The 126210-nt window shown below is 34.8% G+C and overlaps 1 protein-coding gene and 1 pseudogene across 1 annotated transcript; both read right to left on the reverse strand.

Annotated features, from left to right (window-relative positions):
- Positions 1–32393: 32393 nt before the first annotated feature.
- LOC101957306 (melanoma inhibitory activity protein 2-like) lies at positions 32394–34453 on the reverse strand (annotated as a pseudogene).
- Positions 34454–62464: 28011 nt separating this feature from the next.
- On the reverse strand, positions 62465–120044 carry LOC144375678 (ankyrin repeat domain-containing protein 26-like). Its single transcript, XM_078041123.1, has 18 exons — positions 119917–120044; positions 104019–104091; positions 98892–98988; positions 96768–96866; positions 96142–96173; positions 95973–96045; positions 93599–93672; positions 92094–92187; positions 89050–89078; positions 88886–88964; positions 86981–87051; positions 83426–83519; positions 82638–82839; positions 80581–80764; positions 75509–76330; positions 69568–69840; positions 68693–68863; positions 62465–64364 (listed from the first exon to the last, which is right to left on the reverse strand). Exons 1-17 carry the CDS (start codon positions 120042–120044, stop codon positions 68726–68728), a joined length of 2562 nt encoding a protein of 853 aa, XP_077897249.1. The 3' UTR covers positions 62465–64364; positions 68693–68725.
- Between the last annotated feature and the right edge of the window lie 6166 nt (positions 120045–126210).

Raw genomic sequence — 126210 nt, forward strand, 5'->3', positions numbered from 1 at the left:
TCATTCAGATTCTTCTTGGTTCACAGTTAAATAAAAAGAATGGGAGAAAGAAGTTTTCCCTGCAGCACATAACCCTCCCAATGTCTAAGGAAGATATCAGATCCTGTGTTAAAAAGCTGTGCAAAGCATTTTATGGCTCAGTCCAGCTGGAAGATCAGTGGACTACAGCCTATCCAATACCACTGCATCCTTCTAAAGGAAATTTTTCATACAAGGTACTCATCCTCCTTAGAGTGCCTCCCAAGAGTACGGCCAAAGTAAAATTACATACACAACTATCGATCATTTAACATAAAATTGGGGGAGGAAAATTGAGAAACAAGGCCCCAGTATGGTCCATAACAGAGAAACACACATTAAATCTAAAATGATGCAATTTGAATTTGATACAATTATTAAATTGGAAAGCAGGAGTAGTGAAATGATAATAGGAATGAATTAGAGTTTCCCATTTTCTTTCCTATCATTTCCCAAAGTTTCATACAGTAAATGGACTTTTTCATCCAGCTTCTTTCATTTATCATAAGGCATAGGAGATGCATCCATATTGTGTATTGACCCATTCATTCATTTTTTATTAAGTACTGTGGATCTGTGTGTTATTCTCTCAGCAGTTGAAGAACATCTGTGTTGTTTCCAGGTTCTGGCTATCATGAATAAAGTGGTATAAATATTCACCTGCCATATTTTGTGTAAACATAGGTTTCCATTTCATTTTGGTATACACCAAGAAGCAATGTCTATCATGACCCCTTGCCTATTTTTTATCTGGGTTATTTTCTGCTGCTATGTCTGAATGCCTTATACCTTGGGAATACAAACCCTTTATCAGAAATATGGCTTGCCAATATTTTCTCCCATTCTGTAGGTAACTCTTCACTGTACTGGATTTCTACTTTTACTTTCTATTTTGATACAGTCCTGTATCCCTGTTTCTGTTTTTGTTACCTGTGTTTTTGGTGTCTTATTTAATAATTCTTTTCCAAGAACAATGCAGAGTTTTTCTCCTATGTTTTCTTTTAGTGTCTTTATAGTTCCTTTCTTTCATTTGTCTTTAATCCATTTTGAGTTCATTTTTGTATATGGTGTGAGATAATGGTCCAATTTCTTTCATCTGCAGGGAGGTATACAATTTCCCTGATACCATCTATGTTGAGACTGTCCCTTCCCCATGGTGTATTCTTGATCTTTTTAAAGGTCACCTGACTGTAGATGTGAAGATCCATTTGGGGCTTTCTATTCTTCTGTTCCATGGGTCTACATTGTCAGTGTCTGTATCTGCACCATGATCCGTGGTTCACTGCAGGTTTGTAGTAGGTTTTGCAATCAGGTAGGGTTATGCCTCAACTTTGCTTTGACTATTTAGGTTCTTTTGTGGCTTTATATGAATTTTGTGATAAGTTATTTCTATTTCTGTGAAAAAATGTCATTGGGATTTTGAAAGGAATTGAAATGGATTTGTAGGACACTTTGAATATTATGATATTGATTCTTCTGCTCCAGCCATGTGGGATAGCTTTCTATTCATTTATGTCTCTTCCATTTCTTTCATCAATGTTGTCTAGCTTTCAGTATACAGGTCTTCCCATGACTTGGTTATGTTTTTACCTGAGTATTTTTCAATGATATTGTAAATGAGGTTGCATTCTGCTTTCATTTTTTGGATGGTTCATTTTTAGCATAGAGAAATGATACTGATATTATATTGTAAATGATAATCATAGAGAATAGTGGGTTTCATTGTGACATGCACGTATTTTAATCAATTTCAATCCCCAGTATGTTAATTATTTTATATGTTGATTTTGTGTCCTGCTAATAAACTGAATTTTATTTTATATTGTATATTCTACAATAAAGTCTTTAACAAGAAAAGTCATATGTTTTTTTCAGAAATCAAACATATTTTTTTAAAACTTAAGAGGAGAATATCCCTCTATATTTAGTCAAATATTTGCTATTTCTCCTGCTCTTCCTTCATTTCTGGTATACTAAATTTTATTCCAGGTTCACTTTCATCATTATTGAGAATATCTTTATTTTGCATTTATTCTAAGAGATATTTCATTGAATGTACAATTTGGGGGTTGAGAGTAGCTTTTCTGTTTTCTCAGATGAGATATCTACAAATATTGAAATAATACTGTGTAACTAATATAGTTTTCTTTTGTTTCCTGCAGTTTTTTCTAACCTTTAAATTTCAGCAGTGATTTTAATATTCATGTGTCTGGGCATTAATTCCTTTTGCCTTCTCCAAACTTCATTCCCTGGTATTACACCAGGGAAACTCATGACTGAGTCCATGGTGTATTTAAAAAAAAGTGGTTGGAGTTGCTTTTCCAAATGTATCTCTGAGTTATACACAAGTGGATCTTATCCCAAACAGACACCAAAAATTTAACAAAAACTAGATCACCTTACAGGCTCCAGAATGGCCACATGTGATAAGGATATGGATAGATCCATAAAACACTGCAAAGGCTTTGCAAACAGAAATACTAATGCATACTAATGCGACAAGACCAAAAAATCGGTTGAAATGCATATGCTGCACTTCATCAGTACTGATACCTTGATTAAAAAAAGAAAACCTCATTATTTACCATAGAGTTGAAACAAGTCTGTCTCATAATATTTTAAAATGTCCATATACTATCCATATTTATACAGCAAGTAAAGAAAAAAGAAAACCTTGACTTATATAAGAAAGGCCAGTACTTAAATGGTAGAAATTAGAGTTATATGGTAAAACTCTAAAACAGCCAATGCAAAAAAAAATGGGTAGCAAGCAAGTCTGGGCATGCATGAAACACATGTAAAAATGAAAATCCTTGGTATGAAAATAGAAACCAGAAAGGATATTTTAGAAATAAATTTTTAATTTTCAAAACAATAATTTTCAGGTTTTCATTTAAAAAGTTTTAAACACTTTTAAAAATGTAAAAAAAAGTCATTAGATTGGATCAATACAATAATGAAAATGAGAGAGTCTGTTTACATGTAGACAAGAAATTAAAATCATCCAATCTGAACAACTGACAGAAAAATGATTGAGAAAGGGAAATAAGTAGAAGCCCAGCACGTTAGTCAGATTTTTATTCTTATGATCAAAATACCTGACAAGAAAAACTTAGAGAAGGAAAAGTTTATTTGGGGGCTCAAGATTTCAGAGATTCAGTCCAAGATCAGCCAACTCCATTGCTCAGTGCCTGAGATGAGGCAGAGCATTATGACAGGAGGGTGTGACAGAGGAAGGCTTCTTAGTTCATGGCAGCCTGGAAGCAGAGGCCAGGGGAATTGGTCAGAGACAGATTTACTCCAAGGCCACACCCCCAGTGACATATTTCCTTGTCTCAGCCCACCTGCCTGTGGTGACCACCCCATAGTGCATTCAGCTCTCTGTGGGTTCATCCATTTGTTTAGATTAACCCATTGATGAGAATAGGTTAACCCACTGATGAAGTCAGAGTCCCAAGTCTTTGCCTAAAATCCCTATCTTTGCACCATCCTGCATTGGAAATCATGCTTTCAACACATGAGCTTTTCAAGGGAATTCAAGATCCTAGTTAAAACTTAACTTCTCTTCTCTTTCAGAGAAGAGAATGAATGAGATATGACAGGGGGGAAAGGGGGAAGAGAGAGAGAGAGAGAGAGAGAGAGAGAGAGAGAGAGAGAGAGAGAGAGGTGTTTCAAAGTGCCTATATTTGGTGAAAGACATTAACTAGCAACAGATTCAAGAATCTCAACAATATGTCATACATGGCCATTCTGGATCCTAGATAGTAGTCTGGGTTTAGTTATTGAATTTTCGGTGGGCTGTTTAGGATAAGATCCATGTGTGCATAACTGAGAAGTTAAGTTTAAAAAAGCAACTCCAAATGCATTTTTTCATGCATCTTGGACTTAGTCTTAAGTTTCACTGGTGTAATACCAGGGAATGAAGGTCAGAGAGGGGAAAGGTGCTAGGCTAGGCCAAGAGCTGATAAAACTAACCATATTAGTTTATCCTCTTTATGAACATTTGTCTTTCTGCAACACTGTTGTCTTAAAACAATTCTTTCACACATTCAGTCCCTGTTTCTTATCTGTATTCAATGAGTGAGACAGGGTCAATTGTCCTGACTAAACCTTTCTCATAAAATAAATCTTTCAACTAATGTCCTACTCATAGGCAATATTTTTTATTGCTAGAAATTTGTTTTCAGTCTTTTTAAAATCTATCACTTTCCTTCTTTAAGATACTCAATATTTGCTCTAACTTCTTGAAAATGCGGAATGCAATTATAACACATTTTCATCTCTTTGTCTACTAATTCAGTCACCTGTATAATGGCTAAGGATAATTCTATTGATGTTTTGCTCCTCATTATGGGTCATAGTCACTCAATTCTTTGGTTTCCTCATTATTTTATACTGAATGCATAACACTGAGAAATTTACTTGATTGGTGCTGGAAGTTTTTGTATTCTGTAGTGGTCCTTGATCTTTTTCTTGGGTTTCTATAAGTTACTTGAAAACCATTGAGTTCTTTGAGAACTCTAGGCAACACCTCAGCTGAGTGAATTCCAGAGGCTATTTCTTCTGATCCTTTCCCATGCTTCTTTCCCAGTTCTCAGATAGTTTCCTCACAGGCATGGGCTAATTGGTAACCAACTGGAGACTTGGCCTGAACCTTCTGAAGGTTTCTGAAGTTTTTCTGTCTCTTTCTTCTCTTTCTCTCAACTTTTTCTAAGATCCTTCCTCTCTGACCCTCTTCCCCATGAACTCTGGAAGTCTTTGCCTTGGTGCCCTCCCAGCTTCACCTCGTCAATGCAGAGAGGCTACCGGACTCTGAGGGTTCCTCTCCTCACACTGCACCAGGAAGTAGGCACTAATTTCATCAGTCATATGCTCAGCTCCCCCCATCTCTGTCTCTCTGTTGGAAATCAATATTCCGAGCTGCCTAATGTCAAATTTCTGATGATCATTGTTGCAGATATTTAGTCTTGTTTTTCAGTTGGTTCAAGGGAAGAGTAAATACCTGTCACTCCATCTGAATACAGTACAATGCCCAAATCATGGTCCCTTCCTTCCTTCCTTCCTTCCTTCCTTCCTTCCTTCCTTCCTTCCTTCCTTCCTTCCTTCCTTCCTTCCTTCCTTTTTTTTCCTTTCTTTCTTAGGATGGGACCTAGGAGACTTCTACCTCTGAGATATATCCCAAGCCATTTCCTTTCATCATTAATTCATTTTGAGACAGAGTCTCACTAATTTGCCCAAGTAGGTCTTGAACTTGTAATCCTCCTGCCTCATCCTCCTGAATACCTGGGATTACCAGCTTGTGCCATGGTGCCCAGATCAAGTGACGGTCTTTCAAAGAAAACCCCCTAGTATTTGTGTGTGTGTGTGTGTGTGTGTGTGTGTGTGCTTTAGACGTGTCTCCTCTTTCCATTGATATTTTTAGTACATTTTTTCCCTGAGTTTAACCTATATTTCACATGATAGCTTCTTAGAAAATCCCAATCTTAATTATCTGACAACTAGCTTATTGATTAAGGCTTCATTCTCACTTGGCTTCCTGACTTTCTTGAACAATGTAGGTATCCAAATAGTATTTTCTGTGGTTCTGAATCAAAATACAACATTTCAAACTTAAAACTGAACATAGCTACACGGGGGGAAAATAACAATAACCATAGTGACTTATAAATTCATTTTGTTTATTTTGTGTCAGATCCTGAGCGGCACACTTTGAATGCATTTGCCTGATTGAACATGCTTTTCAGACTGATGTTCTATTCATAACCAGGTTGTACATATACTTACTACTTATGTCTTATAGATCTACTTGCGTTTTTATAGGTTAATTACCACCTTTAAAGTCACGAGGTGGCACGACAGTTGTCCAGACGTGAGTTCAAGGTCTGATTCTTTCTAGATTTTTCTTTCCTCGCTATTTTTTTTTCCTTCTTGGGTGTAGGTGAAGACAGGGGAGCTTTGTCAAGTTTTATAATTTTATGATAAATAAGGTCTATGACAAATCATTTATTATCCTTTTACTATTAAAATTGTATTACAACCGCAAATACATCCAGGAGCTGCCTTTGCCATCTGGGAGTGGCTCCGCGTGTGTTCAGGAATCCATCAGGTGCATGGACCCTGCACAGAGCAACTCATAGTCAGTATCCTTGGTTTACCTTCCCTGTCTCCTGGAGGGCGACAGCTATATTTTATTCTCATCTGTATTCCGTGCACCTAGCCTAACACCTGGCTCTAAGGAAAAGTCCAATTAATGCTTATTGAATGAATGAATGTTTCCAATCTACTAAGCTAAAGCCATTTCTACTTCATTACATAGAAAAATAGAGGATGAAAGAAAACTTATTTTATTCGTAGGAAAGTAGTATATAAAATGATATACGAAGAGGAATATTGTTTTCCTTTTCAAATGAATGTTTCCCTTTAACATACACAAATTTGGGTCCTTTCACCCTGCCACCCCCTGTAACTACATAGCTCCACATATCCGGAACACTCTACACAGACTCCAAACTTTGTTAGAATAGATTTTTAACTGATTATCCACTGAAAGCTTCAGACTTAATGAGTGGATTCTAAAGAGACTCTGAAGTCCCTGAAATTGTTTCTAAAATAGTGTATATATTTATGTATATTTCTTGGCAAAAACAAACAAACAATTTTTGTAACATTTTCTGCAGAATGTGTGTTCCCCAAATGTTAAAATTTCCATTAATTAGTTCTTAACCTATCCCTTGCACAAAAGATAGGGAAAAAAATGGAAGAGTGAAGGATGGATTGAAGAAAGTCAGCAAGAAAGAGAGAAAGGAAAGGAGATAAGTTTGGAGGGAAGATGTTACAACAAATGACAAAATGTTCTCCAGTTTCTTATTATCTCTTCTTTCCTGCCACCATTTCTCCTGCATCAAGCATTCCACCAAATAATTCTCCCAAAGAAATCTTCTGTTCTAAAATGCAAAGGATTTGTTTCCTCAAAGTCAAATAAAACAGAGATGGATCTCTAAGAAAAGGGGTTTTCTTTGGGAATAAATAGGAAGACAGGATTGCAACTCAGACATACATGCACTGGACACAGGTAGTCTCTGGTGAGTCTGGAGAACAAACAAAGAGATTAGAATTTTACTGGGGAAAGAAGAGGTGCTGCAGGTTACTTGGGAAGGGAGTCATGGAAACTGTGTTTTGGGGGAACTGACAAGTTTGGGTTGGTGAATGGAAACAATTGCAGGCAAAACTTGTCTTAAAGTCAGAGCAGGCCGTAGGATTGGGATTTGAGAGACAGTTTCTGGAACAGGCATTTGGGTTTTGCTCTTGGTGTCACGGTTGTATTTAGTTGGGTGTGATAAGGATGACTCCAATCTCTATGATGAATTTTCAGTTTCACTCCTTACTAGAGTTCTGCGATTTTGAATATAGTCTTTTCTTTGCATTTTTATTCCAATTGTATACGTTTTAGAAATTTGAACATCTATGCAAATGTAAAGCATCTCAAATATAAAAACAAACAGTCACCTATGGGTATGTTTCATCCATCCAATAGTCACATTTTGAAAGAACTTTATTTATCTATGTATTCACTATTTTATTTACCATGTTATGAACTCCTCCAACACAGAAAGTAAATCATAATAAAATTTGATGTTAACATATCAGGATATACTCTGAAAGTAACTCATGAGCCTCAAGAAACACCTATTATGTTCAGTGGAAATGATGAACACAAAACCAAATGGACAAGTGCCTGTCCTTTTGTAGCCTTTTAACATGGGGGATGCACTTGTGATCCATGAGGCTGATATCCCTTAAAAGTAGGCAATCAAATTTCCCACGAGGGTCTATTCAATTTCTCTTATACTCTACTCTTTAAAAAATCTAATAAATTTGATTTCTTGTACACACTTGTACTATCACCCCTAGCAATTAGGGGAGTGAAAAAAGAAATTCCAACAGTGGGTCTAAATTACCTATCAGCCTGCCAAGGAATGTTTTCATGTTAATAATAGTAGTGTGAGTAGTAGGAAAAAAGAAAGTAATAATGAAGTAGAACAAAATCAGTGCAAAACTGTCCGGAAGCAAACTTGGAGGAAAAGAGATAAACATGATCACATGAATTTGATTCTAAAATGTAATTGTCTTTGAAAGAATACATTTTTAAATTTTAACTTATTTTAACTACCAAAATGTAATCCTAAATCATGTAATTTGCTTTCTCTTTTCTGGAGCATTACTTTCAGGGGTAGATTTGTCTCCCTGGCAATGAGACCGCAAGATACAGTAGTTTCTGAATGGGAAGCTTTGGCCGGTGCCTCCCTCCCTGCTCCCATCAGTATACACTGTACCTCCAGAAGCCACAGGGCTTTAATGACAGACTCCTCCTGTTGCCAAAAACAGGCTGCATGAACTCAAACACATTCACCAGTTCTTTATAGAGTTAGTGATTTTCTACCAGTAAAGAGAAAAATATATATATTTATAATATATATTATGTGTGTATAATATATATGAACATATGCTACAAATAAAATAATATATGATATATATTATAAATATGATTAATATAAATTATAATAATATATTTAAGATAAATATATAATGCATATAAATATAAATATAAATACATATATGTATATACACACATACATGGAAAGAACAATTGATGGTTTGATTCCTCTATCTCTTCTCCTGAAAGATAATAAGCTTGGGACTAGGGAAAATTACAATTTCCTTGGTTTTATTTATCATGTATTAAGCAATTGAAAAATCCCTGGACTACATTTGCCAGTAACTGCTAGTAAAATTTTAAATGCAAATAAATTTTCCTCTTGAGAGAAAAATAAAAATTATTTAACTACTACAAAACAGAACATTAAAACATTTTTTAAAACAATTTTCTTTGTTATATAAAGAGGAAATGAAATAGACTTGCACATAAAATAGAAAATAATTAAATAGAGTGTTCTTATACTTAGGAATATTCCTATTACCACACATACCACACATATCTGATAAATACAAACAAATCAAGAGTTACTTTCATAAAAATGGGCAATATTGAAGGATTCAAATTTCAAATTAAAATATTCAAAAAATTGTAGCACAAATAAATCAAGTACTAAAATCTGTGGGTTACAGTTTACATTTTCCCATATGCATTGTACCTCTTTTACTATAGTTTGTTATTTTCACTTTTAAAAATTAAGGGTCCTCTTAGTACCTTATTTATAGGAGAGGGAGGATATCACAGACAGGCATGTAAAACAAAAGTTCTAAGGCAGGACTTCCAGATTGGTGGAAGGAGGGCATATTTAAATCTCTTCACTAATAAAAGTAATAAAAACAACACCAAAGATTGTTAACATTGTTTTCTCACAGCTCTGAAAATTGACCAATGCCTTCTAACAGTCTGAGGAGTATTTACTCAAGAAAAACTGTTGAATATTCAGAAGAACAATAGGTTCTTTTGAAAATTGACCTACTCCCATTCCCCTCTTTTCAACTGTATGGTGGTCTTGAAAGCCAGCAACCTTAGACACATGGAAGCTCTACTACCAGTCCTGAAGGTGTAGATGAAGTAGAATGAGTTTAGAGTTCCACAAAAAAAGTCCTGTTCTAAAGTCTTGTCAATATGGACCTATCTCCCAGCTTCATGGAAAACTCCCTTTGTGGAAGACACCATTGCTTGACATGCCTCCACGATGGCTCCATGGGAAATCTTTGTTTCTAACGTCATTGTTATAAAGGATCAGCCACAATTGTTCAATAACATGGCGTCATGAGGCTGCCCTATCCGTGGTCAAAGACTTAAACACAACAGAATATGGAGAACATGATGCAGGGAGTGGGATATCAGTAAGTGGGGATACAGACTTATGGGTCTAGAAAGTCTTGCACACAGGAAGGGTCAAGTCTGCTTATGCCCAAGAGAGACCTGAGACAGCAGGATCTCTCATTTTGTTGAAGTTGCAACACTGAACATGCAATAAGTGAAGTCAAGCAGAGTTGGAAACTGCTCCCGTATTAAAATGCTTTGACACACACCACTTGGGACAAGGTGAACAGTTGATTGTCTAATGATAATTCAATAAACAAACAAACCAACAAACCAACTTGGGGTTGCACAGAGAAGGATACGTACAAAAAAACTGTTTTGTGGAATTTTGCACATTTCATTATTTCAAATGTACAATTTTCAATAAAAATATAGGTGATAAACAAAGAAGAAAATAAAACCTCTATACAAGGGAGAAGTAGTCATTAGAAATGCTAAAGAAGCAGTACATATAACACTTCTCAAGGGCAACACATGCTGGGCTAACAGATAAGAGATTTTAAATCAACCAGTGTAAACTTGTTATGGGAAAATACGCCTATAGAATTGATCAAAAACAAAATAATGAAGTTTTAAAACTTGAAAACACCAAAAAACTCATGAACATTTTACAAGTGAACCAAACAGGAATCCTTAGTTTAAAAGTATAGTAACTAAAATGAAAAACCCTCTAGTGAAAAAGAATGACAGATTAGAACTGGCAGAAGAAAAAAACAAAACAAAACATCAAACTCAAAATATCAGGAATAAGGACTTTTACGTCTGAGGAAAGCAAGATGAAAGGACTTTTAAAGTGGCTGAAAATCACCGGATTTTAATAGAAAATATGAATCTAAAAGTCCAAGAACCTCAACAAATTTCAAGTAGGATACATACCTACACACATCAGAGTAAAGAGCCAAAAGCAAAGCAAGAAACTTCTAAAGGAAAAGAAGGCTGAGTACCTACAAGGGATCCTTCATATGAGCAGTGGCTGACTTATCACCAGAGACCATGGGACAAGAAGGTGACCAGATTGCATTAAAAGACTGCTGTTGATCAGAAGTCTCACATGACTCCAAGTTAAGACTCTCAAAATCGGAGATGATGTCTTGCTAGTAGAACACACTGGATGAAATTGTTTAGACTCAAAGAAGAGGGAGGTGGACAAGAGAGTCATACGCAGGAAGAACTGAACAGCACCAATAAAGGTAGATAAGTATAAGATAGTAAATGTATTTTGATAGTAAATATCAATGCATTTTTTGGTAGAATTTTATTCTCCTATATAATTTTAAATATAACTCCATAGCAATAAATAAAAATGTGTTGATGGGCCTATCGGATTTAAAGGCCTTGTTAATATGAAAATGAGAGCTCAAGAGTGGGAGATAAAGCCAAGTTGGACAAAGCTTCTGTACACTGTGAAAATTATGTGAGTAAAAATCTAAGCTTCAAGTTAAAATGTTAAATGTAATCCCTAGGGCAACTGTTAAGAAAAAAAAAATATATATATATATATTTGTATATGTATCTGTATGTGTGTATATATACATATAGATAGATAGTGCATATATATCCTAACAAAGAAAATGACAAAATAAATTAAATTGGTATACTGAAATATATCTATTTAGCATAAAATAGTAGTGGCAGAAAAAGTGATAAAGCTGCAAGATAAATGGAAACAAAGACCAAAACAGCAGGGGTTAAATTCTACTTTATCATTAATTATATTAAACATAAATGGATAAAACACGCAAATCAAAGGCAATGATGGGAAGAAAGGATGAAAATAAGATATAATATGAATTCTATAAAAGTGTCACACTTTATAGGCAAAGATACAAATAAATGAAAACAATAAGATTATAAAATTATATCATGCATATAATTTTCAAATGGAACTGGATTATCTATACTGACATTAGATGGTATGGGCTTTTAAAAAGGTATAATAATGAAGCTGGCAGCTATAGTGCATACCTGTAATCCCAGTAGCTGAGGAGGCTGAGGCAGGAGGATCACAAGTTCAAAGCCAGCCTCAGCAACTGAGGCTCTAAGCAACTTAGGAGACCCTGCCCCAAAATAAAAAATAAAAAGACCTGGCAATGTTGATGTTGTACACTGGTTAAATGCAAGTGCCCTGGCTTCAATTCCTGGCATCAAAATAGATAGACAGATAGATAGATAGATAGATGAATAGATAAATAGATAGAATAAATATAATAAATGACTAAAGCAGAAATACAAGATAAAAAACAACAGACTTAGGTTTTATTTAAAATCTCTATGAAATTAAATAGATTAAATGAGGAAATTTTGGGGAAAACACAAATAGAAATGACTTAAAAGAAATATGAACAGATGCATGCAAATAAAAAGACTCCGTTAGGAATCTTAAAATTCCCCACAAAGATAAGCTGAGGCCAAGATGAGGTCACTGACGCATTTTGCCCAATATTGAAGAAGGATTAAGAGTAATTATTTAAAATCGTCCAGAAAGTAGACCATAAAATTTTGTGAAATACTAGCTCAATATAAAAAAGTCAGATGTACTTCTGCATATTTATCATGAATAATCTGAATACAAAAGACAACGACTTGATTTACAATACAATTCAAACTAACAAAATACTTATTAATAAATTTAATAAAAAAGTTCAATACTTGTACACTGAAAATTAAAGAAATTAAAGAAGATCTAAATAGATGGAAATGACTTTCATGTTTACATATTGGAAGAATAAATATTATTAGATGACCATACTTCCAAAATTGGTCTACAGAGTCAGTGTGATTTCTATCAATACCCCAATCAGTGTTGTCTGCAGAAATGGACAACTCAATTTTAAACGTGTATGAAAATAAAAGGGACCCAGACATCCCAATCAATCTTAAAAAGGAACAAAGCTGAAGGGTTCTTACTTTCTAGTTAAAAAACTACTACAAAACTATGATCATCAACACAGCATGATGCTGGCATGAGGATATTCCATTGACATCTAAGTCAATAGAACAGAATTGAGAGTCTGAAAATAAATGCTTCCATTCATGGTTGATTAATTTTTCACATAGATGACAAGACAACCCAGTTGGCAGGAGTAGGGGGGAATCCTCATTTTAATAAATGGTTCTGGCACAACAGGTTATTCATATACCAAAGAATGAATATGATACCCTATAATGTATCATAACAAAAAAAACCCCAAGAGGTCATAGACATAAACATAAGATATGATTTTATATATATATATATATATATATATATATATATATATATATATATATATATATTTATTTGAAGAAAATACAGGAGAAGACTTTTATGACCTTTGTTAGGTAATGATTTCTTAGGACACCAAAAACCATAAGAAACAAAAGGTAAAGTATATATACTTAAATTCATCCAAATTAAGAACAATAACAATAATAATGAATTAAGAACAAATAATGACATCAAGAAAGAAAAGAGCTCACAGAACAGGAGAAAATAATTGCAAATCATACATCTGTTTAGGGACTTGATCGTAAATACATTTGCAATAAAACTCTTGCAACTTAATAATAAAAGATAACTCAATTTTAAATAGTACAAAGGGTTTACATAGATATTTCTCCAAGAAGAAAAAAACGTTCCACACAAGAAAAGATGTACAATATTGTTAGTCATTATAAAGATGCACATCAAAGCTACAATAAAATACCATTTCATAATCATTAAAATGATTAAAATCTCAAAACTGATGATAATATATGTTGAAAGTTTTGAGATTTTTGGAATTGCTGACAGAAAATTGAAAGTTGTTATGTTATTAAGTGCAGTTAAGCTATGACCTACCAATCCAAAGCCTTTAAAAAAGCCAACACCTATGTCCACACAAATGTTTGTATGTCAATTTCAATAGTAATATTTTTAATAGTAGCTCAAAGTATCTTTAACTGATGAATGGAGTGGAAAAATAGTAGATGCTTACAATGGAATATTATTCTTTGATAAAAAGGAATGGAGTAGTAAGTTCTGAGTGCTTGTTAAAATGTGAATGGGGCTCAAAACATTATGCTAAGTGAAATAAATTCATAGCAAAAAGGCATAGTATGATTCAATTTATATGGAAGTCCAGAATCATCAAATCAACAGAAAGAAAGATGGGTGTTTGGGGCAGGAATGGAGTATAATTGTTAATGGGTATAGAGTTTCTTCCTGGGGTGGTGAGTACTTTCCACAATTAGAATATGGCATAGTGTGAACAATTCTGTGAATATACTCAAAAACATTAAATTGTGCTTAAGAAAGGTAAATTTTATGGCACATAAATTAGATCTCCTTAAGGTTGCTCACAATTATAAAACAACCACGCTGGGGGTATAGCTCAGTTGGTAGAGTTCTTGCCTTTCATGTACAAGGTCCTGGGTTCAATGCCCAGCACCACACAAATAAATGTATTAATTAATTAAAAAAACAACTGCTCAGGTTGCATAAATATCTTTTAGTTTCAATTTTATCCACGACACTGTGTAGTTTCAAAAGATGTGACTATGTCTTCTATGTAATAGAATTCCCAGCTAATTCTCCATTTCTGCGTTGTTGCTACTATTCCTATATATTTACTTGACATGTAAAAATGTTATGTTTTAAATTATAAATCTGAATTAGAGTAAAACTGCTCTATTTAATATTTTAAATCATACAGAATCATCACCTGGAACAGTTTCACACCATCATAAGCAATAAATACACCATTATTAGATAAGCCATTGATACATAGACAATGAGATGTCCCAGTCAACGTTTTTCTAGGCAAGATACTATGATTATCACTTGAAGACTCCAGAAAAGGAACCAAAGTTTTTTGAGCTCTGGAACTATCTAATCTTGTTTTAGTAATTTGAGATTTACAATTCACATCTCATATACAGTCTCACCTCAAACTTGAAGTTTCTATCCTTTTTTTTTTGTCAAGTAGGTTCTAATAAATCTGAAACTTATCTAGAATTCTCTTCTGTATAGTTCAGAGCATAAATTACCCGTAAGATAATAAATCCTTGAAGGCCGGGTCTTATCCAACTGTAACTTTATCACCACCCACAATGCCATGTCTCAGATAATCCATATTTGTTATGTTTATCCCATGTGTTCCCTAAAATAAAATTCCAATGTTTTCTGCAGCCTACCCCACTGGCAAAAAAAATAGTCTCATTTCTGGGAGAGACAACAAAAACACACGCATAGCCACCAGGGATTTTAGGGACCTTAGAATAGACATTGTCTTTCTGTATTTATTCAGTTTTTGTTTTCTATCTAAATAACTTGTGCATATTACTTAGGATAGCCCAGCATGGCAGTCATCTATCTCTTTAATGTTCTGAACAAACTCTTCATGACTGGTTCTTATTGGCATTTTCAAGAATGTTTGACTGTTGATGTGGTTATTAATCCTTTCTCAAGGAACTCTGGGCCAGCTACAGAAAAGTATGAGTTATGGTAACTGCTAAGTGAGAAAACCACTGATTAAATCCATGCTCAAGAGAGGATGTGTGGCCAGGGATAGGAGTCCTTCAACCTGTACAGACTCCCACTAACAGACCTGGGTTCCATTTTCTTTGTTAGAATCTCAAGATACTCACGTGGGTATCACAGGGTTTTCCCGCTGGCCTACCTCCTGCCAGTGACCGGGTGTCCCTCCTTTGGGTTTGCTGTGGACTTGACATTTTCAGACAGTGTGCCAAGAGCTGCCGAGGATAATACAGGACCACTCCCAATGATGCAGGAAGTTAGATCTCCCTTATGTAGCCAGGATGAGGGCTTTGGAGAAGGACTGGAGGGGAGGGGGCCCTCATGCCAACCTGTCAGGAAACATCCTGTGACTCACTACTGTGACTCACAACTCCCTGCCAAAATTAACCACAATGCCTTTTTTCTGAGTTAGAATACCTGTTTCTGTTCCTCACAGCTTCACCACACAAGCCCTTCCTCAGTTACCCTTACCCTTACCCCTAGCAAAGACTCAGCACAAGCAGACCCCTACCCCAAACCACCCCACTCCACAGATGTGTCAAGCCACAAGATTGAACTAGTCTTCTTCTTCTTCTTCTTCTTCTTCTTCTTCTTTTCTTCTTCTTCTTCCTTCTTCTTCTCCTCCTCCTCCTCCTCCTCCTCCTCCTCCTCCTCCTCCTCCTCCTCCTCCTCCTCCTCCTCCTCCTCCTCCTCCTCCTCCTCCTTCTTCTTCTTCTTCGAGGGTTACCAGGGATTGAACTCTGGGTCACTCGACCACTGAGCCACATCCCCAACCCTATTTTGTATTTCATTTAGAGACAGGGTCTCACTGAGTTACTTAGTGCCTCTCTTTTTGCTGAGGCTGGCTTTGAACTCGAGATCCTCCTGTCTCAGCCTCAAGAACCCTTGGGATTACAGGCCTGTGCCACCTGCCTTGCTTGGACCGGTGCTCTTAATTATGTAAGGACAGGACTGAAATCATGCATTTCTGATTGGCTTATTAAACTTGGCTCTTGAAGAACTTGATTGGTTCATGCTGGCATCCCTCACCCACCAATCACCTGTGCTGGGCCATCGGGGATGTCTTAAACACCCCTATACAACAGATACCCATTGACATCCCTCTCTTGAGGCCTGCTCCTGGGGAGCTCAGCCTTCTTTCTATTACTCTAATGAATTCATTCTGCTCTCACTCTTGTGTTCAGGGATTTCATTCCTCATATTTGCTAAACAAAGAACCCAATTGCTGAACTTTGTGTCAACAGTAACAAACTCAAGATAGAAAGAGATTATCAAAAGTGAGACAGAGGAATCTGGGCGTCACCTGTGATCTTTAAGTATGTGTAAGAAATCCACCACATTCTCTCCAAATGTTGTCAGCTATAGTGTCTGGACTGGCGGAGACAGGGTCTGCCTCAGAACACTGAGTTCAGGTAATGGCTCTATCATGAATTGTACCTTTCAGAGAGAGAACATAAAAAGAGCTTTTTCTGCTTTAAGCACTGCAGTACAAATGTTCTAATTTAATGCTTGAGAGATTTTGATTTGGCCAATTATCATTCATATTGTTGTTTATGGTTATGGCCTCAATGAGTCTTTCAAATTAGCGTGTTAGTTCAGTACCCCAGGTTTTGATTTCCGTCTGTATACGTATTCTTTTCATTCTATGTTTGATAAATAGGTCTTAACCTTAGAAGCTCTTTATTCTGAACAAGCCGAATTTATAGTTCAAGATCATCTTTGATACAAAATGAGACACACCTGACTCTCCAACTTGAGGCACTGGTAGTTTCCTTTTCTTGTAGTCAGTTCTCCTGCCAGGAGAGGCTACTCCTGGTGCTGATCGGAGCAGCACAGTTTCTACACCTCTGTGCCCCTGTGGCCTTGAGTATTCAGATCCCTCCTGGCCTCGTGCATCTCAGAGAACCTTTTCAAATCCAGACTGATACCTCACATGAGCCCCTGTCTCTTCCATACTTCCTTAGTTGCAAGCGAATTCATGTCCCCATCTTCACCCCAGGATACTTCTTTGACTCTGACAGTATGCCTCACATGTCTTTCTTTTCTGAAGTGTTGTCTTTGTGCTTGGTTTATATCTGATCCTTTCCTAGAAGGTGCGGTTCTTGTCCATGATTTTGTGACCCGGGACAATTACCCACAGTCTTGGGCGATGATAATTGCCTCTGAATGTGTGATGGATGAAGGAATGGATGAACCAACAGGAATATGATACAGTGGCAAGAAACATAACCAGTCCGCACTGGGGTAAATGGGCCAAACTCTTTAATATTTATGTTAAATCAGAATTCAGCCTCGTATAGAGGGAAGAGGTAATGTTTGTCTTCACTCCATCTCCAACACTGTGTCATCTGCCTCTGTGGGGAGTGGAGAAGTAGGACAGGAGAGAGCAGCTAGTTTGTCCCTGGGGAATGTCATCTGTACTAGAGTGAACCAGGAGAGTCATCCATCTCTAGGAATTAATACTCTAGGATTTCTACTCCTCTATTAGAATGGTGTCGGGAAAATCATAAGGGCGATAGTGCAAAGTTTGTACTTTTTGATATGCTACTTCTGGTCTCTGGAAAAAAAAGCTTAATCTCTCTTTGCCTCATTTCATATATGTGTAAAATTAAGAATATTAATGTCAACTGAACAAATATTTTAGAACAAGATCAAAGATCTGTGCATCCCTGTGTGACCTTGGGAAAGTTATTTTCCTTTCTTTGTCTGAATTTCTTCATGCTTACAATGAGGATCATGCAACTATGTGATACCATGTTTCCAAGGACTAAACACTAAGTGCTTCGCTAGGGGGCTTGGAACCCATGATCAACACCTGTAAGTGTCAGGTGTGTTCAATACGTCTCAAAAAGTAGTCCACTTCACTTTAGCAATGTCAGATGAGCAGAGAAGGCGAGAGTTCCTCCCCTTCATTCATTCAAGAATTGTAGAAAAAATATAAGCCAAGAAAGCCAGAAATCCTCTTTCACTTACCTCTATCCTCTGTAACATATCTGCTCTTTTCTGTTTAAACCATATGGTGAAATATTGGCTTCTTTTAACAAAAAAATAATTCTGAGTCTAACAGTGATCCTTTAAACACTCCTTTGCTACTTCTTCAAGCTGTGAGCTGTTCTTCTCTGAGGAAGCTACACTCAAAACTAATCACTACTTCTGTAATTGTTTATTTTACATTAAAAATGATCTTCATCCTCCCTGGTCACAGCCATCTCTCTCCTGACCACCTGGGTTCCTCTGCCATTCACTGTACATCTAAGTGGCTTCGGCTTGACGCTGTCCATTCCGGATAATCCCACCACCCTCTCCCATCATGTACCTCCACTTTCTGATCTTTAAACTTTTCTTGAAGCCAATAGTCAACTTCAGCTCATTTCCCAAACCCAATCAGATTTGCCATGTCTTATTTGTCTGCAATCTCTCCCTGCTATCCACGTGGGGGTGGGTCCCAGGGCACCCTGTCGATACTAAAATCCATGTATACTCAAAGTCCCTTATGGAAAATGATGCATTATTTACATATACTATACACATATCCTTCTGTATACTTTAAATGACTGCTAGATATCTAATGCAATGTAAATATTATATAAATACTTATCACATTTACATAATGACAAGGAAAAAATGTTGCTATATGTTCAGAATAGACACAATTTTTAAAAATGTATTTCTGCTTGGTAGAACCCATGGATGCAGAACCCATAGATATGGAGGACTAGCTGTTTTGTTTTGTTGTGCTATGGACCCAACCACCAGGATTTCATGTCCTTTGAGCAAAGAAACATATGGAGGACAATTCCATATTCCATAGGAATATAAGTGTTATTTGTAAAATACTTAAGAGCTAAAAGCAACACAAATGTTGTTATTATTCCAATCACACCAAAACAACTATTACAATCACTAGCACTAAACAATGTGTATCATGGACATGAGACTAAAGCCAACTAAAAGACTTGAACCATTACTTAATTTCTACCATATAAAATTTGTACGTGGAGATAGACAAATAATACTTGAACACAAACTCTGAGTGAGTGTCACGGATGTTGGAAGGCATGCATTTTAGAATTGCACCCCTAAAGGCTGCTGGTGCTTATTGAAGCATCTATACCATGCTCTGCTCCCTACACATTACCTATACTCCACCAACACAGCCACTGTTTTTTTTTTCTTTACAGGAAGTACATATGTTAGGGTCTGTAAACAAGTCAGGATGGCGCCTGGTATTTTGCCAGAGGGAGTGGTTTGTGAAGTAACACCAGCGAGCCATTAAGTGTGGAGATTCCTTATTGGTTGACTGTATCTAGTTTATGTTAATTAAGATAAGCTGTGTGGAATGTATATATACCCCTCCTGTCCTACAATAAACGGCTCCCACACCTGCTGTATCAATCTACACAAGTTGTTCGTCACCCCCCGGTTATTTTGCTGCAGGCTGACTGCAGCATACATATGCTCCTCAACTTACGAAAGGGTTACATCTCGATTGACCTCCCATAAGTTGAACACATCATAGGTCAAAACTGGATTTACTACACTGACCCACTGCACATCCTTGGTTACCAGCCTCACACCCTGGAGAGTGTCCATTGCCCCATGGATCACTGCACTGCTAACTGGGAGCTATGGCTCACTGCCTCTGCCCACTGTCATCAGAGATTTTGGCCCTGTGTTTACTAGCCAAGGGGGAAAAAGAAATCCAAATTTGAAATCTAAAGAATGATTTCTAACTGAATGTCAATGAGTTTTGCACCAGTGGAAGATAAAAAAGAAATTGTTGATTTGAATCATTGTGAGTTGGGGACCAAAAGTGACTGCATGGTGAGTTTGTAACTAAAATGGACCAAGAGACTCATTCCATTCAAGTGGATCTCGTCCATAAAGACAAGGACAGCATGGGTCTCCTGGCCTTCTCTAATAGCATCCGTTGTCCCTGGTTGCAGTTTTCCTCCTCATCTTTCTTCATGCCAGGGTATCACTTAGTACTATGATATGAGTGTCCATGTTGGTTTCCCACCCATAGCCCCTTAAATACTTAAGCTCCACGAGGACTGACCACTGGAAGGCTAGACCACAGAAGAGTGCCCAGCATGGAAGAGAGAGGCTCCATCAATATTTGTGTAATGATAAAAATAAAAAGTCTTAGCTGCAGGAGGAGCAGATCCCTTATCTCACTCGAAGTTACCCAATCAACAGGAAGAAAAAGCAAAGGAGTCCCCACATTGTAGTAAAATACAATGTCCCATTTCCTGTTACCAACCTTGACTTCAAATGGCACCCCCCAGGCCATGTGTAACAAAACAGCAGGAAAAAAACAAACAACAACAACAACACAAAAAGTTCTCATCCATCTTCATGGCCAGAAATGCTCTCTCAGATGCTGCAAAAGAGGATGCAGGAGAAGGACTTTTCCACAGAAGATGTGATTGATTTATCCCTGACTTCCTAATTGCATTTTATAAAGAGAGTTTACGCACACCACTTTTCACGATGCTCCAAGGAAAACGGGAAGGACAAGAACATTAAAAAGGAGAGTATGTCATTCATGTTGACTGATGAAGGCATCTCTATCTTATGTGACCACCTTTTCATGTGTTCCTTTTTAAACTGCAATCAATGAAGAGGACAGACATTCTCGGTATTAATGGACATTTGATTAGGCAGAAGTATGCCTTCCTCATGCTAATGATCAGTAATGCTCCTCTGTATGTGAATTTCATTGCCCTAAGAAAAAAATACCTCTTTCATTTGCATGATTTAAAAATCCCTCTCAATCATCTAGCATTAATTCGGTTAAATATTTTTTAACTCAAAAGATTGTTCAATATAATAGTGCATGTCTTTTCCCAAAATTGCTTTGAATTTCGAAGTGTGATACCCTGCAAATTGGCCTCTCTGTGGACTTTGATGATGACATTGACTTCAATGGCAAAAGGGTTTTTGCCCCGGACTCATTGCTTTCTATTCTGATCTTATTCTCAAAATTGCTCACACCTAAGCCCAGTTGGAATCCAGGTGCCATTTCTGTTATTTAACTAGCAGCTGTGTCTTTTAAATTATGGCCCCTGTATTGAAGATGGGACATTTTTTCAATAAAGAGGGTATGTCTAGCAGCTGCAGAGGAGCTGATCTCATCCTTTCTCTTTTATCTCATGTAACACTCACCAAAGACGAACATAATGATCCTCATCCATGAAAATTTGTAGTTCATTTTAGCTAAAGAACAGAAACATTCAACAAAAGAAAGAGATCCTTTAAAATGTCCTTCTCCCTTCGTTCATATATGAAACATTGAAACTTCATGGCTAGTTATTTAGTTAGATAAGAAGTTCTAGGAAATGAAGTAAAACAACTCTCAAAATTGAAAAGAGGAGATTGTTAACACAGAATTAAAAGTCAGAGAAACTAACTATGAATGAAACCTCCCATTTATTCTTCACAGTGTGAGTTTGTAGAGAAATGGAGAATTCTGCAAATATTGAGGTTAAGTGCTCCCTTTACCCCCTAAAATCAGCCTCAAATATTTTTAACATGATCTGGTTCAAGCTTGGAAATGGAGCTAGTCCTTCTAGCAGGAACTGATTCTGGGTCCTCAGAAGGTCATACGTTCCATCTCTTGAACAATTGTCTCCGGAAAGCTAAGATCAGGAAGATGAAAGGTAGCTCTATTTATACTTGATGTGTACTACATGAAGATACAATTTTCTTTTTGAGGTTTCCTTATTATCCTCTGAATCTTCTGTGTCTGTGAGTTCATTATAAGTAGGGGTCTATAATTTTAGACATATATAAATCCAATCAGTGTCTTTTTTTTGCTCCATGCTTGATAATACTGCACAAAGCCAAGTCTTGTTAATAGTAAAGAATTCTTAGATACATACCATAAATAACAAAGCACCATGGTATTTGGATGGAGTGGAAATACAGATTAAATTCTGTGAATTAACGAGAATGGATGGATCGCATCCTCTTGGAGAAACTGAATAGATTTCCAGAGAGAAGGAAGTGCTGGCTACGCATGGTGTTCAGGCTTGAAGGAAGCTTTGGAGAGGGTGAGACCTCAGAAAAAGCTGTGCCAGGAACATGGCTGAGTTGGAGGAGCAAGGACATTCAGGAAGGAGGGTGCATTAGTACTCCCTGCAGCTAGAGAGCAGACTGATTGCCAAGGATCACTGGAAGAATTTATAACATGAATTTGAGGATGGATAGTAGAAAACTGTGTAATTTACAATAGCTTCTAGACACTAAGCATGTAAAATTTTAGATTAAATGGCCAGCAAACCTTCTCTTGAGATTACATAATAACATGATTATTTTTCTTTTACTTTAAACCCATTGCCCATGGGGTACAACATGCCTTTGTTATCTAACACAAAGCACTTATTGTGTACAAGAAATTCCATAGGTGTTATTCCCTTTCATTATTATAATAGCTCTGTAAGCTAGATATTTGCATTGTCATTTTTAAAAAAAATACTTGACATATAATATTTGCACATCTCTACAGTGACAGTGTGATATTTTGGCACATTTATACATTGTGTGTTGACTCAGTTAAGATATTTAGGTTATTTTCCATATTGCAAAAATGTATCATTTTTTTGTGATGAGTACATTCAAAAATCCTTTCTTGTGGCTATTTTAGATGATAGGACCCACTATTGTTATCTATAATCACCCTTTGCAACATCACTTTGTTTTCCTTTGGTCTGTGACTGCATCTGTAGAACACTGTCTTTCCATTCCCCTCTCTTCTTTTCTCCTACCCCTCTGGTAGCCATTCTTTTGCTCACTATGACCTCAGCGTTTTTAGATTTCATGTGTGAGTGAAATCATGTGACATTCGTCTTTCTGCACCTGGAGTATTTCACTCTTTCATCCATGATGCTGCGAATGTCAAGAGAAGGTCCTTTTTGCGGCTGAATAGTACTCCATTGTGCATGTTCCACATTTTCTCTAGGAATTCACACATCAACGGACACCTCAGTTGACTCCACATCTTTGTTCTTGTTCTTTGTCCTTTACAATAAACATGGAACTTGAGATGGCTATAGTCAAAAAGACAAAAAATGACAATCGAGGGGATGTGGAGAAAAGGGAACTTTTACACACGGTGGTGAGATTATCAGTTAGTACAGCTACTATGGGAAAGAGCTTGGAGGTTCTTCAAGAAGTCATCATCACCATTTTAAAGGGGATAAATTAAGGCTCGGGGGGTAAAAGACACTTCCCTAGGATCACACAGCTCTAAAATGGTGAAGTCAGTGTTGGGTGTGGGCTGTTCAACACTGATGCTGGATCCACTATGAATCACAGTTAGGGGAATGGCATCATAGTTCAGAGCACATTCAATGGGGGTGTGTGGCATCTTTCTAAACATTTGACTTAAATGAGCTCAAAGAGGAAGATAGAAAAAAATGGAAAAAAAATATTTAACTACTGCATGCATCTCGCCACTCATTTAGACACTTCATTCCTCAATATCTTTTCTCTGGAGAGTATCATTGTAAGACTTTCCAGAAGTTTAAAATAGAAAAAAAAATGACCAAAAAAAAAACATCAATGGGAATAGTCCACAAACAGGAACCATTTTGTGATAAACAAAGGGGAAAAAATATGCCGGTGCTTTATTCTTTGCATTCTCTTACTTTCATGAATATTTTCCGACATAGCAAGCAGCTACCCAGCCACAAATCAGGCTCGAAGAGGATAATGTCCTTCTGTTGGGCAAATAGGCATTAAGTGCTTTGCTTCAAACCCCTCGGTAAATAATCTTCTGGGAATGATTTCTGGGAGAGAGCTGAAATTCACAGAAGCTGCAATTATGAATTCAACATGACCACCACCAGAGGGTGAAGGTGGTTGATGCATCCTCCTGGATTCTGCCCTCCTGGTGTATAGGCTGCACCTTACCTGCTCGGATGCTAATGCTTCCCTCGGCTCTGCTCCCATTCCCTTTCTCTTTTTGTTTTAACTTTTACTTTGTAAATATTACATCTTTTAAAATGCTAAGAATCCAAAAACCAGCACAGCATTCAAAGTGAAATTAAATCAGTGGTTTATATAGCACAATGTCATAATATTTTCCATACTATTTTCCCTTGCCTTATTAATATAACCATAAGTCTATTAGCTTTAATTGCTGCTGAAGACTGAGCAGATGTCTTCAATGAATACTTCCATCCATAATTACCCCTTATTTTTTCCCCCCGAGTAGTTCAGCTAATTCAGATCCTACCAATGTATATGAAAAGTTTAAATGATTTCTCCCAAAATGCATTACCTTTTTCTTATCTACATTAAATTTCATCTGTCATTATGTTGCACAGTCTCACACTTTGATTAGATCCTTCTGGAGTTTTTAACAATCCTTGCTAGTTTTTTTTACTAACCTAAATAATCTCACGGCATTTTGGAGAAGAACTTTTTAACAGTTATGACTTTTTGCCAGTCTTGCCTCTGTATGGGCTTGCTATTAGTATTGTGCATGCATAGAAAATGTGTTAAGCGTGATGATTCAGCAATGAAACACATAGACACTTAAACAAAAGCAAAAAGAAATGGAAGGAAGAAAACCAAGTTCTGGAAACCTTTTTACTGCCTTTTATTTTTATTTTTTTTTTTTTTTGTGCAGTGTTAATCCACATGTGCTTCTGAATAATTGCCGCTAGAAGAATAAGGGGGAACTCATTGGAAATTGTGTCTTCTATCAAAAACTCTATCTGAGCATTTCAAGATCTAATGCTTTCCAAATTTACAGGAATATTTTTAGCTGGAAAACACATATACTCTTGACCTTCACGGATCAAAGATGTTTTCAGCAAAATTACTTGTCATTGTATTATTTCCCTCTTAAAAAAGGAGAGCATGTCCGGTTTCCAAAACATAAATCAGTCTCTTGACTATTTGGGACACCCAGGAAAGCATCTCCCAGAACAGGAGTAACTGTCTCCTGGCAGCTTGATCTCACTCAAGGTAGAGGGGGAAATTATCGAGTTGGTCAAGCTCCAACTCTAGGACTAGTTTTTTCTGTTTTCCTAATCAACATCGCCAAACCCTGTGCAACTTCCTTAGGGTAGAAGAGACAAGGGGTTGCCATTTTAACCTCCAACTCAGTGGAGCTATTTTTCTATTATTCATTCACTTAAATAGTGTAGCCCCAAACTCTGTTAGATTGGGCCTGTCACCATGAAGAAAGCAAAAGTGGCCCTTGGTCTTCTGAAAATTCCTGGATCAGCAGCCAGGTTACTGGGCTAGAGTGCCTCCATTCATACAGAATAAACTGAAATTCAACTTATTTCCCCATAAGTTTATTATTTCAGGCAGAGTGTGAAGTGATTTGCCTATATTACCTAATGTATTATGTATTGATATCCTACACCGATGCTTATTCTCATTTTAAAAATGAAAAACTGAATTTTAGAGAGATTAATGGCCATTCTGGATATAATACAACCATCAAAAGAATGAACTGGGGACAGATTTCAGGTCTGATCCATTGCAACCCCCCTCTTTCTCTTTGGATCCTAATGATGGCTGAGATTGTACCTTCCATTAATTTGAAATCACTTTCTTGGAAAATTCAATCCATAGATTATGGTTCTATCATATGCAGTTAGGAAAAAATTTCATTTCTGTTTCATATAGAAATGCCTGAATTGATGACAACAGTTTTCAAGTTAATTCTGTTTTTTTCCTCCTCCAAACTTAATTTCTCCACAAGCCAGAAGCAGCAGACCTCTTAGGATTCTAAGCAATCTTCTGTGACTTTACACTTTTATTCATATTTCTTCTTAAAATGGGTCTCCAAGAACTAAGCATACTTGGGTACTTCTTGGCAATTGGCCATCTTATTTTATGTCCATAAAACTCTGGAGATGACTCTCACTCTTTTAAAGAAAAAAAAAAGCCATGGTTTTGGAAAATTAAAACATTTGAAACAGAAGACACAGCAAGTCAGGGGGAGAGAAGGATGGTGAACCAGTTCTTCTGGAGTCTGCCATATCCATAGTTAAAATAAACATTCTTTACCTATCTAAATGGTCTTGTTTATTGATCAAAATTTGAACATTTAACAGAATTAAAATGATTTACAATAAAGTGAGCATTGACCTTCTTCAGAAATATGCAACTTAACGATAGTTTTGTTCCTAACTTAGCATTCTAATCTTCTTTTGAGAATGCTATCCTAGCTGTCTAATCTCTTAAATTCAAAAGACTGCAAGAATATGCCATTTCATAGCAAGCTAAGATCAACTGCAAGCTTAGTACACATATGGGAACAAATGCTTAAATTTTCTCCCTGAGGAGAAAGGAATAGAAGGAGCTACAGAGAAACAGCCTTGGGATAAAACAAGAAAAGGAGATAACAGAGGGATCATACGTCTTGAGAGATTCATACAGGAGAAAGAGGGGGCACCATTCCAAGGGAACTTGATCCCAATCATACTAGAGAAGGCTGTGCTTGTGTGTGTGTGTGTGTGTGTGTGTGTGTGTGTGTGTGTGTGTGTGTGTGTGGCCTGTGCTTGAGAGACTGTGTGTGTGGGGAGGGGGGTCTTCAAGACCTAGATTGGTATATGCATCTCCAGGCTCTGCCCCATGCTGAGAGAGAGGGACCCAGCTTGTCAAATTCCTCTCTCCTTAGAGAATTCACATCTTTATCAGATTCACATATATAATTTTGTGTGTGTACAAAAGAATATATATGCATAAAAATATTTTCATAACTATTGAATTATTTATATTGGAGCCAGGTTGTTCCTGCTACATTCATTCTCTCTCATGTTCTGAGAAACAGCTCCACCCACCCCATAGCAACTGATCTGCAGAGCACCAATCATGATGGTGACCATGATTTGCTATGTCCCAGAAATGCTTCAAATCTCGTACACACTCTTGGAAGGAGCTGGTACCAGAGTGTTTTTTCATGAGGTTTTCTTTCAGGGTTACCATGAGCTCTTTAGGCAGGCATACTTTTTGATTGATATTTTAATGTGAAGGCCAGTATAACCTTTTAAAACATCTACATTGGAGTTAATGTCCATCATATAATAAAAAAATAATGCCTTTCCCTCAATGCTAGGATTAGGATCTATCCTTACCAGGTTTCAAGTAAGAGGTAAGGAAAATGTGATATCCAAGCATCTCTGTTTCCTCTCTTGGCTATCAAAATGAGTTGAAGAGTGAAACTTGAATATTTGAACTGTCAGCCATGAGCCTTCTCCGGATCAGAGGAGGAGGCCCACCATCTAGCAGAACCATTGTAATCACTTGGTCCACGTGGCTCCTGCATATTTTAATAGAAATAGCATCTAGATTAAAATGATCAGAAATGCAAAAATCAGGATTGATAAAACAACCAGACAAGCAGTTGGTTATCTCATGGTGTGTTCAATTTTGTTTTCTGGAAGGTCATCTTTAATATCTGTCGTATGGTACTTGCATGTTTGTGAAACTACGAGGAGATCAACAACTTCTTTTGCATGCTTCTCTTTGCCAGCCTTTAATTTTTTTATCTAGATCTGATCACAAATCTGTTATCAAAAAACATCAGTTAGACATCTTGCTAAGATGAATCTAACATGATACCCAAAGTGCCTTTCAGGACATGCTCGAATGAGCTCTTGCTCTAACTACTGTATCTTTCTACAGAATAGATAGAGCTTGTTTACAATACCTTCCTATAAGCCAACTCATAACATTTTAATTTAATGGGATATGTAACTCATGTTTCAATTAAAAGTAAAATTATTGCGTTCCTGAGTCTGTGTGATTTTTTTTGATAGAATAGTACATTTATATGGTAATTTTCCAAAGATCAACTTTATTTATTGGTAAGAAGCTATTCCAAGATTGTTGTATATTTTCTTTGCTTCTGAAATGTTATCACATTTAATTGCCTGATCTTATTTGGGTTGCAATCATAGTCATTAATTAGTAGGAAGGTGAAGGACAGCATCATATCTAACTATCTGTTATGGCTGCTTTAATGAGGAAAATACCTGCCATCATTTTAAAGGCATCCTGTATGCTTTGCAAATACAGCTTGCTATAGCATTCTCATTTAGGCTGTGAACATCAAAGGAAATTGATGTCAGGTGTGAACAGAAGCTGTTGAATATATCTGCTGAGGAAACCAAGTGGTGTGTCTGGGTAGGAGAGATGAAGGGCAGCTCATAACATTAATGAAACTACAGGTAATTAGTGTAAACTTTCAATGGTTGGTATGTCTGAGGAATAAAAAAATATATTATTTATACTTATTCCCAGTAACATCACAAAAGTTTAAGATATTCCAATTGTTTTTATTTTCCACTTCTATAAGAAGGCTAGACACAAAATCGAATAAGGAAAAAAAAACCTATTCTTTTCATGGTTTATTTTCAAATATTTTAAAATCCAAGGTACAGAACCAAAGAAAAACAGTATAAAAAATGTTTTATAATCACAATCAAAAGAGCAATTTATGAGTGTTAGGGACCGACCTTGCTTTTTGTAAGATTATTAAAGCTGAAGAAGCAAATGGAAAAATAAGGGACTGATTAATAAAATAAATGGCTTTGATAAGCAGTTCTTGCAGAGGAGAAATAAGTCGTCTGAATTTGCCATATTTTAATGGATTTTTGAAACAACTAAACTTAGACATGGTGCATGTGTAATGCAACGTGCCAAAATAATATTTACATTCCAAAAAGGGTGCCGCAATATATCATGCACACACAAAAAAATAAACTTCAAGCAATGCCAAACTACAGATGTACACGGTAGTTGGTGGCAGATTCCAAGGACTGTTGTGTATGGCACTTCCTACCCCCACTGGCGAACCCATCCTCCTCCATTGGTCCTTGGAAGAAATGTCATTACTTGTGTGGTGCTTTTTCTTGGCTGTAAAGGGTACATTTCAATTCCCAGCCCATCTCTGTAATGTTGGGGAGTTTCTTATCCTTCATCTTTCTTCCACACAAAGCTCTACTGAGTATGTCTGCCACTTGATAATCAGCCAGGAAGGGCTGTGCCTCCGTACTTGGTACTACAAATCTGTTTTTCCTGTTGTAAAGGCTTGATTTTAGTCATCACACTTACGATATACCAGACTCCTCCTTCTGCTCACATACTGGTCAGTTATTTGTAGATTTGGTTTATTAGATCCAATTTTCTCAGGAACAATTGCTTGCAGGGAGAACAGCTTTTGTTTCCCTAAGGTCAGGTAAATGGAACTGACCTGGTTGTTTCATCTAAAATTACCTCTAGTTCGTGTGCTCCATGCAACAAACTCTCTACCACCGGCTGATAGGACTGCCCAACTTATCTATTCCATCGTTCCTTTATGGAATAGCATGTTTATTGTCCATTTTCTTAATAGCTTTCATATTTTATAGTCCTGCAAGATCATTTTTGCAATTTTTCATGCCCATAAATAGTTCAAATCTACACTGTTAATATGGTAGGTAGCCCTACACTTAATTGCTTAAAGGTAAACTTAAATTAATTAAAATTTAATTGAATGAAGAATTAACTACTCCTTTGCACAAGCCAGATTTTAAGTGTCCAATGTCTGTCCATCTTTGTAGGGGAGATTTCTATCATTATAAGAAACTCCCTTACAGAACCTTAATGGTGCAGTTCAAGATTTATTATGTCAAACAATCGGAAAATTGCATATCTTAAAATGGTTTGCTTTCATAGGTGAACAAAACCCTCTAACCTTTAAAAGTATTTGGTTTGAAAATATGTACTTTTCCCGTCTCCGTCATGAGTGACTGTTGAAATTTCCTTTTAAAACGTTCTACTCAGCATTTGCAGAATTCACACCCTCTTCTGAGTTTGCAAATTACTTATGGGATCTCAGGTGGCTTGAATAGGAAATGAAGTTAGTGACCATTCCAGGTCCAACATTCCTTTATTCTTCTAGGACACTGCATGTGAAAGAGCCCAGTGAATTGTTTTTTTTTTTTTTTTTTTTTTTTTTTGGATATTCTCATGCCTGCTTTCTAGCACAGTCTGAAAACTCTTTCCATGTTAAACACAGACTTACTAAATGACCCAGAAATACCACTCCTATGTGTACATCCAAGAGAAACAAAGTTATATGAGTGTTCACAGCAGCATTATTCAAATAGCCAAAAAGTACAAATGACTAAGTCAACAAACAAAAGAGTTTAATAAATAAGGCATATCCATCTAATGGAATGTTGTCCTGCAATAGAAAGGAATGGAGTACTGATGACATGCTATGACATGAATGAACCTTGAAAATATTATGCCAACTCAAAGAAGCCAGTCACAAAAAGACAGGGTCTCACTAAGTTGCTTAAGGCACTGATTTTATCCTTGATGAAGGAAGGGTCACTTGGCACTTTGTCTCCCATGCAGACAGCCACACACCTATCCAGGAACAGTTAGAAACATGCTTACTGAAAAGTTCCTGGGAGAAGCCAGGTTTCACAGCATGCTTTGCATGGTCCTCTCCCAAGTTCCTTGATGCCACAATTTCTTTCCACACCTGTTTCTCTACTAGGTCCTCCAGACAGAAGGCAGCATCTTTTGGAATATTCCTTGTCATGCTATGCCATTACCCTGCCCAGACTTTTCCATTCCTGCCTTCCTCCGGACCTCACCAGAGAGCCACTTTCAAGGTTGCTCAGGGCAGAGCACACTACTCTCAGGGAGCATGCCCTGCAGCCTCAGAAGATGCTCTCCTTACAGGCATGGGATAATGGAAGAAAGGAGACTCAGGAAAAAGTGCATCATGTAATTTATATCAGAGAATTTTTCTATGGATACATAAAATATATTCATATTTTGAATAGAGGTTTACATGTTCCAAAGGAATTGTCATTTCTTATTTCCAGGAATCTGTCACTTTAAAACTCTAACAATAGGAGACCACGTTTGTCATATTTTTGACCTTCATAAAGTTGTATGTTGAAAAAAAAAAGTTGCATGTTGTCCTCTGACCCAATATTAATGTAGCTAATGCCATAATGACTCATTCAACCAAAATTTCAGGCAAGGATTTATTAACAGCATGCCATCACCAACCAAGCACTCCCAAATGAATCCTCAAATGGACACCTCACCAGGCTGGATATCCTGGGATGTGGAACCATCTAAAACACCTATTGAAATTAGGCCACCTGCCATCCTTACTGAGAACCCACCTGTCTGTTTTCCTTTAGACCCACAGCTCCCTCACTGGTACCCTTGAGTTGTTTATTTTCCATTTTACATGTTTGATTGTGGTTAAAATATACATGACATGAAATTTGCTATGTTAACCATTTTTTAAAAATATTTTTTAGTTGTAGATAGACATAATACCTTTATTTTTAATATGTGGTGCTGAGGCTTGAACCCAAGACCTCACATGTTCTAGTGAGTGCTCTATAACTGAGTTACAAACCCAGCCCTCATTTTTTTAACATACAGTCCTTTTACTCAATATAAATACTCTCTAATCCATAGCATATTTGATGAATATTGATATCCCTGAGTGTATAAATTTAATTCATTTCAACAAAATTCTACCATACCCATTTCCTCTATTGTAGAAGACTAGATGCTCACCAAGTGCAAGGAAATATTTCAGGCCTTTGGTAAAACCACTATAGAATCAAAGAATCCCTGTAATGAATACAACATTAGAAAATAATTCAGGTCTAATTGTTATTGGTTATATATTTTTGGCTTGTATTTGTTTAATAATGGAGATATTCTCCTTTTCTTTTAGATTCTTTTTAGTGGTTATTAAAATATAATCATGAGCTTGGATTGTGGCTCAGTGGCAGAACTCCTGCCTAGCATGTGTGAGGCACTGGGTTTGATTCTCTGTACTACATATAAATAAGTGAATAAAGTAAAGGTCTATCAACAACTAAAAATAGTTTATAAATAAAACACTTAATCATATACCTATTAGTTTCATTTCCTTGTACTATATTTCTCCACATCAGTCATATAAAAAAGACTATTTCTTTAATTATGACAGTTCAAATATCAAGAAGAGAATTCTTCTTAGTCATGGGAATTTTTATTTTTATAATAACAGCCCAATTATTTAGGTAAAGTACATATAAGTATGTACTGTATATATTTTTGTGATGCTCCATGAGTGTTTCCTGGAGGAGGTGGAGGAAGTAAAGGTCCTCTTCTCATGAACCGACTCCTTGGATCCACAGAAAACAATGGACCTCTGATTGGAGGGTAAGATGAGAAAGAAAAGCCAGAGCCAGTTGCTTGGTTTTCAGCAGGGAGAGCTGAATCAGGTACATTGGAATCACCTAGATCAACTTTAGTATCATTTCTACTAGATTCCATTTCTGAATATGTAGGCCCATCCATTTTAAACAAAGGTATTTAGAATAACATCCATCTTGCCTTTGTAGAGGAAGATGTGGATCAGAATATGGTTGGCCTGGTGAAGGGATCATTATCCTATGGGCCTGTTCCCATGGATGTTCCAGGGGCCGTATGTCAGAAGGTGCTCTCTGAGGATAAGTTGACTTATCACAGTTTGATTCTCTTCTTTCATTGCTAGTTGGATGGTCCAGAGGATTCTCTGGGCCCCTAGAGCCTCTTTCTCCTCCTACTGGCACCAAAGTTGAGTGTAGCCTTCTTTTCCAAATGAGAAGGTCTTATTTCACATGAAAGTTCACCCAATGGTGAGGGACCATTTGGAGAATTCTTTTTGCCAAAGGCTGTATTTGAAGCATCGAGCACAGAAGGATCTTTTTCTACAAGCTTAAATTATAACTCTATTTCAGTTAATTTTTGTATATTGTGAGCATTTTTTCCTTAAATTATTGAGGTATCTTTCAGCACATCTAGCTACCAACTCATTACCATGAGCTTTTTTCTCATAGTAAATAATGTGCCCCTGATAAAAACAAATGGTTCTCTCCAATTCTTCTTCAAGATCTTTTGATTGCTTTCTATTGGTCTCCAGCAGTTTAGTTGTATGGCTGATCTTTTCTTCCTCTTTGAAAAGTTTCTCCTATTGCTCTACCTGGTAATTTTTCTCTCCTATTTTCTTTGGAATTTCATTACATTTTCTTGATATAATTCCATCACGACTTTAGGTTTCTGCTGAAGATTCTGATTCTCACTTTCAAACTGTGTATTTTCTGTTTGCAAAGATGCTTGTTCTGTCTTAAGATTTCTAATATGTTCTATTAGGTCTTCCTTTGTTTCAATTACTTCAGATAATAAAGTAAAAATTTGATTTCTTTCTCTTTCTAAGGTTTTAAAAGGGGCCTTTAACTTCGCATCATAAACCAGTGTCTTCCAAGACCCTTTTGGCTTCTAAGTGAGCACTAATTTCTGATTAACTCTTTAATTCCAATTCCAAGTAACCATCATCTGTTAGGACTTTTTCAAGCATGGAAGCCAAATCTTTTATCTGCAGTAAGTGTTCAGTCAGAGAATTAATGTGATTTTATTTGTCTCTTAGAATCTGTTCTGCATGTACTTTAGAGTGTTCAAATATAATTTTCTGTTTAGTAAGGCCACTCACTTTTTCTTTCCATACTTCAACTTCTTGTAAAAGCTCTTTATGACTTTCCTGAACTCATTCAAAGCCTCTTTTATTGCTACTGTAATTCTTTCTTTATTCATTTGAAATATTCTCAAGTTTGTTTTAGCTTCAGGTATTTGTGATTTAAGGGATTTTGATTCATCTTCTAGGGACTTAATCCTTTTTGATATATCCACCATCAATTTATGCTGTTGAGAATATTTAGTTTTCTCTTCTTTTAGCTCATTTTCTAGAAAGAGTATTTCATCCTCAAGTTTAGATATGGACCTCTCCAGGATTTTATATATTGCCTCCAAGTTTTCTGTCTTTACTGACTCCTTCACCAAAATGATATCCTTTAAAGGTGACTCTAAGCCTTCATGTGCTTTTTGAACAAGGCTAACATTTTCAAGTAATTGACATTTTTCTTGAATTAGTCCAAAAAGTTTTAGAGCAAGATTTTTTTTTGTCTTCTCATGTAATGCCTGTTTCTCACAGACTGATAACTTCTCCACAAAAGCAAGAGAACAACAAAAAATTCAATAGCTGTACATATCACCATCTCCCATGGACAGCCATAAGGACTAGGGTGTGTTTCCATGTCTTCAGTCAAGGTAGACCACAACCCTACTTACTTCTTCCAGGACCACCCCCAAGTATGGCTGAGAGATAGCTGTTGCCTCTCCATCGTGCTAAGGCTACTTTGGCTATTCCCTCCGCAACCACACAATCCCCAGCCACGCCAAAATAGGCTGTGAACACTCACGCCTTTGGTCAGGAGAAAACCCGCACCAGGCAATGGAGCAGACCATTTTGTATCAGTGAGTGGCGGGGAGGGGCTGTGGGCATGGGCATGGGCATCCCTGGTCATGGGATCTCAGGGGCCTCGCATACTTACACTGCCTGTCAGGGAAATATTGGTCCCTCCACTATGCTATAAATTCTGAACCAGTGAAGGTTCAAGACAGTCCAAATCAAGCCAGAGAGAAGTCCTCTCCAGGTCACCCACCCATTTATTTGGTTTAGGACAGGCTAAGGCAGAACTTATTATGTGCCATTCTATATAGTCATAATATCACCCAGTTTGATGTAACTAAAATTCTACAGCTCTGTAAATTTTTTAAAGAGTTAGTAAACCATATATTTATATTTATAGCACTTGCCCTTTTGTTTTAATTACTCATTCCTTTCCCTCCCCTCCTGTCCCCTCTGTTTATCCTTCCTTCCTTTCTTCTTTTTCCCTTTCCTTTCCTTTCAGTGTTGGGGGTTAAATTTCAGGGCCATGTATATGCTGGACAAGCTCTCTACCACTGAGCTACATCTTTAGCCTTGTTGACAATTTCTACAGAAGTCATCTGAATTATTCCATAGAAAAACTCTTGTGTTAGACATTTGAAAAATAATTTGAGAAGAGTTGCAAACATGGGAATAAATCAGTTTTGATAAGTTGTTTTAAAATAGTATATGATATGAAATGTTTCTAAAAATAAGTTGAGTTGGTTTTCATGTCATTTTTTATAGACAACTATTTATTTAAGAGTCTTTGAAATCTTTTTTCAGATGTTCTTTTCACTTCTCACAGGATATAAACACTTCTAAGAAAGCTGGTCATTATAAATATATATCAAAGAGAAGGATAAAATAAGTGAGATCCTGCCTCAAACAAAACAAAATAAAATGTTGTGTGGGATTCTCACAGACAGGAGACACCAGGGTATTCAACAGAAAGCAGTGTTTATTTGTGTGCATCTAGCCTCAGTGGATTCTTATCTGAAGGCTGAACATTTAGTGTAGAAAGTGATCTCTTATATATTCTAGTTAGTTTTCTTTTAAATACTAGTCTTTGTCTTCATATGAGGTTATAGACATTCCTGATTGGACATTCTATTTCAATACTACAAAGTAGCAAGAATGTTCAAGATTGATTTCTGAAGGGCTCACAATGATACAAATGGCATCATGTTCTTTTTCTTTTCTTCTGAGATATCTCTACCATAAAATGTAGCTCAGTGGTAAAGCATCCCTGGTGCCTATTCCCAGTACCAAACCAAAGCAAACCAAATAAATGCATATGCACTTAATTTAGGGCAGAGAGTTTAGCATTATAATGAGTTATAGTGAGCAAAGTTTACTCTAGGTCACTTAGAAGAGCAGCTGTTTATCTTTGACTGGTTTAAGGCCTTTTCTAAAGAGCAGATTCTGAAACAAAGAAACAACTTCAAGTGAAGTTAGCCATGAGCAACTCTTTGCCTGCAATCACAAGTGTTCCTAAGTTCCTGCCTGTCAGCTGAACACTTTGTAGGCTATTTCCTAGTGGGGAGAAAAGTCTGAAGGGGGAGAAAACTTGAATTTTTGGGTGATTCCCTTCTTATTTGGCTATTCTAATCAACTTTCTGTCAGTACCTCCAGTATCTAACATGCAGAGAGGTTGAATAGCCTCCAAATCTGGATCTTTGAGAACTGATCCTGGCCCTCACCTCACTCCACATTCCTTGGTTGTTTTCTGAAGCACCTCAATACCTGGGTTTTGGAGGATTTCACTTCCTTCCACCTCTATGGCCTTCAGTTCACTGAAATTCTATACAAATTCAGCACATTGTAGTACCTGAAATTGGGAAGGAGTTTCTCCAGGCAGGAGATTCAGTCTTTCTAGCAGGCTATCTTGACCTTGAACCTACATAAGGCAGTCCCTTTAGGGCTACCCAGTAGACCACATTTGGGCTATTACTTTTGGGGTTGAGTGTTAGCAATTGTTGCCAGAAAGGCATATCTCCCTTGTTCCCAGGATCTCCCTCACTGAGGTAGTACTTACTATTTGATGGAGGATGAAGGCTATCTAGGTGCCCGCCACTCACTTTTCTCACCTCCTTTGCCAACTGGTATCAGAATCAGCTTTCTCTCACACAGCCCATTGCCCAAGGCCCCAATGACCCAGGAGGCTTTAGAGGCTAGTTCTGTAGGAGGGGTGAAGCCATTCTGCATTCTGCAAAGAGACACCTCTGTTCTTAGAGGCTGTAGTGATAGGAATCACCTGCATGTTTTCTTCTAGACCATCTTGACAGTGGGGTTGTGAGGGATGCAGTCAGAAATTCCTTTAAATCAGCTGTCAATTATGGCTAGAAATAGACCCAGGAGCCTGTATTCTTGGGCTAGAGAGAAGAAAGCATATTGGTTCCTTCTATACAATTTCAGCACAACTTTTTATTTCTCTGGTTGTACCCGATGTAACAACGCACTATATGTGCATTCATATATGTACCTAGGTTAATGATTTCCATCTTATTCCACCATCTTTACTCTCCACATGCTCCCTTTCATCCCTCCCTCCCCTTTTCCCCATCATAGTTCCTCTATTCCCCCCCCCCATTATGGATCAGCATTCAGTTATCAAAGAGAAAACTCAGCCTTTGGTTTTTGTTGTTGTTTGGAATTGGCTTACTTCACTTAGCATAATATTCATCCATTTACCTACAAATGCCATAATTTTATTCTCTTTTAAAGCTGAGTAATATTCCATTGTGTATACATACCACAGTTTCATTATCATTTCATCTATTGAAGGGCATCTACGATGCTTCCACAGCTTAGTCATTGTAAATTGAGCTGCTATAAACATTGGCAGCATTACCAAGCCATAATCCCAGCCCACATTAACCATTTTTAAGTGCAAATAGAATTCAAAGTGCTCAGTACATTCACTATCACCACCATCTATTGCTAGACTTCATCTTCATAACAGAAACTCTGCACCCATGAAATATTGCCACCCCATTGCCCATCATCCCGTCCCCTGCTTTCTGTTTCTGTGGGTTTGATGTCTCTATATACATCATCTAAGCAGAAGTACATAGTAAGTGTCCTTTTGTGATTGTGTGACTAAACTTAACACAATGTGGGATGAATTATATTCCATTGTGTGGATGACAACATGTTTATCCATTCCTCCATCAATGGATGCTTACATTTCTTCCACTTCAGTTTTGGGGAACTCCTACTTGGCATTTCTGGAAGCTTGAGCAGTAGAGGAGGTGGGGAATCTACAGGAAATGAGCTGTGGTTGGGATCTCATGGGTCCATTAATTCCACCTTGATGTAATCTGTAGGCAAGAGGAGACATGAGCTGATCCAGGAGAGGGTACCTGCAATTAGCACAGATGCTACAGGTAAGGCCAGAAAAACCTCTTGACTCTAAAGAAAGAGGAAATTATGAAACTCAAAGACAGACTTTACAAGAGGGCCTACACCTAAGGAAAGATGAAGTTGCACCACACAAAGAACACTAAGAAGAAATGAATATGAGTGAAGGATGAGCAAAGCTCAGGTACACCCTTCTTCCCAACATCACAGGTTGCACTTGCCAACCTTTGTTGATCAGTTGGTAAGAAGAAGGCTTAGTGTCTACTAGGTTTGAGCACTCCAATTCCAAGATCACTGTTACCTGCTCCATTTAACAGAAGGATACCATTTTACAGACTTTCCTTTTAAGAACTTAGAAGTTCCCTGAGTACAAGAGCTAAGTCTAATTTTTGCATGTTCCAAGGTGCCTCATGCATAGTCAGCACTGAGCCTTTCTGCAGTGTCAGACTGAGGGCAGGGGTTAGGCCAAAGAAGCAAAATTTAGGAATCCATCAGTTGAAAGAAGATGCAAGTCACTGGGAATATTGGTCATCCATTATTCAGAGGTGGCAATAGCCCCTAACAAGCCCCCAGGGACATTTCCATATATCTTTTCAATATAAAGGCCAAACAAAGAAGGCACATTGCCAACAAGTTGGTGCATCCCCACAAGCAAAAGTTTATGACCTTGATTATGAAGTTGCACCCCCTTTCTCCACAGAAAAGCCTTAACTGGTCTTATCCAGAATCTTTACCATGGCTGATTTTAGGACTTCCAGCAAAAGAGTTCAATGTAGATAAACTCTCTATTTTTGTGTCACCTGTTTACTTGGCCACTGGCCAAGAAGATACCAGCACTTCAAGTGCTGGACACCTGCTTACTAGTTTTTCACAAACATATCCAATATAGTAGTTTGTAGAAATGTGCAAACAAAGCCTCTGCCCTTGAGCTGGGCTTCACAGAGATGTCTACATTTTTAAGATAAGAGAAATTACTAATTGGGCTCTATAGTAACAGCTGGCAGGGGGAGGAAAGAAAGGGGAGGAGAAGAATCTCTCCACTTTTCAGGTGTTGTCCTTGAAGGATTAACTTGCCCAAAACACTGAGAGAAAAAGCTGCTTTTATCTGAAGTTCTGTAGACTTGCGAACTTCTAAGCCTCTCCCCTTACATGCTGGGTAGAAAACTTTGAAACTACCTGAACTCAGGGTTTAGGGAATTGATTGATTACAGAAAAGCTGTGCCCTCTGAACCTGGCTGCAGCCAAATAAAACTGCTTCCTGATATCTTCATGGCCTCGCTTCATCTGTTCCTACAACAATCCAGGCAGTCCTCTCTGTTTTGCTCTTGCAAATGAAACTCTTGTAGATAACTATAATAAGTCATATACTGGATTATCTCTCACTGACCTTAGAGTTATAGTTAATTCTACCTATAACCAGAGACTGCCCCATGGGAAATGCAAAAAACCCTTGCTACCAACGTACCCAACAATGCTTTTTGGAACGTTCCCCTCTGATAATGATAACATCCCATAGAATTAATGTGTTACTGCCATACCTTCTCTGGGGAAGAACAACATCTATGTGCCTGGGCAAGTGCAGCCCCCTGGAATGTAACTAATGTGCCCAAAACCATATGGGCTACTTCAGTAACCGCTATGCAGAACAAGCCATTACCAATGGGTATGCAGAAAATCAGTATGGCATGATGAATATCACACCAATATTGCTAGCTGCTAGACCCATAAAATGGACAGCAGCCGGCTGGATAAATGGGTCTATATTGATTCCATACCCTGACCATGGATTTTGACAATTGCCTTGGTAAGGTTATGCATAGTCATAAAATAATTAGCATCCCAAGCACCCTTAATATACTGTATATTATATATACATGGATTTGTCTTTATGCCAAATTATGCTTGTACCCACTATGCACAAGCTTGTGTTAAACCACTCTTTGCCAGGCTAATAATCAATGATACTGATGGCATAAATATCACTAATACAGACATCCCTTATGCAGTAAATATATCCTGCTGGCTAACAAATTGTCTAACCCATGCTATGAAAGCTAAATGTCTATTTATTCTCAGAGTGTCCCCAGCAGTCTGGCTTCCAGTGAACCTGTCTGGAGAGTGGAGAAGTCCATGGGACATGGAGATGAAGAATCTTCTAAATGAGATACTACACTGGACAAGGTAGGCAATTAGACTTATCGTCACTGGGATTATTGCCCTGATTGCCACCATTGCCGCCACAACCACTGCCGCCGCTTCACAAACTCAGAACATCTAGACTGCTCAGACTATAAACAATTTGTCTACTATCATGGCAGAAGCCTATGCCATTCAAAATGACTAAATATATTGTCTCAAGCCGCTATCGTAGTCATTCAGCAAGAACTAAACCTCTACCAGGAAAAACTAGATATTCTGTTTATGTTGCAAAGGCTCATTTGTGACTCTAAATTTTAGAGTATTTGTGTCACCCTATATGCTGTATCTGAAAATGTAACCTTACACTTCTCCAATTTTTCTTAGTATATTAACGGTGTTTGGGATGCTAACTATTTTATGACTATGAATAATCTTACCAAGACAATTGTCAAAATCAGTGGACAAAGGTGTCTATCTTGAAAACCTTTTTTTTGCTTCCATGAATTGACTGAACATTGGAAAAACCTGATAGCTGAATTAACTGATCCATATAAAGCTATTACCCTGGCCCTACTGTTCATAATAGTGATAATATTTTCTCTTGTTGTGAGATGGTTATGTAACCATGTGAAGACAACACAGCAAAAAACAGCAATACTGGCTGAAATCTTTGCAGCAGAGGAAGAGTGGGAAGATGTGGGGAAAAGTGCATGGATTACTGCATACATGGCATGTATTAACAGAGTCTGAGTGGCAGGCCACACCACTTGTGCTAGGCATGTGAGTTACAGGCCACTCCCCTCATGCTAGGCTTGGCTTGTGAGAGGCACAGCCCTGGGCCATACATTGCAGTTCCTGTGCTTGCTCCATGGCCCACTTATTGATTGGTTGCTGCAAGGAAAGTTAGCAGACATTGCATTGGTGGCTGCCTGTAATCTGCTTAGCTACTGCCTGAGTATAAAGACATGGTAACTGTGCAATAAAATGAGACCTGTTTTCTGTTTGGTCTCTGGAGATCTTGATTATTGAATCTGAAGCCACACTCTCCTCGACCCTGTTCTGTGGACCTCCTTGTTGGATGAGGCCACACATAACAAAGAGAGTTAAATATTATTTTCAAAATCACATACTAGTAAATGGCTAGGATAAAACTTACTTCTTGGTCTGTCATCAAAATAGAAAGAGCTACTTCTACTTGAAGCTATCTTGCTAAACTCTTGGTAGTCTCCCTAAAGAATAGGCAGTCTTTGAAAACAGACCTATACAGAGAGTCTGACATAGTAAAAACAAAAATAAAAAATAACAAAAAATACAAAAAAAAAATTGCTGAAGGACCTGCCATTGTCCAGCATCAACTGTGGAAGCTTGAGGGCATGGAGAAACCACTTCAAAGATGGTTTCAGAGAACAACATCTGCTTTATTGTACAGCAAAAAATAGCTTTTATAGTGGATATGTGCCAATTTATATAACAGTCATGATAGACCAGAGATGATACATAATATATCATCTTATGGGAATCCAGACACCAAGAGTCTAGAAATTGACATGTAGGCTGAACTTGCACCTACAGAGGAAATATTCCTTGTCAAAGAGGCAACAAAATTGGACTTGCCAATATTGTGACAGCATTTTGTCCCAAAACATGGCATTCTATGTTAGCATTTCCCTGCTGATCAATGAGCAAGACCCCCAGGTAGGTCCAAGATCAGGGCCTGAAACAGTTCCCAACTCTAAATCTTGAACAACCTGAGTTGTTAAGACAATTTTTGTTCAGCTTCAGGAATACAGTTAATAAGACTTTTGATAGCAAACAAGGTTAACAAGAAAAGTATACCTAATAGGTCATATGTTAACAGACTGTAGGGATTAAACCATGAAACTAACTTTTATCATTGGTCAAGCAAGTGTGTACCCTACCCTTAAAAGAAAGTGGAAACCATAGGCATCTTAATTTGAATAGAATTAGATTTTACAATTTGGGCTGTCAGATTGAAGAGATTTTGTTGGAATTGATTGTCTCAAGTTTCATGAATATAATTTGACACAATAGTATAATTTTATAGAGAATCATTTCAGGAAAATTGAGTCCAATAAATGTGCATAAAATACACATCACAAAGCAGTCTTTAAGTTTGATGTAGAGCTTTGATTTTTTTATTTATATATGACACAGAAAGCATTATAATTCTTACTAAACATATATAGCACAATTTTCCATATCTCTGGTTGTATACAAAGTATATTCACACCAATTTTTGTCTTCATACATGTGGTTTGGATATTAATGATTTATCATATTCCACCATCATTTATAGTCCCATGCCCCCTCCATTATCCTCCAAAACCTCTGCCTTATCTAAAGTCCAACTATTCTTCTCATGCTCCCTCTCCCTACACCACTATGAATCAGCCTCTTAATATCAAAGAAAACCTTCGGCATTTGGTTATTTTGGATTGACTAACTTCACTTAGCATTATCTTCTTTCACTTCATCCATTTACCTGCAAATGCTGATTTTATTCTCTTTTATTGCTGAGTAAAATTTCATTGTGAATATATGCCATTTTTTAATACATTCATCTATTGAATGGCATCTAGGTTGGTTCCACAATTTAGCTATTGTGAATTGTGCTGCTATAAACATTGATGTGGCTGTGTCCCTGTAGTATGCTGTGTTTAAGTCCTTTGGGTATATATCCAGGAGAATATAGCTGGGTCAAATGGTAGATCCCTTTCCAATTTTTCAAGAAATCTCCATACTGCTTTCCATATTAACTTCCAGATTGGCTACACCAATTTTAAGTCCCACTAGCAGTAAATAAGTGTACCTTTTCCCCCACATTCATGCCAACACTTAGTGTTGTTTGTCTTTATAATAGCTGCCATTCTTACTGGGGTGAGATGAAATATTAGAGTGGTTTTGATTTGCATTTCTCTAATTGCTAGTGATGATAAACATTTTTTATGTATGTATTGATTGATTGTACATAATATTCTGATATTATGTCTTTCCAGGTCCTTCACCCATTTATTGATTGTGTTATTTGAGTTTTTGGTGTTTAGCTTTTTGAGTTCTTTATTTACCCTAGAGGTGAGTGCTCTATCTGATATGAGAAGGGTAAAGACTTGCTCCCAAGATGTGGACTCTCTATTCACCTCACAGATTGTTTCTTTTGTTGAGAAGAATTTTTTTAATTTAAGATCATTCCATCTATTGATTCTTAATTTTAATTCTTGTGCCACAGGAGTCTTATTAAGGAAGTTGAGGCCTGATTCCACATATGAAGATTAGGGCCTACTTTTTTTTCTATTAGTTGCATGATCTCTGGTTTTATTCCTAAGTTCTTGATCAATTTTGAGTTGAGTTTTGTGCATGAAGAGAGATAGGGGTTTAATTTTATTTTGTTGCATATAGATTTCCAGTTTTCCCAGCATCATTTGTTAAAAAGGCTATCTTTAATCCAATGCATCTTTTTGGCACCTTTGTCTAATATAAGATAATTGTAATTTTGTGGGTTAGACTCTGTGTCCTCTATTCTGTACCATTGGTCTACCAGTCTGTTTTGGTGCCAATACCATGTTGTTTTTGTTACTATTGCTCTGTAGTATAGTTGAAGGTCTGGTATAGTGATGCCACCTGCTTCACTTTTTTTGCTAAGGATTGATTTAGTTATTTTGGGTCTCTTATTTTTCCAGATGTATTTAATGATTGCTTTTTATATTTTTATGAGGAATACCATTGGAATTTTGACTGGAATTGCATTAAATATGTATATTGCTTTTGGAAGTATGGTCATTTTGATAATTTAATTCTGCCCATCCAAGAGAAAGATAGAACTTTCAATTTTCAAAGGTCTTCTTTGACTTCCTTCTGTAGGGTTCTGAAATTTTCATTACATAGATATCTCACATTCTTTTAAGTTTATTCTCAAGTGTTTTATGTTTTATGAGCCTATTTTAAATGGGGTAGTTTTTCTCAGTTCAGATTTCTGAGGATTTATCACTGGCATAGAGAAATGCTCTTGATATAGGAGTGTTGATATATATACTACTTTGCTGAATTTATTTGCTAGTTCTAGAAATTTTCTGGTGCAACATTTAGGGTCTTCTAAGTATATAATCATATCATAAGCAAATAGTGCCAATTGAATTTCTTTTTTTCCTATTTGTATTCCTTCACTTTCTTTCATTTGTCTGATTGCTCTGACCAGTGTTTTAAGAACTGTGTTAAATAGAAGTGCTGAAAAAGGGCACCTCTGTCTTGTTCCAGTTTTTAGAGGGAATGCCTTCAATATTTTTCCATTTAGAATGACATTGGCCTGAGGCTTAGCATAGATAGTCTTTATGATTTTGAGATATATTTCTGTTACCCCAAGTTACTCTAGTGTTTTGAATGTAAAGGGGTACTGTATTTTGTCAAATGCTCTTCCTGCATCTATTGAGATGTTCATATGATTTTTATCTTTAAGCCTATTGATATAATGAATTACATTTATTGATTGTATATGTTGAACCAACATTTATCTGGGATAAATCCCACTTGATCATGGTGCACAATCTTTTTGATATGTTTTTTATTTGATTTGCCAGAATTTTATTGATAATTTTTGAATCTATATTCATTACAGATAATGGTCTGAAGTTTTTTTTTTTCTTTTTGTAATGTATCTTGGCCTAGTTTTGAAATAAGGATGATATTGGCCTCATAAAATGAGTTTGAAAGTTATGCCCTTTTTTCTATTTCCTGAAATAAATCGAAGAGTATTGGTACTAGTTCTTCTTTAAAGGTCTTTTAGAACTTGGCTGTGTATCCATTCAGTCCTGGGCTTTTCTTGTTGGTAGACTTTTGATGACATCTGCTATTTTTTCACTCAAAACTGATATGTTTAAATTGTTTATATCATCCTGATTCAGTTTGGGAAAACTATATGACTCTAGAAATTTTTTGATGCCTTCAATATTTTCTATTTTATTGGAGTACAAGTTTTTAAAATAGTTTCTAATTATCTTCTGTATTTCCATAGTGTTTGTTGTGATATTTTTATTTTCATCACATATGTTAGTGATTTGGGTATTCTCTCTTCTTCTCTTCATTAGCATAACTAAGGGTCTGCCAATTTTATTTAGTTTTTTCAAAGAACCAACTTTTTGTTTTGTCAATTTTTTCAATTATTTCTTTTTTTCAATTTCATTGATTTCTGCTTTGATTTTAATTATTTTCTGCCTTCTGCTGCTTCTGGTGTTGATTTGCTCTTGTTTTTCTAGGGCTTTGAGATGTAATGTTAACTCATTTAATTGTTGACTTTTTTTCTTTTAAGGAATAAACTCCATGCAATGAGCTTTCCTCTTAGAATTGCTTTCATAGTGCCACAGAAATTTAGATATATTGTGTCTGTGTTCTCAATTACCTCTAAATTTTTTTTAAATTTTCTCTTTGATGTCTTTGGCAAACCATTGTCTATTCAATAGAATATTATTTTGTCTCCAGGTGTTGGAATGGATTTTTTATTTTATCATTGATTTCTAATTCCATTCCATTATGATTTGATAAAATGCAGGGTAGTATTTCTACTTTTTATATTTGCTAAGGGTTTTTTGTGGCATAGTATATGGCCTATTTTAGAGAAGGATCCATGTGCTTATTAGAAGAAAGTATATTCTTTCATTAAAAGATAAATTATTCTATATGTGTCAATTAAGTCAAATTATGTATTATATTATTAAATTCTATCATTTCTTTGCTCAGCTTCTGTTTGGAAGGTCTGTCTAGTGAAGAAAGAGGTGTGTCAAAGTCACCCAAAATTATTGTGTTGTGGTCTATTTGACTCTTGAACTTGAGAAGAGTTTGTTTGATGAATATAGAGGCTTCATTGTTTTGGATATATATATATATTTAAAATTGTTAAGTCTTATTGGTTTATGGTTCCCTTGAGTAGAAAGTAGTGCTCTTCTTTATCCTTTTTCATTGACTTTAGTTTGAAATTTACTTTATTTGATATAAAGATGGAAACTTCTGCTTGCTTCCACAGTCCATGTGAGTGGTACAATTTTCCCCCACTCTTCACCTTCAGTCTGTGGATATCTTTTTCTATGAGATGAGTCTCTTGGAGGCAGCAGATTGTTAGTCTTCTTTTTCTTAATCCAATCTGCTAGTCTATGTCTTTTGATTTCTGAGTTTAGGCCATTAACATTCAGGATTATTATTGAGACATGATTTGTGTTCCCAGTCATTTTTTTTAATTTATGATATTTAATGTGGCTTGGTTTATCCTCTGATTTTCATCATTGTTTTTATTTCCTTATCTTGGAACATTTTGCTGAGGATGTTCCATAGTTCAGGCTTTCTAACTGTAAATTCTTTTAACTTTTGTTTATCATGGAAGGTTTTTATCTCATCATCAAATCTAAAGCTTAGTTTTGCTGGATATAAGATTCTTCATTGGCATTCATTTTCTTTCATTCTTCAGAGCTTGGTATATGTTGATTCACAGTCTCCTGGTTTTGAGGGCTTGGGTTGAAAAATCTGCTGAGATATGAATTGGTCTCTCCCTATATGTGATCTGATTTCTCTCTTTTGTGACTTTAAAAATTATATTTTTATTTGGTATGCTGGGCATTTTTATTATAATGTGCCTTGGTGTAGATAGGTTGTAATTTTGTATATTTGGTGTCCTGGAATCCTCTCGCATTTGGTTTTCCAATTCATTCTTCGTGCTTGAAAAATTATCTGATATTATCTCATTGAAAAGATTTTTCATTTCTTTGATTTGAAACTCTGTGCTTCCTCTATACCAATAACTCTTAAATTTGGTCTTTTGATGCTGTCCCATTATTCTTGGATGTTCTGTTCATGATGTCTAACTATCTTCACTGTGTGATCAAATTTATTCTCTAGATTGTATACTTTGTCTTCATTATCTGACATTCTTTCTTCTAAGTGATATAGTCTATTGGTTATGCTTTCTGTTGAAATTTTTATTTGATTTATTGTATCCTTCATTTCAAGGATTTCTGTTTTTTTCTAGGGTCTCTATCTCTCTCTTAAAGAAATTTTGTGCAACCTGTATTTTCTCTCTTATTGTTGAAGTGATCAATTTCTGCCTGTATTTGCTCCTTTAGGTAATTTACAAATTCACAGATCATTTTAATTATAACATTTTGAACTTCCTCTCTGACATTTCATCAACTTCATTTTCCATGGGTTCTGTTATTATAGTGTCCTTGCTTGTTTTGGGCACTTTCCTCCATCAGTTTTTCAAGTTGTGTTTGTGTCTTCCTTTATTGCAGTGTAGATCTGAGATATTACATTTTTACCTATATTCTTGTTGTACCTGTGCAGATTATCTGTACCTTGACTCGATGTTGAGGTTCCAGACTCTACTGGTGTCCCTCAATGAATGCTTCTGCATACTGAATCTGGGTCCTGCATAAGTTGGCATGGGTAAATGTGGGCAGCCAGTCTGAATGTTTCACATTCTCCTCCATGGAGCAGAGAGGCTCTCACCATCACTACATTATGAAGTGACCTGGACATTGCCCCAGTCCTAGAGGTTGAGGATGCATCTTCAGAAGTAGGCATGCCACCCCATGGATTGAGCTATGCTCACTTGTTCTTTTGTGATATTACCCCTTTGCTCTGTTTGGGATAGAATGTTCCATGGAAATGCCTTTTGTGTGTCTGTTTCTCTTGCTCTGGTTTTGAGTATGGCCTTCTTATATGTCAGCCAACCTGCTGACAGCAGGTTTCAGAAAAATAGACTCAATCCCTGAAACCAGATCCCTTGCCTCATTTGAATGGCTTCTCCTCAACAAAAAGGTTCAGTATGCACGTACTCTTTCTCTCTGCAGACACATAAGGTCAGAGGAGGCATCACAGGACCCCCCCCCCAAAAAAAAAAGGTATTTCTGTCTCTTTTGTGGTTATTTCATGCAGCCTGGTTGACCTGGAGTTACCCTTGGTGTTTTTATCATGAGAAACATGACAGGTGAATCTGGGCCACTGGGCTTGACCTCTATTGGCAGTCAGGTGACTGTGGTGGTCTGGGCTGAAATTTGGCTCCCACAGTACTCTGCTGGTCAGAAGGGGTTGTCCTGCACCTGAGGCTAGGCTCTGGTGGGTGTCTGCCCCACCAGGGTAGGGTGGAATGGGATTGCTGTGAGCCTGGGACCACCAGGACAGTGTTGATTTGTTCTTCTTGTAGTTTATTTTGTTTCAGGAGAACCAAGATGGCAGCATGTAGTTTTTTATTGATTTTTTTTGAATCTCAAAAGCAGTGCTTATTTGTTTTATTATGTTGTTATGAGCAAAAAGTAAATAAAAATAAAGTGCTATCTCTAACCATGCACCAAACTTAACTCAAAATTGAACAAGGACCCAAGAATTAAACCAGAGACTCTGTGTCTAATAAGAGAAAAAGTTGGTTCTGATCTTCTTCATGTGGGATTAGGACACAACTTTCTTATACCCCAAGAAGTTAAACCAAGAATCAATAAATGGGATGGAATCAAACTAAAAATTTTCTTCTCAGCAAAAGAAATGATCTGCGAGGTGAACAGAAAGCCTACACACTTTTACCCCTCACACATCAGATAGAGCACTAATCTCTTGGGCATATAAAGAAATAAAAATGCTAAGTACCAAAAAAAAATAACCCAATCAACACATGGACTAAAAACTGGAACAGGTACATATGAGAAGAGGATACACAATCAATCAACAAATATATTTTAAAAATACTCATCATCTCTAGCAATTTGAGCAATGCAAATCAAAGGTACTCTAAGATATTATCTCACTTTAGTCAGATGGCAAATATTATGAAGACAAACAAAAATAAGTGTTGATGAGGATGTGGAGGGGAAAGGTACTCATCCTTTCCTGGTAGGACTACAAATTGGTGCAGCCCATATGGCAAATAGTATGGAGATTTCTTGAGAAGTTGGGAATGAAACCACCATGTAATCCACCTCTCCCTATTCTCGGTCTATACCCAAAGGACTCAAAAAGAGCATACTTCAGGGACACAGCCACATCGATGTTTATAGCAGCACAATTCACAATAGCTAAAGTGTGGAGCCAACCTAGATGCCCTTCAGTGGATGAATGGATAAAAAAACATGGTATATATACACAATGGAATTTTACTTAGCAATAAAAGTCAATAAAATCATGGCATTGGCAGGTATATGGATGGCATTGAAGAAGATAATGCTAAGTGAAGTTAGCCAATCCCCCATAAAACCAAATGGTTAATGTTGTCTCTGATATAAGGAGGCTGACTCATAATGGGGTAGGGAGGGGGAGCATGGGAGAAACAAATGAATTCTAAATATGACAGAGGGGTGCGAGGGAAGGGGAGGAGACAGGGAATTAGCAAGGAGGATGGAATGTGATAGACATCATTATCCAAAATACATGTATGGAGACACAAATTGGTTTTCATCATACTTTATATAAGAACAGAGTTATGAAAAAATTGTGGTATATATGTGTAATAAAAATTTTTATGCATTCTGCTGTCATCTTTTATTTTAAATCAATTTAAACAAACAAAACAACAACAACAAGAAAAAGAGCTCTGTCTGGCAATGGAATGGAGAAGTTCCAGGGCACTTTGGAGAAACATTGGATAATCAATATCTGCAAACAGTTGAGAATTATTGCTATAAATTTTAGGAAATGGTCCATCCCTTTCTACACCTGTAAGGAAAGGAGCATGAGCCATGAAGGTCCACAAAGAAATAGTCTGTGTACTATTGATGATTAAAGTAGTTAAAGAATAAATTTAGAATATAGAAGGCTGGGAGACATTTTGATGTGAATTTATCCCATCTGTTCAGATTGTTTGACCAACACTTTGACATCACCACAGGTTTTTGGATATTGTGGTTTATTGTCGTTGATGATGCTTTCTCATCTTGAGAATCAGTTTCTGCATCTGGGGAATCAGCCATCAAGTGTTGCACAAGTCTTGCTGGGATCCATATTGGTCTACATATTCTGGAAAAACACAAGCAAAAGCTTTCACTAGGGTTAATAAAGGGGCTGGTGGTTGTCATTGTTTTTGAGGATATTTCCAGACCACTTATGGTAACTTGAGGGACTTGTTAATGGCTCCTAGTATCTCTGTATTGGGTTATGGTTAACATCCTCAAATTTCAAAGAACATAAGGTAAATAAAGCCATATTGGTTAACATATGAGGAATTGCATCAGTTAGCAAGGGATTCTAGCTCTAATTTTTGTGTTTTGAGCCATAAAATTTTGATGGGCTGTCTCAAAAATGACTTGTGCTTGGGGGTTAAATGGAATTCTTGGAAAATATTTAATGTTCTATTGAGCACAGAATACAGCAAACATTTTGAAAGTATAAGCTGAACCATTGTGTGCTGTTACATTATGTGGAAAACATTTTGTCACAATGCATTTGAGCATATGTTGAATGACATGATTAGTTTTTTACCCAACCACAGGAGTAGCTGTAAGTAGTCCAGAAGATGTGTCAATTATGACATATAAATAGTTTAATTTACCAAGCAATGGTATGTGTATGACAACAATCTTCTATAAAGACAATGCCTTTAAACCCCATGAAATGACTCCTTGAGGTTGTAAGACACCCCCCCCAAAAAAAAAGAAGCATAAATTTTACAAGTTTTCACTATCTGTTTAGTTTGTAGAATACTGAGTGTAGAAAAAAACTGTTTAAGGGAGTGGACTGAATGATGGAATTGAGCATGTAACTCTTGCAGATTCCCAATCAGTGCCATATTCACTTCCCATGGCTTGTTCTGTTAAATTATTAAACTTTGAGATAAATCCAGGTAAAACAGTATGTGATGAATCCAGCCTAAATCTATCTTAAGACTGGGAGCCATCTGTCACAAGGTCATGAAAAGTTCATTTCTGTTTTAATGTAAAATACTAATATTTCTATTTGGCCTGATCACACTTTGGTGTTTTAAACTTGCTTGGAACTCCTGCCCAAGCTTTGAACTTACTTATGCCTGGCTCTCCCTCACCAGACAACAACCCTTCCTAAAAATCTCAGCTGCTCCTCATTAATTCTGATGGTGGATTCTGAGTTTACTCCCTACCTTGAGATGTTAAGATATGTGGATTGTTAACCTGCTATCTGCCTTTGCATTATGCTTCCCAGGATCCTGTCAGCTGTAAGCTGCCTAGACATCTATCTTTGTAACTTTTTATGCTAGAAAAACTTCCCTGTGCTTAGACCAGGCACTGTCCTCTGGCTCTACTCTTGGGTGAGGCAATTCACTGATCAGCTCTCTTATGAATTCAATATAAGCTTGTTTTAATTTGGTTTAGAATTAGCATCAGTGGGCTATGCTTTGCATTCTGGGTTTAACATAAGAGCTCTGATATGAGTGATGAACAGTGAGTTAGTATATTTTTGGAGCACTCTTTGAGAAGAAAGAAAGTATATCCAAAGCTGATTTTACTTTCCCTTTAATATAGAAACAAGGAAACCTGGCTATAAGTTAGGCACAATAAACACTATCAGTAAAGATGTATATATAGTGACTTAGCTTCAATGACCCAAGTGGTTGCCTGTAACTCTAATAACTGGGGTGAGGCAGGTATCTCCTTGTAAGTTCAGGTTTTGTATTCATCCCTGGTAAGATTATAAATAAGAATTAATAGGCCACCAGAATAACTGGCATCAGTACTGATAAGGTCAGCTCCAGGAATTTGTTTATCACAAATGATCTTTAAAAAATAAACTGTTTTATCAAATAAATCTTGGATAGGTTTGCAACAAGTAATTGATTAACCAATGAAAAAGTCATAATTGAATGTTGAAACAGGATATTATTTTTCAAATGGAGGTTTACTTCCTCTTTAATTAATGGCAAGACAAATGTATCAGGTTTTAGACCAAATAATTGAAGAGTCCTAGTGTGTAGTTGTAATACCATTAGACAAAACATACTAATTTGGGGGTAATTTTGAAAGAAAAAGCAGCAGAAAGATGCACTGATTCTAAATGGCTACTTTATTCCTGGAAAAAGAAGACCAGTGGGAATAGGTGAGGTGTATAAACTATAGTAATAATGTCCTTGTCAGGATCCCATTGGCTAAGATGCAAATCAGCAAGCTGATTATTAACCTCTTATAAGGCTTTGTAAGCTTCAGGAGTTAATCTTCTTCTTCTTTTTTTTTTTTTTTGTCTGTTTTTTTATTTTTTTTTCTGGTCCCGAGAATTTATTTATTTATTTTTTTATTGGTTGTTCACAACATTACAAAGCTCTTGACATATCATACTTCGAACAATAGTTTCAAGTGAGTTATGAACTCTCATTTTTACCCCAAATACAGATTGCAGAATCACATAGGTTACACATTCACATTTTTACATAATGCCATACTAGTGACTGATGTATTCTGCTACCTTTCCTATCCTCTACTATCCCCCTCCCCCATCTTCTCTTTCTATCCCATCTACTGTAATTCATTTCTCTCCTTATTTTTCTTCCAATTCCCCTCACAACCTCTTTTATGTAGTTTTTTATAACAATGAGGTTCTCTTTCCATTTCCATGCAATTCCCCTTTTCTCTCTCTTTCCCTCCCATCTTGTGCCTCTGTTTAATGTCAATCTTTTCTTCCTGCTCTTCCTCCCTACTCTATTCTTAGTTGCTCTCATTATATCAAAGAAGACATTTGGTATTTGTTTTTTAGGGATTGGCCAGCTTCACTGAGCATAATCTGCTCTAATGCCATCCATTTCCCTGCAAATTCCATGATTTTGTCATTTTTTAGTGCTGTGTAATACTCCATAGTGTATAAATGCCACTTTTTTTAATCCATTCATCCATTGAAGGGCATCTGGGTTGGTTCCACAGTCTAGCTATTGTGAATTGTGCTGCTGTGAACATCAATGTGGCAGTATCCCTGTAGTACGCTCTTTTAAGTTCTTCAGGGAATAGACCAAGAAGGGCAATAACTGGGTCAAATGGTGGTTCCATTCCTAGCTTTCCCAGGAATCTCCATACTGCTTTCCAAATTGGCCAAACCAATTTGCAGTCCCACCAGCAATGTATAAGAGTACCCTTTTCCTCACACCCTCTCCAGCACTTGTTATTATTTGACTTCATAATGGCTGCCAATCTTATTGGAGTGAGGTGGTATCTTAGGGTAGTTTTGATTTGCATTTCTCTGACTGCTAGAGATGGTGAGCATTTTTTCATGTATTTGTTGATTGATTGTATGTCCTCCTCTGAGAAGTGTCTGTTCAGGTCCTTGGCCCATTTGTTGATTGGGTTATTTGTTGTCTTATTGTCTAATTTTTTGAGTTCTTTGTAAACTCTGGATATTAAGGCTCTATCTGAAGTGTGAGGGGTAAAAATTTGTTCCCATGATGTAGGCTCCCGATTTACTTCTCTTATTGTTTCTCTTGCTGTGAAAAAAACTTTTTAGTTTAAGTAAGTCCCATTTGTTGATTCTTGCTATTAACTCTTGTGCTATGGGTGTCCTGTTAAGGAATTTGGAGCCTGATCCCACAATATGTAGATCGTAGCCAACTTTCTCTTCTATCATACGCAGAGTCTCTGATTTGATATCAAGGTCCTTGATCCATTTTGAGCTAATTTTTGTGCATGGTGAGAGGAGGGGATTCAGTTTCATTTTGTTGCATATGGATTTCCAGTTTTCCCAACACCATTTGTTGAAAATGCTATCCTTCCTCCATTGCATGCTTTTAGCCCCTTTATCGAATATAAGATAGTTGTAACTTTGTGGATAAGTCTCTGTATCCTCTATTCTGTACCATTGGTCCACCCGCCTGTTTTGGTACCAGTACCATGCTGTTTTTGTTACTATTGCTCTGTAGTATAGTTTGAAATCTGGTATTGCTATACCACCTTATTCACACTTCCTGCTTAGAATTGCTTTTGCTATTCTGGGTCTTTTATTTTTCCATATGAATTTCATGATTGCTTTATCTATTTCTACAAACAATGCCATTGGAATTTTGATTGGCATTGCATTAAACCTATAGAGGACTTTTGGTAATATCACCATTTTGATGATGTTAGTTCTGCCTATCCATGAACAGGGTATATCTTTCCATCTTCTAAGATCTTCTTCTACTTCTCTTTTTAGGGATCTGTAGTTTTCATTGTATAAATCTTTCACCTCTTTTGTTAGATTGATTCCCAAGTATTTTAGTTTTTTTGAGGATATTGTGAATGGAGTGGTTTTCCTTATTTCCATTTCAGAGGTTTTGTTGCTGATATACAGAAATGACTTTGATTTCTGCGTGTTGATTTTATATCCTGCCACTTTGCTGAATTCATTTATTAGTTCTAGTAGTTTTTTTGTAGACCCTTTTGGGTCTTCTAGGTATAGAATCATGTCATCTGCAAATAGTGATAATTTAAGTTCTTCCTTTCCAATTTTTATGCCTTTAATTTCTTTCGTTTGTCTAATTGCTCTGGCCAGTGTTTCAAGAACTATATTGAATAGAAGTGGTGATAGAGGGCATCCCTGTCTTGTTCCTGATTTGAAGGGGAATGCCTTCAATTTTTCTCCATTCAGAATAATGCTAGCCTGGGGCTTAGCGTAAATAGCTTTTACAATATCAAGGTAAGTTCCTGTTATCCCTAGTTTTTCTAATGTTTTGAACATAAAGGGATGCTGTACTTTGTCGAATGCTTTTTCTGCGTCTATTGAGATGATCATATGGTTCTTATCTTTAAGTCTATTGATATGGTGAATAACATTTATTGATTTCTGTATATTGAACCATCCCTGCATCCCAGGGATGAATCCTACTTGATCATGGTGCACAATTTTTTTGATGTGTCTTTGTATCCGATTCGCCAGAATTTTATTGAGGATTTTTGCATCTAGGTTCATCAGAGATATTGGTCTGTAGTTTTCTTTCTTTGATGGGTCTTTGTCTGGTTTCGGAATCAATGTGATGTTGGCCTCATAGAATGAATTTGGAAGGACTCCCTCTTTTTCTATTTCCTGGAATAACTTGAAAAGTATTGGTATTAATTCTTCTTTAAAGGTTTTGTAAAACTCCACTGTATACCCATCCGGTCCTGGGCTTTTCTTGGTTGGTAGTCTTTTGATTACTTCTTCAATTTCATCCATTGATATTGGTCTGTTCAAATCGTGTGTGGCCTCCTGACTCTGTTCTGTCTAGTAAAACCTTATGCATCCCTTCGAGACCTGGAGTAGATTTTCAGACTTAACCCATTAAATTCCCAGGAACTCAATTCTATGACTATTTCAATGAAATTGATACAGGTGCATTAAAATAGGTTTGAACTTATCATTGAGAGCTTATATATTATCATGTTGCTGTTAATCAATATTATATTTATTTTAATGTACTTATAGTCCTATAACCATTACATATCACATAATTATATGTCATATACTGTATTTAGGTTTTCATACGTGTTCCACATCTGGAACGATGGGACACTGTTTCTCTTCCCATGGCAGCATCTCACACAAAGAAAAAGGGCTAACATCAGCCATTTGAGTACATATGCATAAGACACCTCTTGGGACGCAAATAACATTCAGAAGTAGGTTCTGCACAGATCCACCTTGGCTAGAATAAAGGCATGGAACATGAGATTTCAGAGATGGCAATAGCCAGAGGTTCTGGAACATTGTGCTGGGTGAGAGGCAATGTCTTCTCAGTACCAGTGGCATCAGGAACTTCCCTAAGCAATATGCAGTATAACTTTATGGTTTCTCCCAACCGTATAGTTTCCAACCCAGATTCTCAGACCCCTTTAGAAAATCTGTAAGCTACCTAATGCCCTTCAATAAATGTTTAAGTCCTGCAACTAAGTATTCTGACAGATACATAAAGTACAAATTTTGCATCTTATTCCAAGATATTTTAAGACCATTAGTGGATCATGCATAACTTGGTTCTTTTAGAATACACAGGGACTTACACATTATAGTGATAGTTTAAGACATCAAAATGTAATGAAGAGTGGAGTCACAGGGCTTTTTGATGTTTTAACAACTTTAGGCAGAGTGAGCAGTCTGTTTGACCACTTCTTACCTGCCCACTAAGAATTAGGTAGTGTTTTTTCTGTATTGAATATGGGCAGGACCATGACCAATTGCATCAGTGTTAAAGAAGCTTTGTGACTTCCAAGAATAAATCAAATGACACAATAGACACACCTCTGTCTTATATCCTGAGATACCCCAGGCCATCATAAAAAAGTCTGGCTACCCAAATACCACATGCTGAAGGTAGCTGAGACCATATTGATGAGCCATATTAGGTGATCTCACTGACAGACCCAGCTGAGGAATCAGTTGTGAGACACAGTCTGATGTTTTTTGGGTTTTTGTTGTTGTTTTTAATTGATACTTGTATTGTCTGGTCTTCCCTTGACTTTCTTGCCAAGATTTGATTATTGGAGAAAAACTAACTCTTGCCTGGTCTTGCCTTATCTGGCCTGGCCTTGCCTCTTTGTGGCATGGCTGATGAGAAGTTAAGACTTGCTTGGCCTTGCCTAGCATGACCTTGACTTGTCCTTCCAGCTTTGTCATGGCTTGTGCATCAGGGGAAGCCAAAGCTTGCCCTAACTTGAATTGGTGGCTTGCTTCATTGACCGACCATGGTTTAGCTATGAAGGGGAAAACCAGTCTTGCCTTGCATTATTATTTCTTTTTCCTTTGATATACCTTGCTGTGATTGAGCTATCTAAGAAAAGCCAAATCTTCCCTGGTCTGGCCCAAACTTTCATGGCTTGGTCATGAGGGAAGCTAGGCTTTGCCTGGCCTGACCTTGCCTTCTGTATCAGGAAAGCCAACCCTTGTTTGCTTTTCTTCCTCACCTTACCTTTCTTCTCTTGCATTGCTATGGCTTGGCTACTGAGGGGAAAACAAGCCTGGCCTTTCTGCATTTTGCCATGCATTGCCTTGAGATGGCTGTCATTGGGAAGCTAAATTTGTCTCATTGTTCCTGTCCTTGCCCTTAGCTTTGCTATGAAGAGGAAGCCAAGACTTTACTTTCCTTGCTGTTTTGTCTTTTAAAGACTTGACTGTAGAGGGGAAGCTGAGCTCCCCTTGCCCCATGCTGCTTTGCTTTCACTTCACTGGGCTGTCAGAAGGAAGCCTCACCTTGCCTTCTTTTTCTTTCCAGGTCTAAGAAACCTCTGTATTCTCAAATATTAGTATTAAGGTTCTTATTCCAGCTGCCAAGAAGGGGAATAACACGGATGGTGGAAGGAGACAGACATCAGTATACAAAATACATGTATGAAGATGTGAATTTGGTGTCAGCATATCTTATATATAAACAGAGATATGACAATTTGTGTTATAAAGATGTATTAAAAATTGTAATGCAAAAAAGAGAGCTCATGTATAATGGCATAATTTGGCATGAACATAATTTATATACAGAGTTATGAAAAATTGTTCTGTGAATGGATAAATATGAATGTAATGAATTTCACTATTGTCATGTATGTAAGAAATAAATAAGTAGATAAATATATAAATAAAATAATACCATGTCACATTTATTCTTTTATGTTTTAATACTCAGGGAATACTCAGAAATATTCATTTTGTTTTTTTCTCTCTTTTATTGAGTGATTTCCTGCTTGCTTAAGACACCCCTATATTAACTAGCTCATAAAATATACATTATTTTAGTATCCATTAAAGATAATGTACCCATTTTTATAGTCTCTTCAGCATTGTTTTGGCCATACTTACCTCTACATTATTTGCAATGAATTTATATATATATAATATATTTAGCATTGAAAAAAAAAATATATATATACACACACTATGGCTCATCAATATATTTTATATATAAATTATATATATATAAAATATTGATGAGTCATATTATATTTGTTTTCAATGCTAAAGATTGACAACAAGGCTTTCTTTCAAATGCATAGCAAAATGTCATAATGGGGACAGATCTCATTTTGTTCTTGTTTGATTGTATGTTTCAATTATAACAGGATGATAGTGTAGTGTATATATAGCATTTTTTTTCTGGGTTCTACTAGGGACTGAACCCAAGATTGCATTACTTCTGAGCTGTACCCTACAGCCTATTTATTTATTCTTATTTTGAAACAGGGTCTAAGTTTCTGATGTTCTTAATGAGTTGCTGAGGCTGGCTTTGATTTTGTGATCCTCCTGGTTTATTTTCCCATTACTAGGATTTCAGGCCTGCACCATTATAGCCAGTCACTATTTTTTTTAACATTACATGCATGTGGATAAAATTTTTAAGTAATGTCATTTAGAAATCTGAATTTTTGAAAATTTTACATAGTCACTTGAAAAATATTGTGTGACACAAGTTGAGATATGCTTACAAAGGAGCAAGAGAGGTACATAAAGTACCTTTAAAGTGATCTGCTACATTAGCAGAAAATTGGATATTGCATGAAGACCATCAAATTAATGCCTGTAGACCAATCCACAGCATGTTCATATGTGTAAATAAAGGCACCTTTTTGACTCTTTTGTTTTATTTTATACCTGCTAGGCATCAACCTCAGGAACTTTCATGCACACTCATAGTAGGCAATCACCCTGCCACTATTCTAGTAATAAACAGATTTGAAATGGGAGTCCACTCCCATTCATTTATTGTCTATTACAGATTTCAGACAATAGCAACAGAAATTTATTGCGTCCCAATTCCTAACATAAATAAAATTATTAATTTCCAAATTTATCTCTTATTCATATCTCATTGTGATTTTAAGATATTGAGGATTATTTTTTACAATACATCAGGTTTTCTAAGTGAAAAATTATAAGATTAATAATAAAGAACTTTTAATCTTTCTTGTGTATATGTCATTTATCTCCTTTCTTTGCTTAAATGTTTCTATTTTCTATTTATGTATATAAACAGCATTAGCTGGCATGCCTCAGGTTCAAGATTTTAATTGAAAAAATTAAGTGTTTTGCCATCTAAAAATGGCACTATCTCCTGATTTGCAAACGTGGTGCTCATTTCTTTTTCACTTTCAGTGCTGTTTTAATTAGAAGTACTCACCAAGATGCATCTTTATCTGTACTCCTCATTAAAGTGTTGATCAGATATGAGAATAATCTCTTTAACTTATGGATTACTATATCTAGAATGTATTTTTCTTGTTTTATAGATTCTCTTTACAAATGTTCTAATTAGATTTTTCCACTTCCATTCATTTGTAGAACTTTTATGCCATTGAGTTTATATTCATGTTTTTTGATATTAATAAAATAAAACACCAAGACTTCCATGATAAAATTCTGCAGTACAGAACATATTGAAGCACCTTAGAATCTATTTATCTGATCCTTAAATTTACCTAGAACTCAGTTATTAACCTATACTGTCTGCATTCCCACCTAATGGTAGCTTATAGTCTGCTTTCTGATATAATTTATCCATTCATATTTGTTACTTACTGAGTTATTTTTATTTGTTTGAAATTTATTTTAAAAATAATCCTCCTTCTTGATTCACAAGTGAATTGCTATTACCTGACATATTCTTTTGTGATTTTGATTAATTTATTCATTGGTATAGGAGATTGAACTCAGTGGTAGTCTTTCACCAAGCTCCATTCCAAACTTTTTCATATACTAATCTGACAGACTCTCATTGTTGCTTAGGGCCTTGCTAAATTGTTGCAACTGGCCCTGAATTTGTGCTCTGATTTAGCCTCCCAAGTAAAATCATTTGGAAAAATGTACACATCAATCTCCTGAACTTTTTGTTTGTTAAATTCTCTTTACTGGACTGTGGTTACTATTCTTTCTCAATACTAGTATTAAAGTTTCGCTTGCCTTATTTTTTCCCTTTATTTAAGGTTGAGAAGCTTGGCACAGTGCCTCATGCCCTTAATCCCAGCATGGTAGAGGTGGAAGGAAGCAGAGCATCCTAAATTGGAAGCCAGCCTGGGCACTTAGTGTCTCAAAATTAAAAGTGGTCATTTAAAAAGGATGGTGTGTACAGCTCAGTGGTGGAGTACCCCTGGGTTCCATTCCCAGTACTGGGGGTCAAGGAGATTGAGAACCACAAATGTAATGATCATTTGTATTTTCAATTATATATTTGATAGATTTTTTCCTAATATTTAATTTATTGTCAGTTATTTTTTATTGTTTAGTATTTCTTAATACTTTTAAAACTGTAGTTTTTGACATTCTTGTTTCTTAACAGAAACACTAAGAAACTTCATTTTCTAGGCCCCACAGATTTTATAGGATAGCATGGCTCTGTGTTATGGCTTTTCTTCAGGTGCTCCTTGAACTAGTTTGCCTTTGGTTGAGAATTTTAGTTTCAAACTTCTCCTGGTGGCTGCACACAGGGGAAGATCTTCACCAGCAAGCCCAGTTAAGTATTTCAGGGCTTTGTCACCCTTGCTGTGGATACACTCTCCAAACACTTAGCTTTCTAGGAAGAAAGCTGTGGAATTCTATCAAAAGTACATAAACTTTTTTTCCACCTGGTTTCTGCACTGTAGGTTCTTTGATGTTCAACAGTTTTTCCTCTTTCTCAATGTGACTAATTATCAAAATATGCCACCAGTTCTGTGTCACAGTAGACAGAAAACAGTTCCCTAAAAATCCAGAATATTGGAGCTATGTTCTCCTTTCTCTGACACCAAAAGGGGAAAACTGAGAATTGGGCAGTTTCTCCTGATCATACTGGTGTGTCAACTTGGGGGAAAAGCTGATCTGTGAGAAAAGGCAAAAGTTTTACTTTACCATTTAGTGAGGCTATTCTTGGTTTTGCCCTCTATCTCCAGTTCTTATTAGTTTTACTACAACTATTTGGCTGGGTATTGAGGCTGTTTATATACATTTATGTGTGGTTGTGGGAAAGAGAAATCATTTGTATAGCTCTTTTGGTGGAGTCTAAACTCCCTTCATCCAAAACACAAGAGTGAGATTCACAAATAAATGGAAGACTTGGGATATGGCTTAGGGTAGAGCATATTCTGGATTAGATTGGAATATCATCAATCAATCAATCAATCAATAAAATGAAAAAAAATAAAAACTGATTTTAATTTAGTGTTTGTAGACCCTCCTTTTGAAAGACATTGTATCTAAGTGGAATAATGGAGAATATTTGTTCTTCTTTAACTGTATTTTTCAATCTTTACATAATGATCATATGTAAAACTTTGAACATTTTAAAAATTACATATGTAACACCAAAAATGCTAAAAAATAAATTCATAAAAATTTAATCTACAGTCACCATGAAAATTTCTTCCTGATTTATTAAATAAACTGAGTATTAATTTTCAAATTCTTAATGATAACACAGGGCTGGGGTTGTTTTTCAGTGTAAGAGAATTTTTCTAGCATGGATGAGGCATTATTTTTGATACTCAGCACCACATATAAATAAATAAAATGAAGGTCTATCAACAATTAATATTTTTAAAAAGATAAAAGAATAAGTTTCAAGAGCAGATATGCAAAGTGCTTATTAATATTGAAATGGTGAACTCAATAACAAAACCTGAGGGCAAATTCAGAAAATATTCTTATTTCATAAAGTGAATTGTACAGAAAGTCTGTAGAAGAATGATGTGGTGCATATGAAGTGTGTTGTGCCTACAAAAGAAAAAACATACATGCAGGTCACCACTCAGGTTTCACAGCATTAGAGGAACATTGGATCAACAAATCAAGACTAAATCCAGAATGTAGCTTGTTTTGGCAAATAAAGTGTTTCTGTTGTTGTTTCCTTTTGCCTCACTGAGATTTGTCCTCAGGCTTCATATGTGCTATACATGTACTCTACCACTGAGCCTCACCCCTTACGCTGAAAACATAGTTTTATTGGAATGCCATCAGGCATTCAATTATTATATTTGCAGATTTTAGGCTATGACCACAGAGAACTTCTGGTCCACAAAGCCTAAAGTCTTCATGATGTGCTCCTCTAAAGAAATATTTGCAAATTCCATTGGTATTAATTTTAATATCACCAAATATATTGACATATTGATGGAACAGGGATCCCTATGTGCAATCTACCAGCAGCATTTAGGTTAACTTGAGAGTCAAATATTTGAGCATTTATCCACTGGTTATGAAAATTAAAATCTAATTATAAACTGAAGAAAAATCTATAGAACTATTACTGAAATACACCATTCAAAAATCGAAATCAAAGATATCATGAATAGCCCAGAAATGCTAAAGGGACCATCCAAGATTAAAAAAAAAACAGAAGAAATAAGACCACTGGACACAGTGAATAATTGATATTAAAATTTCCCAAAATTGAATTTATTTTGGTTCAAAGACAATTGTTAAAATAACTGTCAAATTTTGAATAAGATTTGTAGAGTAGATATTCACAATATAGTTTACTTATTTTGATCATTGCACCATAGTTACAGAGATAATTTCTCATTTTAAGATAATGTGAGATTTTTTAATTTACAAATAAAAAGACATTGTGTGCATCTTGCAAATGTTTCAGAGATAAAAACTGTTATGTACGTAGACTTATCTAGAAATGAAGAATAACATTTAGGGAATGTTTCTTATGAATTCCTTTCACTGCTGTCTTAAATCTTCTATAAATCTGAGATTATCAAAATAGAACATTTCTGAAAGAAAAATAAATTTTTAAAATATTAACAAGTAACAGCAAACACAATAAAATAAACCATGAATCTGTATAGATATAATAAATGAACAAATTTAGTGGTGAATGATACACATTTATATTATTATTAATATGTATAGTCTCAAACTATCTTCACACAAATAATAATTACAAAGTAAAATCCTGCAAATACCACATTAATGACCAATATTAACATCAGCAGTAATGATATTATAGGTCACAAGATGTGATTCAAAGTGAAAATCATAGAATTGATTTCTGTGGTACTCTTGCCAAAAACATGTAATCTAGCTCCAATTGATTTTAAGCACATTCTACAAGCTTTCCCTCTGAAAAATTCACGGTCATGAAGGTTAAGAAAAAACTAAGGAATATTTAATTCAGAAGGCATCTATAAAATAAAACAATGAAGTTCATTTCATGTCTCTGAAGGAAATATTTTTTTTTATAAAGAATAATATTAGGCTACTAGAAAAACATGAAAATGATCTGAGGATTAAGTGGTACAAGGCATTATGATAGAATGTATAAGTGTTGATTTGAGAAACAGCATTTGCTTAATGTGTGTTTTGTTTTGTTTTGTTTTGTTTTTGCTTTTTTTCTTTATACAATCTTGGAAAATATTAGTGAAGTTGCAGGTTCTAATGCAAAGTACTTTTTCCCACTGAAGCATTTTAAAATGAATTGTTAACATATGCCATCTTTCATGATAGGTTTAGTATTTCCTACAACTCAGAACATGCTAGATAACAATATAACCTTCATAATGAAACTGATACAATTAACAACTATGCTGTTATCTGTTAATATTTGAAAAATATACTCATAATAAATGAATGATGAATTGTAGCTATCTAGCATGTTCTGACTTGTACAAAATACTAAAAATATCGTAAATGATAGCATATGTAAGCAATTCAATTTAAAATGCTTCAGCAGACAAAGTACTTTATATTAGAACCTGTAAATTTACTATTATTTCCCAAGATTGTATAAACAAGGAGAAAAGGAAAAAAATAAAGATAAAACACTAAGCAAATATTCTTATTAGAAAAAATTAATAAGTCAGTGCCTGAAATATAAATTTAAAGATGGCAGTATAATAATTGAAATACATTAATCCATTATTGAATATAGTAACCAGCATGTAAAAATAATGTTGCCTAATTCTCTGGACCCATATTCAGTGATATAATATAAATAATTCATCATTAATGTGATATTTAGATCTACCAAATTAGTGTTGACTTGGTTGCTGAATTGAGCTTAAATGCTAACATTTAGATAGTCTGAAAACACATTTAATAAAAACTGGTTTGCACTTGCACTTCAAATTTTCTTACAGATATAAACAATTTTCATATTTTGATAATTTCAGTATATATGTTACACACATCCATTTCAATAAAGTATTTACATCATATATTTCATAAATAATGTAAATATTATATTAACAGTCTGAAAAACACAATATTAGCTTTCATATTTTTTTCTTAAAATCTCTGTATATCTTTATGATGTTTCCCAAAGTAAATCTTGTCTTCTCTTATTAGTAATTCTTAAGGCAGAAGCTCCCATGGTCAGGATTCAAATCCTGCAGCAAGAGAAAAAGAATTATATTTTTTCTCAAACATTTTATAAGTATAAATCAGTGAAGAAGTTTAGAACTTTTCATTGTTTATAAGAAGAAAAAAAGATATGTCCACAATACAAAATCACTATGGAATGTAGTACGCTCTGAGTATCAGAGCTTTGGGTTTTCCACCCCTTATGCATAAATTTGACAACCATATGCTAGGGTATTCGGGCAAGAACTGGGATGACAACATGGAGATGATAATGGACACCTCTCAACAGTCATATACAATAGCTTCAAAAGCAGACAATCAGGCAATTTCCATACAGAGTCATTGGCATTAGGACAAGGATAAAACAGGTTACTACTGGAACACTTAGAAGGGACTTCTGTCCCAAATTTGTGTCAGTGTTTGAGGTCCTTCAATAAAAGTGATACATGAGTTAACACCTGAAGTAAAAGGAGAAATTGTGAGAGAAAGGGAAGAGGTGCATGCAGACACCGAGATGAGAAAGAACATTTGTGGAATCACAGTGGTCCAGTGTCACCAGAATCTAGAGCAAAGTGCCAATAAAGCAAGTGAGATGAGATAGCCTGAGTAACCTGACAAAAATCCAGTTGTTTGGATATTTTAATTTTTGGCTAAGAAATTTCATACTTTTATTGAGGCAAATGTAAACTAATGACAGAGTCATGACAGGGTATTTTAAATGTGTGATTGTTACTAAGTCAGTCTGGGATTTTGGCCATAAACCACAGAAAATGTATGATGCCATTTTTTTCCCACAAAAGAATGTCAGTGTATAGGCTGACAGTTTCATAGAGAGGCAGAAGTGGGAAAAAAGCAGTTTCACACTTAAGGTCTTTAATTTGTTGATATTCAGAATTGGAAAAATACATAGCTCTTTAATTGTAATTGATTTCAGAAGTTATGACCAGCAGTTTTTAAACATTTTGCTCATTACAGATGTGCACTTGATGAGTTATGTGGTAAATACTTCCAACTCTTATATAAATATCACCATGTACAGTGTTCTTTGTATAAAACTCTTCTCTTACTAATTCCCCAAATAGGGTCTAAAATATATTACTGAACATAGTAAGTTTGTTGTAGTGATAACATACTTACTATGTAGTGTCTAATGCCTTTACACATCTGATGTGAAAACAAATGATTTTGACTGACAGAATTCCCATTCCTGTCTTTATGTTCTATTTTTAAAGAAAATTATTTTAAACAAAAATTTTTACTGGTGCATTTGACTATATATAATAGAGGAATTGATTATGACATATTCACAGATGCATATAAAATAATTTGATCAGTCTTCCTCTCTAGTAGTTTTTTCCTCTCCTTCTCCCTTCACCTTTGAAGGCATTCTGCAGTGATTACGGAGACATATTTTTGAAACGTGATGAAAGAGTTTAAAAAACACTCTTCTATTCAGGCTAGCATGATATGGCAAACTAATGTTCCACAAGGAAATGTAGAACTATTACATTAAGTTTTAAATAAACTAGCTTATGCATAAGTAAAAAAGAAACATCAAAGAAACTTTCTCCCAGAAATACATTGGAAAAATAGTTGCATCCCAAATCCCCTTTGCATTGTGTCTACATTCTTACACAATTTATCATTGTTTTCTAAATGGTAAATTATCTAATTTTTTTCTGGTAAGAACTAATAAGAACAACTTATACTTGCATCCTGCATAACAACTAACTTTCATTCTCTTTTTGTAAATAGTCATCCAATTTCATGACTCTGAAGCACTTCAAACCCGATTCTCTCATTTTTCTCAGAAAGATATTCATGTAAGCTAAGAAACTGAAAAAAATCATATATCAGCTATTAAATTAAATTGTAATTTATATGTTAAAATTATTCCTTTCTGTCATAACTATTTAACTTCAGCATTGTTTTATAAAGCTTAGATTTGTTCTCCTGTGATTTTTTTAGGTCAAAATGCCAAATAAAGAATAAGGTTGAGGCCACATTTAACATAGATATGCATGGCTTTACTATGTGTTAAGAAGGTCATCAAAACACCATTGAAGCAGGGTGTGATGGCACATGCCTGTAATCACAGTGGCTTAAGAGGCTGAGCCAGGACAGTCTTGAGTTCAAAGCTAGTTTCAGCAACCGTGAGGCCTAAGCAACTCACTGAGACCCTGTCTTTAAATAAAACATGAATAGGTTTGGGGATGTGGCTCAGTGGTCAAGTGTCCCTGAGTACAATCCCTGGTGCAAAGAAACAAACAACCAAAAAATAAATAAATAAATAAAACCATGGAAGCTCTAAACCAAGGTGCAATGAAAGCAAGATGGTATCTTTTATTTATTCATTTTCAAGCAGATATTTCATTATTGTAATAATACCCCTGATAAAAAAATTGTCAAATATTATAGAAATATCTTCAAATGGGTTCAAAATAGCTGGACATTTTGTTTTTCTCATTAGCTCTTAAAAACATAGCTCATCATTTTTGGACTAATATTTGACTCGCTCAAATGAAGTCTTAGTATGAAGAAAATCACTGGGTTGTACAGAAGGGCTCCTGTTATACAATGCAACTCTAACCCTAACCTAACCCTAACCCTAACCCAAACCAAGCCAGGGAGTTGGGGACAGCACTCAGTGTGGAAAAGTGAAATGAATCTGATCAATTTTTTTTGTGAATCCATATGAAAATATCACAGTGAATTTCACCTTCATGTATATTCATAATGCATAATTCAAAAAGAAACTTAAAAACTACAAATAAGTATAAGATCAGTAGAGCAGAAGAAAGAGAACACAGGGAGGAAGAAGGGGAGATAAAGTGGAAGTACTGGTCACTGAATTAGAGCACATTATATTTCATGCTTGTTTAATTATTTCAAAATTAACCTCAATATTATTTATGTCTAAATGCACTTTCAAAATTTTCATCAAATAAAAGAATAATTTAAATATTCCATAAGAGTAATTGTAGGGATCATTTCTCAGTGGTAGAGTACTTGCCTACACATGTGAGGCACTGGGTTCAATCCTTAGCACCACATAAAATAAAGGAAATATATAACTAAAAAAAATTTTTTAAAAAGAGAGTAGGTAGAAATTCTCCATATGTGGGCACAACACTAAAAGAATCAGAACAGAGACAGTGTATGCAATTATGGGTTTGTAACTTCTCTAAAGAAGTGTACATATTTCTAGGGGGCTTCAAACTTCCAATTAAAGCAATGTTGGTGGAAGAGAGACAGAAATCAGCGATGTATGACTTTGCAGGTAACAATGCTGCCTTCTTGAAAGACTCTCCCTGGAAGATTCTTGAGGATGCCATTAGAAATATGGATATTTTAAAGACAAATATAGCAGATGATGTATACTTTAGTTTATTTGACTACCAAAGCCATTTTACTATGTTGAAGTATATTAAATCATCATGGTTTACTTAAACACATGCAACTAGAAAATTTTAGTAAAGCTAGAAAGATTCATATTTAGTGAACCAGTTCAAGGACTTAAAGAATGTTCCTTGAAGATATTGTCAAGCATTTATTACCACCATATGTATATTCTACCTATTACCTAGATAAATTAAGCATTTGACAATGAGACAATTCAGAGCAACAGCCACTGGTTCAGAACAAGATAGGTGAGTGGGTGATCAAGATAGATTAAAGCTGCTGCCTAGAAAGTTGGCCCATGAATTTGTTACCAGGGCTTCAGGAGACTGCCCCAATTCATTCTGTCATTCACAGGCCCCAACACTTATCATCAGAATATTTTAATCACTTTGCAGATTATACTTCCCATCATCACAAGTATGACCATGTAGAGAAGAAAAACTATATAGAACATTTTGTCTCTAGATACCATGTAAGGATAATATTTTAAAATTAAAATAAAAATCAGTTAATCTGTCAGGTGTCAGAATGTGCCCAGAGTGTAGTTATAGCAACACTGGACACTTAAGGTTTCAGTTATAATCTTTCAAAAATTGTGAAACTTGTTCATGTTTCCATGTAGAAGCAGTTTTGTCACAATATAACTATGTGAATCACAAAACTTCAAAAATACTTAACTAAAAGTCCAATAGACCAGATTACATATAGGAGAACATTAAGGGAAGAAAGCTTAATAGTTTACCTTCAGATGTAAAATGCAAAGGTGAGTGAAAGATAAACTTCCTAGACTAATATTTCAAGAGTACATTCATTTCCTAACATTACTTCCACAAATTATACGGTCTAGTTCGCTTTTGCATGCTACCGATCTCATCAACCTGTCTCAAAGTTATGCAGTAGACACAAATTAAGGACACTAAGTTGCTCTCTTTCAGTCTGGGTTTTGACATACTTGTGGAATCTGGATTGTTCTATATGGAAGTGCCTATATTCTCTCAGTTGCATTTCTTAGAATTTTCAGTTCAGATTCCAGATGGCTAATTCTGAGTTCCATCTGAATTCTTATTGAAGTAAAATTAGTCATTCTGAACTGCTCTGTAACTTCCGGAGCTGCTTCTTGTGTCTGAAGAACATAAAAAGAATATATTTTAAAAATAATTAGAACCCAAATAATTATTATGTAGTTATTTTACTTACTTCTGAGTCAAAAATTCAGACAGCAATTTTAAAAGTGAAGAAAAAAATATTAGACTGTAATCTTCTGTCATCAGTATCAATTACATTAAATCTGAACCAATAATAATTGAGTTCTTCCTCTCCCAATTTCCCCCCTCATTCCCTGCCCTCCTCCTCCTCCTTTCTACTGCAAATGGAACCCAGGGCGTTGCACAGGCTAGGCTATCTACCATTGATCTGTGCTCAAAGTAATGAATCATTCTCACGTTAGCACTCAGATCATCGGATAATTTAAAGAATAATAGAATCAATTCAAAATATGAAAGTTGAAAATTTTAACTTAACAATTCAAAAGTATATTTCTGCATCATATTGTTTTCTCCTCATAGTCTTACTTATGCCCACTATTATCAAATATCCAACAGTTATCTGATGAAAACTATTACTCAGATCAAATTAGCTGAAAGGATGATGTAAATTGTGGTATTTGAAGGGGCATCAAGTGTCTTCCTTCTCTTAGAAATCTACACAACATCTTTCCTCAAGAGATATACAATACACCTATGATACGTATATCCAAAATACAGTTTACAATGAAATGAATTAAAGCAAATTGCAGATAAGTAAGACAGCCTGTAAAATCAGAAATACTTGTTTTTGCTTCTCCTCTAAATCCCATTTTGCTCCATGTTCAATGTCACATTCCCACCACACTCCTTGGCATCGTTCTACTAGAGTGCTCCGTGTGTGCCTTGGAAAGTTTACTACATTTTCTTCAAACTTCTTTTGATTCCTTTCTATTTTTTCAAATGTATCTTGTATACTTTTTATAAAAAACAAGTTCTGCATAAAACATTCATAGTTTGTTCTCAAATGTAAATGCTTTGAAGATGCATTTTTCATCTTTGTAGTGAGATCATCCATCTGCATGAATAAAAGAAGTATAAAAAAACACAATATGAAAATAAGATACTGAAAATATTCGAACAAACTCAAACAACAAATTTTACATAAATTCAATTGCAACAAAACATAATCTATACTAGCATTATGAAGAGTAGATTAAGTTTCTATAATAAGGTATATTAGCTTTTCAGTGAGTAAGGATTACACATCTATAAATCCCAATTTTGGCTACATAATAAATGTTGAGGAAATCTATATAGAAGATGATTTTTCCCATACTGAATTTACTGTTGGATTAAGTGAATTTAATTTTATATTTTGTCACTGAAATATAATTAGAATAAAAGTCTTAACAGGCCAATCTACTAACAAAAAATATTGATTGATATCAAACAGTAATTTTGTTAAAACAACTATTATTCATTAATATTTTCCATTCATTCTAGAGTAGGTGTGGATATCAGATATTACTCTCACCTTCGGAGAATTTATATCTCAACAAGATAATCACCATGAAAACACTGTTGGTGACAGAAAAGTCAGAGAAAGTGCATGAAAAATAAAAACTCATTTTATGTGATCTCTGAATAAACATGATCAAGTGAATAAAAACAGACAAGTCAGAAAGTACAGCATGAATAAGACAGAGATATGTACAATCGGCACAATTCATGAAGACCACAAAGAGGCAGGGTAATAAAAGCATGTCTAAATATTAACTTATAAATAGATGCCCCTAGTCATGTAGTACTGGAGTTGTCAAGAGGTGGAAGCATTTTATGGTTTAGCAACTGATAACTGGCTAAGTGACATGGTCATAAAACAAAATTCTACTAGACAACAGAAAGAAATAAAATAGTGATGCTTGCTACAACACAGAGGATCCCTGAAAAAAGTATTCTAAGTCAATGAAACTGGTAAAAAACAAAAGACCTACTGTTGTATAAATTCACTTGTATGAAATATCCATTACAGACTAATTTTAGAGTTAGAACTATAAGCCAACTTCCAAACAAGATTTCCAAAAAGCAAAAGTTAATATCAAGAATCAGAAAATTGTGGCTGGTAGTTCAGTGGTAGAGTGCTTGCTTAGCATGTGTGCAGCTGTTGGTTTGATCCTCAGCACCACACATGAATAAATAAAGATAATGTGTCCATCTACAAATAAAAATATTTTTTAAAAGCATCAATATGGGGCTGAAGCTGGGGCTGTAGCTCAGTGGTAGAGTGCTTGCCTTCCATGTATGAGGCATTGTGTTTGATCCTCACCACCACATAAAAATAAAGATATTGTGGTCTATGTACAACTGTTGTTTTTTTAAAAAAAAAAAAGAACAATAAATGGGTTGGTATCAAACTAAAAAACTTTTTCACAGCAAAGGAAACCATCACGAATTATGAACAGAGAACCTTCAAAATGTGAAAAAATCTTTGCCATGTGCACCTCAGATAGCACATTAATCACCAGGATGTACAAATAATTCAAATTTTTTAACACCGAAAGAACACCAACCAATAATCCAATCAATAAATGGGCAAAGGACCTGAAAAGGCACTTCCCAGAAGAACATATGCAAATGGTCAGAAAATATATGAAAAAATTCAATTAGAGAAATGCAAATGCCACACTGAGATTCCATCTCACTCGGGTCAGAATGGCAACTGAAAAGAATAAAATAATGATAGATGTTGGTGGCAGTGTGGGGAAAATGTTCACTTACACATTGCTGATGGGACTGCAAATTGGTGCAATCACTATGGAAAGCAGTATGGAGAGTCCTCAGAAATCTTGGAATATGACCGCCATTTGACCCACTTATCCCACTCCTTGATTTACACACAAAATCCTTAAAATCATCATACTACCGTGACACAGCCACAACAATGTCTAAAGTGGCTCAAATCACAATATTGAAGCTTTGAAACCTTCAATAGATGAACAGATTTAAAAAATGTGTCATGTACACAGGATGGAATATTAATAAGCTGTGAGAAAGAATGAAATTATGGCATTTGCCAGTAAATGGATGGAACTGGAGATTATCATCCTAAGTGAAATAAGCCAATCCTCCAAATCCAAAGGCTGGAAGTTCTCTTTCATAAGTGAATGCTAACACACAGTAAGGAATGTGGGAAAAAAGAATAGAAGTTCATTGAATTAAGACAAAAGGAATGGGAATGAAAATGGAAACAGAAAAGACAGTAGAATAAATCTGAAACAACTTTCCTATATTCACATGTGAATACATGACCAGTGTAACTCCACATTATGTACAAATATAAAAATATGAAGTTATAATGTATGATGTAAATATTCAAATACAGGGACATAGCCACATCAATGTTTATTGCAGCACAATTCACAATAGCTAGACTGTGGAGCCAACCTAGATGCCCTTCAATGGATGAATGAATAAAAACATGTGGCATATATACTCAATGGAATATTACTCAGCACTAAAAATAATGAGACCATGGCATTTGCAGGGAAATGAATGGCATTAGAGCAGATTGTGCTAAGTGAAGTTAACCAATCCCAAGTAAAACAAATGCCGAGTGTCTTTCTGATATAAGGGGGGTGACTCAAAATGGGAAAGAGAGGAAGAGCATGGGAAGAAGATTACCTCTACACAGGGAAGAGGGGTGGGAGGAAAAAGGAGGGAGAAAGGGAATTGCAAGGATGGTGGAAGGAGACCTTCATTGTTATACAAAATACATGTATGAAGATGTGAGAAAAAAAATAATAGTGTTACCTTAGATTAGGTAGAGAGAAGTGATGGGAAGGGAGGGGGAGGCTGGGGAGATAGGAAGGATAGTAGAATAAAACGGACATTATTATTACCATGTGTATATATGTGAATGCATGACCAATGTGATTCTGCAACCTGTATACTCAGAAAAATGAGATATTTTATCCCATGTGATTCAAATGTATGATATGTCAAGGTCATTGTATTGTCATGGGTAACTAATTAAAACAAATTTAAAAATCACACAAAAATAAAATAGAGTCCTGCCTAAAGTTAAAAAATAAATAAATAAATAAAAGTACTATGGTTTACATTTGTAAATTACTAAAATAATATATGGGTAGTTTTCTAGGACTTTGGACGTGTAGGGATTAGAAAACTGACAGCTAAGAGGTTCCAGGTTTCTTTTCAAGAACTTAAAAATGTTCTAAAATTGACTGTGTAAATGGTTACATAACTCTGTTAATGTACTATGAGACACTGTATTATATGTGTTATATGGGTGAATTCGATGTCAGGTGCATTACATATATCATAAAAATGCCTTTTAAGAGATGTACTGAAAAAAAACTTAGCTAACATTTTTCATTGTCTAGTTTGGATAATAATCCAGACACAATACAAATATTTATATGCTTCATAATGTATCTAAATAAATGAAAAAATAAAGAAATAGCCTAAGTTTTTCAATAATTAAACTAAAACCTAAACATATCTGTATTTTGAGAAAAGCATAAAAAAATTTGTACACATTTTTAAAGTCAATTTAGTAATTACTTGCAGATTTTGAATAGATGCACAAAAATGAAGTAAAAATAACAAATTTTCCTGAAACATTTTATTAAATAGTACCTCTATTTAGTTTTCCTTGTTGTACCATGGAAGTAGAGACAGCATGAAAAGCTGCTGGGTTATAGAAAAAAGTCTCAGCTTTCCTCAGACTAGATATTTTAATGAAAGATGCTGATTTTGTAAGAGAAAAATTCTAAAAGAAAATTTTAAGGGTAAGAAATAAGTGCAGTATAAAGATCCCCAAATATAATAAAATCAATTATAATGAAAATATAAAGAAAGCTGTTCATTGAAATTAGTATCCCAGAATAACTTTTATTACTTATGCAGGTGTTGATTTACAGATGACATGTTCAATTTTCTACATACTTGACTTGTCATTTGTCTTAGTTTCTTCATTAAATCCTGTCTTTATATTTTAAATTTATGTAAAAATGTGCTAAATCTTCTAGAGAAGCCTCTGATACACATTGAAGTTTCAGGGTACCAGCTGGCTGTTTTTCAAGACGTCTCGCAACTACCTGATATTTCTGTTAATGATTTTGTTACTCAGCTCACTTTTAAAATTTATTATTATTGTTATTGTTATTATTATTACTATTGTTATTATTATTATTATTATTATTATTATATAATGTTTACTCTGAAAAAATATCACTACATACAACAGTAAGCTGCTGTTTATTTCTGAATTCCCTTAAGAAAATAGAAGATTGTGTACTCCTGCTTAGTCACTATCACATTCCTTACACAACAGGGTGAGCCTTGTATCTCTACATACTGCCCTTGATAAAGTTGTAATGTTTAACAAACTACTGAAATCTCAATCAAAAATGGTTACACAGGTCTCATTGGTAGTGGTGAATTCTACAGAGGTTATTATCCCTCTCTTATTAGAGACTCAAGTTAATACTCCACATCCTCACATCTTTAAAGCTTTGCTAAAATAATTCCAATATACTTTCACAAAGAATAAAGGAGATGCTAGGTAACCTGGTCTCCACCTCACTGCCTGTCCACATCTCCTAGATTTCTCACTGGTCTTCACACCACTCCTGCTTTACATAAACCCTGCCACCCTCATTAGTCTGGACATGGGGGTTCAGTGCCAAATTAATGAATTTTAGATGGCTACAATTATCTTTGTCACTATATAATAGGAATTAGGCCATGAAATGAAGAAAACTATTAGCAAGTTATCATGAATATATGCATCAAATTACAGATGAAGTCAACATGTGGTTTTGCTGCAATTCATCACATTAGTCCCAATTTATGATAATGACAAATAGATGCTTTTAAAGAGGTGGACAAGACATGAATGAAAACAAAAAAAAAATATCAGGACAGTTATTTTCAGATTTATGATAAACTTAAATGACTAAAAATAAATTTACCAACTAGAAATATACAAAAATATACTGAAGAAAGTCTATATCAAAATACAGCATCTACATTTCAGTTCAACTGTAAAATCTGGAATGAACTGTAAAAGTAACTAATTTATTTGAAACTAGGTATGAGCATTTCCATTATGTGTTTCATTGTGATCTTCAAGTATAGCAGCAAGAAGACATTAAAATTGTTATTCAGTAATGGGATGTAGCTCATTGGTAGAACGTGTGTTTAGCATGTGCAAACTTTGGGTTGAATTAATAGCACCAAAATTAGATATTGTTTCAGCATTATTGAGACCATATTACTAATGTCAGCATATAAACCTACAAAAAAATCTTAACTCAACCTCTTAAATCTTTATAAGAAACAATTTCTTAAATTGAAGGGTCAGGGCCGAGTTTTAAAAATTTCCTCCTTTTTAAATATTAAAATACATTTTAAATAAGTCTTTTGTGTTTAGTTGACACATGAGTACCTATAGTTATTTTAAAATATGTACACAGTGTGTAAGAATCAGAGCAGGGAAATTGGAATACTCAGCACTTCAAACACAGATTGGTTGTGCTACAAATGAGGTTTAAGTTATTTTTGCTGGACAACAGGTTGTAGTTCTGTGTTGATACAGAAACACATTCATAATATCTACATTTTTATATTCATCAAGATTCAACATTTAGCCATAAGCAGATATCACTTTGAGTATTCCTTTGAAGACTCTTTATAAAGATAACTTGCTTGATACTTACTTCTTCTGCTTTCTCCTTTCCATATTGATCCAGTTGTTCTTTTAAGTGATTAGTTTCATTGATTAATTCCAAATATTTGTTTTCCAGCATGAGACGATATCTGTCATTCCGAGCTTGAAGTTTTTTTATAACATCATAAAATTGGGTTTGGACATTAATAATTCCATCTATTTTATTTTCATCTTTGTTCTGATGGTCATGCAACTGGTCTTCATGCAATGTAGTTTCTCTTTGTAGTTTAGATACCTTCTCTTTAGAAGCTTCCTGCCTTCTGAGATGTTCATTCCTTTTTCTTTCTTTATTTTGATACCTGTGTTCCATCTCCTTCAGTTGGCACTGTCTTTGCTTTAGGTGTCTGTTTACTTGATCTGTAACCAAAGTCATTACTCTTGTCTGATGCAGCTCGTTTTCTAGGTCACTTGTTTTTACTTCAGACTTTGGAATCTGTTGGGAAGGAATCTCACTACTACTGTTTAGGTTAGATACATCAATATTCTTTTTTTCCTGTAAACTATCTGTTTCTGGTCTTTCTGTGCTTTGTTTTTCACTCTCAGGTATGAAATTTTGCAATGTATTCTCAACTTTCCAAATACCCAACTGTTCATTGTCCTGAAATATTTCCATAAGTGTTTCCTCATTCAATTTTTGTGTCCATGGAAGGCTGGTATTCTTTTCTCTTAAAATTTCAGTATTCTCAAAGCACTTCTTTTCCTGGTTCTGATATTTTACTGTGTCCATTCCCAGTCTCTTCATAGAGACCTCATCCTTCTTCTTGTGATATTTATGCAATAGCTTGTTCTCTGTCCCATCACTAGGAGAAACCTAAATAAAACCAAGGATACATTTAGCTAGCACTCAATAAAATGATGTTTCATAATTTTCACTGAAATTAAAGAAAAACCTGTTTATTTATATGGTAAAAGGGTTTCAATAAATAGATACCCACAGAAGAAAAATTAGATGTAAACTTCTGAGATTATACAAATATGAATTCCCAAGAGTTCAAAAGTTAATTCAAGAAGATAAATCTATAAGAGTAAAAGAAAATTATAACTTAAAGAATGTAAGAACTGCCAGGTTCAGGGGCTCATGCTTGTAATACCAGTGTCTCAGGATACTGAGGCAAGAGGATCACAGGTTCAAAGCCAGTCTTCAGCAATTCAGTGAGACCCTGACTCATTCATAAATAAATAAATAAATAAATAAATAAATAAATAAATAAATGGCTGGGATGCATCTCAGTGGTTGAGCACCCTGGTTCAATTCCTGGTTATAAAAAAAAAAGAAAAAAATAAATAAAGATTGAAAAAATCTGCATTATACCAGAATGAAAGAATAGATTAAGTGATTAGTTAGTCTGCCAATGTAAAAAAAAAAATAACTTTGCAGAAGAGAAGCAACAGAGAAAACCCCACACATGTAGTTATCTAATACTAGACAAAAACCCATATGTGGTAGGACAAATTTAACCCCTATTTCTCAAAAACAAAGTGGATCAAGGACCTAGATAATAGATAAAAGACCCTAGACCTATTACAAGACTATACAGGCCCAGCACTCCATCTTGTCAGTGTAGGAACTGAATTCCTCAAAAAGTCACTTAAAGCACAAGAAGTAAAATAAAGAATCAATAAATGGGGTGGTATCTTTACAGCAAAGGAAACCATCAAGAATGTGAGTAGACAGCATTTAGAATGGGAGAAAATCCATGTCAGTGACAGAATATATAAACAATCTCCAGAATATATAAACAACTCGAAAAATAACTCACAAACAAAAAATAACCCAATCAATAAATGAACAAAAAACTGAGCAAGCACTTCAAAGAAAAATACGTACAAACAGTTAACAAGTATATGAAAAAAATGTTCAACATCTTTAGCGATTAGAAGAATGAAAATTAAAATTACATTGAGATATAAAGAATGCAAGTAACAATAAATGTTGGTGAGAATGTGGGGAAAAAATTGACTCATACATTGCACCAAGCAACTTTTCAGGAAAGCAGTATATAGATTTCTCACAAAACCTGGAATGGAACGACCATTTGATCCAGTTATTCTGCTCCTCAGTGTATACTCCAATGATACTATAGTGACACAGCCACATAAATATTTATAGCAGCTCTTCACAAAAGTTAAGCTGTGGAACCAACCTAGGTGCCTTTCAACACATGGAAAGATAAAGACAATGTCTTATATATACACAATGGATTCAGCCATGAAGAATGAAATTATGGCATTTGCTGGCAAATGAATGGAACTGGACACTGTCATGCCAAGTGAAATAATCCAGTCCTCCAAATCCAAAGTCTGAATATTCTCCTTAACATGTAGTTGGTAACACACATAAGGGTGGAGGATAAAAGAAGTTTGTTGGTTAGAAAAAAGTGAATAAAGGGCTGTGAGGGGAGGGGAATATAGTAGAATGAATCTGAAATTACATTCCTATGTTCACATATGAATACATAACAAGAAAAACTCTACATAGAAGAAGTTATATGCTATGTATGTGTAACACACCAAAAGATCTATTGTAATGTACACCTAAAAACAATAAATAAAAATTAGAATTCACTACCTCTTTTTTGATCCACTTTTAGGATCGTATGATCTATCCTTTAAACAGTTAAAAATTCCAAATATTTTATTATGTACCTATCTGTTAGGATGGCTTCAGTGGCAAATAAAAGAACACATAACTTTAAGAAGAATAAGTTTGCAATCTAACATTTGCAATCTGACACCTCATGTATTCAACCAGACCATAGTAAGAGCCTTAGCTCTACATCTACTGAGACATAACAAAAGTTCTCCAAGGTCTTTTCCTAAAAATATTCCTAGCATATTCTGTTTTCTAACATTTTGTAGCTGTGAATGAGAATTGCATCTATTGATAAATTATAAATGTAGGAACAGCATTAAACACATGATCTATATCAATGAACAATGTATCACAATTCTGAAAAGGAGCACAAGGCTAAAAACATAGGAAAATTGCATCATTTTTCTCCAAGTCTTTTGTCTCTGCTTCTAGTGCTCATCCACAAAGCCAGTTACTTCTGTCCTATGAACGGATAAACACCAAAGAAGGCCTGTGTTTCAAAATACAAATGACAAATAAGGCAAAATGTGTAAGGCTCTACTCAGAAAATCCTGAGATTTCTACTCAGTAGCATTTGTTTCATCTCAGTGAACACTGAAACATGAGTCAATATAAAATAAAGGAAATAAACAGATCTTATGTATTAGTAACAAATACTTACCAGTAATTTATTTCTAAGAACATATTATGGTATGCCATGTTTTCCAAAGGTGTTTTGTACTGCAGTAGGAGATTACTTGAAGCAAAGTTGTTTGTTTCTCTTCTTAAAAGTGAGAAAATGATTTACAAAACCAGAGTATTTGCTGGCCCCACTTTTCCTCCTTACTTAACAGTGGAAGTAGTAATGCACATTAATATAACAAGAGAGCAAAGTCACTTCCCCAAACTAGAAGATCTACTATTAGAAGCAAGGGTTTTGAGATCATAGAAAAATCAACTATTCCTCTGGAAAATATTAAAAGTCTTTTCTCTTTATAAGGCTACTCTGAAAGTCATCATGGGACTACTGCGGAGAAATACTGGAAAATATTAAAAGTCTTTTCTCCTTATAAGGCTACTCTGAAAGTCATCATGGGACTACTGCGGAGAAATACAGTTGAATTAAGAACATTACTTAATTCAATGGGACAAAAATTGCACCCCCCACCTCCAAAATATGTACATTATGGTTATAAATATATGGATTTAAAACCCTCTATACTTTCCCATAATTAATAGATTTACTGTTTAACTATGTTACACACACACACACACACACACACACACGCACGCTCTCTCTCTCGCTCTCGCTCTCGCTCTCTCTCTCTCTCTCTCTCTCTCTCTCCTCTCTCTCTCTCTCTATCATTTGAAAACAGAAGAAAATAATTCAGGAAACATTTCCTTTCTGCACATGTCTATCTCTTTTTGTTTGCAAAAATGTGTTACTGAAATTTCATATTGTAAATTCTGGCATTATGGTCTCATGGAAATTGTCTGTAGGTTTCATTTTGTTCTGCTAAAATCTACAAATTTATTTCAGCAAGGTTTTGGCTGTATATCAGCAGGTGACAGAAGTCTAAAAGATTAATTTAAGAGTGGGACCTTCAAGATTAAAAAATAATTCCAAAAGGTAGATTTATTCTTTATGAGTAAATGTCTTACATTTCACTTGCACAAATGACAGATAAATTTGGGTGAGTGAAAACATTTCTTGGGGTGGGGATGTGGCTCAAGTGGTAGCACGCTCGCCTAGCATGCGTGCAGCCCAGGTTCGATCCTCAGCACCACATACAAACAAAGATGTTGTGTCCGCCGAAAACTAAAAAATAAATATTAAAATTCTCTCTCTCTATCTTTAAAAAAATTTAAAAATTAAAAAAAACATTTCTTAAATGCAGACAGAAATGTAATTGTGAAACACTTTTTTAAAAAATGATTTAAATAGGTGCATAGATATTTAGTTTGTATTTTATCATAAAACACCTAAATTTGTATTTATGTCAGTGATTAAACTAAACTTCTTCATTCAGAAAACAAATGCTGAACAACTACCAGATGCAAAGTTTTGCTGTAACTAGTTTTGTCATAAATATCATCATTTAATTTTAGAGTCAGATAACATTGTGGTATTTTCTTTCTGGTTTGTCAGATCTTTTTTTAATTTTTTTATTGCCAAATAATGAACATTGTGTTTTAAATCAAAATAGTAGTTCACACCCCACATACCCATGCTTTGGGAAACAGCAGACTGCATATAAATGGAGGTCCTATAAGTCTGTGTTTCCTGGCATTGTGGGAGATGTCTGAAGTGTGTGGAAGTACACACACATGATGACTGCATGTAGGTGAAATTGCCAAACAGCACATTCCTCAGACCACATTGCCATCATTAAGTGAAACATGGCCACATATAATAAGTTAAAGGGATTTTATAAATAATTCAAATGAAATACAGTAAAAATTTGAAACTTTACTGAACGTTCACTTACCTGATTAAAATGATTCCTTGCAGTCTCCAATTCTGTATCTATTGTACAACCAGAGATTTCAGCTTGCTTTCTCACTTGATCCTCTTTGTTAAATTCTGTTTCTTTTTCTTTTAATGGGATCTTATTTTTTTCATGTAACATATCATCATTTTTTCTCTTCACCTCATCTTCTTTTAAGGTATATCTGCAGTTAATATGGATGCCTTTTAATTGATTTTTGCCAAAAACCAAAAGTGTCTTTTTATGTTCTGGCTCTTTGTATGCTGATTTAGTATCTTAATAAAAATTTTATGTTCTCTGAAGCTTTTCTAGTTTAACATTTTAAATTTCTCCTTTAATCTTGTGTAAAACATACATAATTGAAAGTCAATAATAAAAGATTGTTTTGTTATTTGATAAGTTTCTGTTACTAGCAAATCTTTTAGATACCACAGAAAAGTAAATTAGAAATGATTTGGTAAATTGACAAGTTTAAGGTAATTTTTTTGCACAATCATAGGTCCTCCCCAGTTAAAAAGATAATTTCATGTCAAATAAGTTTTAAAGTCATTGTTTATATACAAACTTATGAATTCAGTAGTAATATCATTTATCTTCATAAAATATGTCAGGCATACCTATAATTGGCTTACAATGTAACAGCATATTCAGACATTCTTTTTTCAATATGTGTCTTTTGGGGCTGGGGCTGTAGCACACTGGTAGAGTGCCTAGCATGAGTAAGGTGCTGGGTTCCATCCTTAGCACCACATATAAATAAAATAAAGATATAAAAAATATGTATCTTTTGTATTACTATAACCCCGAACTGGGATAAATAATCTTAATACCTGTTATTATACTTTTTATGTTTCTTTTATGGTAACACTCTCAACTTACCTTTTTGATCACTATGTATTTTATAAAAAACTCAAAACCCATTTTTGAACAAGATGGGACCTAATATTTAATCCAATAATGAAGAGTAATGTTCTTCAACAGATGAAGGGAAAAAAAATATGTGTGTGTGTACACACACAATGGAATATAACACATAACAAAAATAAATTTATGTCAACATATAGTCTACTGTCATGTATACCTAAAAAACATAAAAAGTATATGTCCTTTCAATATAGAAATATGAATAAATTTATGAATGAGAATGAATTTGAATAAAAAATAATCTGTTTTCATTTCATTTTTTAATGAATGTTAATGTTAGAAGTGTATGTAGTCTAGTACCTAGCTCAGCACTAGCACATCACACTAGTAACAAAAAACCCTGGGTTTGATCCCCAAAATCAGCCTAAAAACTATAAATGTATAACATGTTTCAGGGCAGTGAAAAATGCCTCGCTGGTGGAATACAAACTTTCTTGAGAGAAATTTAAAAATCCTGTCATCCTTTTAAAGTTTCCCAACTTTAACCAAATAACTCTATATTGAAATTTTTTTCAAAAGTAAACAGAAATATAGAAAGTTTTTTTTTTCTTTTCTTCTCATCCCCACTTTAGTACCAGGGATTGAACCCCCAGAAGCTAAATTCCTTAGCTACATCCCAAGGTCTTTTTCATTTTTTTTTCTTTTGTTGGAGACAGGGTCTCATTAATTTGCTTAGGACATTGCTGCTATGTTAATGAGGATTATTTTGAATTTTTGATCCTCCTATCTTTGTCTCCCAAGCTGCTGGAATTATAGGCACATGCCATGGTATCTGAGTAGGAAATGAATTTTTTTATAAATGATATTTCTTAAAATATTAATTGTAATAAAAAGTTAAAAATATAAACAAATAACAATCACAAATTATGCTTGTTAAATAAATAGATTACTAGCAGATGGGGTTCCATAGAGACATTAAAATTGTGATGGGGAAAAATATAAACTTAGTTTTTAGAAGTAATCACATTTAACAATATGCTATCATATTTCTAAGTATTTTATAATTTATTCACGTTTTCTCCTTTGCAAAGTGCTAACAGATCAGGCAGTAGTTAAAAAAAAAATTTGTCCTTCTTATTTTACTGGATTAAAGGAAAAGATTCCACTCCTTCTTTCATCGTAGAAAATAATACCTCAAATGGTGGAGTTGTTGTTTCAATTCTATATTTTCTTGCTTAAACTCTGATACCCTCTTTTTTAGCTCATGAATCTCATTTTCCAGTTGTGCATTTTTTTCAAAATGTAGTGAACACTGTGTGCAGTGACTTTTTTTGCTTTTTATTATTCTTTGAAGTGGTAGAAATGCTTTCTGGGTTTTCGATAGGCTAACAGAATCTGTCAGAAAAAAAGAAGATAGAAATAAAATATGTGACTAATTTAAATATATGAATGCTGTATATTTTACATGCATTATTTATACACTAAAACAATGAGTGCATAAAACACATGACACAATATGCTGAACTCTGAAGATACAGCAGATGAGATTAGACCCCTATTGTTCTTTAGCTTAAAATCTAATGGAGAAGACAGACACAAAAAAAGATCATTATAATTTTAGACAGATATTAGAAAAGAGGTTTGTGATCTAATACATAAATCTGATATTTAGAAACGATTCCCTGAGGAAAATAAAAATACACTGAGAAATGAACAGAAAGCAGGTAGAATGTAAAGAACATTATTCTTTCCAACTCCCCTGTGGTCTACACTTGTCTTGTACAGAAACTAAGAGGGACACTCCCACTATAACCTGCTGCTGGACTTTGGTCTTGAGAGAGACAACTCTTTATCTTTCTTGCTTTTTCTTTATTCCCTGTTTACTAGGTTCATTTCTCCAGGTATTGGAATATATCAGCACTCATGCTATAAATAAATATTCTATCTAAAGAAAGAACTGTGTAGAATATGTTGTTCTTACCATGGACATGTCCATCTTCTTTCTCTTTTGGTTTATGATGTTTCTCTCCAGATGAGTGAGAAACACACATCTGTGGAGAATCCTCAGAAAATACCTGCAAAATAAAGGACCCCAATGAGCTGCATGAAGACTTCACTATCACTCTTTTAGACATCACCCAAATTTTGGCCTTGAAAGCAGCTAACTAACATGTAGATAACTACAGACTGAGCAGTCATACTTTCCATAGGGTGTCTTAGCATTGTGCTCCAGATGAAGCTGAACACTTATCTTCCAATGGCTCCTGATTTGGTAAAAGCAGGGTGGATGTCATAGAAAAGGCATTCCTTGACAACATGCTAACAAAGGTGTATACACCCCAAAGGACGGGAGGAATAATATTCATTGTAACTCATTCCAACTTTGAATTCACCATCAAGTGTGAGAAGGCTTTCAAGTCTTATTTTAAAGACTTTTGAGGAGTATGTTTCATATTAAATAGGATTACACTTTTTAAACAATGAACTAACAAAGTTTTTGTTTGAAAATATGAGACTTAGGTGTTCAGTTGGGGATTTGACACTGAGATATGGCCCCTGCCCAGGATACACCCCAAATGGAAAGCTGTAAACCCAAGGACATACATATGCCAGCCAAATAAAATAAATCTAGATGTGTGCTAAATCTCACACCAGGAATGTTGGCAATGTGAGAAAAAAGATGAGATAGCATCTCTAAATTCCATCATTCCCCCATTAATGCACACAAATACATTTCTTTAATATACTAAGACATTTTGATAAAATTATTCAACATATTGACTGAATTTTCTGCAAGGATGAGAAACAAAATGAAAAGGTCACCACAGAAAAATTGTTTAATACATGTAAGAAGACAGAAATTGTGTCAACATAATTTATACACAACCAGAGATATAAAAAATTGTGCTATATATGTGTAATAAAAATTATAATGCATTCTGCTGTCATTTATTTTTTAAAAATCAATAAAAAAAATAACAAAGAAACATTAACCAAGATGTAAAGTTAATATATAAATATAATATAAAGTTAATATATATATTGTGTATATATATATATATTTCAACTTGTAGAAAATAACTACTGATTTTCACTAGAATTTTGAGCCTTTGACAGCATACCCTTTCACATGAATGCAGTCAGTGACCATTACCATTCATAACCCAGGTGCTTATTCGTCAGTCTCAAATTTAGTCTCAACTTTTTATTTTTCAAAATGTTTATGCAAGCAGACCCAAAAGGGTCTACAAAGAAGCTATTAGAGCTAATAAATGAATTCAGCAAAGTGGCAGGATATAAGATCAACACGCATAAATCAAAGGCATTCCTGTATATCAGTGACAAATCCTCTGAAACGGAAATGAGGACAACTACCCCATTCACAATATCCCCCCAAAAAATAAAATACTTGGGAATCAACCTAACAAAAGAGGTGAAAGATTTATATAATGAAAATTATAGAACCCTAAAGAAAGATATAGAAGAAGACCTTAGAAGATGGAAAAATATACCCTGCTCATGGATAGGTAGAACTAACATCATCAAAATGGCAATATTACCAAAAGTTCTCTATAAGTTCAATGCAATGCCAATCAAAATCCCAATGGAACTTCTTGTAGAAATAGATAAAAGAATCATGAAATTCATATGGAATAATAAAAGACCCAGAATAGCAAAAACAATGCTAAGCAGGAAGAGTGAATCAGGCGGTATAGCGATACCAGACTTCAAACTATACTACAGAGCAATAGTAACAAAAACAGCATGGTACTGGTACCAAAACAGGCGGGTGGACCAATGGTACAGAATAGAGGACACAGAAACCAATCCACAAAACTACAACTATCTTATATTTGATAAAGGGGCTAAAAGCATGCAATGGAGGAAGGATAGCATCTTCAACAAATGGTGCTGGGAAAACTGGAAATCCATTTGCATCAAAATGAATCTGAACCCCTATCTCTCGCCATGCACAAAAGTTAACTCAAAATGGATTAAGGAGCTTGATATTAAATCAGAGACATGGCATCTGATAGAAGAAAAAGTTGGTTATGATCTACATACTGTGGGATCGGGCCCCAAATTCCTCAATAGGACACCCATAGCGCAAGAGTTAATAACTAGAATCAACAAATGGGACTTACTCAAACTAAAAAGTTTTTTCTCAGCAAAAGAAACAATAAGAGAGATAAACAGGGAGCCTACATCCTGGGAACAAATCTTTAATCCACACACTTCAGATAGAGCCCTAATAACCAGAATATACAAAGAACTCAAAAAATTAGACAATAAGATAACAAATAACCCAATCAATAAATGGGCCAAGGACCTGAACAGACAGTTCTCAGAGGAGGACATACAATCAATCAATAAGTACATGAAAAAATGCTCACCATCGCTAGCAGTTAGAGAAATGCAAATCAAAACTACCCTAAGATACCACCTCACTCCAGTAAGATTGGCAGCCATTAGGAAGTCAAACAACAATAAGTGCTGGAGAGGATGCGGGGAAAAGGGCACTCTTGTTCATTGCTGGTGGGACTGCAAATTGGTGCAGCCAATTTGGAAAGCAGTATGGAGATTTCTTGGAAAGCTGGGAATGGAACCACCATTTGACCCAGCTATTCCCCTTCTCGGTCTATTCCCTAAAGACCTAATAAGAGCATGTTACAGAGACACTGCTACAACTATGTTCATAGCAGCACAATTCACTATAGCAAGATTATGGAATCAGCCTAGATGCCCTTCAATAGATGAATGGATAAAAAAATGTGGCATTTATACACAATGGAGTATTACTCTGCATTAAGGAACGACAAAATCATAGAATTTGGAGGGAAATGGATGGCATTAGAGCAGATTATGCTAAGTGAAGCTAGTCAATCGTTAAAAAACAAATACCAAATGACCCCTTTGATATAAGGGGAGTAAACAAGGACAGGGCAAGGACGAAGAGCTTGAGAAGAAGATTTACATTAAACAGGGATGAGAAAAGGGGAGGGGAGGGGAGGGAAGGGGAGGGGGGATAGTAGAGAATAGGACAGACAGCAGAATACATCAGACACTAGAAAGGCAATATGTCAATCAATGGAAGGGTAACTGATGTGAAACAGCAATCTGTATACGGGGTAAAGTTGGGAGTTCATAACCCACTTGAATCAAACTGTGAAAGATGATGTATTAAGAACTGTGTAATGTTTTGAACGACCAACAATAAAAAAAAAACAAAAAAAACAAAAAAAAAATAAAATCCATCAAATTTTCAAAAAAAAAATGTTTATGCAAGTGGAAGCACAAGCAACATTTAGAATTGTTTTACCTCCATTACATAGTAAATTTAGCTATAAGTTGACAGGACTACTAATGCTATTTTCAGATTCTAACCAGTTCAGATTGGTTTTAGATGTAATTAGTAATATATAATGCCTGGATTCCAAAAGACTATTTAAAAGGTATTTTCATTTGGCCTCCTTTACTTTCCTCAAGAAAGAAAAACAAGAAGAAAGGGGAAGAAATGCTTTATATGTTGACATACCTGAGACTGGGTACATTGAGCGTCATCAAAACTTTTGTGCTCTTCTGAAGTCATGTCAAAATGGGTCTCTGCTGATAAATGAATACATTTACTCACATTCCTTAGAACTGCATTAGAAAGCGTGAACATCAATCCAAATAGAAAAGGATAATTGTAACACCAAAACAACTTAATATTCCCAAATATGATTTCCAATTAAGTTTAATATTTGGTGAATAATTACTGGTTTCAACTTTCCACAGTATTTTTTTTTCCTTTTCTTTCTTTGTGTATACACCTTGGGAGTGGACCCACAAACTTATGCATTCTTGTCAAATACTCTTAACATTTAGTTCTATCCCATGGCCACTTTAATTGGCAACTGGAGTCCTTTGAGTGGACTGAATACAGCCATCCTTCAAGGCTTGGACTTCCAAGTAGTTGTCAATAAAGATGTACCCATTTGCACCCAACAAACATTGAGTTCTCAGGGAGTATTCTTTCTTGATCCAAATCCTCAACACACATCTTATAGAGACATGACAGGATACAAGGTTCAGTGCAAACCATATTGCCAAGACTTGTCTACTCAAGATCAATGAAATTTGCTCAGAAACAAGCTTGAAAATACACATGGAAAGAAGGGCTGATTCTGGGAAAATGTTAGTATAGAGTAAGCTGCATTCTAAGCTACACTATTGCATGGAGACCAAAGAGTTGGTGAAGAGCTTCTCAGCAAAGTGAGTGAAAGAGGGATTTTATTCAAATCCCTAAAATTTCTGAACACTGAAAAAGTCCAGAGATTCAGTAATCTGTGTACCATAAACAAAAAAAGCCTACAACCTGCATGCAGATCTGCCTCAGACAAAGGGGGAGAGAGAAGAGGAAGTTGCATTCTAAGTTGTACCATAATGTGCCCTACTAAGGAGAAACCTGAGATCAAAAATATTGCTTAAACTGATCTGACTAAAAGGTGCACTATGCGCTGGTGCTTAAAAAGCATGCTCTTCTCTCAATGAGTGATGGGAGTGCTGAAGTCATAGCCATCCTCGGAAAGAGTGCAACAGTAATTTCTTTGATTCAGTTCCTCTAAACAACACACACACACACACACACACACACACACACACACACACATACACACACACACACACACACACACACACACACACACGCACGCAAATGAGGATCCTGGAAGTGCCTATCAAGGGACCTAGGTTGTGCCTCATGGAAAGTAGAAAAAACTGGTGCAGGCTAGACTATACCCATGTGACTCTGGTGAGAAGGGCAAAGGGGAACCTATGTGTCTGGAAGCAAATGTGACCAGCTGAAGTGTCAGAGAAAATGACCTAAGAATACAGAGAAAATGTGCCCCCAGGGATGGTGTTTTTTCTGGCTACTCACCCCTCAAAATGACAGGTAAGAGGTGAGTAGCCAGAGAGCAGGAGATGGTGAGAGCATGAAATTCTGTAGGCCCACACAGAGAAAAGTATGAAATAGTTCAGGATTTGTCTCAGAATAAAGGGATAGGTAAGGCCTAATGCCAGAGGACAGTTGAGGCAGAGGAAAGGTATAAAGATACAGAATGAGGCTTGGCTCATGTCAGGAAATATTTCTAAGAAATTTCAGAAGGTTGACCTTTCACATTCTAAAGAGATGCTTATGGTGACATTTGCACGGTAGCTAGTTCACTCCAAAGGCTGGAAATAGGGAGAATGAAATAGTATGATACATAGGGGAAACAACTCAGAATTGAGGGGATATTCCCAGAAACACAGAGGAGAGATCATTTTCTGTGACTACTGATGACATTGTGAGGAAAATCCTCCCACCTCTTTGGGAAAACCACCTTACATGTGAGAACACTGGCAGCATTTCAAGTGTTTTAACATTGTGTTCCCTGGAGTGTTGTAATGTAAAACTTACCCAATTTGACTGTTTTTTCTTTTACCTCGCCTAATCCTTTCCGTGGAAGCGCCTCTTTTATTGTGATGGGATCGATGCGCTTAGAAAGAAGATAGTACATAAAGAGTGTATTTTTCATTGACTACAAAGTTAATAATTGAGAATAAATATAGAAATTTAATTACCTTTCTGAAATCAGATGAATCCCTAGAGGCTGAAAAACAAAAGGGGTATATAATCAAGCAAAGTTGAAGAGGACAAAACAACTCATACATTACAGATGCCTCCACATACATCTGAGGTCCATGGTTCAGCTGTGCTAAAAATTATGCTATCTCCTGGGTTTCTGTGCTGGCTGGTTTGGCTGACAACAATCATGTGACTAAAGGAATTTTGTGAATAGGTTTTGTGAAACATGCCGTTAATTTCACAAACCTGAGATTATTTGTCCAATGACCATAAATAAAACAGACAAGGAAACATACACCAATGCAAAGATACAGATTGATGGAGAATCCAACAATCCTCTAGTGGAGAAGCAAAGAAGGTCCCTAAGAGATTCAATGGCAAAGGTGAAGTAAAAACAAAAACAAGCCATAGAACCTATCTTACTGAAATATTATTGAAAAGATTTAATCTTTATAATTTTAAGTATGTATATATTTACTGCATTTGTCCTTTCATTTTTGTTTAGTAAGGCCAAAGCTGTGTTCAGATCCCAGGGAAATGTTAGGTTCATTTCTCAACAAAGATATCTGAAGGAGTCAGTTGATATACATATTTTGACACTGAAAGCTATGACATCTATTATTTGTTTCTTATATTCAAGTGGGATGCTGGTTCCTCTTGTGCATCCTCTATTCCTGTATTCTCTGGTTTAAACAGATTAGATTTTCATGGTCCCCTTGTGTGAGAACAGATAGTTTCTACATCTAAGAAATAAGGGATAATTGGTTTAAACTTTTGAGACATAAAAATTTAAAGGGAAAGTTGAAATGGAAGAGCACAGCTTTATCTAATAACAATAATATATTATTACACACACAAACACACGCATATATGACAAAAATTTTGGGTATTCAAAGAGTAAACTATATAAAGAGTTCTGTTTGCAAATGAGTTTGGTTTGGTGTGACTTGCTAGTGTTTTAAGTGTATTCACAAAAGGCCAGGCCTATCAAAAAATTATAATTAGATTTTGAAGGATGAGGATGTAGCTCAGTAATGAAGTGAATTTCTAGAATGCCCATGATCAAAATTTTATTTTCAGGCAAATAGGAAAGAAATACAGAAAGTAATTATGTAAGGAAAAAAGACAGAGAGGGAGGTAAGGGAGTAGGAAGGAAGGAAGGAAGGAAGGAAGGAAGGAAGGAAGGAAGGAAGGAAGGAAGGAAGAAAGGAAGGAAGAGAGGAAAGAAGAGAAAGAGTAGAGCTGTCATGAAAAATTATGAATGATTCTGAAATGTAATTTTGCTCCTCAGAATGACTCAATTTAAACCACAGCAAGCAGTATGTCTGAGAGGTATGGAGAAAAGATGGTCATGGCTGGAATCTTTCCCCAACTTACAAGCCCCTCATGATTCAAATGATGGACAAGTTACAGTCTCTCACATATTGTGAAAGATAGATATACTGATAGTCCCTGAATTGCATGCTCTCAGTTTCCCCTTCATTCCCTCCAAGATTACCCAACTAACTTATTTTGTTTCTTTCACATTTCTCCTTCCCAGGAACTTTTCAAAAGCAACATCTTGATCTCTGGTCTTGATTCTTTATATTTTCCATTTTGTCTATGAATTATTCCCACTCTTTCTTTTTCTTTTCTTTTTTTTAGTTGTAGATGGACACAATGTCTTCATTTTATTTATTTATTTATTTATTTATTTATTTATTTATTTATTTATTTATTTATATGTGTTGCTGAGCATAAACCCAGTGCCTCAGGCATGCAAGGCAAGCACTCTACCACTGAGCTACAACCCACGTCCACCACTCTTTCTTAATTCCCAATTTAAGGATGAGACCTAAGAAATATAAATTCTATACTTTGAGTTTTTATCACTTGCCAAGAGACAAGATTAGAATAAAAACTAGATGTATGCAATAACTTTATTACATTTGATGTTCCAGTGGCTCTGCATTTGGTTTTGCTAAAAGGAAATCTTCTCCTGACCTCTTTACATGGTGGCCGGCAGATAGTGATCATTGGAATCACCTTACATGGAAGAAAACATAGATGTGCAGGCCAGGTAAGTCAGAGTATACATTTTGAATAGGGATCCCCACAGATGATCTATTAGAGTCTGAGAGTCTGGGTCTGCACTTAGTCTGCTTCTCATTTCCCTGCCTTCAAATGCCTTACAGTAATAGAGCCAGTTTTCCACCCAATGATGTTCCCAAACCTGAACGATGAGAAGAAGTCCTTTCTCCTTCATTTACTCACTGTATTCTCTCTGCTTTTCTCAGTGTCTATTCTCCCTTCTGCTTTCCAAATTGTCCAAAGAATATTTTAAAAACCTATGAATTTAGTTATCAGTCCATAACAATTTGCACATTTTTCCACTTCCCATACTTCTGTGTCTTCCATCTGAGCTTCATCCCAGGTAGTGGCAAGAATGTCTATGATATAGGTATTTTTATTTTTATCTGTTTTAATTATAATATTGTTTTATATAAATTTATGACCAGACACATGGATTTATGAACATTTCACTTAAAAAGAAAAAAACTTCCTTTCTTCATGATCAGTTCTTCACATGTCAATTCCTTTCTAATGACAACTCAGAAATGAGTGGTGAGAAAAAATATTCACACCTTGAGTCATTTGCACAACTGGAAACTCCCACTTTCCTTCCACATTTTGAACAGGTGGTCTTTTTATTCTGGTACATGACTGAAATTTATCAGCCTTCATGGCTTCTTTTTCCTTCATTTACTCGCTGCACTCACTCTCTCTACCTTTCCCAATGTGTATTCACCCTTATCCTCTCTACTTCACAATTTCCAACTCCCCTATGATCTATGCCTGTCTTGTATAGAAACTAAGAGGGACACTCCCACTATAACCTGCTGCTGGACTTTGGTCTTAAGAGAGACAACTCATTATCTTTCTCACTTTTTCATTATTACCTGTTTACTAGGTTCATTTTTCCAAGTATGAGAATAAATCAGCACTCATGTTAGAAATCAATATTCTGTCCAAAGAACTGTGTAGAGTATGTAGTTCTTACCATGGACATGTCCATCTGCTTTCTCTTTTGCTATATAATGTTTCTCTCCAGATGAGTGAGAAATGCACATCTGTGGACCACCCTCAGAAAATACCTGCAAAATAAAGGACCCCAATGAGCTACATGAAAACTTCACTATCACTCTTTTAGACATCACCCAAATTTTGGTCTTGAAAGCACCTAACTAAAATGTAGATAAGTACAGTCATATTTTCCACAGGGAAACCTAGAATTTGTACTTCAGATGAAGCTGAACTCTTGTCTTCCAATGGCTCCTGATTTGGTAAAAGCAGGATGGATATCATAGAAAAGGTATTTAATAACATAAATGCATGTATTCTAAGAGTGTAAACAACCATATATCACAACCCCACAAGATGAGAATGCATTAAATACTTAATTAATCGTTCTTGAGAAATATAATTAATATTATGTTGCATTACATGTTTTAAATAACAGACTTATGAGACTCAGTGTGATAAGAGATTTGGAATTATGTGATGTTGAGCAGAAATAAGACTTTATTGGACTTGCCTCATTTTGGTCATCACTTCTCACAGAATCTAAAGAGCTTATAGTAAGTGTTTCACTGAGAGAAAATCCAGTTTAATAAAATGACAGTGTAGGGTGAAGAAATGTTTCTATGGTACTGTTAGAAAGCAACACACAGGATCTGGGTAGAGTAAACAACATGTTCCTCTGAGAGAGAACTAAAAAGTACACCAATGAAGAAAAATGACAGCACAAAAATGTACAGCACTTCCTGACTACTTTTCAGAGCTTGAGTCATATTGGCTCCTGTGTGCATTCTGGATAAAAAAAAAGAGCAGCTATGGAAAAAAGAAAACCTGGAGAGGCACCATAGAGAGCCTCAGACCAAATGAAACCCAGAATTTTGGCTTTTAGAATAGTAAATGAATTCAAGGATTTCACCAGCCATCCATGGGCTGGGTGTGTGAGCTATGCACATTTGAGTGTATGAGAAAAACTGGTCTGAAATTACTGTCTGATTAGGATCTGCATGTATGTGTGTCTTTTCACTCACTCTGCCTGTGATACCCACAGAGCACCTGAGATGGGTGTGATTTTCCATGTTTATATGTAACTAAAACTGAGCCACTGGGAAGGACTATCTTTTACCATAAATGTACTCAATGACCATCACCACTATATATGTTCATTAATTAAAATGGTTATTAGCAAAACCACTAATTTTAACTTCTTCATCATTTTCAGGGGTTAAAAAAAGAAACCCAAATAATATTCAGAAAAATAATCTGCCCGAATCACAAGGATAATATTTATCTATATGTTATCCTGAATTTTAATGCTATTTTCAGATTCATAACCAGTTAAATTCTATTAGGTTTCAATATTAAATTATCATCTTTAGATTTCAAACCACTGTTATGAAAGGTAATCAAATTTGCCCATATTGACTTTCTTAAAACAAGGAATACAGTAAGAAATCAGAAGTTTTAAAAAATATATCTGAGTGAACACACCTGTGGCTGCTTATTTTTGGTGTCATCAAGACCTTCCTCCTCTTCTTCAGATGATGAAAACCAAAGTGGTTCAGCTGAAAAATGTATGTAGATTTACGTAAACAACTTAGAACATTTAGAGAGAATGATAGTCTGCCAAAAATAAAAAGTAATAATAAGCTTGAATTTTAGGTGCTATTACCTCTTTAACTGTTTATTGGTGGGGTATGCTTGTGTTTACTCAGTGATTTAAACCTAGAACATTGCAACATTGGCAAGAGCTCTGCCAGAGTTGTATATTTGTTTATTTTTGGAAACTGGGTCTCTCTAAAGTGTTTGTTTCGGCCTGAGACTGCCATTCTCTTGTCTCAGTCTCCCAATAGCTGTGTTTAGAGGTGATCCACTGTACCCAGCAGAGATTTTTTTTTCAGGGAATGTTTCTAGTGGTATAAAACTTCAATAGTCTACCTGAGGAGACACTATGTATCACCAGGTTTAAGAAACCAGAATATCTCAAAGGTATACAAGATGAATGAAAATTTGCCAGAATTAAATTTTAAAAACACTATAGAAATGTGGGGATACACACAATTTGGTATTCTCTTCCCCATAACAGTAACTTTTAAAAACAACTATTCATCAATAGTCATTTCCACAGTGACTTAGACTCTACTGTTATCAATGAACATCTTGCATATGCAATATTTTCCTACATTACTCTAAACAAATGTGTTCTTCTGTAAGACTTAGTCTGTTCAGTCCTGCATGATTATCAATCTCCTTGTCATAAACTGCTTTTTACCCTCTTGAGGTGTCTCAGCATTTCAGCCACTGTTCAACTGGATTCCTACCAGTTGACTTGTAAATTACTCCTTCCCCTGTCTAGCCCTTTGGCTCCTGAACTTGAGAAGACCTCTTTTATATCACCTTAGCATCAACAGTTTATTTGAACCGAGAATTATTATGTTCCCTATGAGAATAGAGTAAAAATGTGCCAGGAATAATGGCTTTCCTAGAGCTAGGATTCAGCAGAGACTAAAGGAATGAGGTTACCAGTAAGAGGCAGAAAATGGGGAAAGCTTAAAAGGCTGTAGCTAGACACAGAGTGAAGCATTAAATGGGTCAGTATTTGTCTGAAAATATAGGGATTGGTGAGGAGCCATCAAGATGACAGTAAAATTAAGGGAAAGGATAAAGTGTTAGGCTGAACGCATGAAAGATTTCTGGGTAATTTTAAAAGCTGGCCTTTTATCTTCTAGAGAGGTTCATAGTCACATTTGCATTGTAGCTAGATGGCTCCAAATGCTGAAGATAGGATGAGTGTGGAGAGCATATGCATGAGCAGAAATGAATAAGAAGGTGGCAGGAGTGCCAAATAGAGGGAAGCAGGCCAGAATGGAAAAAATGTTCCATGAAAAATAGAGGATATATCATTTTCTGGGACCAGTGTAGAATGAAGTTCCATTAAGTACTGAAGGACAAAGCTGGGTCTCTGGAATAAGAGGCTCTGTACTGTTACACAAGGTTTCAAATGGCATGTAGAATAAAACACACCAACTGTTTAAGTTCTTTGGGTTTACCATGTAATATTTGAATTTCTCATTTTTGTATGTTAAGGGACTCATTTTAGTGCTTAGGGGTCAGTTTCCGGAATCTTGGATTTACCCAACCTTCCAATGAATAAGAGAAAAAGCTTCGTGGCAGAGCCACTGCTTAGCATGCCAAAGTATCTGTGTTCAGTCCCCACCATTGAAAAGTAAACTAAAAACAAAAGCAAACAAAAAAAGAAAGAAAAGCATGGAGAGGGAATATATAAAGTGGTTTGTGTAAGTAGTTTTGAATTTACAACTCTGGGTCAATAAAAATCATAAAAGAGTAATTTCCTAAAAATACTCTATTAGTTTTATAGAAAATGAATAATATAAAGAATACACAATAATACTTTGTATGGTTTAATACAGAGATAATCACAAGTGATGAAGGACATAGAATCCACAGCTGCATAAAGTACAACACGGGTTCAATGTGATTATTCAATAAAGTGGGTATTATATTAGAATTGAAATTAAATTTTGATTGGGTCTTGTTTCACACACTATACTTAATCTCTGGGTTCAGACACATATTTTTATGTTCATCTCCCAAGATTTGGAAATTATGGGCAGCTATGCAACAAGTTTTTATAAAATTTTGGAGGAAAATAGAGCCTCATAATTCACCTAACAGGTATAAGAATTCCGGGAAATTTAATTTTAAAAATGTCTGAGATAAAGATTTTTTTAGAAATCATTTTGTTGTGACTTTAAAGATATTATTTTAAACTTGTATGCCAATATAGACACTGGAATGTGTATGTATGTGTGTATGTATGTATATGTATATATATATATTTTACCTGATTTGCATATCCTTTCTTCTGTTGTCCCCATTGTATTCTTTTGAAGAAAATACCTCCTGTCTAAGATAGGCTGTATGGGTTTGGAAAGTAGATATTAAATACGTGTTGTACATTTTATACTATACACAGTTAGTAATTAAAGATAAACATAGAAGTTTATAATTACCTGCACAACAGGATGTCTGAAATTCTGAAATACTGAAAAGCAAAAGGGATACACAATTCACAAAACATGAATATGACAAAATCACCCACATCTTCCTGCTGAATTCACATGGAGTCAAGTTCCAAGGGTTAGCTTTGATAAATAATATTTTAACATTTGGACTTCTGTGTTTGCTGGTTTTTCTTGAGTACAGCAGCATGATTCAAATATATTGAAGAAAAACATCCAATATTAGTTTAATTAAGCATAGAGTTAAGTTTTCAAAAGTGAGATTACATTTCCAATTACCACAAATATAATAGGGAATGCACACATGCCAAGTAAAGGTGTGGATTGATTGAGGGAATGGGGATATCTAATCAGAGGAGCAAAGGAGAAACTTTGGGGCATAAATATATAAAATAAAGAAAATAATTTAACAGCAGGTATGTTTAATGTAGCCTATCACAATCATTTCATTAACTTTATTACAGGTATGTATCCTGTTCCTCCATTTGTCCTACAATATAGTAAGTCCAAAGTTGTGATAACCGTCAAGTGGAAAGTATAATTCATTTGCATTGAGGAAAGTTCTGAGAAATGATCAGCTTTGGTATACACTTATTAAAATAATCATTTTTCCATACCCATGGAGGACCGTGGTGTATCTTCTCTTAATATATCCTCTGGTCTGACCCACTCAAAGTTTCTTGATTCATTCATTTGAGAAGACATAGGAACTGTATCTAATAAATAATTTTAATAATCATAAAATATTAATATATGGTAATCCAAAGGGGAAAAGTGAACTGAAATGCAAAAGAATTATCAGACATGAAAAACCTTTTATATTTCAAATTCATTAGCATATATACAAAAAATAACAGCTTTGGTATTCAACAAATTAACCTAAAGAGTCTGCTGTTTACAAAATGAGCCTTGTTTGATATAACTTCTTAGACTTTCAAAGATTTTCATAAAATATCTGTCATATCAGAATACTAGCTATTTAGAGAGAAGGACTTGGCAGAGTAATTGAGTGCATTCCTAGCATGCCCAAAGCCATGGTTTCATTAAAGAAAAAAACTAATTATCTTTTTAAATGCCCCATATTTCTTAAATGCTGTGTTTCTGATCTCAAATACCGATATCAATACATCCCTATACTTGGAAGTTATGCAGCAAAGAAATTAAAGTGGCTAGTTGTCCCAATTCTAACAGTTTCCCCTGCTTAAAACCATCTCTGGACTAGTAATTCTCACTTTTGTTTGAAGGCAAATATAGTGAAACCAGCTGAAATGCATTACCTCAGTCTCCTTATTATTACCTTCAAAATTTCCTACCTAATTTTATTCCCTCCTCACTACCCCCTCCCTTTGATTTTCAAAAGCTATCTCTAGACCTGTAATCTTGATTCTTTTTTTGTTGTTGTTGTTTAGATTATTCCCACTACTTTTTCTTCCCAATGCAGTAACTGTATCTTAAAAATACAATTTCTAGGAGCTGGGTTTTGGCTCAGTCTTAGGGCGCTTGTCTAACACATGTGAAGTACTGGGTTGAATCCTCAGCACTATATAAAATAAATAATATAAAGGTATAGTGTCAATTTACAACTCAAAAAATCTTTTAAAAAATACAATTTGGGGGCTTGGGTTATGGCTCAGCGGTAGAGTGTTTGCCTTGCATGTGCAAGGCTCTGGGTTCCATCCTCAGCACCACATAAAAATAAATAAATAAATAAATAAAGTTATTGTGTACAACTACAAAAAATATTTTAAAAAATACAATTTCTATGTTTCATCCATTTGTTCTTCCCCTTTGCCAACAGACATAATCAAAAACAAAGCAAGATTTATTCTCTAATTTAATATAGTTATGCCATGAACTAAGACAATTTAGATTTTCTAACGGGCAATTCATTCAACTGCTCTTGCAAATCAGAATGTAGTCTGTGAATCAAGGAGCATTGGAAGCATCTTTGAATGTATTCAGGAGGTAGAACCAAAGACCTGCTGAGTCAGAACATACATTTTGTACATGGTCCCCAACATATGATTCAATAAAATTTGAGAGTTCTTAGGCATGCTTAATCTTCTACCAATTCCTCTAACTTAACATGCCTATTTGATGTTTCTTTTTGCTTTGTTATTTTGTTATTGGTACTGGGGATTGAACCCATGGGTGTCTAACTACTGAGCAACATCCACATCCCTTTTTATATTTTATTTAGAGGAAGGGTTTTGCTGAATATCTGAGGGCCTCATTCAGTTACTGAGCTGGCTTTAAAATAAAAATTATTTCTCCATCTTCAGCCTCCAGAGCCACTGGGAATATAGGCATACACCTTGTGCCTGGCCATTTATTTCACCTATTTAAAATTCTCCCTATTTTGTACTCTAATTTGTAGATGTATTAGAAGTCATAATCTTTCCAAGGAATGTTTCATCAGGCCATCATCAATGTGCATCTGCTTATTTTTTCTTTTTCTTTCTTTTTTTTTTTTTTGGTTGTTGTTGTCTATAGTCTTTTCTCATTCTTCATTTCCAAATTCTTCTCTCCCCTTTCTTATGTCCCAACTTTTCTCTAATTTCAGCAGGTCTGGACTTAATAACTCAGCTCCTCAACTTACCCTGTGGTTGCAACTTGATAAGATACACTATTTCAACTCCCATATTATTTATTATTTTCATTTCTTCCACTATTAAATCATACTAGTACTCATGTTTTAAACATGCATTATATCCAATAATTTTAAAATGAGTGGTTCTTACCTTCTGTATGTCCACTTATACCATCTTTTTCTCTTTGATATGCATCACCAAATGAATGACCAACACTATTCTGAGGAAGAATCTGAGAGATAGTCGTCTGGTAAAATTAAACAAGTAATGAATTATATGAAGATTGCCTAATCAGTATTCTAAGGAGACACCTAATTTTCCAGATTTGAAGTAAATTAGATTAAAAACTAGAGAAGTACACATTAAAAATTGAAATATTTTATATCACAGTGTTATATATACTCTGCAAATCAGCCAAATATTATATTCATTTGTCTACTAACTCTACAAAACCAGGATAGAAGGACAATATAGAACTATCAACACGAGGGCTAGGGTTGTGGATTATATATATACATATATATATGATAAGGGGGTTCATTATAACTTATACAGAAATGCATATAACATATTTAGACAAATCTTACTGCCCAGTACATTTTCTAACCCTTCCGATATCTCTCCACTAATCCACCAAAAGCAGTTGTATGAGGACAGTTTATACTAAGGGCTACCTCCATTTGAAAATCTAAGATATTTCAATTTAAAAACCTCATAATGCATCCCAAGGTCTAAGAAAAACCTCAGTAAATGAATTCTAAAACCAATACAAGAAAAGAATTCATTAAAGTCAGAGCCAAAATTATAAAATAGATAATTTTTTTAAAAAAACATAGAAATAATGAAACAAATAGTTTGTTTTTAAAATGGTAAATAAACTTGATAAACCCTTGGCCAAGGGAACTAAAAGAAAAAAGGAGATACAGATGAATAAAGCTAGAAACAAAAAGTGAAATATTAAAACAGATACCATTGAAATCCAGAAGATCTCTAGAGACTACTAGAGAACTTATATTTCAATGAATGGGAAAAAATTTAGACTATTTTAAAATAATAAAAAATCAAAAGATAAATAAATCTAAGTGATATTAATGAAATATGTCATAAAATGTTGAATCAAATAGATAGAGGAAACCATAGCTCAATAACAAGCAATTAGGTTGAAGCAATAATAAAAAGCCTTATGGACCAGAGGTTCAGAGGTGAATACATGGCTAAATTTTATCAGATATTTAAAGAAGAACTGATATTAATCCCCCATTACATTTAAGAGCAAAGGAAAGATGCTTCCAAAGCAATTCTGAAAATTATTACCCTGAGTGGAAAAGTAAAGATTGGACTTAACAAGAAAAAACTAGATATCAATATCCTTGAGAAACATAGTATAAAAATTCTCATAAAATCTTTGCAAACCACATTCAACAACACATTACAAATAACATACATATCAGGCATAGTGGTGTAGGTCTATACTCTCAGAAAAGCATCAGGTTGTTTGAGGAACACTGTAATTTCAAAGCCAGCCTGGGAAATTTAGTGAGACCTGTTATCAAAGTGAACAATAAAAGGTGCTGGGGATGTGGTTCCTTCGTACCATGCTCCTGGTTTGAGACTCTAGTCACATACAAAAAAAAATCCATAAAAGCTGATTTTGATCTAGGATGATTCAATACATGCAAATCAATAAAACTAATACATCACATATAGAATCAAGAGCAAAATTACATGATCTTTTAAGAAGCGGCAGGAAAAGCCTTTGACAAATTCAATGGCCCTCATGACAAAGCCCTGAGAGATTAGAAATAGGAGAATTTTATTAAAATAAAGACCAAGTATACCAAATCCAAAGCCAATAGTAAAATGAAGAAGAATATTTTCTCTAAAATCAGGAAATACACAAGGATGTTCATTGCTGCCAATCTCACTAATCACAGTACTTGAAATTTTAGAAAAAGAGAAAGAAATAAAAGGGATTCAAATAGGAAAGTTAAAATGTTAAATTATTTCTATATTCAAATGATTTAGTCCTATTCTTAGAAGAACATAAATAATATATTATGAAAATTCTACTTTGATGAATGAATTCATCAGAGTAACAGGATACAAAATAAACATATAAAAATAAACTGTTTGTCTATATACCATAGCAAACCTAGAGAGAATAAAGCAAGAGTAATAGCTCATTCAAATAACTTTAAAAATAGCTAGGAATAACCCTAAACAAGAAAGTGAATGACCTCTTCAAGAAAAATTACACATTGAAGAAAAAAATAAGAAATCAATAGGAAGTAAAAAGATCTGCTATGTTCATAGAGAAGCAGAATTAATATTGTGAAAATGAGCATAGTACCATAAATGAATTATAGATTCCATGTATTCCCATTCAAATTCAAATGATATTGTTTGCAGAAATGGGGGGAAATAACTACTTCTAAATTTGTATGGAAGAAAAACAAACAAACAAAAAAATACTTAGACAAAGTGATACTGATCATAAGAGAAACAATGGATAAACCACAATGCCCAATTTCAAAATATAAAACAGAGCCATAGTAATAAAAAACATGGTCCTGGTGTAAAGAAAGACCCATAGACCAATGGATAGAAAAGAAGTCAGAGAGCAAACCCAGGGGTACAGTCATGTGATACTAGGCAAAGACACCAAAAACATATTTTGGAGAAAAGACAAACAACATTTTAGAAATAGTGTTGGAAAAACTAGATATCTATATGTAAAAGAAGAAACCTAGATGCCTATTTTCTAACACTGTACAAGAGTTTATTCAGAAAGGACTAAAGACATATGTACCAGACTAGAAGGTTTACAACTACTAGAAGAAAATATATGGAAAACACTTCAGTATGTAGGCAATAACTTCCTGAATAGAGCCCCCTACAGCTCAGAAAATAAGAGCAACAATGGATAAGAGAGGGTGCATCAGAGACCCTCATTGTTATACAAAATTCCATATAAGAGGTTGTGAGGGGAATGGGATAATAAACAAGGAGGGAAATGAATTACAGTGGACGGGGTAGAGAGAGAAGATGGGAGGGGAGGGGATGGGGGATAGTAGAGGATAGGAAAGGTAGCAGAATACAACAGTCACTAATATGGCAGTATGTAAAAATGTGAACGTGTAACCGATGTGATTCTGCAATCTGTATTTGGGGTAAAAATGGGAGTTCATAACCCACCTGATTCTAATGTATGAAATATGATATGTCAACAGCTTTTTATTGTGAACAACCAATAAAAAAAAGAGAGGGTGCATCAAACTGAAAAATTCCTGCATAGTAAGTGAAACACAAAACAGTAAGAAGTGGTAGCCTCCAGAAATGGAGAAAAGCTTTGCCAGCTATTCTTCTGACAGAGGATTAATATCCTAAAAATATTAATGCAAATATCTTACTACCAGAAAAACAAAAACCTTTTCAATAAATGAGCAAATGCACAGCTAGTTCTCAAAATAAGAGATACAAATGGCCAACACTTCAGGGAAAAAATAAAAACCATAATATCTTTATCAATCAGGAATATGCAAATCAGAACAACATCAAGCTCCCATTTTCCACCATTCAAAAAAGCAATCATCAAGAAGGCAAATAATACTGTGAAGATGAGGAGAAAAATCTCTTACATGTGAATGGCAGGAACATAAATTACTATATCACTATGGAAATTCATATGAAGGCTACTCAAAAACTGAACATAGAACTACTTTATTATTCATATATACTACTCAGTACTTACCAGAAAATATTAAAGTCAGCTTATTTTAGAAATATACATATGCCCATCTTGCCATGACACTATTAATAATAGGCAAGTTATAGAATCAGGCTAGATGCTAGTTAATAAAAGAATGGATAAAGAAAATGTGGTATATATAAACAAGGAAGATTTCTATGCATAGAGAACAACAAAACTAAGTTAATTTTAGGAAAATGAATAAAACAGGGAAGCATAATGTTAAATAATATAAGCCAGACTCAGGAAACAAATATCATATATTTCTCTCACATGGAAAACTAGAGGTGGAAATGTTCAACATAAAAATAGATGAATAATAAATTTTATCCATTAGCTCTTCATAACTGAAATAAAATTAAAGTAATTTCAAAAACAAAAGATATCGTTTACATTTAACCTTAGTTTAGCTTCTTCAGGATATTTACAAATATATTTCCTAACCTGGAATAGTTCATAAAAATAGTAGTGTTTTACAATAAACATTAAAGTAAGTAAATACAGAAACATCTAAAATTTGAAATTTCAAAATTTGACATAGAATCTATATATTTTAAGAAACTATAATGGAAAAACAATAATTCTGAAACTAAAGTATTACCATACAATTATTGAGTGTTTCTGCTTCCAGAACTGGTTATTACCTTGCACACACCATTTATTCTTTGATTAGATGAAGAGTAAATTTTTAGAAAATTTCATTACCTCAAATTTCTTTAGAATTTTTATTGGTTCTTTTCAGTTATACATAAAAATAGAAGTTATATACTAGAATATAATTATAAAAGCATAGAATATAATTTTTTCTAATTCAGGACCTAGTACTTCTTTCTGTTCTTCTAATCTTTCTGCTATTTACTTAGAGTTTTTTTTAATTACTGTCACTTTTAGTGGAAAGACTCAAAGTATGGATATGCAAGCCATTTTAATACAACTATTAAGATACAGATTCTAGATTTCTGGGTTTCCATAATTACCAATATTACTTCAGTATAAATATTGAGCCACGGAAAGAAATAGAGAATATAGGTCTCCTCAAATGCTATGATACCAAAATATCAAGGGTCCAAGTAAAAAAAGAAAAGTTATGTGCAATGTATATTATATATTCCAAACTAAAGGCACCAGGGAAATTTCACAATTTTATAAAAATTAATTTAGGCATGAGTATTGTAAGTCATGTAAGAATGATTTAAAAACCACAGTAATGAAAACTGATACAAAAAATCCTTGAATAAATATTATATTTCCTCTACAGTTAGAAAGCTGTTTCTAATGCAATTTTTCTTTCATTATGTATTTCACAGCCCATTGTTACTTCCAGCCCCCACAATCCCCAAGTACTTGAGAGAGCAGTGATACGAAAGGCATTTTTTTTAAAAAAAAATCTACATAATTCTTTAAAATGGATTCTTAGCAAATATTCATGTAAAATATAAGAAAAAATATAGCTAAATTTTCAGCATTAACATCTTAAAACACAAAATTCAGAGCGAGAACATGAGGTTTTTTACAAAAAATCACTTTACCTTAATAGGAGCTTCATAGCTGTCCCGAACCATTGCAAACAAGGAATCATCTGAGTGTGATTTTTTGATAGATCTTTAAAGAAAAAATGTATAACAAAAATGGTGAATAGTTTTCTTTTTAAAATAAACTCTGTTTAATTTAAGGTATAACTTATTAAATGGTGTTTCTTGATTGATTAATTAAAATATGACCTCCAATTAAAAAAATAGCTTGTGTTCACCTCTTTCTGACTCTACTGCTGTGAATCTATAAAATATTCAATATAGATATTAAGGCACTCTTCGTTCCAATTCAGAGCAATAGCCAGTACATGAGCAGAAACAGATAATAATTTGTTCTTGCAAATTGCCTGTCTTGAAGGCTGAATTTAAAACCCAATTAATGGCTAACAATTTTTTTTCACTTGAACTGAAACAAACCTCTGGAAACACAAGACAAGATAACAAGAGGCACAGTTCTCTCGTGAATATCCAGGAGTCAAATACTAAGCAATGTTGTTCTTCAGCATGGAAATCACCAATAATAATACACTATTTGTTCCCTCTACCCACAAATAATGCACAGAGTTTTCTGGAACTTTAAAAATTACTGAAAGTTAAAAAGTGAATATATATGTTATTTAGAATACCTTTGTCAGAAACATTGAAATAAATTATAAAATTGATTTTTCCTGTACAGGTCTCACTTTATTCAGGTCCTCATTAACTAGCAAGCCCTTTAAAACCATTACAAGCACTCAGACACCCAGGGGAAAAGACTGCCAGAAAAGCAGAGTCTTGGTATTTGTACCTCTATTTTCCTAGCTATTATGTAAATACCCTCCCTTCCTCTGGGAATCCATTTCCCATCACTCATCTGCAAAACTCAGTGGCAGTCTCTAAACTTGAAATCTACATCCCTTGAATATTCAGATTTCTGACACAAGGTTAAACTAAATGGAGTCTCAATCATCGACCTGTCTGAATACCTTTCCAACTACTCAACTGAAGCTTTCCCTGCCAATCACTCCTTTGCCCAGCACTACATGTACATTTTAAGGACATCAGCAATTTGGAAAGAAAGTGAAGCTGAATGAAAACCTGTTTTGTGCCACAGATTCATGTATTCTAGCAATTTCCACAGTCTGTTTCACTAGTCTCTAATCCATTCTGGCATCGGCAGAGATGAAAACAGGCAAAATACAAGCTATTAAGACTCCCTCTAAATTTTGTATTAATATGCCTTTATAGAGAGCTTTTAATATTCTGTGTCCTTCATTCCTATTTTGTGCTCATCAAACTAATCATAAACCCTGAGTTTTGGTCTCTTTTTTAAAATGCTTATTCCTACCCAACACAGTATTGTTACTCTGGGTGAATACTTTTATAGCCCTTTCCTTCACTAGTTAAATTTTGATCCTCTACCACTGTGTTCACTTACAAATTCTAGTCTAGTCCTCTTTAGTTGGGTTCCTATAGTCAATCTTCAATCTATTATTTAAAAAATCACCTTAAAAATGATAATCAGAAAATGTACTGAGCTTAGAATTAAGAAACTGGAGTTTAAATCTCATTGTTGTCATTGTTTGTACCCAGAAAACTCCCTTTAATATATTTAAGTTCCATGTACATCCTCAAAACTATTATTTGGCTGGCATGTAGAACACATGCTGAAAGACTAGAAGGTTTCTAAAATTCCTTAAAATTCTGAAATTTCTAAACTTTTGATCTGTCAAAAGAAAAAAAATATTCAATTGACAAAATAAAACAGAAACTCAAAGAGAACAAAACAGAAAGTACAAATAGAAATTAAATAAAAGGTTATAGTCATAAAAAAGGAAAAAAAGTATAAAAGTAAAAGTTTTCATAAAATTGTTAGGTGTAGTAATTGAAGAGAAACTAACTGGAAAATCAGGAAGTAGAGAAATTAGAATGTCCTATAAGGATTAATATAAGTAATACAACATTGTCTAAATAATGTTATTCATAACTTTCAGTAAAATAATTTCTCTACAACACTTGCCTGATCTTCTTATTTATTAGAAACTATGAGGCTATAGCTCTGTGAGATTTTCCATAAAAGCTTTTGATATATTAAGAAAAAATCCTGATTACTAGTGGAACTGTCAATATCAGGACAAATTCTTGAACTACAACCTGGATTATCAGGTAAAATATAAATCAGAATTAACACACAACTGCCTTTGACTTTCTAAATTGATGATACACAATATGAAAGTGAAAATGTGAATACATATGTTATTTAGGATACATTTGTCAGACATATTGAAATAAATTGTAAAATTGATTTTTCCTACATAAGTCCCACTTGGTATCAACCTGTACAGTGGAACAACACAATGGAGTTGTCATCCAGGTAAGATTACAGCCTAAACACAGGCCTGAAACTTATTAATTACACAAATATGGAACAAATAGTCAACCTCTATGAATGACAGCTCTTTATTAGTAATTAACAGATTATAATAGCACAGATACTTTCAAAGTGCTTATAAGATACCTTTAGGAAACAAGTGTTAACTGAATGTGGTGTCTGTCCCACACTAGAATACTCAACAAATCCTTCTACCTTCACTCTCCACTTAGTTAGTAGACATTTTTTATTTAAAATCTATAAATTCATACCTTCTTAATGAGTCATCTTTAGGACTTTCTTTCACTATTAAATAAAACAGTAAAATATATAATTAATAAAAAACAGAAATATAAAATATAAAATTTTATGACTCTGATGTTTTGTTGTAAAATGTTCCTCTAGACCCATACTCGGAGAAATTTTGAGAATAAATATTAATTGTATTTATGACAGGTAAGTAATGAATGCATTAACAAGTCCTATGTTTCCCACTTTGTACTTATCAAATGCAAGGAAGAAACAACAGGAATTATAAAAGTTTGATACTTAAAAGTAAATCATTGGTCTCATAATCATAATCCTTATTAAAAGTTGCAAAAATGAAAGAAAACCTTATCATTGTCAAATAAAGTAGCATAAATATATAAGTGTCAAACAAGGGGAGACATGATGGTGAATTAGCAGGAAGTGGATTTTCTCACAGCTCCACCATATGGGACTCAGAGAGTGAGAAAACTGCTTCTCTGTGAGGTGGGAGATAAAAGCATGCCACTGATACTCAATATTGAACAGAGACCTTGAAAACTGGGGAATTTGGGGTATATCAGACAAAGATGAGAAACAGAGCTGGAGCTTAGGATCTGATGTGATTGGGGGAAATCAGTACATTAGGACAAAAAAAGACTGAAAAGTGATGCAGACAAGGGGCTAGGGTTGTGGCTCAGTGGTAGAGTGTTTGCCTAGCATGCATGAGGCACTGGTTTCAATCCACGTAAAATAAAATAAAGATACTGTGTCTACCTAAAACTGATTATATATATGAAAAGTACAGCAGACAGTCTTGAAATGCAGAATGTGGGACCACAGGGTCAAGCTATTCTACTCATTAAACTGTGGCAGGAAAGTCACCACCAGTCTGCCTGGAATGTACACAGAGTTGAAGCTGGAGACATATTTAAACATCTGCACTGCAATGGCACCAACTCAGACTGGGAATGTAGATCCATGTGTTGGGGCTCAGTCCGATATATAAATCTGGCAGACACCATCCACAAGACATAAACTGAGTCTAGCAAATCAGGAGAATTTCTGGCGTGGGCAGTATTTCTCCTGGGGGTAACACTAGTAAGATAGGCCAAAGAGAACCTGTCCTCCTCTCCTCCCTTGACACAGCTGTGCCCAAGACCAGTGGCAGTTGCTTCAAAATCTCAATGAGCAGGAGTGATGGACCTTGGTGCTTGAGGGCAGACCTAAGGAGGTAAGAAAGAACAGTACCCTGAAAAAACAGAACTGGTAAAGGACTGGCATCCCTGTCCCATGAATGTAGCCTGGGAAGAAGAGTAAAGTAGAGTCCTAGGTGTGCACCGATTTATTTATGCCCAGTAACTCCCCATGAAGTGAAACACCTGGGGCAAAGACAGGACCTCACTGCCTCCCCTGAGAACATATTGTAGAACCTAGCATGACCTATACCCTGGGGGTGGAGCTGACAGCACCTTTCACAGCTCCCCATACCATCCCATGGAGAATGGAAACTGAGAGATGGAAAGACACTTTGGAAGAGACAGAAAGCACATACTCTCAGTAACAATCCTTTTTGTTTTTCTTTTTAGTTTTTGTATGTGTACCGATGGATACATGAAGGACATTCACACACTTGTACATATTTGTTTATGCTTTCTCATTTGTACTATTCTGAAACATAGTTATTTTTCCTTACTCTGTTGTTAAGGGTTAAAATTTTCAATTAGCCTATTTTGGATTGCGTTTGTGTTCTGTTTCAAATCTTTTATTTCTTTTGTTTCTATTTCTTTCCTCCTACAAACAGTCAAATTTCATTATTCTCACTTTACTCTTTATTTCTTTTACTTGTTTTTCCTTCTTCCTCATAAACAATACATCGTATATTACTTTGCTTCTGCCCTACTCACATCTTGAAACTGCTAATCCTTTTCTATCACCAATGCTTTTTTCTTCATAATGAATTCTATTTTTAATTTCTCCCAGAACTCTTGGTTTATAAAACTCCACACACCACCACTAATGCTAAAGCAACAATTAATACAATTGAAGCTATAGAAAACACCTATTCTTTTATTTTATGAAAGATATAACTCATGATTACTTACTGTCATTACTGATATAAGTTGATACATTTCTGTTTATTGTGCCAGCTAACTTTGTGTGAAAATAAAAACTAAGTATGCAATTTAGTTCTATATTTTTTTGTGCACAGTTGGTTGCAATTACTTGGCTCCCCCCCAATCTGTGAGCCACAAGATATCTACAGGATCACTAGAAATGCACAGAATAGAAGTTCTGTTGTTAGAGATCCATTTAGATACATGAATAGACACACAAACAATATGAACAAGCAAGGGAACAAAGCATGCCAAACAAACCAGAATGACTCAAAAGCAGATTCCACAAAAACCACACTGAAGAAAATATCAGAGAAGGAATTTTGAAAGTTTATATTTCAACTGATCTATGAGATAAAAGATAATGTACAAATTAAAATCACAGAGAAGACACAAGAAGTAAAATATCAATAAGGAAATAGAAGTTCTAAAAAAAATCAGTAAGGAATTTTCAAAATTCAGAAATCAATAAACCAAATTAAAAATGCAATGCAAAGCATCATCAATACACTAAATTACTTAAAGGACAAATATTCAGGTAATAAAGAAGAAGTGCATAATCTTGAAAATAAAGTTCATCCTGGAGAAAAGATGTTACCAGAACATGAACAGAATTTTTAAAAAATATATATGGGACAATAAGAAAAGGCCAAATTTAAGATTCACTGTGATAGATGAAGGTATTGAATTTCAAAACAAAAAATGAACAATCTTTTCAATGAAATAACTGAAAATTTCCAAAATCTTAAGAATGAAATGAAAATTTAAACATGGGAGGTATATACAACTCCAAATATATAGAACTACAACACTCCTAGCCAAAAATAGTATGAAAATGCCTAACATACAGAATAAGTATAGTATTTTACTTATAATAGAATTTTAAAACCTGATACTGATAAATGATTGGTTATATTCAGAGGCAAACTGATCCAGATCTCAGCTGATTTGTCAAAGATCCTAAAAGCTAGGAGGTCTTAAAAATATATATACTAAGCTCTGAAAGAAAACGGATTCTGCATAGAATACTAAATTATATCAGATTTTAATATGAGATAATAATATCCATAATAAACAAAAGTTTAAAAAATCACAACTAGAAAGCTGGCATTATAAAACACACTCAATAAATATTTTATTAAGAAAAAATAAAATATGCAAATAAAAACATACAGAAACTAAAACTAAAAGAATAGTTAATCAAAGTAGAATCTATTTCAACTTGATAACTAGAAATGAACCAAAATAACAGGAAACATAAATCATCTCTCAATAATAACACTGAATGTTAATGGACTCAACTCATCAACACACATACACTGGCAGATTGATTTGGGAAAAAAAGAACCCAACAATAGCCTGTCTCTGAGAGACTCACCTCTTAGACAAATATATACACAGACAAACTGTGAAAGAATGGGAAAAACATATCATTCACATGGATCTTATAAACAAGGTTATATAGAAAATTTAAAGAGATCAATTTCAAATAATGAGAATAAAAAAGTCATCAAGACTCTACCAACAAAGAAAAGCCTAGGACCAGATGGATGCTCAGCCAATTTCTACCAAACCTTTAAAGAAGAACCAATACCAATCCTCCTCAAATTATTTCATGAAATTGAAAAAGAGGGAATTCTTCAAATTCATTAAATGAAGCCTATCTCACACTGATACTAAGTCCAGACAAAGATACATCAAGAAAAGAAAAATTCAGACTAATATCCTTGATGAACATAGATGCAAAAATACTCAATAAAATACTCCTAAATCTCATACAAAAATAGATTTTAAAAAATAGTGCACATGACCAAGTGGGTTTCATCCCAGGATGCAACACTGATTCAACAAATGGAAATCAATAAATGTAATTCATCACACAAATAGATACAGAGATGAGAACACTTGATTATCAAAATAGATGCAGCATCTATTTTTTACATAAAACCCCATCTATTCATGCTTTAAACACTAGAAAAAATAGGAATGAAGGAATCATACCTCAACATTCTAAAAGCTATACATGACACATCCAAGGACAACATAATTATGAAGGGAGAACAACTACAGAATTTCTTCTAAAAACTGCAATGATACAGGGATGCCCACTTTCACTACTTCTATTAGTACACAATGCAACTCTTAGCAAATACAAAATATAGAGATAATACTCTGCAATCTATCAGATCATAAGTGAATAAAACACCAGAAGACCAAATTCACGACTGAATGATAAATAGAGAGCTGAACAAATCAGATCCTTTAATCTCTTGCCAGAGCAATTTGGCAAAGAAATGTAATTAAAGGGATATGAATAGGAAAGGAAGGGCTAAAACGAGCACTGTTTGAAGAAAACGTGATTCTATATTAAGAAGATCCCCTCAAAAAAAAATACTCACTAGAAAGCTTCTAGAACACAAACGAATTCATCAAATTTCAGGATACAAAAGTAACATTCATAAATCAACTTTGTTTCTATACTCCAATAAAAGATGAGCTAAACGAGAAATTCGGAAAGTTATCCTATTCAAAATAGCATAAAAAAACACTTGGGAAACAATCTAACAAAAAAGATAAAAGACCTCTACAATGAAAATTACAGAACATTCAAGAAATAAATTGAGGAAGGTCCTAGGAATGGAAAGACTTCCCATGTTCTTGGATAGGCAGAATTAATATTGTCAAAATTACCATACTACCAAAAGTGCTATAAAATTTCAATGCAACTCCCTTCCAGAGCCCAAAGAAATGCTCTCCCTTCCAGAGCCCACAGAAAGAGATAAACAAGAGACCCAGAATACCCAAAACAACACCTAGCAAGAAAAATGAAGCAGGAGGTATCACAATAGCAGACTTCAAATTACACTACAGAGCTATAAAGACAAAACCAGTATGGTATTGGCAACAAAACAGGTAAGACCACCAATGAAACAGAAGACAGAGACAAACCCACATAAATACAATTACCTCATTCTAGACAAAGGCATAAATATCATATACTGGTGCAAAAATAGCCTCTTCAACAAATGGTGCTGACAAAATTTGAAATCCAGATGTAGTAGAATTAAATTGAACCCTAATCCTCCCATCATGCACAAAAACTCAACTCAAAGTGGATCAATTACTTAGGTATTAGACCAGAATACCTGCACCGGAGAGAAGAATACGTAGGCCCCAAACTCCAACATAATCAGGAACTGACTTATTAATAAAATCTCTAAAGCAAAAGAAGTTGTTGGTGGGCCTGACCTTGGATCTACATGGAGGAATGCTCATCTTTCTCATTGTGCAGCAGGGATGTCCTAACATACAACACTATGTTTTGGAACAGAGTGTTGTCAGAACACTGTCCAGCACCATTTACCTGCTTCTTTGACAAGAAATTACTCCCCAGTTGGTACAAGGCAGTTGCTAGACTCTTGGTGGCAGGACTCCCATAATATTATATGTTGTGTATCCCCTCTGGCCTCTCATGACTGCTATATGTAAATTGGAACATAGCCACTATGAAAGCTAGTTTTGCTGCATAATATAGCAAAAGCAATTATCTGCAACTGTCTTTGGAGGGGTTTCTGTATGCCCTCAAGCTGCCAAAAGTAGATGCTGAAAGGGCAGGCCCCTCAACACAAAGTGAAATCAATTTTCAATAAATGGTGCTCCATCAAATTAAGAAGCTTCTTCACAGCAAAGACAAAAAAACAGAACATGAAAAGTGAGCCAACACAATAGGAAAAAATACCTTTGCCACCTGCACCTCAGAAAACGCATTAACTTCCAGGATAGATAAAATAATAATAATAATAATAATAATAACAAAAAAGCTTAAAACTAATAATAACACCATCACCCACCTCCACCCATTTAATAAATGAGCAAAGAAATTCAACAGGCACTTCACAGAAGAAATACAGATGGTCAACAAATGTATGGAAAAAAAAAACATCTACAGAAATTAGAGAAAAGCAGTAAACAGATCAGGAACAGAAAGCTTACAAAGACATTCCAGTGTAGGAGACAGAAAATATGCTCAGCTCTTACTTCCAGCTACTTTTTCTATCTTATCTGTGATACAAACAAAACTTTACTTTTACTTCCCCTAGGGACAAAAGTGTTGAAAGATGACAACCTTCAGAGTTTATACACTCTTATCCATACCACATGGTCATAGGGAAATACAGAAAGAAGCACTACGGAGGTAGCAGCAAGTTGTTATGTAGTAATAGCTGATATGATAAAACATTTAAATAGGCTATGAACTCACTCATGCTTTCAGAATGAGCCAAACATTGTCTCTCCACATAGAACAAATTCTTTCGCACTTCATTAAAACTATAAAACAATACAACAACAACAAACGAATAAGACATTTACTCTGGATGTAGGCTCCCTATTCACCTCACATATTATTTCTCTTGCTGAGAAAAAAACTTTTTAGTTTGAATTCATCCCATTTGTTAATTCTTGGTTTTAACTCTTGTGCTATAGGCATCTTATTAAGGAAGTTGGGGCCTAGCTCCACATGAGGAAGATTAGGGCCTACTTTTTCTTCCATTAGATGCAGAGTCTCTTGTTTAATTCCTAGACCCTTGATCCATTTTGAGTTAACTTTTGTGCATGGTGAGAGATAGGGATTCAATTTCATTTTGTTGCATATGGATTTCCAGTTTTCCCAATACCATTTGTTGAGGATGCTATATTTTCTCCAGTGCATGCTTTTAGTACCTTTGTCTAATGTAAGGTAGTTGTACTTTTGTGGGTTAATCTCTCTGTCCTCTATCCTGTACCATTGGTCCACCAGCCTGTTTTGGTGCCAGTACCATGCTGTTTTTGTTACTATTGCTCTGTAGTATAGTTTAAGATCTGGTATAGTGACACCATCTGTTTCACTCTTCCTGCTTAGAATTTCTTTTGCTATTCTGGGTCTCTTATATTTCCAGATGAATTTCATAATTGCTTTTTCTATTTTTGTGAGGAATGTCATTGGGATTTTAATCAGAATTGCACTGCTGGTGAGATTGTAAATTGGTGCAGCCAATTTGGAAAGCAGTATGGAGATTCCTTGGAAAACTGGGCATGTAACCACCATTTGACCCAGCTATTCCTCTTCTAGGACTATACCCAAAAGCAGACCTAAAAGCAGCATACTACAGGGACTCAGCCACATCAATGATTATAGTAGCACAATTCACAATAACTAGACTGTAGAGCCAACCTAGATGCCCTTCAATGGATGAACTGATAAAAATATGTGGCATATATACACAATGGAATATTACTCAGCACTAAAAAATAATAAGATCATGGCATTTGCAGGGAAAAGGATGGCATTAGAGCAGATTATGCTAAGTGAATTCAGCCAGTCCCAAAAAAACAAATGCCAAATGTCTTCTCTGATATAAGGGGGTGACTCAAAATGGGCAAGAGAGAAAAAGCATGGGAAGAAGATTACTTATACACAGGAAAGAGGGGTAGGAGGAAAAGGAAGGGAGAAATGGAATTGCACGGATGGTGGAAGGAGAGCCTCATTGTTATACAAACCACATGTATGAAGATGTGAGAAAAAAAAGGAATAGTGCTACCTTAGATTAAGAAGAGAGAAGTGATGGGAGGGGAGAGGAGAGGTTGGAAAGATTGTAGAAGAGTAGAATGGAATAGACATTATTATTATTGGTGTATATATGTGAATGCATGATCAATGTGAATCTACAACCTGTATACTCAGAAAAATGAGATATTGTATCTCATGTGTTTCAAATGTATGATATGTCAAGGTCATTGTACGGTCATGTGTAACTAACTGAAACAAATAAAAATAAAAAACGAATTGTAGTGCAAAAAAGTACATGTAAAATGGCATAAATTGACATAAACATACTTTATATTCGGAGGTAAAATTGTGCTTTATATGTGTAATAAGGATTGTAGTGCATTCCACTGTTATTGTGCACTTAAAAAATTATAAAATCAATAAAAAGTAGAAAAAAATGCTAAATTTCTCTAGAAATTAGAAAATGCAAATCAACACTACATTGATATTCCATTCCTGGTTCAGTCAAAATAGGAATTATGAAGAATACAAGTAACAATAAATCCTGGAGAGAATGTGAGAAAAAAGTTACACTCATACTTTGCTAGTGAGACTGCAAATTGGTGCAAGTACTCTGGAAAACAGTATGGAGATTCCTCTAAGAATTTGGAATGAAAACACCATTCAAGGCGTTATCACCCCAGTTGAATCTTGATTTTATTTGTTGCAATTTAGAAGTCTTGTTGAGGAAATCAGTTCCTAAGTTGACATGATGGATGTTGGGCGCATATATATATATATATATATATATATATATATATATATATATCTCCAAAGGACTTTAAATCAATATACTACAGTGACACTATATATATCTCCAAAGGACTTTAAATCAATATACTACAGTGACACAGCCACATCAATGTCTACAGCAGCCCAATTCACAATAGTTAAGCTAAGGAAACAACCTAGGTGAGCTTCAACAGATGAAAGGTTAGAGAAAATGGGGTACATATACGCAATGGAGTATTTCTTATCCATAAAGAAGAATGAAATTTATGGCACTTGCTGGTGAATGGATGGAACTTGAGACTATTATACTTAGTGAAATAAGCCAATACCAAAAAAACCAAAGGCCAAAAGTTCTCTCTGATCCTAAATAGAATCAGATGTAGCCCATGTATGTAAAAAATACACTCTACAGTCATACATATCTAAAAAAATAAAATAAAACCTGGTGCTGAAAAAAAATTAAAAATAAGAACAGCGATAAAAAGCTTTCAACTAACACACACATTTAGTAATGGAAAGAGATGACTAAAATTCAGTGGTCTGGACACACTAAAGCAAGACTAGAAATAAATGAAGAAACTCTTACAGGATTTTGCAAGTTTGAGATCTTCATTTATGCAGGTTCTCAGCCTAGGTATCTCCCATATATTTGCAGACACCATATTATTGACAAGTATGGAGGAACCACCACAGAAAATGCATCTCAGATACTCTACTGCCTATATCACTACTTCACTAACATGACTCCACTCTCACAACACTGACACAGAAAGTTGTTACTTAACAGTGCAAGCTATCACCATTCAGGAGTCACAGATTGGACATAGGAAACTACAATAGAGACACCATTTGGAAAATAATTCAACATCACACATTTAATCAATAGCATAAGACACATCATCCAGGAAAAACAGTTTCCTAAGCAGACACTCAAATAAATGTGGAAAAGATATATATCCTTGAAGATGTACAAATTTCAATATAGAAAAATAAGAAAGATAAAAAGCAAAGTAGCATGACTGTTTTACAGTTAATTACCCTAGAAACTATTTCTAAAGATAATGCAATATAAAAAATGCCAGAATAAAATTCAAAAAAAATGTTAAAATAGTGAATTATTTCAAAGAAAAACTGAGTAGATTAAGGAAAACAATGCATGGCATGAAAAAACAATTCAATACAGATTCTGAAAAAGAATCAATTAGAAATCTTGAAAATAAAGAGCTCAATACCTCAAATAAATATATCCAGTTCAAGTTAGACCCATAGACTAGATCAAGTGAAAGAAAAAAATACCAGAGCTTGAAGTTGATGATGAAATATCACATTCAGACAATATCAACAACAATCAAAATAATTGTAAACAAATTACAAAACCACTAGATACAATTCATAGACTACTTTTATCAATCACTGGTACACATAATGGAGAAGAGGTACAAGCTAGAGGCAATGAAAGCTTTCTCAGTGAATAAAAGAAACTATATCTTATACCTTGTGAAAGTTATGGACATCCAGGTATAAGATTTTAGAATACCAAATGGACATGGCCCAAAAAGTATTTCTCCAAATCATAGTCTATAAAATTACCAAAGGTAAACTGAAATCTATAATAAGGGCCAAAGCAATTATAAACATATCAGAAAAATATTAGATTTCTGAGTAGAAATTTTAAGGCCCAGGAAATGGTATATTTCAAACCCCAAATAAAAATGTTAAAAAAGAAACAAACACAATAATTGTAAAATGGATGGAAAGGGTGGTCATCATGTTAAGGTGAAAAAATCAGAAACAAAACCCCAATTATCACATTCTCTCCATAACGTGGAATCTGGGAAGAAAATAAGAATGACTAGAAAATGATGGAGGGAACATTAAGGAAGAAGGAAGGTAACTGGGGATGAAAAAGGGAGTAGAGGGGAAAATGGAAGTAAGGAGAGTGGTCAGGATTCAAGTATTGTATATGTGTGTATAGAAATATCACTGTGAAATTCACTAATGTAAGCACTCAATAGGAGCTGATATTAACAGCTGACATTATAACAAGTCCAATCTGCTATCATGTGACCATATACGAAACAGAATGTATAATTTAAAAATATTCTTACTTCTGCAAAGACATAAAATTTCAGGGTCAAAATTAATGTAAAATTTCTTCAGACAATATCATTTAGATGATAAATTTCTTATAGTTAATTATTAAGATATCCTGGATTCTATATGAGCAAGAAAGATATAAAAATATAAAAGGACTTTGAACATTTATTTTTTTCCACACTTCTTTTATGATCAAACATTCTTACTCTTATTTACACAGGTCATGAACACCAAGAGTAACTAATTTTTTAAGTCTTACCTGGATTGAAATTTACTGATGTTCTAGATTGTTCTTTCATGTATTGAAGAATTAAATTTCTGTTTCTGTATTTGAAAAAAAGTAATAAAATTGGTATTTTAACACTCATATGAAAACACTGACCAAATATAATTCAATACTTTATAATGTTTTAGATCTAGTATCAGAACTTTTTCATATGCTCTCCTAATCTGTATGCCTTATAAACATTTTGTTAACTTGAAAATTACTTGTACAATGTTTGTTTTTTTTGTTTTGTGAGATGGTATTTCATGATGATGGTCAGGCTGATCTTAAATACCTGGGCTCAAGCAATTGTCCTGCCTCAGGCTCTTAAGTAGCTGGGGTAAATGTATGTGTCACTGCACCCACAGCGTGAAGTTAAAGAAGAAAAAAGATGAAATGATCATTAATTGAGAACAGGACAGGTAAATATATTAAATAGTGTAGCTTGAACTCAGAAAATGCCCTGTCTCTGTAAAAAATAGTTTTTTTTGTTCTTGCACAACTTCATTCTCTTAGGCTTAAGGCCTTTTAAAAAATAAGGGTTGTATCACTTTAGTTCACCAGGTTGTTATGGAGATTTACTAAGATAATATTGAAACATGTTAAGCAAAATAGTAAAATAATGGCATACTTAACTACTTACAATCTCAGCTAGAACTCATGTGCATTTTTCATAGGTTCTAATATTCAAAAGTTAAAATTATTTTAAAAAATACTTGAGTCCTAACTTTCAAGATCAATTGGGCTCTTCTTTGTGCTTTATAACTCAAAGCAAATCAACAATTAATTTATAACTATTTATAAATATCTCCTTAAATTAGAGAATATAATCATCCCCTTCTGTGAGACTAATCAATAATAACAAAAGCAAGAAATTAACAAATGCCAAAAACTTGGACTACTACTATTTCTACTCTACCTAATTGAACAGAATCAGCAGATAAGTGTAGCTACATTTCCATGTTGATCTCCAACTGACTTGGAACACAAAATTTTCTTTAACACAATGGATACTGAGGAGTCACGATGGGGCTCAGCTCTCTTAGATTCAATGAATCTGCTTAATATATTCCTTTTGAGGCAGACCTTAATAAATGCTGAAAACTTTAGGCAGCAATTCCAACAGCTTGGAAATTTCCATTACTTGGGAAAACTACTAGAAGTGCCAATCTAAATTGGCACTCACCATGGAAAACAGTGATGTGGAACCCGCTGTAGTCAAAGGAAATCTATTTCAGGGGATGGAAGGATTTGGGGCACAGATCTGTTAGCCAGGATGACAGAAAACTCTGATTTCTTCCTGAGATTACTTGAAGCTTTACTTGAAGTTTTCTAACAGATTTGAATGATTTTAATTTTATGACAGAAAAGACAAAGTCCTAAAAGGATAATGCACCAGAAAGGGCAAGGCTAATATGGGGATTCCACATAAGGTTCCTAAAAGGGGGAAAGGGTCAGAGTGCTTAGTATTTGTTGGCCAAAGCTAGAAGCCAAGCTGTCAAAGCCGAGTGCTTCTGCTTGGAAACAACTGTTGAATAAAAAAGCATAAGTGCATGAGAACTAAAAAGAGTGTTGAGTCTAAGTGTGGGTTACCATGAAGTCTCAGGGATTGGATCAGTCAGGATATTTTGAAATAAAAGCTCTTCACTACCAGACTGCAGGGCCAGGTCTGGCAGAAACACCACAGCAACAGAACTGACAGAGACAAAGGAACAATTTAAAAATCTATTTATTCCCCTCCATCTGACTACAGAATTATCTTCCTTACACTTCAAGGATATCATTAGATCCCTGATAAATTAAAGGGGGATGGTAGAATAGCTAACTTCAGCTAAACAGGGAATTTCAAGACTCAAATAGCAAATTATAAAATCATAGGTGTGATACTATCTCTCCCTGTGAGGAGGGGTTATGCTTGAAATGAATTGGATAATGCTGGAAACCCTAAGGATAAAGGTTTACAAAGTCCTAAGATATTAGCTAGTGGTATATCTCAGTGGTAGGAAAATTTCCCAGCATGCATGAGAAGAAAAAGAAAGGAGAGGGGAAGAGAGAGGAGAGAACAAACCTTGAAGGTGACTCATGCACACATCACTACTTATTTTTTTAAAAATAACTAATCCATTTTAATTATGTATATATGACAGTAGTGCAATTTGATTCATTGGACACAACTGCAACAACTTTCATTTCTGATTTTACAGGATGTACCATTGCATCATATATGCAGTCATACCTGTACCAAGGTAATAATGTCTATCTCACTCCACCATCTTTCTTGCCTCCATTACCCCTCCCCATCCTTCTCTTTGCCCAATCAAAGTATCATCATTGCTTCTTGGCTAGACTTTGAAGTGTTTCTGACTAATGAACTGTCCTAACTCACTACGGTTCCATACATAGTAATGCTATGAAATCTCACCTCATATATAAGATGCAACAGGTGTAACCATTGTGGATGTACATCTAATGTTGATTAGTATTGTAATGTAAATACTTACGCAGTATTTCCACTAGCAATGGCATAAGACAAGGCAATCTCTCCACAATTATCTGAAGCAGACACATTAACACCACATTGAAGCAACAGCTCAGCTATGTGTGTTGACTTATGTTCCACAGCCAACATGAGGGCTGTTCTAAAATAAGAGAGATAACTTCAAATTTAGGTATTTTAATAAGTTTATTTAAAAAGCCATTGTAACACATTTTACCAATTTGACATCTAGCTTTACATACACTAACAGACATATACATCTTGGAAGATCAAATCTTTATCTTTCTAAATCATTTGTAAGTCTAAAAGGAAAACAAACACATAAAAAAATAAATCACGTGTCCCAAAAGGGGAGAGTTACAAACTTAAAATCCTTCATTGAACATTAATTATGATGAGGTCATTCATCTGGAGTTGGCAAAGATTTCGATGAATAAAGCTCCATTTCTTTCTTAGAGTGATGTAATATATTGTAACTCATAGTCAGCCAAAGGTCAAGGAGTAAAAAAGGTATTTGCAGGTATAACATAATAACAGTAGCACTGGTGATACTAATTATAATTGTTGCTTCAGTCATTCACTCTGAGAAGCATATGCCAGGCATTGAAATCAATGCTACATGTATAATCTTGCAACCAGATTTCAAGCATATGTTACACTCTTTTTCATTATGAATGTTCAAAATTTGTTAAGACTAATTAGACGTCACTTAGGAAAAATCTGAAATCAATATTCTACAAATGAAGTAATTTAAAGCAAATAGTCATATAAAGGAAAAAATAATTCTCAATGTCTATCTATACTCAACACAGCATTTCCAAAAGAAAACTATACCAGAAGATGAAATATTGCAGAAAATTTTAAAAGTTCAATACTGAATAAAAGCACAAACTAAAAGTCTATATTTTACAAAACTAACATGAAAAGTCTAGCTAACACAAGATTATGTGATCAACAAAATCAAATAGTAATCATCAGTCAATAATTATAAGGGCATGTGAATCATACTACATACTCTTATTTGTGTTGCTCAGTTTGAATAATTGCTTTTCTCCTTAATTTTAGTTTATGTTCATAAATTTCACTCTATTCCAATGATTATGTCATTCCCATTAATTTAATATTTTTAACTTGAGTGATTTTACTACAATATTAACCTTTTTCCAAAAAATATAAAGTACTATACCTTCCCTTATCATCAACTTCATGTATGTTTGCTTTATTCTTAATAAAAAATTCTACCATCATCTTTCTGTTTTTCTTTATGGCGAGTAAAAGTGGTGTTTGGCCACTCTGAAAAACAACAAATATAGTTTATTCACAAAATTACTATTTTTCAACTGAAGTTAACCTTACAAAATACTGTATGAACATCAGCATATAATAATAATGTAAATTAAGAGTAGCCACTCTCTTCTCTTCCCATTCTGCTTCCATACGTGCTGCTCTTTCATTTTGAGATGCCTCTCCTCTGCCTAGAGTGGCCACATGAACTCCAGCATTTCTAAAACTGCTTCATACATTTACTGTTTCCATGGATCTTTGCTGCTGTCAACCATTCATCCTGGCATCTTGGAGTTATGTAAAATGAACCCTCCTCAACCAAGAGCATCTTTAGAACATAAACTGTATTTTATATCCCAATAGACTCATTGCCTAATACATATTAGTAAAGGATATAAGTATTATATTTCATTAACAAGCCAAATTCTCAACTCACTAGTAGGGTGTATAAATCATATTCTGAAGAACGTCTACTTTTCCAGTAATACCAAGCATCACAGAAAAGATTCCTTGTTTTACTGTTCGAGAAAGTTTACACAACTGTGCATTGTATGTCCAGTAGTACAGAAATAGCTTTTCCATTGCTTAACACCTACTTGACACTGATTTTTTATTGAAGATATTCACATGTGAACAATTGAAGTTACAAGAATATATTTCTGAGAGCTTTCCAGCAACATGGAAGTTTTCTCCATGTTATACAAGTCCACTTGATTCTTTTTTATTTATGAAATCAGAATCCCAGATTCCAATGTAAAGAATTTCTGCTTAAAATTTATAGACTCCGAGTAAACTATGTTGCTTTTTCATAATTGTTTCTGTGTCTTCTCTTATTATAAGTTGAAAGATATTTATCTTACATGTCAGAAAGTTCAATACAAAAATATATTATTTTTATGCAATTGGAGAAAATTTTCCCAACTAATCCACTGAGAGGGGATTAACAAAGAGAAATAACCAACTCAAAAAAAATTAACACAGAGCTGGGATTATGGCTCAGTGGTAGAGCATTCACCTACCCCTGGGTTTGATCCTCAGCAGCACATAAAATAAATAAAATCAACGTATTGTGTCCAATAAGAATTAAAATATAAATATTTTTTAAAACTCCAAACAAACAAACAAAAAAACCACCCAGCCAATAACTGAGCAAAAGAACTAAACAGAAATTTCTCAAAAGAAACACAAATGTCCCAACTATATATAAAAAAGTCTTCTACATCTCTAGCAATTATGTTAATGCAAATAAAAACTACACTAAGACTTTATCTTACTCCAGCCACAATGGTAAAAAAAAAGAATGTGGGGGTAAGGCACACGTTTACACTGTTGGTGGGACTACATACTAGTACAACCACCCTGGAAAACAGTTTGGAGATTTCCCAAAATCTAAGAAGGGAACCACAACATGAAACAACTATCCCATGACTCAGTATTTTCCCAAAATTAGTAAAACAAAATTTTACGGGTAACTGTATATTAATACAGTCACATGTGTGTTTACAGTAGCACAATTCACAACAGGTAAATTATGAAATTAACCCAAGTACCTGTGAATGGATGAAAGAATTAAGAAATTCTGGTACACACACATACAATGGAGTATTACTCAGCCATAAAAATACATTATGTCATTTGTTGGTAAATGAGTTGGTATCCAAGAATATCGTGCTAAGTGAAATAAGTCAAATAAGAAACTCAAAGGTAAAATGTTTCATATGTGGAAGCTGGAGTTAATTAAAGAAAAAGAAATAAAGAACAGAATATCAAAAGATGTAAAGAAGATCATTAGTGTAGAAAAAGAAGATTGAGAGGCACAGATATAATGAAAAAGGGAAGGCAATGAAGAAGGAAATCTTTAAAATTCATGTTATATGCATATATAAATATACCACAGGTAATTGCACCCTTATGTATAAGTAAAAAGAATCAACCAAATATAAATAAATAGACAGGTGAAAGGAGGTCCAGGAGAATAGGAGGGGGAGAATGGAGGAGGAGGAGTAGACAGATGGAAAAGAGGGAATCAATGACTCAACTGGAATTCCATGCATGTAAGATTTGGGGGGAATGAATTCAACTACTATGTAAAACTATAAACTCTAATAAAAATAACATTGAAAATGTATTCTCACTTGTAACGACAATCCTGGTAACATAATGCTTGGTTATTTTCCAAAATTCTTTTTATTCTCATCCACTTTAATTGCTCCTTAAAGTTACTTATAATTTTAGGCAAAATTTAATTCAGAAATTTTGTGTATCATCAAGATTTATGCTGATCTACACAGATTACTTAGCATCATGAAAGGCACTAAACATTTGCATTTTTAAGGAACAAAGCAGAAGACTGATACATAGTACAGCTGGCAAAATCCATGAGTTATCTACTTCTAGCAATAATTTATCCATTCTAGCAATGAGTGACCTAATCAGCCTTTCAAAAATTCCAGTGGGAACATGATTTTTATAGTATATAGAGAGAAAACTGTTTAACTTCCAAATTCTAAATTCAAACAATTAATCCCATATGAAAAAGATTCATAATATATTATGTAGTCCATATTCTTGTATATCAGTAGAAAACACCATGAAATCTTTATCACACTATATTAAAAAAGAGGAGTTGTAGCCTCATTTATAGAGGCAAAGTAGGTGATTGGAGTAAGTGCTGAAGTTGCCAGAAGCAAACTGAAGAACATGTGTGCCCAGCATGTGGGAGGCAAATCCTGCACACCACACCACACAGTACTATGGCTCAAGGGGACCACATCAGGTTCCTTCACAGAAGCTTGAAGTTCAGATTTCTGCATGAGTCTCTTGAAATCTAAGTGTGGATTCAACTGATGGAGGCAAACTAAATACACACATGAGCTACAAAAGGAGGAGGAAGAATACGAGGAGAACTTCCAACATTTGCTAGTATTTTAATAAAAAGAAAATCTGCTTATGATCAGTATTTTTTAACATGCATTACTGTTAATTTTAAGAAAAATTTTAAATATTTTGAAAATAATAGTGATTGATGTATATACCGTGTTTTTGGCTTCAATATCTGCGTTGTATGAAAGCAGTTTTGTTGCTATTAATGTGTTCCTATAAAAGATAACATAGTGGAGCGGAGTTTCACCCTTGTTGTTGTGAACATTTGGATTGGCACCATGTTCTAGAAGAATAATTGCACATTCCTCTTCCTCATATTGTAGGGCCTGTTGGTTTTAACCAAGAAATAGATTGTAAATTTTGGAAATCCAAGAAAAATATTTCACGTTTTATTCATTAGTTATAACTAAATGGCATTAACCAATTTTTCTTCTAAGCATTTCATCAAATTCATTTCCTGCAAAACCACTGGTATATCTACCTTCATTAATGGTGTGTTGCCATCACTGTCACACAAATCGACATTACATTTCCTCTCAACTAGAAGAGCCACCACTGCTGGTCTGCCATAGGCACAGGCATAATGTAGAGGGGTTCTGTGCAAGTAAGAAGCTTTATTAGGAATTCATAAGGTACCTTTTGAAATATACAACTATTTATGCAATTATAAACATTAAGTAGCTCATAATTCCTCTATTTTCTTATGAAGAAGGTACAATATTTAGTAGCTGTCATTACTTATTTTATTAATGAATGATCAGCCTATGCCACTGACATTTTCTTCTTATTTCTTCTTTCTGATACTGCTGGGGATTGTACCCTGGGTTACTCAACTAATGAGTCATATCCTAAGCACATTTTTATTATATAAACAATTTTGATGCAGGGTCTCATTAAATTGCCCACTGTGGTCTTAAACTTCCAATGCTCTTGCCTCAGCATCCTAAGTCATTGGAATCATGGGTATGTGCGACTGTGCCTTGTTCCATTGATTTTACTTATTTTTGTTTGCTTTGTTTTCATATTGCTGGGGATAGAACCCAGGCCTGAAGCATTCTAAGGAAGGAAGGGCTCTACCACAGAACCACATCCCCAGAGCAGAGCAGCCAACTTGCCTAGAAAGAATATGGACTTGAGATTTAGCTCATCTTCAGTATGAATTCTACTTTAGACTCTGTGATGTACTAGTTATTCCACAGTCTTACTCTCCCTCAATTTCCTAAAAAAGTAAGGATTAAAATGAGTATCTCCCTGGATACTACCAGGATGCTTAATGGAGAATCTATGTAAAACATCTGAAGGTTTTGTAGCACCAGCAACAGCTCCATAATTGGTAGCTATTATAATCAATATGATTGCTTTTTATCAACTAAGAGCATTTCAATTAATAAGTTAGTAGTATTGTAGTGATTTTTAAAAATATATTTTTAAAACTATGTATTTCAATGAATCTAAGATGATTTTTTTTCTTATCATTTTAACAACACTGACAATGGAATCCCACTAATAATTCAGGCTGCATTACAACTATAATTGGCAGCATTTAATTTTTTCTTCATAAACAAAATAAAGAACCATCATAATTCATGGTGCCTTACCTTAAGTGAAATGTGAGACAAACAATAGATTTATGGCAGTTCTCATGACATGGATGGCATTTAAATTCAGTTTCAATATGTATGATAGGTAAAGTAGGCTGAATAATAACAGTAAAAGGCCAAACCGAAAGCAAACTTAATGCCAAAGGAAAAAGAACCCAAATGAATTAGTATGGTTAAATTAATTCAGTATTTATATATATGGGATTTATATATGAATCAGGTGTTTTCAATGTTCAGTATTTAATACTGTCTTAATTTTTCACAAGGGACGTTTACAATTTCTTACCTCCATGAATGCATGATTGAAAAGGAGGAAGAACTGTTTCATTTGAAATTGAGTCCTATCACATCAGTTTTAATTAACTGGTCACACCTAGAAAGTTTTTATGTAAGAGTTCTCTGAGATAGTAGAATATGTCAAATATAAAATAAGTAGCTGTGCAGTTCTTGCGCATTAAAAATGTATTCATTTTATGAGTACAAATGAATAGAATTAAAGAATAATTCTTTAATGCTTTACTTTATAAAAG

Source organism: Ictidomys tridecemlineatus, chromosome 3 (assembly GCF_052094955.1).
Source record: "Ictidomys tridecemlineatus isolate mIctTri1 chromosome 3, mIctTri1.hap1, whole genome shotgun sequence".
Lineage (NCBI taxonomy): Eukaryota > Metazoa > Chordata > Mammalia > Rodentia > Sciuridae > Ictidomys > Ictidomys tridecemlineatus.

Coding starts and splice junctions, on each gene's coding strand:
- LOC144375678 (XM_078041123.1), bottom strand. CDS start 120,044: ATGTTGGCTGTGGAACATAAGTCAACACACATAGCTGAGCTGTTGCTT. Junction 93,673..95,972: donor AGAAAGGATATGCAAATCAG/GTAAAATATATA, acceptor TACATTTTTCAG/CTGAACCACTTTGGTTTTCA. Junction 82,840..83,425: donor AGAAGATGGACATGTCCATG/GTAAGAACAACA, acceptor TTTTTCTGACAG/ATTCTGTTAGCCTATCGAAA.